General features: G+C 38.5%; 5 protein-coding genes across 6 annotated transcripts; 1 reads left to right on the top strand and 4 right to left on the bottom strand.

Moving 5' to 3' along the window:
* Positions 1 to 2867: 2867 nt before the first annotated feature.
* lrrc18b (leucine rich repeat containing 18b) lies at positions 2868 to 7158 on the bottom strand. The gene is made up of 2 exons (XM_049465167.1): positions 6927 to 7158; positions 2868 to 4390 (listed from the first exon to the last, which is right to left on the bottom strand). Exon 2 carries the CDS (start codon positions 4383 to 4385, stop codon positions 3618 to 3620), a length of 768 nt encoding a protein of 255 aa, XP_049321124.1. The 5' UTR covers positions 4386 to 4390; positions 6927 to 7158; the 3' UTR covers positions 2868 to 3617.
* Positions 7159 to 20897: 13739 nt separating this feature from the next.
* Positions 20898 to 34585, bottom strand: vstm4b (V-set and transmembrane domain containing 4b). Its single transcript, XM_007233572.4, has 8 exons — positions 34432 to 34585; positions 30013 to 30411; positions 23811 to 23864; positions 22994 to 23101; positions 22865 to 22898; positions 22585 to 22706; positions 22400 to 22464; positions 20898 to 21372 (listed from the first exon to the last, which is right to left on the bottom strand). The coding sequence occupies exons 1-8, from the start codon at positions 34481 to 34483 to the stop codon at positions 21247 to 21249; spliced, it is 960 nt and encodes a 319-aa protein (XP_007233634.3). The 5' UTR covers positions 34484 to 34585; the 3' UTR covers positions 20898 to 21246.
* A 2412-nt stretch (positions 34586 to 36997) lies between these two features.
* tmem273 (transmembrane protein 273) lies at positions 36998 to 44062 on the bottom strand. 2 transcript variants are annotated; one of them, XM_022669421.2, is made up of 5 exons: positions 43914 to 44062; positions 39605 to 39658; positions 38439 to 38555; positions 38319 to 38352; positions 36998 to 37040 (listed from the first exon to the last, which is right to left on the bottom strand). In XM_022669421.2, exons 1-5 carry the CDS (start codon positions 43972 to 43974, stop codon positions 37010 to 37012), a joined length of 297 nt encoding a protein of 98 aa, XP_022525142.1. In that variant the 5' UTR covers positions 43975 to 44062; the 3' UTR covers positions 36998 to 37009. The 2 variants fall into 2 exon arrangements, with proteins under 2 accessions (XP_022525142.1, XP_022525143.1); XM_022669422.2 differs by having other exon boundaries at positions 38439 to 38549.
* A 13025-nt stretch (positions 44063 to 57087) lies between these two features.
* Positions 57088 to 66189, top strand: LOC103042203 (uncharacterized). The gene is made up of 2 exons (XM_022669324.2): positions 57088 to 57619; positions 59527 to 66189. The coding sequence occupies exon 2, from the start codon at positions 59615 to 59617 to the stop codon at positions 65633 to 65635; it is 6021 nt and encodes a 2006-aa protein (XP_022525045.2). The 5' UTR covers positions 57088 to 57619; positions 59527 to 59614; the 3' UTR covers positions 65636 to 66189.
* A 1963-nt stretch (positions 66190 to 68152) lies between these two features.
* On the bottom strand, positions 68153 to 69108 carry LOC111192421 (derriere protein-like). The gene has a single exon (XM_049465007.1). The coding sequence runs from the start codon at positions 69046 to 69048 to the stop codon at positions 68659 to 68661; it is 390 nt and encodes a 129-aa protein (XP_049320964.1). The 5' UTR covers positions 69049 to 69108; the 3' UTR covers positions 68153 to 68658.
* Between the last annotated feature and the right edge of the window lie 54744 nt (positions 69109 to 123852).

The following is a 123852-nucleotide window of genomic DNA, read 5'->3' as shown; positions in this document are numbered from 1 at the left end:
ACAAAGTCATTCCTAAGGCTTTGGGACTTCCCGAACGTGACAAACCAACCGTAATTACTCCAAAAGGGCATGCACAACTCATTCAGGAGGTCACAAAAGAACAGTTCTGCCTCAGATAAGATCAGTGTTAATGATTCCATAATAAGAATGAAACTGGACAAAATATTGGTACTAATATTGGTATTAGTACCAATCACAGATATTCAAGATTTGCTTAATAGTGTTAAAGATTGGGTATAGGTATCGACACTAATACATTGTAAACCCACAATTTCTTTAAACTCTGAAATAAAATTCTGTTTTGCATGAAACTGGATATTTCCTTACATTTTTACTTACATGTTTCAGTTAAAATGATGATTTCATTTATTCATGGAAAAAAGGCAATCCAAACTAACCTGGCCCAATGTGAAAAGTAAAATCTCCCTCTCTGAGGAACCATTTAAATAGAACCTGTCTGACAACATAAAGCAGGACAAAATATCTCAGCCAAAAAGCAAAACATAATTATGCTCCCTCTCTGAAGAAATCGAAGTACAGATGAGAAAACAAAATCAGTCTGGAAGAAAGGATACAAAGTCATTTTTAAGGCTTTGGGGCTTTCCAAGCTTGACAAGCCTACCGTAAATACTCCTAAAGGGAATGGCAAACTCATCCAGGAGGTCACAAAAATAAAAAAAGGTCAGTGTTAAAGATTCACTAAGCGCTAGCTCTTTGACCATTTAGAGGTAAGTATTATCGGCCTGTAGCCTGCCGCTAACCCTGGCTAGCACTGCTGGAGCAGCATTAGCATTACTGCTAGCGGTTAGCCACTAATGCTAATGCTCCATCTTTAGTAAAAAACTGTGAATCTAAGCTTACTGTAAATAAACGGAATCGCTTAACTCACCCAAATAAACAATTTTCAGAGAGAAATCTGTGTAGATTCACATCTAGTGCTTGATTGACTTGCAGTTTTGCAGACTTGCAGAATTGCAGTTTTGTTTACTTATAGTGGTGGTAGTTTTATAATTTGTGACTGATTTGATGCATCAGGACCATGGCAACTTGCTGTAAAGGATGAAACCATAAATTCTATTCACTACCAGAGAATCCTAAAGCAGAATGTCAAGTATTACCAGTAATAGTAGTTTTTTGGATTGGTAAAAACAGCTTGGATTTAAAAAAGGCTCCACAATATGTCTGAAGGTTTTTTACTGCTTTTAACACGTCAACTCCAAGAACTGACTGTTCACTTGTTGCCTAATATATACACCCCACCCCTTGACAAGTGCCCAGTGACAATTGGAACCAAATCATCAATGTTATTTACATCACTTGACAGTGGTTGTAATCTTATGGCTGATTTTCATAGAGGCCAGAGGCAACTCCTTATTTAAATCTAGTACTGAATCCTTTCATTTACTCAGCCAGGCCACCTTAGCGGCTATGCTAATTAGCACAGCAGCATAAATGCAGATTTATTAACTGGCATTTAGACAGTGAGAGCCATTAATCATGATGACACATTGGCAGCCTATCAGCGGTATCATGCATTAAGGCTTTTTATCCAGCTGTTAAAGGGAGCGAGCCTCTCGGGAGATACACACTCCACATGATAGCGCTCTGCATCACCCTTTAATGCACAATTTAATGAAGCAATAAAATCCAGTAAGTTGTGCAGAGTACATGTATTAAATATTCTGTATAGATAGATTATTCCATTTTCAGTTTTAGGTAAAAATCAGAAGCACATAGAAGTGGTTAAAATTCTATCTCTAAGAAACCCTTAGAGAACCTGATACATCATCAAAATTAATAAATACATGCATAAAAAAATAAATGAATAAAAAGAACACTGCTTTATTGCCAGACTACCACTTGTGGTCACTGTTGTGATAGAAATGATACCTGGCTACTGGACGCCAATTATTTATTACCCAACTCTAATTCATTGGGGACAGTAAGCTAAAGTTAGCATATTCCTGTTCCACCTTAAATCATGCAGCAGTTTCAGGTGACAGAAAGTAAGTGCTTGACTTTTTTTAAATAATTTTTTTCTAATTTTTCCCATTTTCTCCCCAATTTACACGGCCAATTACCCAGCCCACTCATTAGGACTCCCCCTATCACTAGTGATGCCCCAACCCACCAGGAGGGTGAAGACTAACACATGCTTCCTCCGATACATGTGAAGTCATCCACCACTTCTTTTCGAGCTGCTGCTGATGCAGCATTGCCGAGCAGCATCATAGTGCGCTTGGAGGAAAGCACAGCGATCTGATACATCAGCTCACAGACGCCCTGTGCTGCAGACATCACCCTAGGAGTGATGTGGGAAGAGAGCGCCATCTACCCACCCGGAGGGAGCAGGACCAATTTTGCTCCCTCTGAGCAATGGCAACTTTGATGGCAAAGCTGCATGAGCGGGGGTTCGAACCTGTGACCTCCTGCTCTTAGTGACAGCGCTTTAGACCGCTGGAGCACTCGGCGCCCCCTTAATTTTTATTTTTAATGTTTGATAATTACTAAACACAGAACAATATCAAATGATTTTAAAAGGGAGTTTTTAGGGCACAAAGTGATCCAGTGGTCTAAAGCGCTGCGACTATGATTGAGAGATTGTTGATTTGAATCCCGGTCATGCAGCTTGCCATCAGATGCATCAGCCCCAAGAGAGCACAATTGGCCTTGCTCTCTCTGGGTGGATAGATGGTGCTTTTCCCCCTCATCACTTTTAGGTAGCAGCTGAATGAGTGGGACAATTGGCCTGGCTAAATTGGAAGAAAATGGAAAACCAAAATGTAAATAAATGTATAAAAAATGCTCTATGCTGCCATGTCAACGTAAAGAGTGCAAAGTAGTATGTGAACAATTACAGAGACAGGTTTACTAGCGGACATGTTTATTTTCATATGCGAAGGGAATACAAATGAGCCATCCAGCATTTAATAATGTTGAGGTCTGGACTCTGGGGCAGTTAGTCCATTGATAAAAAAAATAGAAGCTTCTCTGTTTGTTTTATCTTTTCTTTTGATCATTTACACATCCTTTCAGCTTCAGCCTTCTCACAGTAGAAGGATAGATGGATGTTTTTGCATTGCTTGTGTTAGCTCCAGGGCATAAATATGATATACAATGGGTATATAAAATTATATAAATAGCAAGGTAAATAATAATTAACGGTGTATTTACTGAAGCATCTGCACATACAATAGTTAATAAATCACTAAAAATATTATTTAATATTTTTAATTATGTATTTTCTAGGTGGTTCTCATCCATTTAAAGGTCCATTTAGGGTAGATGTCTAAGAGATGCATGTTTGTTGTGTTTTGGGTTAGAGGACAAATTGTTGCTGTTTAGTGAAAAACAAGTATCTCCATTTTTAATGCTTTTACGTTTTCTACATAATGTGAACGCACAAACAGTCCCTAACACAGTGTCAAAATCTTTTTATCAATGGACCAATGGAAATACTCTTTTTTATATTGACTTCCATTGAAAAGTCCAGAAAGTTTTATCTTTCTCCTGTATAGTTTATGTTTTAGAGATAAATATTTTTCATTGGACGGCCATGAAATAAGCATTGGGTCTTTTTTTTTTAGAGCATAGCACTGTATTCCTGTCGGTAATTCTCATCGGTGCACTGCAGGATCCTGCTGTGCCACAGAATTGGGTGTAATCAACCTAACGGGGATGATTTTCCGAGTGACTGGAGCCTCATTGATCCAGTGGTCTATCCTGCCCTTTTTCTCCTTATGCTTCAGGAGGCACTCCTCACACAGGGAGTCCTCACTGACCACACACAGGCATTCTGCCCTTTCATTGAGGTCCAGTGGAGGGGGACTGTCTGGAGTTATTGGGTTGCACTTGATGTTGAGGGTCTGCAGGTTGGGCAGGCTGTGGAGCCACGGTGGCATGCGGGTCAGCAGGTTGTTGAAGAGACGCAGCTGGCGCAGCTCCTTGAGGGCGCCGATGGAAGACGGCACGATCTCTATGCGGTTCATGCCGAGGTTCAGGCTCCTCAGGCCCCTCAGAAGCCCGAGCTCGTGAGGGATGCCGTGGGTGGTCAGCCGGTTGTTGCACACGTTGAGGCTGTGGAGCCCCTGCAGGCGCCCCAGGGCCTCAGGCAGCTTCTCCAGATTGTTGCTGTGCAGGTCCAGCCATCGCATGTTGACGAATCGATCGATGCTCTCCGGGATGTCCTTCAGAAAGTTCCGGCTCAGGTCCAGCTCTTCCACATCACACAGCTTCAGGATGCACTTGGGGAAAGTGGCGATCTCCATATTGCTGAGGTCCAGGCGCCGCTTCCCATCAACGGTGAGCTTTACCGCATTCTTGGCTATCTTCAGGGTGATCTTCTTCCCTTTTGACTCACTTGACTTCTTTTTACCCTTCGCCATTAGATCTGTGGGACAGTAAAAGAATAGTTTTAAAAGTTTTAGGTTTCTGCATTACTAAACAGTGGGTTTGGTGTAAAATGCTCCATTCTAGAAAAATCCCAAGCAGAATTGTTAAATACCTCTAAAAGCTCCTCACAGAAACATTGTTTAAAGTTTTTTTTTTTTTTTTTTACACCAAATACTTTATAAATACAGCTCTGAAAAAAAATAAGAGACCACTTAAAATGATAAGTTTCTTTAATTGTTCCATATAAAAAACTCTGGAATATAATCAAGAGGAAAATGGATGATCACAAGCCATCAAACCAAACTGAACTGCTTGAATTTTTGCACCAGGAGTAAAGCAGCATAAAGTTATCCAAAAGCAGTGTGTAAGACTGGTGGAGGAGAACATGATGCCAAGAAGCATGAAAACTGTGATTAAAAACCAGGGTTATTCCACCAAATATTGATTTCTGAACTTTATGAATATAAACTTTTTTTCTTTGCATGATTTGAGGTCTGAAAGCTCTGCATCTTTTTTGTTATTTCAGCCATTTCAAATTTTCTGCAAATAAATGTTGTATGTATTTTTTTAATACATATTTCACATTTTTGTGTTCCATCTATTTATTGTTCCTTTAATAAAGATGACAGTTTAACATTCCTTTTATATGTAACTGACAGCACAGTCACTGACAACACCTACACTCCACATAAACAAGCCCTGCCCACTCAGTCCTGCATCCTACTCACAGACACCTTCCCACATAAACAAGTTCCGCCCACTCAGTCCTTTATCCCACTCAAACAAAACCACTTAGTACCACCTCCTCACATAAACAAGCCCCACCCACTCAGTCCCTCTTATTACCACCTCCTCACTCAAACAATCCCCGCCCACTTACATACATCCTGCAGCTACCTCAGACTAACAAGCCCCGCCCACTCATCCTCACCCCCACTCAAATAAACAAACTGTCCAACAAGCTTAAAAAAGTAAAACATGTTTAGCCTGCTGTCTTCCTCTCTCTATACTGTACAAAACCACACCTTTTCCCATGTCCTCTACTGAAACAGCCAATAAGAGAAGTGATCATTTTGGGCTCCTCAATATACACCTTCTCAATATACACCACCTCTCTAGGTCGGGTTATCCGCTCACATGGTTTTTCCTACCACTGCTTTGCTGACGACACTCAGCTATACCTGTCGTTCTCACCAGATGATCACTCAATCTCTGCACGGATATCGTCGTGTCTCTCAGACATATCCGCATGGATGAAGGAACATCACCTCCAACTAAACCTCTCAAAGACTGAACTTCTGGTCATACCAGCAAAACCTTCTATTCAACACAACTTTGCCATAACCATCGAGTCTCTCTCTCTCTCACCGACAAAGGTTGCTAGGAACCTGGGTGTTCTGGTTGATGACCAGCTTCTCTTCACGCACCATGTGGCCTCAGTTGCTCGATCCTGCCGCTTTGCGCTTTACAACATCGGAAAAATTCGACCGTTTCTGACGCAACAGGCCACCCAACTCCTGGTACAAGCTGTGGTAATCTCACGCCTCGACTACTGCAATGCCGTACTAACTGGCCTCCCGGCCTGTGTAGTAAAACCACTACAGATGATTCAGAATGCAGCAGCACGTTTGGTCTTCAACCAACCAAAACGGGCACATGTCACTCCGCTGCTCATTGAGCTCCACTGGCTACCGGTTGCTGCTCGCATCAAATACAAAGCTCTTACAATCGCCTACAAGGTGATGACAGAACAGCTCCTTCCTACCTGCACTCACTCCTGAAGGCTTACGCTACCTCCCGGCCGCTGCGCTCCTCCAATGAACGTCGCCTCTCTTTACCAAACAAACATTCACACAAAGCAATCCAGACTGTTCTCATACAGAGTTCCCCAATGGTGGAACAAACTACCTTCCACTACCAGATCAGGAGAATCTCTCGCTATCTTTAAGAAACTCCTGAAGACAGAGCTCTTCAAAGAGCACCTACTCTCCTAACACCTCTAACAAACTAACTAATTCTAACATCATCTCCTTCTTCCTCTTCTCTACTCCTCTATCCCATTATTTCCCTCTGACCTCCTTAAGGCCCTATTTATAGATGCTTTATTTTTAACTTCTATTATTTTTGTACTTAACCTCTTCTATTATTTGCACTTCAATATTGTAAGTCGCTTTGGACAAAAGCGTCTGCCAAATGTAATGTAATGTAATGTAAAATCATTAGCATACACCATAACATAGCACCAAACCTGTTTCATTTTTTTTCACAGAAAAGTGAATAACAGAGAAAATCATCTACACTAAATTACAGTGAAACTGGTTCAAACTTTTTAGATCAGTGTCTAGCTTTAATACTTTATGAATAAACAGTAAAGCTGGTCTCCTTTAGGTCCTCCTGCAGAAGCAGAACTAAAACAGGTGAATGTCTGTCAGCAGCAGCTCTGAAACCCAGCCTAGTAATTATTAAAACAAACCTTTAAGTAGCCAAAAAGTAAAAAAAAAACACCTTATGAACATAAACACCTGCATTCTTACCTGCTGTGTGTGTGTGTTTTTGTGTGTGTATCTGTAGGTGTTGGTCAGTTCTGGATATCTGCAGGTCCGTCTCCAGCTCTGAGGAGCCGTGGTGGTGTGAGAGGACGTCTTCCTCTTTTGCGGAGGATTCTTCTCTGTGAATTATGTATGAGCCCCCTCACAACCCTGTAAATAAAACCCAGCGGGGTCGAGCCGTGGCCTGCTCTGTTTCCTGCGAGTCGGCCGCACTGCTTGATATCCAGAGCCGGAGCTGTTTTCTTCAGTCTCCAGGCAACGGCACTCCCTCGCTTCCTCGTCTCAGAGCTCTCAGCTGCTTACTTCTCTGACTGAGGCGTTAGCAACCATCTTACTGAGCTAACTAGCAAACTGCTATCCAGATCTTGGACAGGGCTCTCACTGCAGTACAGGAAACTGCAGTTTCAGAACTGCAATTCTAGGTCACTATATTTTCGTAACACTGCTGTATATTATACTGCTGCAGCTTCAGGACATGCCTCAATTCATTGTAAATAAGTCATAGCCGTAGTGCTAATTGGTGTATATATGTTTTATATTTTAGATTCTACAAAGTAAAGGTAAAGCAGTATAGGCATTTTCTCAGTCAGCTAGAATGGCTTTCATTTAACAGCTGTACTCATCAGGAGTTATTTTTTTTTTATTTGAGAGCATAAATTCAGAAACTGTAAATTAAAATCTCCCTAGATAAAATTATTTTGGTTATTTTAACACTTTTAAGTAACTACATGATTCCTTCTGTGTTCAATCAGGATGCTCGGTATGTCACACTCTGTCAGTCCTGACACTGTCAGTCTGCCTGTGCTGGACTCCACAAGGACTCCAATTCCCAGCATGCCCCCAAACCAGACTTTCCTGCTGACACTGCTGATCACATGATGCTACGGTGTTTAGTATAAATACCTCTCTGTCTTCTCAGAGCTACCTGGCTGAGTATTGAATTTAGTGTGCTAACTCTTCTACGGCGCTTTTCTTTTGATTGTTTTCCTTCGTTACCGACCCGTTTTCTGTATTTTTGACTGCTATTTTGCCTATTCCTTTTACCTTCTGGACTCCCCGTATATTACCCCTTTTTTGCCTTCTACATTATGGTATGTTTATTATTGCTGCCTTTCTGATACTGACCCTGCCAGTCCCTAACTACCCCTGTAAGCTTAGTCCCTTTGATAATACATTGTTTGATTGGTATCTGCAGGTGTCTGTCCCTGGTTTAACCCATGTGATATGTTCACTTTCTTTGTCACTCATAAATGGGCAAGAGGCCCAATTTACAGCACCAGTCAAAGGTTTGGACACACCTTCTTCTCATTCAATGTTTTTCTTTATGTCTTCATTTAATTTATTTTCTACATTGTAGAGTATTATTAAAGATATGAAAACAATTAAGGGATACATATAGCATTATGGATTAAACAGTAAAAAAAAGGGGTTTGTCCTCCACCAAAATCCCCTGATCTAAACCTGATGAACTGAGATGGTGATTTGAGGTGATTTAATTGGGATGAGCTGCTGGAGCTTCACAGCGTGAAGGAAAAAAAAACAGCGACTATTGTTTAATCAGCACCTCCAGGAACTCCTTCCTTCAAGACGCTGAGAAAACTATTCCAGGTGAGTCTCCCTCATGAAGACACTGAGATTAAAATCTCACAAAGAGTCTGCAGATCTGCCCTCAAATATAACTGTGCTACTGGAAAGACTCTAAAGTATATTTAATCTAAAGTAATTTGTTTACTAAATAATTCATAAAATCATAAAAAGTAAGGGGACACATTGAATGAGAAGAGGTGTGTCTAAACTTTTTTACTGAGTTTAAAAGGTTCATAACTGGAGTTTAAAAGCTTAAAGAAATAATGTCTTCACTTTTGACACATTTGATATTGTTCTGTGTTGAGAAAAGAAGACAAATGTTCTGTATAAAAATTATTAAACATTTATAAACCATAATTTTGCTCAAACGCTCCATATAAACACATTCATTTTGGATTTACTCTGGACTGCCCTCTGGTGTCTGACAAACCCTTAGCACACTGGGTAATCGAATGGATAATCTCCTCTCTAGAGATTCTCTATTTTATTTGCCGTCCAACAAATGATGCTTGACCAACACAGCCAACACACACCATAGACTACCACCACTCTATATAAACATTTTAAAAACAAGAGTTTTGTTTCCATATTCATTATTTATACGGTGATATATTATTATCACATACAAACATTGATACATGATATACATTTATAACATAGACAAGGCAAGTTTATTTGTACAGCAAGTGCTTTACAGACAGATTTAAGACTCAATGTAGAACAAGTTTAAAATAAAGTTATAAGAAATTATAAATAACCTACATATTTATAACAGAATTAAAATTGGAAAACATGAAATTAATTTAAGACAGGATACAGAAATTATAATTAAAATCATATACTAAGTAATGAAAACTAAGAATTTAACTAACAAGTTAAACAGTTTGAAAAGTTCAGATTTTCAGCTTTTTCTTAAAACAGGTTACAGCTCAACATACATTAAATACCCATAGAAATGTGTATATTTACATATATTATGAAAGATCAATAGGATTTATTTTTATGTCATTTTCTAAGTTAAACTCATATACAGCTCTGGGGAAAAAAAATAAGAGAGCACTTCAGTTTCTGAATCAGTTTCTCTGATTTTACTATTTATAGGTTTATGTTTGAGTAAAATAAACATTGTTGTTTTATTCTATAAACTACAGACAACATTTCTCCCAAATTCCAAATAAAAATATTGTCATTTAGAGCATTTATTTGCAGAAAATGAGAAATGACTGAAATACCAAAAAAAGATGCAGAGCTTTCAGACCTCAAATAATGAAAAGAAAACAAGTTCATATTCATGCATCTTGGCATCATGTTCTCCTCCACCAGTCTTACACACTGCTTTTGGATAACTTTATGCTGCTTTACTCCTGGTGTGACAATTCAAGCAGTTCAGTTTGGTTTGATGCTTTGTGATCATCCATCTTCTTTCTGATTATATTCCAGAGGTTTTCAATTAGGTAAAATCAAAGAAACTCATTTTTAAGTGGTCTCTTTTTTTGTACACTACTGTTCAAAGGTTTTATAACACTCCTGTTGTTTAGTAGTCCAGCAGCAGAGCTTTTTTATTTTATCTTAGCAATAACTTTATTTTGGTTAATGACTGGACCCAAAGAGCTCAAATGGCTTAAATGAAAGATAAAGTGGAAAATGCCATTGTTCTAAAACTATGTAGTGTATATTACATTTATATATGAATGCTAATTAAAACAACATATATACAAACAAATCTGTGGATGGTGTTCTAATCCCATTGTGCTTGTATTCAGTGTTCTAATGTTGTAATGACTGTTAATAACTGTGTGTGTGTGTGTGTGTGTGTGTGTGTGTGTGTGTGTGTGTAAGATGATCTGGATTGTCTCGAGAGAAGACATTTCCACCCTCCTGATCAGATTTGGCTGTATCTGGTTTCGGCTGCTGAGAGATCTATTTCAGTGTCTCCTTGTTTCCTGGTGTTCACTCCATCATCTCCTCTGCTCAAACCAGCTCTGATGGATGATGATGGATGAGCACCTGAAGATGGGTGGAAGTGAATAGTGTTTATTTATGTTATAGTTGTTGATTATGGTTTACAGCCAATAAAACCCCAAAAATCAGTGTCTCAGAAAATTTTAATATTATATAAGACAAATTGGTACTTTCAGCAGTCTGGGCAGTGTGCCAAGTCCTGCTGGAAAACGAAATCCGCAACTCCATAAAACTTGCTAGAAGAGATAAGATATTTATGAATGTAGTGGTGTGATTTTATAATACTTTGACTTTACCCCCTTAACAGGCCAGGATTTTTGTCGATTGTCTGCCTGATATTACACCACGAAATCTTGAGGATTTCTATTTAAGCATTACATAAAAAGCTTTCCTGTTTAATAAGGAACATTACTGAAAATCATAATTTTAATTGTAATAGAAAATATAATAAACATTTCAAGTATGTCTTTAAATACAAATCAAACAGTTCATGTCTCCAAACATTTAGTTTTATTATGTTTGTCAAGTTTTACATCTATTTTCAAACCTGTAGAATTTGGGGTTGATTCCTGTTACTGATCTGGAATTATTAAGTGCAGTAAAGAGGAAACAGGCAGCTTCTCCAAGTGTCCTGTAGGAGATTTCAAACCCTCACATTTCAGAACGTAAATAACTTATTTTTCTGCAGAAAAAAGGGTTTTGTGTCACTTAGGCTTGTAGCCTGTATACTTAACAAGTCATGTTAAGGAGTTAATGTTTTACAGAACTGAAAACTCAAACTCAAAACTCCCATTTATTATTTTTTTTACAGTATTATTGCTTGAATATTATATATTACATACATAATAAATATTGTTGCAAGTATTCTTCAAGAATTCAGTGGTGCTGTTGGATAATCCTTTAATTTTCTTATTTTATAGGAGTTTAAGCTAAAGTCAGGTCTATATAGAAACAATAGGTATTTTTTGCTGGGCCGCTGCCAGATATTTATATTGAATCATATGTTTCTTTAGACTCATAGCAGAATGTGAATGTCTGCTCAGAAACAGCAGTTTCTACATTGAGCTTCTCATTCAGCTTCTTCTGTTAAAGAGGAAGTTGAGATTACTGCGTTTGAGCACAAGATGGAGCCACATGAACATCTTCAGACAAAGAGAGGGAGGAACAGCCACAGTGAAATGAGTTGAGTTCATAATAAATCATCACTCTGATGATTGGGCGTTGTTTTTTTTTTACTATATATTAAATTTTACCTGTTTAAGGTTGTGAAGTTACTTGTTAAGATTGGATCAACACCAGCAGATGACATGTCTCTCCAAACCATCACTGATCATCAGTAAATTTTACATTTCATTTGGAAATTAAGGGAGCAGAGTCTGGAGGAAGAGTGGAGAGACACACAGTCCAAACTGCTCGAGGTCTAGTGTGAAGTTTCCACCAATCAGTGATGGTTTGATGGAGAGACATGTCATCTGCTGGTGTTGATCCACTCTGTTTTATTATTAGGTATAAAGTCAGTGCAGTTTTGTTTTCCCACAAAATCTTACAGCACTTCATGCTTCCCTCTGCTACTGACAACTTTTATGAAGATGCGGATTTCATTTTTCAGCAGGACTTGGCACAATGCCAACACTGACAAAAGCTGCTGGCAAGTGACACATTCATTGGTTTATTTTAAGTTCTGTCCAAAACACACCCGTGATTAATTAAGAGAGTTAATGAGTACATGGTTTTTGTGTGTTTCGAGCAGCGCAACGTGTACTTTTCCAGTCGTTGCGATAGCAAAGACACACAGACACGCCCTAAAATATTCTACACAGTGCGCAGGATCACTAAAATATGGCCCACAAATCTTATAATTAGGAATTAATAGTCAAAAAATAGTCTTATTTTTAAAGGTAATTAGATGCCAGAATACACAGTATTCAAGCTCAGTTCAAATTTGAAAAAGGCTAAAAATGGGAGGGGTAGTTTTGGAGGGGCATTGGGTGATGTATGGGTTTAGAGGCGGAGAAGGAGGAAGAGCTGATTGGCTACGTTGCAGCAGCAGCGTGCCTCTAATAGTGGTGAATATAGTGGTTGAACATCAGCAGAGGGGCGGGTTTATTGATTGATATTGATTAATCTGCACATGATCTGCACAATAAAAGTGTTTTTTAAAGGTAAGAATGTTTATAATCTTTTTTAAGGCATGACTAATATGTTTCATTAATTCAAACAAACACATTTATTACACAGCTATTAATGGAAAAAATATGATGGTTTATGGTTTATTGGCTCTTTAAGATACTATAACATAACACACTATAGTGTCAGGGAGACGTTGGTGGCAGGTAGCTACAGTAGATACTTGCATATATTTCTTTTAAAAAATACATGGGAACATCTTGTATACAGGGTGCTGTGTCTGTTTTGGTAACAGCAGGGCTAAATTAGGCTCCTGTATGTGCTGGAAAACTGGCAGTTGTGGGTAAATGGAGCTCTCTCTGTTTGTTCAGGCAGTAGAAGGATGTGGTTTTTACAACACTCTGTCTTATACTGGGGCACAGGACGCAGCCTCAGCTGACCTACTTCACAAATGTTAGCTTGGAGCCTGTTCAGAAGCTCCTGTCTGTCTGAGCGTCATTCATTAGCCTGCGCTGAAAAAAGCTTGTTTTTAGAAGCTAATCGACGCCCATCAGTCAGCTTTTGTATTTTTTCTTTTATTTCTGAAAAATGTAGCTTATTGTAGACTGATGAATGGCAGCAGTGAGGGGTTCAGTAAGTGTATGTTGAAACACAGTGGCGTACAGTTAATATAGTGGGTACACCTTCTGCAACACCCCCCCCCCCTCTCAACCCCCTCCCTCCATCCACCCACCAACCTACACATAGATTTATATTAGAACTACATCATCTCTGTCTCAACTTAGTTATAAGAGCTTAATGCACATTAACAGCCCAAAAATACAACAGCTACAAATGACAAAATCAATGCTTAATTTTCCTACAAGTACAGCCGGCCAACAAATATCACTCGCTTGTATGCCTACAAGACGCCAGGTCAGCCAAAACATTAAGTACACACAAAAACTCACCAGCCAGGCGGCCTATTATTGTGAATTAGGCTTTTTAATATGATGTGACACAATATTTGTCTCATTTACCGTTGCAATTCCATTATAGTTCGCAAACTATTGAACTAATCCAGCATGAGCTCCGTTTTACACTAAGCAAGGCATCGCCCCTTCATCAGAAGGGGTTAGACAGCCATGGCCCCGCCCCCTGAGTGAAAATCATGAGTCTGATTGGTTAGATTGTCCTGCAGCTTTGCTAACAGACTCATTAATACACCCTTTAAAAATCAGCAGAAGGGTCACACAGAGACAAGGGGGCAGAAGCCATTAAAAAAAAAAAAAGCTTTGGTAACACTTGGATACTTGCATGGTCCATTTTATTGCCTTGTTGATGCTCAACTGACATTCAACTAACACTGAATTGAATGTCCATTAAATTTAACTTAACCCTATGTTGAATGTAAATGACACAAAATAGAACCTAACCGTACACCTAACCTTAACCCTTAATCAACCATAAAATCAAACCCTACACCTAACCCTAACCCTAACCTTAACCCTTAATCAACCATAAAATCAAACCCTACACCTAACCCTAACCCTAACCTTAACCCTTAATCAACCATAAAATCAAACCCTACACCTAACCCTAACCCTAACCTTAACCCTTAATCAACCATAAAATCAAACCCTACACCTAACCCTAACCCTAACCTTAACCCTTAATCAACCATAAAATCAAACCCTACACCTAACCCTAACCCTAACCTTAACCCTTAATCAACCATAAAATCAAACCCTACACCTAACCCTAACCCTAACCTTAACCCTTAATCAACCATAAAATCAAACCCTACACCTAACCCTAACCCTAACCTTAACCCTTAATCAACCATAAAATCAAACCCTACACCTAACCCTAACCTTAACCCTTAATCAACCATAAAATCGAACCCTACACCTAACCCTAACCTTAACCCTTAATCAACCATAATATCAAACCTTACACCTAACCCTAACCCTAACCTTAACCCTTAATCAACCATAAAATCAAACCCTACACCTAACCCTAACCCTAACCTTAACCTTTAATCAACCCTAAAATCAAACCCTACACCTAACCCTAACCTTAACCCTTAATCAACCCTAAAATCGAACCCTACACCTAACCCTAACCTTAACCCTTAATCAACCCTAAAATCGAACCCTACACCTAACCCTAACCTTAACCCTTAATCAACCCTTAAATCTAACCCTACACCTAACCCTAACCTTAACCCTTAATCAACCCTTAAATCTAACCCTACACCTAACCCTTACCCTAACCTTAACCTAAGCTTAAAATCTAACCCTAAACCTAACCCTAACCCTAACCTTAATCTAAGCTTAAAATCTAACCCTAAACCAATACAAAAATTATAAGATAAGCGTTTGGATTAGAGTTGAATGTAGGGTTATATTCAATAGAGAATCATTTACTTTCACCTTTCAGTTCATTTGCATTTATTAGACATGTCGTTGAATGTTAGTTGAATGTCAGTTGAACATCAAAGAGGCCATCAAATGGACCATCCAATTAAAGTGTTACCAAAGCTTTGATTGGTTAGAACAGCTGTCAGTCAGATAAGAGTCCTGTGGCAACTGAAAAACGCAGACTATATTTTAATTTATAAAATATATGCTTATAGTTCACAATAACTATAATATATACTTCCTGATTAAATATTATTATGTAATGATTAACATGCATTATTACCTATTGTCAGCCCTTCTGTGAAGGGTTAGAAGCGCCTCACTTTACACCACTGATGAAACATAAAGGAGACACGAAGGCCACGTACGGCTCCCCTCGCAGTGATGTCACCACCTTGCACAAGGCCTTTCCAGAAGGGTACAGACATACTCCATTAGTTATGGTCGCGTGGCGAAACAGGGTCCAGTGTAAATCTTGAGTTTAAAGACAGCGTGACCGACTCACTTGTAGACTAGAGAGGTAATGATGAAAACATTCCCTGAGAACAATGAAGGACTGCTTTACAGGGTGGCTCTGGATTTTAGTGTTTTCCAAGTGTATTTTCACAGTTGTGGTCACCACGTTGTGACAGTTTTAATGGGCTAATGGTTGCTGCATTAGATGTTCTATTAGGCGCCTTAGTCCTGGATGTATAAAGGCTTTAACAGCTGAGTGAGGTGAGCAGCATTTTCTCCAGACTTACTGTATTTTCAGTCCTGGTAGTAGAGCTCTAATACGTACATTAAGAATTTTATGTATACAGTTGGCTGATTACTTTATTTTTGCTGAAGACATGCTGAAAACATTTGGGTTTGTCATAAAAAGATGAATACGAGAAAAAATCATCTACATTTCAGCTTTAATTTCCAGTTTTTCACATCTGGATCTGATACACAGTTCAAAAGATTCAACACCTTCTGTCTGAACTCACTTATTTTTCTTGTAAGCAAAAGTATTGGAACAAATAAGCTTAAAGTAGATTAAAGTGAATAAGACTAATATTTAGTTAGCTCACTTTATATCATTGAAAATTAATGAGCCTGTCCCAGTCAATTGAAGGCCAATTTATACTTCTGTATCAAACCTATACCGCAGCATATGCTGTTCACTCTACAGTTTAAACCGTGCCTGGCCCGGCGGACCAATCACAGCTGCATTTCCAGGGAGATGGAGGCGATGGCGTAGGGTACGCGGTGACAAGTAGGCTACAGCATAGGCTTGATGCAGAAATATAAATTGACCAAATAAGCCCAAGCCATGACACTACCTTCACTGTGTTTCACATACAGTGCCATGGGTTGTCAATTTCTTAATTATATTGTGCACCATGGACACAGGGACATCTCCTTAGTGTAGATGTATTGTTGATTTTGTTCATATGGCTACCATATAATTTGCTGCACATGCAATTACTGGGCACATGGTGGTGCATCCCCTTAAAAGGTTGTCTTGCATCAGTAACAGTAAAACTGATGCACACAGTATTTTGAAGCAGTATTTTGATATACTGCTTTACAAAAATGGCAAAAAGGGACCAATAAGGGCTCCGAATGGTCCAGCGGTCTAAAGCGCTGCATCTATGGGCGGGAGGTCGCAGGTTTGCAGCTTTGCCATCAAGCTGCTGGCGCTCAGAGGGAGCAAATCAAAATGAGTTTTTCCTGGACAGTACAGACAGTAACTCCAACACAAGCATGAGAAACTGTTTTTAATACCCCGAGATACAATGCAAAAACAGGTCTCCCAACACTTTGGAAATATAGTATCAGTACAGAAATTGCACCACTTTATATCCACAGTCCATATTTGGAGTAATCCTCTTTGAAACGAAGTGGACAGCGGTAGGTGAAACCCGAGCAGTGTGCAGTGTGTGCAGTCAGTCGCTGTGTGAGCTGGGGATGGTCTCTTTCGTGCCGAATTCACAGCTGGTTCGTATTAGTGGTGCAGGCTGCGACCTCCCCTTCACGCTCTGTGTGGTTTTCAGAGGACTTTTTCATTTTCACAGTTATAGAACTTCTCTGCGCTGGAGGTTTACGATAACCTTCTGCATCTAAAGGGGCTTAACTGAGGGCTTCAGCATCTGCGCAACAGGAGAAAACTCAATTTCTTCATCTTTGCTGATAAAGGGAAAAAATATATAGAGTTTCTTGCTGATTCTGAGAGAAGCAAGAAGCTCTTGATATTTTCTTTGCTTAAGTTACATGATTACATGATTACATGATTACATCCAAAGAGCTATTAGAGATAAAAAAAAAAAAAAAAAAAAACATCAAACCCCACTGAGTAATTCTACACTTTTAAATCTGAGGAATAAAGAACTATGGAGAATGAAGATCTAAAACCTTTGCTGCAGGCAGATATAAATAAGGGTCATTATTATCGGGTCATATATTAGTTAAAACGAACAATAAGAATTATATTTTCTGTCGGAACTCACAACATAATCAGGGTTTATCATCATCATGTATTAAAGGGAACATATTTTACCTATTTTTACATAAGTAAAAAAGTAAATATGGGCTATTCTGTACAAAATATGCTCATATAAAGTATATATGCTCATCTCTCCAGCTCTATTCTTACCAGTTTCAGTCCCTTTCAGAATGAGCCATTTAAGAGCTCTGTCCCTTTTATGCAAATAAGCTGTTGCTGGCCATGCCTAATAAGCATTTACCACATGTTAGTGTTAGCTTGTGCTAAATGGTAAAATACAAAGTAAGCACGAGACTCACTATTTAAAAGTACTTTTATCTCCCTTATCTGCTGACTTGCCACAGACAGTAGGTACAGCTCCCTCCCTCAGAAGAAGTCTACTGGCTAATCCTGCTGCGTACTGTCTGAGGTTCTCAACCAAAATGACTGATCCAGTGGGTGGGGCTCTGGTGGGAGTTGATGGGTAAGGGGTGGTGTCAGGTTGGTTCTATTTAGGTTTCCTTATAAGGATGTCGCAATAAGGAAGCAAATCAAACGACTCAATGTAGCAAATGATTCCTGAAACCAAACTCTTTCAACTGATTTACGGAAAATGGATGGATAAATGGATTGTTTTGCACTTGCTTTGTAGTATTTATAGAGGCAGTCATGACCCAAATAGAAAATACAAAAACATAAAAAGTTCATTTTTGCGCAATATATCCCCTTTTATAAGGAAACATTTTAAGTTTCAGCATTGTTGTCTCTAGTCAGCAGAGCTATTTCTCACCCTGGGTTGCCAGGTATAGAACCCAACAGCACGCAAACAGTTTGTTGCAGCCATCCATACATGCATTCTTAATTGTCATCACTTGCCACTGTGTCTTTAATCTGGCACAGAAGCTTTGCATTATTGCAAACATAAAGATTTGCAGACCATCTTACAGAGTAAGATTTGTCTTTTTCTGCAATTGTGTCCTCAATCTTTTATGTAAATAAGCTGTTGCTGGTCTTACATCTCCGCGCCATGGACAGTAGGTACAGATTCCTCCCTCAGACGAAGTCTGCTGGCTAATCCTGCTGTGTACTGTGTGAGGTTTTCAGTCAAAATGATTGAAATGGTACAGTAGATCTTCAACTAATCTAGTAAGTAGGGCTCTGGTGGGGTTTGATAGGCAGACCAGCTTTCTCGTCTTTTTCTCCTCAATCTGGCAACCTGTAGCCTAGACTCTTGTAGCCATTTCTCATACGTTCTCATTTATTACTGATTGTTCCTGTAACACAAAATCTTTTAAGAGATTAGAAATATTTTAAGGTGGAAATCACAGATTAAAATGACTAAATGATTTTTTTCAGCATCTGCCCACACCTAACTCCACCATCCAGAACCAGCAATTAGAGTCTACCTTGGCTCACTAATTTGGGCACGGCTGGAGTCGATCCTGGCACGCAGATGAGAGGGCAGCTCTGATAACAGGACTAGTCTTCTGGGAGTGGACGGCTAAAGATGGCTGTTTATGCCGTGCCGCAAGCTACAGTTAGCCATCAGACATAACAGATCAGAGTGTCTAGTCCTGATTTTTTTTAGCTGCACTGGATCTCAAATCCCTGCCTTGCCCGTCTATATTGTGCTGGAAATTAAAATGACCTTAAAGGAGAACTCTGGTGTAAAATGGACTTTTGTTGTAGTAAAACATGATAAAAAGTACTTATCTTTAATAAATAGCACACCTCTGTTCTCCCACAGCGTTCAGAGATCCAGAAATTTTAACAGTTTGTCCAAACACCCTTCAGACTGGGTGACACAGGGCATAATTTGCCCCGATAAATAACTTTTTTCACCGTTATCCAGCTCAAAGTAGCTCCACATCTCCTTGCTATCATCGGAGAGCCCTGACATTTAAAAAGATCCATTAATAGCTTAAAAATTGCACAAGAAACTTATAAAAAAACAACGGTTTACATCCCATAGACATATATACATAGATTCCGCATAGCCTGCCTTCTGGTGCCGGCTGCTACGTATAAGCTATGTATATATATATATATATATATATATATATATATATATATATATATATATATATATATATATATATATATATATATGTGTCTATGTTATTATCAGTACAGTGATGGAGGCGCTCGGAGCTGAAGCTAGCATTATGGGATGTAAACAGTGTTTTTTAATAAGCTTCTTGTGCAATTTTTAAGTTATTAATGCCGTGTTTTAAATGTCAGGGCTCTCCAGATTCTATCAAGGAGCTGTGGAGCTACTTTGAGCTGGATAACGATGTAAAAAGTGATTTATCGGGGCAAATTATGCCCCGTGTCACCCAGTCTGAAGGGTGTTTGGACAAACTGTTTAAATTTCTGGATCTCAGAACGCTGTGGGAGAACGGAGGTGTGCTGTTCATCATGTTTTACTACAACAAAAGCCCACTTTACTCCGGAGTTCTCCTTTAAATAGTGAGCATATACTCATTAAGCATGGCATTATGACCATTATGTGTTTCTACACCCATTATCTTTTTTTTTCAGCTCCACTGATCATGTAGGAACACTTTGTTGTTGTATTATTACAGACTGTAGTCCTGTATCTGTTTCTCTGCATACTTTATTGTTATTATCCTCCTTTCATTCTGTTCTTCAATACTTTGAGCCACACAGGAGATAAAACCACCACAGAGCAGATACAGCAGTGCTGCTGGAGTTTTTAAACATCTCAGTGTCACTGCTAGACTGAGAATAGTCCACAAACCATAAACATCCAGCCAACAGCATCCTGTGGACACTGATGAAGGACTAGAGGAGGACCAACACTGAAGCAACTGTGCAGCAACAGATTCAGAGCTTCTGTCTCTGACTTTAATTTATCTACAAGGTGTTTCAGCTGTAGGTAGGAGTGTGTAATAAATAGAGTGGAGGAGAGTGAGCGATTAAACACAGCGTTTAAAAACTCCAGCAGCACTGCTGCAGTATTTGATCCACCCACTGTACCAGCACGACACACACCAACAACGTCTGAAAGGAGGATAATAATATTAATAAAGTATCCATAGAAACAGATACAGGACTACAGTCTTTTTTAACGAATGCCGAGGCTTTTAAGGCTGTGTAGACTAAAAAAAGATTTGGGTTAAACCAGTTTGCTTGCTAGCTTCAATGGCTGCAGCAAACTGGCAACCTCCAGGTTGGAATTAGTGTTGGGAAATGAGCAGCAGGTGGAGTCAGAGAACACGCAACACAGATTTCCCTACTACAGAGTTGTAGTAAGAAAATACTGGCTGCAGCTCTGCTGACAAGAGATGACAGCGCTTGAACTTTTCCTTAATATCTGGTTAAGGAAAATTCTGAGCATTTTTTCATTTATTACTAAAAATATAATCCTAAATAGTCTTTTAACCGTATAATTGACAGATTGTCTCATTGACAGTTTGGCCGTTTCCTTTATTGTTGTGGAATGTTCTGACACCTCAAAGAGCAGGAATGTGACATGAATTCATACCCTCTGTATGAATGTTAAATTTACAAGAGTCAAAACCAAAGAAATATATGGTATTTAGCTTAGATTCCAATAGCAGAGATATACAGTGGAATGTGTGAAAGTGACAAAATAAAGGAAACAAAAAGCTATGTACAAAAATGTATACTTCGTAAAAAAAACACACGTATAAAACACTGTATACATTTACACTGGGTTAGAAAACTGTAACAGACATTACAATGGATACAATGTATTATAAATAACAAAATTCCTCAGTAAAATGGCTCAGCCCTACATCATTCTCTCCTCAAAGAGGATTTGGGCGTAAACGGTTCCTGTCTTTGATGCTTTGGTGTCTGGCAGTGGCTTCACCAGTTCAAGCTCAGCATACGTCAGGCTCTCCTCTGCAATCTTGGGCTGTGGGGTTAAAGAGGACACAGATTATTCAGATTAAAGAGTGTAGAAATCATAAAGTCCTTGATAATTTATATCAGCCCCAGTTCTGGAGTGCTTCGCTTGGGGGGGCAGTAGTACATAAGGGGTGGGCATGTTGATATTCATATTTTTAAAGCCAGAGCTGATGATAATATACATTATAGGGTTTCCTACAGTGTATTTTTATTGAATGAAATATTCATAAAATACATGCAAGGGAGTATCAGGTTAAATCCATGTTAGGAGAGATTATCTCATTGCACAAGAAAATGCGTTTTTGTGATTGGTTCAGAGATTTTTTTCAGAGATAAAAAAAAAATAGTCTTTGCTCACATTGCGCTTGGGGTGCAATGGGGTGTTTATTCTCTTAGAAGTTTTGGACGAGAAGGCTTGGTTTAGAGTCTCCACTCTATCTATCTAAAGATGTTCTATCAGGTTGAGATCAGGACAGTCAAGTTCTTACACAACAAACTCACTTACTTATCCAGGAAGGGGCTGTCAACAGACAATTCTTGAAAAGTCTGGAGCATAAAATTGTCCAAAATCTCTTGTTTTGAAGCATTGAGGGTTCCTTTTACTGGAACTAAGGAGCCAAGCACATAATCCTCCATCTACCAAACTTTACACTTGGCACATTGAAATCAGACAAGTACTGTTCAAAATGATGATCTCATGCTCCCTGAACCCTGAACTCTTTCACAATTCCAGCCTCATGAATCCTGACATTGTCATCTTGGAATATGCCCGTGCCATCAGGGAAGAACAAACCCATTGATGGAATAACCTGGTCTATATTCAGTATATTCAGGTAGTCAGCTGACCTCATTCTTTCAGCACATACCTAGACCTGCAGACCAACTGCAGCATCAACCCCACATCATTTACTTACTTACATCCAGGTGCTGACTTTTTTTTGGCATGGCAGTGTAAATACAACATAAATGACCTGTTTGAGAATCATCATCTTCATTTAAATAGCAAACACGTGTATGAATCTCAAGAAACTTACCAAAATGATCTTTCTGGGCTGAGGTTTTAAAAGTTTTGGCTTCCGCAGTTTGTCTGCAATGGGTGCTGGGAATCGATACAAGAGTGCACTTATCAGACAGTGTTACAGAGTACATTTATTACATTTATGCTCACAAATATGAGGCAAGACCGATACACTGAAACAACAGTGCACCAGAGCTTTACCTTTAGCGGGGATCTCCGGCGGCACCTCCTCCTGTTCTACTGCTTTCTTCTTCTTGTACTTCCTCTGTTTCTTAGGTAGAGCAGGAGACAAGCTGACCACGCTAGTGACCGTCTCCCCAGAACTGGACAAGACACAGACAGATATGATGAGTTCAGATCAGCTGTATGTGTACAGAGCCATGTGCCAAAGCAGCTTTAACCCTAATGAGCCAACACTGTCTGGAAATCCAATGGAAAACCTGTAGATTTTAAGCCAATTTCTTTTATAAATTGAACTCACCTGTTCTGAGGACTCTTGACCAAATGATAATTTTCTGCCGAAGATAAAAAGAAGTCAGAAAAAAGAGTCAGAAATAAGAACTGAGGAGAATGTAATGCATGCGTTCACTCAGTAATCAAATTCTTTTACCTTTTAAATGCCTCTTCTTCTGCAGGTACTGGCAGCTTACGGCCACAGTAAACATACACATGCAGAGCAGCCCCACACTGCAGATCAGCACCGCACACAGGTACACGTCTGCAACACAGCAACACACACCAAACAGTCTTCAGTTCAGACACTTCATTCAGGAGAGCACAGCAAATATAGCTTCCAAACATGGTGGATGTAGTTTTATCAAAAACTCACAGTGACAGCTAACAAGGTCAAATTACAGCTTTTAAACATGGTGGAGGTAGTTTTATTATCTATATCTCACAGTGTGAGTTAGCTAGAATACAGTACAGCTTCCAAATATTGTTTAGGTAGTTGCATCAACAACTCACAGTGAGAGCTAATGAGGCTAACGTACAGCTTCCAAACATATTGGAGGTAGTCAGTGCTGGGTTTCCCAAAAGTATTTCAGCATAAAAAGCACTTTTTTCTACCAGTTAGGACAATCATAACACTAAGACATTGTTAAGCCAGTACTGTGACCTGATGTTCTCTATAACTGGGTCCTCCACCAAGCGGTTGGCAGCACCGTTGTACATAACCACAGCAGTTATACTCTGCAGTCTCAGTGTTGTACGGTTTAGACTAAACCGTCTGCAGTGTATGCTGTGGGAAGATCGAGTGGGAAGTAGTTTATTTTCTTGGGTTGTTTTTTAACTTAAATCTGGAATAAAATCTGCCCTTCCTTCCTTCCCTTCTTCCTTTTCTCCACCTCCACAGCTGGAGCAGCTATTGTAGCACCTCCTCCGGAGCAGTTTTGGACAACACGGGTCAACGCAGCTTTGCGGCTTACCTTCAAACAGACTCCACAGTCCCTCCTTGGCGCTGGTGTCTGGGAGGACGTGCACTGCGAAAGAGGAAGAAGAAGAAGAAGAGGATGAAGAAGTGCACACTCATCACTGTGGCTCTCTTGCCGGGGGTAATTGCACGGTGCGCCGGGTTTAAAAAAGGGTAATTATAGGGGAGGTAACATGTGGGATGACAGCACGAAGGCTACCCCTTTCTCTGGATGTTCTCCATTCTTGGCCAGCGGCTGGTGGTGGCTGACACCCACTGTGACGCCCTGAAATACCCACAACCACCGGCAGCAGCTGACGACAGTGAGACTAGCCTGGCTTGTAGACGGTGAGACTTCGCCAGAAGTACTGCTGACTGTGACAGCTCTGCTGAGTGTCCACCAGCCTGACCCAAGACCTTCAAACCTCCTAGAGACACCATTGCAAAGTCAAATTCCGCATGGACTATAAAGTTCTTCTGTTAATGTATAAAGCCCTACATGGGCTCATCACCTGAGTATTTGCGAGACCTCATCTCCTGTTATGAACCATCATGATTACTTAGATCTCAGGGTGCTTGTTTCTTAGGAGTTCCTAAAATTGAGAGGAGCTCTGCAGGAGGAAGAGCTTTCTCTTATAAAGCTCCCCAACTCTGGAATAATCTCCCCAAATATGTTCGGGACTCAGACACTGTCTCAATCTTTAAGTCTAGACTGAAAACTTACTTGTTTAGTTTAGCTTTTGGTAATTAATGTTTTTTTTACTTTAGATAAGGCTGCTGATCCAGGAGTTCATGGACGTAGGGAATTGTGGTAAACTGAGATGCTGGTGCTGTTGTTCTCCCACTGCACACGGTCACTCAGGTTTGTGGACGGTGGAGTGGGTGGATGCCGGTGTTTCAGGGAGCCTCCATGTCTATGTTACCTTCTGGCTCTCTCCCTTTAGTTAGGCTGTTATATTCAGATCTGCTGGAGTCATTAGATAGTTTTACATTAGTTTTACATAAATCCACTTAAAACTAATTCCATCTCTCTGCCTTCCTCTGAGTTGCCCACCTGTCTGACCCGATACAGATGGATGTTGGACCCTCAGGCTCTCATGTCTCCTGTCCGGCCAGACTGATAGAAGTTCCTGAAGTCAGCTCTTCCCCATCACCAACAACAGATCAGCTGTTCATTATTCATCGTACTCTCCACTACTGATTACATCCAAGCTTTAAAAATAAAGTTCTTGTGCTTGAAGACAAACCAGCAATAATGAGCCTTATTTGTTTGGGATGCTCTAAAAAAATGCTCTACGGCTCTGGTTAATCTATTTCAAACTCCTATAAAAGTTTACAGTAATTGTAAACTATCTGTAGAAATTGCTGCAGTAAACCACATGCCACATTCAGTTCTGTACATTCCTATTCACGAGCTGCTTAATAATCTACTGACTTCCGTGGTCTAATTCAAGCGTGGCAGAGCTGGAGATTGAACAGAGGGTTTCTTATGTTGAGTCACACAAATCACTTTAGACAAAGAGTCCCAGATAAAAGTGGTGGGCCGCAGATTTCGTGCTTTATGAAGGCTGTAAAAGGGGTAGATGGTTCTGCAGCAGACAGAGCTGCCCGAGTTGTTTCTGAAGACACAGAGCAAGACTCTCAAACCATGCCATCAATGCTGCAGCTGCGTGCACTGAGGCGTCTTTGACTGCACCACTTTTTTCACCAGAACTATTCTCTAATGGAACAAACGCAGCTGTGGAAAACATGGTCTAATGACTCGGTGTTAGCATTTTTACTCAACCAACAAAAACTACACACTGCACAAACAGATACAGGTTCCAACAAGGGTTCTTTGTGCAGTGGCACTGAAGTGGTTCCCAGAAGAACCTTTCAACGAATAGTTCACCATAGAACCCTTTTATACAGAATATGTATAAAAAGTGACTCATAATGTCACATTTATTAAGAGAAAATTTAAGTGGATGAGCATGGCAACTGATGGATATAGATGAGCATAGGTGGGTAATGGATGGATATAGATGGGTATAGATGGGTATGGATGGATATAGATGGGCATAGATGGGTATGGATGGATATAGATGGGCATAGATGGGTATGGATGAGTACAGATGGGTGGAGAATGTGAGGGTATAGGTATAGTACTGGTACTGACTACATGGAGTGGTATAGGTATGGACTGTTATGAGTATTGGGTGTTGATAATGGATTAGTATAGGCAACAATTGTTATGTGTATAGAATGGTATGCTTATAGATGGGTATTGATTGGTGTAGCCTGTTTGGGTATGGGTGTGGATTGTATGGTTATGGGTATAGATCAATAGTGTTAGAGGGTATGGATTAATATGGTGTGTATTAATATGAATATGGATTAGTGTTGGTATGGATATGTATACATAAGGGTATAAATATGGGCATGGATGAGTAACATTTGGACTGTGTGTGAATATTAAGTGGTAGAGGGTATGGATTGTATGGGTATAGGTATAGATAGGTATGGGTTGGTAGGGTTTGACCGTTAAGGGAATGGGCATGAATTGGTATTGGTATAAATTCTATAGATTGGTATGATTATATATTGGTAGAGGGTATAGATTGTATGGGTATGAGTATTGATTGGTATGGGTATAGACTGGTATAGTATACTGTACATTGTCAGGGTATAGTATGATTTCTTATGGGTATAGACTGCTTGGGTATGAATAGTAAGGGTATAAATTAGTATGGGTACGGATTGATTTGGGTGTAGATTGGCATGGGTATTATTATAGATCGGCATGGGTCTGGATTGGTAAATCCACTATATAATATCACTATGAGCAAGAATAATGACTAGGAATAAATACATATAACCATATAAAATGTCAGATGTTTTAGCCACGTTTAGGGTAATTTTACACCATATGAAGATCTCATATTCATCCCTCCTGAAGCCAATTTAAATGTCAGTGGCTGTATCTCCTGACAAGGTTTTTATGGAGCTCCTCCCTGCAGCACGTTGTTCTCCTTCCCACAAATGTTGTTGGTATTCCCTCCTTGCTCTGAGCTACTGTGTACTTAAACCTGACCACATCCTCTGCAGCACAGCCCAATCTCTCAGAACAATCCTAACAGCTCCCCATTCAGTTTACTGTCAGGAGAAGCTCTGATCACAGTACACGAGTTCATGGTGTTGAAGGTTTTGTTTCGGTGGTCATCTTAAGCTGTTTCAGGACTATGTGTATAGATGAGCATTGGTATAGACATGGATATGTGTATAAATATGGGTAGGTATAAACTGGCATGGCTATATACTGGTACATATAGGTATAGATGTGACAGGATATGGATGGTATGGGTGGGTATTGATATAAATTGAAGTGGAATGAGTATTCATTGGTATGAGTATAGATTGGTATTAATATGAATTGGTATTGCTTTAAAGTGGTATGAGCATGTATATATGGGTATGAGTATGGATTGGTATTGATATAAATTGCTATGAAGTGGTTTGGTTATGGATGAGTGTGGGTATGGATTAGTATTGGTATGTTCAGGCTTGGAAAGGATATAGATTATTGTGGGTGTGTATTGATTTGTTACCATATGGGTGTGGGTATAGATAGGTATGGGTATATGGATTGGTATGGGTATAGATTGATATGGGTATGGATTGGTATGGTTCTAGACCATATGGGTATGGGTATAGATTGGTAGAGGGTATAGATTGTATGGTTACCATTATGGATTGGTATGGGTTTAGACTGATATCAGTATTGAATGGTACTGGTATTGACTGAATTATTATTGGAATGCTTGACATGAGTGTGGATTGTATGGATTGGATTTTGCTATTTATAGGTTTATGTTTAAGTAAAATGAACATTTTTGTTTTATTCTATAAACTATGGACAACATTTCTCCCAAATTCCAAATTAAAATATTGTCATTTATTTGCAGAAAATGAGAAATGGCTGAAATAACAAAAAAGATGCAGAGCTTTCCGACCTTAAATAATGCAAAGAAAACAAGTTCATATTCATAAAGTTTTAAGAGTTTTAAGAGTTCAGAAGTCAATATTTGGTAGAATAACCCTGGTTTTTAATCACAGTTTTCGTCATGCATCTTGGAATCATGTTCTCCTCCAACAGTCTTACACACTGCTTTTGGATAACTTTTAAAGTGCAAAAATTCCAGCAGTTCAGCTTGTTGGTTCGATGGCTTGTGATCACCCATCATCCTCTTGATTGTATTCCAGACGTTTTCAATTTGGTAAAATCAAAGAAACTCTTTTTTAATTAAGTCTTTTAACTGAAGTGTCTAAACAAAATTATAACTTATTTTAAAATCTGTTTTTTAATGGATCATCTCAACTCATGATGCCAGTGTATTTTCAGTATTGGAACAAAAAGTCATATAACGTATTCTGTATTCAGCACACAGAGGGAGGATGAGTTATGACCTCAGTCAGTTTCCACTGGAAAACAGCAGTGATAAGGTTTTAATAGCTGCAGGGATTATAAACCAGGCCTATTCCAAGTCGTCCTCCCTCATAGGGAATGATAGTGGAGTGAAAGGAGGCGTTTGAATGTGATACCAGATCTGTGACTCGTCTGGAATACAGCGTTTAAGAATCCAGACAGTTTTACCTCAGATTTCAACACTCTAGACTCTGCACTGGCGGCCAGATGGCTGATCTACCAGATCTACCAGTGTGGGAGCTCTGGTGCCACTGTCGTTCTGGCCTCTGGGTGTCTGTCTGTCTGTCTGTCTGTCTGTATGTCTGTGTGGAGGGAAACTCCAGTCTGAAGCCAGTATCAATAGTGTTTAGCTGTACGGAGGCCAGCGGTCCCTCTGTTCTCTCCTCCCTGTAAACAGCCTCACTGAATTCTCACTGCCAACGGCTATAGACCCCGACTCTCACAGCAACTTTCCACAGTATTATAGCTGAGAAAACTAATGTGGAAAAATGACTTTCTACTGAAGATTTATTGAGACAGTATTTTTCACGACAAAATTAAGTTTAGAAGTTAACTATATCTGGTTAACTGGTGAGAAAAAAAGGTAAATCTAATTTGTATTATTTACAGATGAATATTTATTTCATATTTCTGGATCATTTAGCTTATTTTCTTTACCAAATATAAAGCAAAAAAAAAATAAAATCTGAGAAATAATTTTGCTTTAATCTTTTCCTTTGTGTTTGTTAAGAAAAAAAAATACAGTTCATTTGGATTTTTCAAGACATAATGAAGCAATTCTCAAGACTAAATTATTACAGCAATACAGAATTAATTTAATTAATTTTTGCAGTAATTTATAACATGATCAAAATGTATCATCAGATATTAAAGAAACATGCTGAGTCTAAGCACTGGCATCTCTTGTCAGCGGAGCTTTAGCCAGTATTTTCTTATTAGAACTGTGCGGTATGTCACAGATATCTGTGGGGGTTGTGTCCTCTGAATCTGCCCAACACCAATCTCCCAGTCCCATTTCCACACCTGGGGTTGCCAGGTATAGAACACAACAGCACGCAAACGAGGTGCTGAAACCATGGAAACAGGCGAGCTGGCTATTTTTATGCTTAACAGGTAATCACTGAGCTTCAGTAAGGTTTGCTAACCATACATAGCTGTGTAATTACTATGTAATCACCACCACTAGTAGTAGTAGTAGTAGTTGTAGTAATATTATAACAGTACATAGTCAATGATCAGCTACAAAGTAAGACTCGACAAGCAGGTGGGGCAGAAAACTTTTCCAAACGTTTCCAGTGCTTGAAAATCAGACTTCTGTAGCCACTTCACACATTCGATTGTTCTTTTAAGTTGCAATTTTCAACAATAAATTATTTATTTTCCCTAATGAATGCAGATAATTTAACCTTTCTTAAGAAAAATAATGGAGGTAATTTAGCTTATTTTTTAAGATGTAATAGAGCTCAATGTACATTTGTTTAAGAATAAAAGCAGCTAACTTGTATTGTACTATAAAAAAATAATGTAATTAATTTGCATTTTAATTTGTATTTTAAGAAATAATGCAGATTTACTGCAACAGAACAAATGACCTCCAAACATTTAGTAAAGAAAGTCTAGAAACAAGTAAATCTCGAATAAATAGCATTTTCAGAATGAAATGTTACATTTTTTAGATACATATTAGAGTATTTCCCTTGCCATAATACATATAGTATATTTGTGGGGGGGCGTACGGTAAGGTTTGGCTTACCTTTGAGTTCTGTTGCTGCGGTGGAGTTGGTGGAGGCCTTCCAGCGCTCGCGGTGCTTCTTAAACTCCTGGACTCTGCAGCTGTAGAGGCCTCTGTCAGTGCTGGTGATGTTGATGATGAGGAGGTTGTAGATCTTCCCTTGTTTGACCACAGTCAGCTTCATCTTGGGCGTGGGGAAGCTCTTGGTGTAGTTTCCGTAGAACTTGGCCTTCCTCATGTTCACTTTGGCCACGAGGTGCTCGTCGCCCCCCCATGCCGGCTGGAACATCCAGCGCACCACGGGAAGGCTGTCTGACTTGCGGCGCTGGCTCACCTGGCAGGACAGCGTGACGTTCTCGCCCTCGCCGGCCACCGTGAACGGAGACGGAGTGACCGTGACGTTGATGGCTCTGCATACATCTGGAGATAGAGGAGGATAAAGATAGTGATGGCCCTATTGATGCTTAAATGACATTTAAACAACATTAAACTGCATGTCTTATTAAATGCAATTGAACTAAATTGTTAAAAGTAAATGAATCTCTATTGAATGTAACCTTACAACATCCAACTCTAACCCAAACTCAAACTGATGCAGCATTGCCGAGTAGCATCACAGCACACTAACGCTCGGAGGAAAGTGCAGCAAATCGGTTCTGATACATCAGCTCACAGACGCAGCCTTGTGCTGATCCACATCACCCTAAGAGTGATGAGGGGAGAGAGCGCCATCTACTGTACCCACCCAGAGAGAGCAAGACAAATTGTACTCTCTCAGGGCTCCTGCAGCTGATGGCAAGCTGCATGAGCAGGATTCGAACTAGAGATCTCCCGATCATAGTGGTTTAGTCCTTGGACCACTCATATTTAGGTTTCTTAAAAAAAAATAAATAAATAAATACACTGGACACATACAAGTATTTAGAATGGTTTAGATGTTGTGGCCAGGGGTTCAAGCAGACCCAAGACCAATAACTTAAATTGTAATGAAAAAAAATAAAAAAAGCAAAAAATACACAAATATAATCTTGGGATTGCTTGTTTTAGGTGCATTCTTAAAGACTTTATTATAATAGATTTTACATGGGCTGTGGAATCCAACATTTTATATTAATAAAGACAGTAATTGGTCATTAATTTAATGAAAGTAAGTTATTTCTCTTTAATCCTTTTAGTCTTTGGGTTTCTGCTAAATAATAAAAATAATGCAAAGAAAACAAGTTCATATTAATAAAGTTTTAAGAGTTCAGAAATCAATATTTGGTGGAATAACCCAGGTTTTAATCACAGGTTTTTTCATGCATCTTGGCATCATGTTCTCCTCCACCAGTCTGCTTTTGGATAACTTTATGCCTTTACAAAAAATCTAAATTGGTTTGTTGGCTTGTGATCAACCATCTTCCTCTTAATTAATTATATTCTAGAGGTTTTAAATTTGGTAAAATCCAAGAAACACATTATTTTTAAGATTTTTTTTTTCTAGAGCTGTTTTATGACTTATGGATAGTAAATTCATTGGCTACTCTTGTGTTGACCAAAGTCTCCATTTACCATCACTGTCAAGAAATCTGCATCTGATTTTTCTACATTAAATCACAATTTCAGAAGAAAAGGAGTTTGGAAAATCTGTGGATATCACTTGATAGATCTGTCCCCTAAAAGGTTAATGCATCAAAAAAGTGACATTTTCCAGAGCTAGCTGCCTGCTGCTGATCTACTTAATGAACTCTTTTTGGCAGCCCATCTGGAGGCCGTTATTTGGGCGGATTCAGACTCAGGTCAGACTTGTAAATAAATAAAGCGAGAGTGACTTAACTGCCTTTATTAAAACTGTGCGTCTCTGTTGTCTAATATAAGCCTTTTCAGGCTTCAACATCTGGTTTTCTTGCTTTGGCTTTCCACAGACAGTAAGCATTTATAAAGTATTTATAAAGAGCAAATAAACATGCTGTCCAGAGGTGCAGTGAGGGACCATAGAGTTATTCCATATATAGCAACAGCTAAGGCCTATTGTGGCAGCGTATACATATATATATATATATATATATATATATATATATATATATATATATATATATATATATACATATGTGTATATACATACAGTATATATATAGAGAGAGAGATATTCTTGACTTCGGCTCCAGAATGGGAGCTGTGTTGTGGTATATACAGAGTATTCTCGTGAGGGAGGAGCCAAAAACCACAACATACTCTCTGTTTCTCTCTCTCTCTCTCTCTCTCTGTCTCTCTTTCTCTCTTTTAAAAAGGGGAAAAGAAGCCAAACAAAGAAAGAAAACTGTTGATTTGTGTTTTTATATGTTTTGTTCCGGTTACCATCCTACAGCATTAAGAAAAACATGTTCCTGGATGAGAAACCATTGTAATCTCAATTCAAATCTGGTGACTGAGTGGTTATTCCTCTGTATTCCTCCTAATTCTCCTTAATTCATCTTAATTCCAATCTGCATCTTTTAACCATTGGACCCCCTTTCCTACATCCTACTCTCTGCCTCTCCGGCTTTCCCTTTTCTTTCTTTCTCTCTCTCTCTCTCTCTCTCTCTCTCTCTCTCTCTCTCTCTCTCTCTCTTTCTATTATAAAAAGAGGAAAAGAAGCCCAACAAAGAAAGAAAACTGTTGATTTGTGTCTTTTTTGTATATTTTGTTCTGATTATGATCCTACAGCATTAAAAAAAATATGTTCCTGGATGGGAAACCATTGGAATCTCAATTCAAATGGGGTCATTAATTGGTTATTCCTCTTAATTCTTCCAAATTATCCTTAATTTATCTTAATTCCAATCCGCACCTTTTAACCATTTGACCCCCTTTCCTACATTCTACAGTTCTGGCTCTTTCATAATATTTTTTTCACCATTAAACACCCACAGAATGGGAGCTGTGTTGTGGTATATACAGTATTCTTGTGAGGGAAGAGCCAAAAAAAAAAAAAAACATATTCTCTGCCTCTCTCTCTCTCTCTCTCTCTCTCTCTCTCTCTCTCTCTCTCTCTCTCTCTCTCTCTTTCTTTTAAAAAGAGGAAATAAAGCCAAACAAAGAAAGAAAACTGTTGATTTGTGTCTTTTTTGTATATTTGTTCTGGTTATGATCCTATAGCATCAAGAAAAACATGTTCCTGAATGGGAAACCATTGGAATCTCAATTCAACTCATTCCTCTTAATTCTTCTTAATTCCAATCTGCACCTTTTAACCATTTGACCCCCTTTCCTCCATCCTACAGTTCTGGTACATTCTATATGATATTTTCCATCCTTAAACACATATTTAATGCCCATAAACTTATTGCTCAAGGATGCATAGGCTATAGGATCATTAAATACATCATCACAAAGTTCTCTCCAGCATTTTTCCTTATATACACTTATGCTCATGCATCATGCTCATACTTCGGCTCCAGAATGGGAGCTGTGTTGTGGTATATACAGTATTCTAGTGAGGGAGGAGCCAGAAAACCACAACATACTCTCTGCCTCTCTCTCTCTCTCTCTCTCTATCTTTCTCTCTCTTTTAAAAAGGGGAAAAGAAGCCAAACAAGGAAAGAAAACTGTTGATTTGTGTCTTTTTTGTATATTTTGTTCTGGTTACGATCCTACAGCATTAAAAGAAACATGTTCCTGAATCTCGATTGAAATATGGTTATGGTTAATTCTTCTTAATTTTCCTTAATTCGTCTTAACTCCAATCTGCACCTTTTAACCATTTGATGCCCTTTCCTCCTTCCTACAGTTCTGGCACATTTTATATGATATTTTCCATCCTTAAACACCAATTTAATGCTTATAAACTAATTTCTAGGATGCATAGGCTATAGGATCATTAAACACATCATCACAAAGTTCTCTCCAGCATTTTTCCTTTACATACACTTATGCATTTACATCATGCTCATACTGTTGTGGAATATACAGTATTCTTATGAGGGAGGAGCCAAAAACCACAACATACTCTCTCTCTCTCTCTCTCTCTCTCTCTCTCTCTCTCTTTCTCCCTCTCTCTTTCTTTAAAAAGGGGAAAAGAAGTCAAACAAAGAAAGAAAACTGTTGATTTGTGTCTTTTTTTGTATATTTTGTTCTGGTAACGATCCTACAGCATTAAGAGAAACATGTTCCTGGATGGGAAACCATTGGAATCTCAATTCAAATGTGGTCAATACGTGTTTTTTACTCCTTATTACTCTAAATACTTCTTAATTCCAATCTGCTCCTTTTAACAATTTGACCCCCTTTCCTCCATCCTACAGTTCTGGCACATTCTATATAGAATCTTCCATAATTAAACACCAATTTAATGCTTATAAACTAATTTCAAATATGCATAGGCTATAGGATTATTACAATCATCATCACAAAGTACTCCAGCATTTTTCCTTATATACACTTATGCTCATATTGGACATTATGAGAACAGAACAGGCTTACCTCCGAGGAGAACACTAGTCAGGAAAACTGTTACCACTGCAGAGATCTTCATTCCCCAGACCTTCAGACTCCATAAACCCCTCAGTTAAATCTGTCTCCACAGAAAGGCGCCCCTCTCTCTCCCTCTCTCTCTTTCTCACTCTCTTTCTTTCCTTCCCCCCTCTCTTTCTTTCCTCCACCACGAAACCCGAGACGGGGCTTGCCCTGTTTCCCTTCAGCAGACTCCCTCCTCGCTCCTCCTCACACCCACACACATGCTCTCCTGCACTGCTCTGAAGACGTTATCCATATACATAAAACTTTATCCATCACTTTCTGCTACAGTGCACTGAATAATCTGCTTTTATTATTCACATCCATCCTGAAAAAAAGATAAACACACTCTCAGGTAAAGTGACAAACATTGATGACCTGGAGGCATATAACAAAAAATAATCACATTAATTACAGGCTCTGTTGCTAAGAAATGAAAGCATAGCGTAAGTGTTGCTATACACACTAAGAAATGTAAGTACAGATTTGTACTTTAAAGGGTACAAAAAAGTACCTTTCAGTGAAAGTCCTTTTTTTACCCATTTTTTTTTTGTTCCAGTAAAGATTCTAAAAATTATAAACATTATCATCAATAAATATGGCTCAAAAACTTGATGATCCAAAATTGTCTGGCTTTCAAATAAAAAATGTGCAATTAAAATATATCTTGTTCATTAGTGCAGTGATACAGAATACTGAATGTACCCTTTGGCTGCAGGTTAAATGGTACAAATATGTACTTATTGCTGTTAAAAATTACTTTGTACTTCAGAGGGAACAAATCTGACCCTGTAAAGACCAATATTGTACCTTTGAGGGTACAATTATGAAGACTGTACCTTTGAGTACAAAAAAGTCTCATATCGTACCTCTGTTTTTTAGAGTGAATGCTACATCACCTAATTACCAATCAGCTGCTCATTTTCTTCCTTTAAATAACATTCATTCAGTACCTTACCTCTGCTGCCTTTTAGATGCCCATGGCTGGGTCTCCTCACCTCCTTCCTTACTGCCACCAGGTTGGCTCCTCCCTGTCTTCCATGTAAAAAAAGATCTACAGACTCCAGACATATCAAGACCTGGGCTGATAACGAGGCCTGTGTATCTCTTTTGTTATTTCATCCATTTCTCATTTTCTGCAGATAAATGCTCTAAATGACAATATTTTTTTTTATTTCTCCAATTTAGGAGAAATGTTGTCTGTAGTTTATAGTAAACAAATAAAACAACAATGTTCATTTTACTCAAACATTTACCTATAAATAGCAAAATCAGAGAAACTGATTCAGAAACTGATTTACAGGCTCATGTCTCGAGACCTCGCCCCCGATTTAGATCTTCAGCCTGCAGCATTAACTTTCTTATAAATCTCAAAATTTAGGAGGCCAGACTTGGCAGCTCATCCCAGTTGGAGTAACAGACCTATGTTTGCTGATGGCAGAGAGCAGACTGCCCTCTTCTGGACAAACTGTGCCCGTACATAAGATAAGGATAAGATAAGCATTCAACCACAACCACAGTGTTTCCCACCCTTAACTCACTATCAGTGTGTATTCTTGTTAACCACAGCTCTTCCCTTTGGGGGATTCCTTTTTTTTGTACTTCTTATTGCTGTTACCTCTATAAACTGTTGTTTATGCAAGAGAGTTTGTGGGTGTAATGTGAAATAAACCAATCAGCGGGTCAAATCAATTGCCATTACCTTTAAGAGCCAGGTATGCTCTGACTTTGGCACGTTCGTATCTTAACAGCGCAGCACTTTTGCGCGTCTCATCAGAGAATACTGACCTTATTTTATTCTTTATTCTGTTCAGTGTTGAGTTCAAAGCTGGATTTGCACCATGCGTTGTGTCTGTGTGCGCTCCTGCATGGGTAAAATAGGATTGCTGATAGGCGGCTGAATGTTAACTGTTGTCAGGGTTTTATTCGGTCAGTAGCGCAGTGGTGTATTTTCTGCCACCAAGATAGAAACAAGCCAGAAATGTACCTGAACATACATCACTTCCAGGCCACCACACACATCAGTGTAGATTTATTATTTTCCTAAACTAAATTTAGCTATTTTAATGGGGTTGGTTGCAAGGCGTAAGAATAGACTGTTGACAGGGTGTGAGATAGCAACAAGCATCGTGACACACCTTGTACTGACAGGGCCCTATATGTTCCTAGTATGCTAAATGTAAACAGTTTAGCATAACATATTTTATAGAAGCATCTCTTGTTATCTGTTGATATAACAATGGATAAACAGTGGATAATTTATAAGTACATTCATTTAATTTTGATTATATTTATTTACATTTTACACAACGTGTCCCAACATGACATCAAAAGGTCTATGTCAAGAATCTTTCAGTCACATTGAACATTACTGCTATGTATTTGACAGTTTACTGTATGAAGAAATGAAAGAAAATAATTAACATAATACAAAAAATTCTCTTTTTTAAAGTTGCGTTCCTCCGGTTTCCAGCAGAACTGGCTCATCAGAATAAAAGCGAAAGATAGGCACACAGAACAGCTGGAAATGTAGGTTCTGCATCTATCAGGAGATCCTGCTGTCCATTTCAGTGACTCTATAATTGCAGGAGAGAAGAAGTTGTTAGTAAATTTATATTACAGTGGCGTAAAAAAGTATTTGCCCCGTATATATATATATATATATATATATATATATATATGAAAAGTTTGGGCACCCCTATTAATCTCAATCATTTTTAGTTTTAGTGTCATTTTGTGTCACTGTGCATCGGTCAACAATACAGCGCACTTTGCACAAGGAGAAGCTGTAAGGGAGTGTGATGCGAAAGAAGCCATTTCTGCAAGCACGCCACAAACAGAGTCGCCTGAGGTATGCAAAAGCAAAAGCACACCTCAGGCAAAAGCACACCTTTGTTGCGTGCTTGCAGAAATGGCTTCTTTCGCATCACTCCACTACCATACAGCTTCTCCTTGTGCAAAGTGAGCTGTATTGTTGACAGATGCACAGTGACACCATCTGCAGCAAGATGATGCTGCAGCTCTTTGGAGGTGGTCTGTGGATTGTCCTTGACTGTTCTCACCATTCTTCTTCTCTGCCTGTCTGATATTTTTCTTGGCCTGCCACTTCTGGGCTTAACAAGAACTGTCCCTGTGGTCTTCCATTTCCTTACTATGTTCCTCACAGTGGAAACTGACAGGTTAAATCTCTGAGACCACTTTTTGTATCCTTCCCCTGAACAACTATGTTGAACAATCTTTGTTTTAGATCATTTGAGAGTTGTTTTGATGAGCCCATGATGCCACTCTTCAGAGGAGATTCAAATAGGAGAACAACTTGCAATTGGCCACCTTAAATACCTTTTCCCATGATTGGATACACCTGGCTATGAAGTTCAAAGCTCAATGAGGTTACCAAACCAATTTTGTGCTTCAGTAAGTCAGTAAAAAGTAGTTAGGAGTATTCAAATCAATAAAATGATAAGGGTGCCCATACTTTTGCACCGGTCAAATTTTGGTTTAATGCATATTGCACATTTTCTGTTAGTACAATAAACCTCATTTCAATCCTGAAATATTACTGTGTCCATCAGTTATTAGATATATCAAACTGAAATGGCTGTTGCAAACACCCAAATATTTAGAAATAAAAATGATTAAGATTAAAAGCGGTGCCCAAACTTTTTCATATGACTGTATTTACTCAGGTTATCTTTGTCTGATAATAAAGTTTCTTGATAATCTAAAAATGAAAGTATGACAACAAAGCAAAAACAAAATAAATCTGTAAATACACGCTTTTTTCACGCTACTATATTTTGAATGAACTTTAGGAAAATTGTATAATAATAATATTAATATGTAATGCTAGATACCTGTACTGTAGAGATGGTCTTCTGAATGAGTCCTCTGTAAAGTAAGGAATTAGTAGGTTATGTAGGAGCAGTGGTACAGAAATTAAATATGGTGTTTGTGGTGTGAAAATATAATTTTACCCGATGGCTCATTGTCGAGCATGTGACGTTTAATCATGCAGACCTTCACTGCGATGAAGCACGCTGCGAAGATCAGTCCGATCCCAGCTCCTATCAGTGCGTATTTCACTTCTGAGGCTCAGGGGAACAGGTCAAGAAATGCATGAGCAACTTTGTGAAAGAATGCAGAGTATTCTGGACAACTAATGTATGTCTAACAGACATAAATTCAACATACAGGGGTTGGACAATAAAACTGAAACACCTGTCATTTTAGTGTGGGAGGTTTCATGGCTAAATTGGAGCAGCCTGGTGGCCAATCTTCATTAATTGCACATTACACCAGTAAGAGCAGAGTGTGAAGGTTCAATTATCAGAGTAAGAGCACAGTTCTGCTCAAAATATTGCAATGCACACAACATTATGAGTGACATACCAGAGTTCAAAAGAGGACAAATTGTTGGTGCACGTCTTGCTGGAGCATCTGTGACCAAGACAGCAAGTCTTTGTGATGCATCAAGAGCCACCGTATCCAGGGTAATGTCAGCATAAAACCAAGATGGACCAACCACATCCAACAGGATTAACTGTGGACGCTGTAAGAGGAAGCTGTCTGAAAGAGATTTCCGGGTGCTAACTTGGATTGTATCCAAAAAACATAAAACCACGGCTGATCAAATCACGGCAGAATTCAATGTGCACCTCAACTCTCCTGTTTCCACCAGAACTGTCCATCACCACAATAAATTATTGTGGTCTAAAACCAGGTGTTTCCGTTTCATTGTCCAACCCCTGTAGAATACCATACTTTTGCTGTCCATTGAAAAACAAATCTCTCTGTTTTTGTGGATTTTTAGTTTACTACACAATTTGAACACCCATGTGAACTGTCTCTTACACTGTGTGAAAATGTTTTGATGAATGGACCAAAAAAATATATATTCTTCAAAATGACCTAAAATAAACTGTTTTTACACTGTCTTCCATTGAAAGTAAGAAGGTTTTATCTCTCTCCTGTAAAATTTAGTTCTCATCGACTGTTTGACAGTCAAATTGTGCTCAAATCCTGATTAGGAATCAATTATCTAATGCAATGATACATGGCAGCTATCTCAGAGAATCCCACTATTACCGTGGAATCTGAGGTTCTAGATTTTGGTGAAAAGTTTTCTAGATGTTCCTCTTACCTGGTTCATCACTGGACGAGTTTCCGTCTCCTCTTACCTGCTTCAACAGCGTATCTGTAACAACATCATCACTCAGAATTATTCACCATCTTCACTTTAACACATACACTTGGCATACGCTTGGCAATGTGAGCATAGTGACGCAGAGTGGAAATTGAACCCCAATCTCCCATGTGATGATGTGGTAGCGCAGGTAGTGGTGTTATCCACTGCGCCACACCAACACTACAGCTGTTTGTTAAATGCCTGTGTCAGTGATCAGATTATTTTCCATGATGAGAAAGGATGGGGGGCATCTTTGATTACATTATGATAGCTCTTCCAACAAGGCAGCAGATTCATTGATATAGATTATACCACACTAATTTCCGACCCTGCAATGTGATTGGCTGAGAGGCATTTTATGATAGTGATATTATTAGCTGGTAATGCACTGTAACTGAAGCACTCCATGTATTATAACCAAATGCGATGTCATTATAAACTACTGGGAGCCCCTGGATCCCATAGAGACACATGTCTTCAATAGGCGGCGCAGGCAAAGACGTGGTCCCACAAATAAATAAACCCAGCAATTCGAAAAGTACACATTATTACACACTTTATCAGCCACCAATATCAGGTTAAGAGTTGTCACTATTAAAATATAAGCTTAATATTATATATTTTCATGTAAATATAGGGTATTTTAAGCTGCATGAAAGGTGGAATCTTGTAATTCCGCAGCTCTAGCCGCTTGGGGGGGGGGGGGGGGTGGTTGGGGTGGGGGTGGTGGTGGGGTGGGGGGGTGAGCTGAAGTAAACTAAACTTTAATTCTTAAAAAAAAAAAACTACTTTCTTTCAAAGTCAAATGAGCACTGGACTTTAATCTCCACAGATTTATCTCCTCAAAATTGCTTATTTATTATTATATATGTAGTTTTGTTCTGTTATTTGTTTGACTTAGTTTTGGTTCCTCCCAAGGTTTCTTCCTCTTAGTGTGAGTTTTTTTTCCCCTGATACTGTTGCCTCTATCACTGTGGTACTTATTCATAAGAGCCATAATTCACATATCATATCAACCCCCAGAACCTACTAATCTAACCAGCACAGCATTATCCATCTGTTATCAATCATCAGCCATTAATTTAGCTTGGAAAACAGTTAGCGTCGCCAGTTAGCCTTTTGCTATATATAACTGGGTAAAACACAATTTTAGGCCTTATGACAAAAGTCCCCAGGCCAGATCCTATTAAATAAAATACGTCCAGTTTTATTTTTTATATTATTACTGTAAATAAACTTTTTAAATAAAAATATGATCAAATATGATCATCTAAATTATGTTAATATTTGCATGTTAATTTTCTCACTTTTAAACATTTTAATCAGGGCTGGAACATTATTATTACAGAGCAACATATTTTAACTATTAGATACATCTTAGAGTGTCCAATAAGACTGCATTAATTAACATTATTTACAATAGAATATTTCAAATAATTATTAATTGACACTAGTCAAGACATTTTTAATATTTACGATTTACGATTTTTAAAATGTCTCAATTCTCTATGTATTGTTCTTGTTGTTTAGTAATAACTTGGTAATAACCTAGTAATAATGTCTTAACTTGTATCAATTAATAATTATTTGAGACATTACTTAACTATTTATCAATGTTTATCACTTATGTCATAAGACCTGCTGTTTTTGACCTGTATTGTAGAGCTGTTTCACATCTATCACTTGAAAATCTGAAAACACACACTGCTGTTATACACCTCAACATGCAGAAACAGGAAGTGGCCTTATTTTCATGAAGCAGGAAATGAGGTGAGATTGCTGCTGATATGCTGTTCTACTCACGGTTCTGCTGCAGGTCCTGAAATGTCCCTAATTAGTCATAAATACTGGTAAAACTGCCTGATTTATTTTTCATAACAATTCAATTAAAATCAAATTATATTCTATATTCTATATACTTCAAACAATCTTCTATATTCCGTAAACTACAAAAAATATTTTAATATTCTATAAACTACAAACAATCTTTTATTTTTATGAACTACAAACAATCTTTTATATTCTATAACCTACAAACAATCTTTTATATTTTATCAACTGCAAACAATCTTTTATATTCTTTAAACTACAAATAATCTTCTATATTTTATAAACTACAAACAATCTTCTATATTCTATAAACTACAAATAATCTTCTATATTTTATAAACTACAAACAATCTCCTATATTTTATAAACTATACCATTAGTGTAGATTTATTCCTAAGGTATGTTGCTATTTTAATTGTGCGGTGAACAGCGTGAAAATTGACTGTTGACGAGGTGTAAAATAGCAATGAACATTCCAACGCACTTTGTGCATGGTGTATGATAGGGCCTTCAGATTCTTATGCTTACAAATTTTTCCTATTTTTTCTTTTAAGAAACATCACCTATACCTTAATCATTTGACAGATACCATTGAAAACAGATCATCAATGTTTTTCATCTAACCTGGCATTGGTTTTAATGTTATGGCTGATCAGTGTGCACAGTCTTTGAGGAGAACATTCAGAAACTGCTGCTTTTATTAAAACAAAAACAATCTTATATATTTATAAACTCCAAAAATGTCTACATTTTATAAACTACAAACCATCTAGGAATTAAAGGCATGAACTCATGTTTATTTGACACTTGTTTATGTTTTGTTTAGAGTTTTTTTCTGATATTTGAAGAACATTTTACCGGACAAACATTGTTTTAAACCAAATTGTTTTTATGCTTGTTAAGGTTCTACATAGAAACATTTCCTTTAATATTAAACCTTTAAATGAATCCTTTTTATGTATTTAGATTATAGGGAGAATATAAGAAACACACACAGTACCAAAAACACAAAGTTATCACAATGTTGTAAAGTTGTGTTTGTCATTTTTCAAAATCATATTATTAAGTAACAATGCTTTTTGGTCATAAAATTTCCATGATTTCAAAATGATCTGACAGTAGAACATATTTTTGCACATTTCAGAACTGTTACTACATTGTGGGCACCAAAACAATAGGTTGTCACAACACTCTCACACTGCAGCTTGTTTTTAACCCAAACGGTTTTAAACCCAAAAGATTCAGTTATGAATCTAATTTAAAAAAAAAGAAAAATTCTTTACAGCTTTTAAACTCCAGCACCAGTGCACAACCAGTCTTATCAACTCATAGTAGCGGTAATGCTAACACCTCTACTGCCTTAAACTTGTTTACTGAAGAGAAACTGAAACTAAAAAAAAAAATTCTTTGCATTTTCAGCAAAATATATTATTCTATTTTCCTAAAATTTAAGTTTAAGTTTAGCTCCATTTACTGCCATTCATTTTGGTCTCGCTAACAGGCTCCCTCTAGAGCTACAGAGCTAGGTTTTGAGTCGGTTCTGTATTTTGTGCTCTTTGTGCCCAAACAGGCTTTTAGAATGGATGATACGGACATGCCTTGCGCCTCGAGATTAATTAATTTTTCTACTGTTATCCAGGCTTAAAGTAGTTCCACACTTCAGTAGTAGAATCCGGAGAGCACTGACATTTAAAACCAGGCATTTATAACTTTAAACCTGCAGAAGAAGTGGTTAACGAGCACCTATAGGAAAGGACTCTGTTGTCTCTGTTGACTGTTGTCAGGGTTTTAATCAGTCAGTGGAGCTCCTGTGGTTTCCACCACCAAGATAGAAAGAAACACATCAGAAATGTACCTGAACACACCTCACTTCCAGACCACCACACCAGACCATCAGTGTAGATTTATTCCTAAGGTATGATGCTATTTTAATTGTGCGGGTGAAAAGCGTGAAAATTGACTGTTGACGAGGTGAAAAATAGCAATGAACATTGCGACGCACCTTGTGCATGGTGTACAATAGGGCCTTCAGATTCTTATGCTTGCCAATTTTTCCTATTTTTTTCTTTTAAGAAACATCACCTGTACCTTAATCATTTGACAGATACCATTGGAAACAGATCATCAATGTTTTTCATCTAACCTGGCATTGGTTTTAATGTTATGGCTGATCAGTGTGCACAGTCTTTGAGGAGAACATTCAGAAACTGCTGCTTTTATCAGATTTTGGTTCAGAATAATGATACTGAAAAATAATACATTCTGATTAAAGCAGCCCATTAAACTTAAATAAAATGTCCTGTGCTGGATTTGTAGTAAATTTGAGCAAAACATTAACTTACCAATATTTAATTTGAATAATTGCAAACTGATAGATTTGACTACAGCTCAGCTAAAAGCAATCAGAGCACAGGAGAAGCTAATCATGACTTACCCACAGTGAAGAGGAATATGAAGGCGCAGGGATGTCGTTTATGGTCGGGCGTGAGAGACATCTTTAGCTGTGTCTCTTGTTGGATTGTACTGATGATACCTGTCTTCAACCAAACATGCTGTCTTCAAGAAATGAAGCCATTTCCTGTTGTAGAGTAATGGTTTCAAGATTAGATCTGGAGATATCTTTAGTGTGTGTTGGTTGCGTTCGTTAGACACCACAGGGTAGTTGCATCAGTATAAACACTGCAGTGTTATTCAATCCAATACAGACTATATATATAAATATATAGCTTCTATAGAGTTGATTTCATCTTGTATCCTTGTTTTTACAGTTCTGTGCTTTTTGGAATTCAATCAACATTTAACAACATGATAAAGTTCCTGTTTAACTCCATAAATTGTTACACTAACATTGAAAAGGATGGTTAGGATGTTTTTTTTTTTGGTACAAAATACTAGATAAACCATCCAAGCTTACCCTATCCCAGTCTATTTCCTCATTGCATGGTAAACCAGCACTTACACAGTACAGGAAATGATAACTTGTTCTTATAGCCTACAACTCTGCAGCCAGGATGGATGGATGGATGGATGGATGGATGGATGGATGGATGGATGGATGGATGGATGGATGGATAGATAGATAGATAGATAGATAGATAGATAGATAGATAGATAGATAGATAGATAGATAGATAGATAGATACTTTATTGAATCCAGAGGGAAATTCTACTGTATATATGACATAAGACTGAATATCCAAGGGAATTTTGCACATTGATGGTGTGTTAGGGTTGGGGCCACAAATAAAATATGTTTTTTTTTTTTTTTTTTTTTGTGTAACATACTTGGAAATGTTAGCCAGACTTTACCTTATTTGTTTAGTTTGTCTCAGCTGTTCAATTTTGACTTTTACCCAAACAAAGTAAGTGCAAATCTTTGACAAATTTCTTGAGTAGATTCTATAGTTTGTTTTATTTTTGTCTAAAATTGGGTAACTTAATGTAGATAGAAAACCCTACTTGGGTTAAAAATACGTCTGTAGAAGTTGAAGTATCAACTCAAGTGTTTTACTCAAGTAAAAGTGTAAAAGTATGGTTTTGTTAAAATGTTAATGTTAATTTTCAATTACCATATGTACAGCTGAAACAGGGAGCCTAGTGCATCTATAGGATGCAACTATAGGACTCTGTAGTGTAGTCTAAGCTTTTGCCCTTAATATATTACTTTTATACTTTAATTCGTTTTGAAACCAGTACTTTTACACAAGAGTAAAAAGCTTGAGTTGATACTTAATAATCCTAGTATCTATACTTCTACCTACAGAGTAATGAATGTGAATACTTTTCACACCTGCTGATCAGTCTTGTATTGTGAACAGCACAACAAACCACCTGATGACTCAAAAAGTTGTATAGTGAAAATCAGGCATAAGGTGCTGATCTGTACGAAGAATCTACAGTTGGAGCTCCTTGGTGTTTTAAAGTGATGAAGTGTTGCAGCCTTGTGGTGTAAAGTAAGTAACTGTGAACTTGAACTTGATTTACAAATGAAATGTAAAAATTACTGATGATCAGTGATGGTTTGGAGAGACATGTCTGTCATCTGCTGGTGTTGATCCACTGTGTTCTATTATCAAGTCTAAAGTCAGTGCAGTTTTGTTTTCCCACAAAATCTTACAGCACTTTATGGTTCCCTCTGCTACTGACAACTTTTATGTAGATGCAGATTTCATTTTCCAGCAGGACTTGGCACACTGCCCACACTGCCAAAAGTACCAGTAATATTCTAATTTTCTGAGACACTGATTTTTGGGTTTTTATTGGCTGTAAGCCGTAATAATCATCAGCAATAAAATAAATAAACGCTTAAAATTGATCACTCTGTGTGTAATACATCTATATAATATATGAGTTCCACATTTTGAATTGAATTACTGAAATAAAGTAACTTTGATGTATTGATGATATACTATTTTGTTGAGATGCATCTGTATTTAATAAAAGCATCTGTTGTTAATATACTCAACTTGTGACTCCTAGAAAAATGACCTACTTTAAACAGTTTTGTATCTACACAGGTAAATGTGTAGATTTATAATTACAGTTACTGATTGGATACAGGTTCATTGTTAGACATAAGTAAATTATACCTTTATTTCTGAGAGTGTAGTGGTTGGTTGATACAGTGTTGCTAGGTGGTTTCAGAACAGGAAACCATGTAATTGTGTAGGACAGAGGTTGGGAACCACTGCTATTTAGAAGCATTGCCTGCGAGTAAAGAGTCGACGGCAGTTGAGAGGATCAGTTTCAGCATCTGATGGCCTGTATCACACAACTGTTGCTACATTTGTTTTGAAACACAAGCCAGTTCATGTGGGACACTCGATATGGGCTTCTACCCCCCATTACCCCTCAGTGAAGCGTGATGTGTTTATTCCCTGCTTGCACAATAATACTTTTAACAAGGTGTCATCATCAACTATCCACCGTGTTTTGAAACGCCTAATTTCAAGCATTTCCTTCTTCTGCTTCTGTGTTAAAGATTATGGTCATTACAGTACATATCAAAGGTTTATGAGTGTCATTTTGCATATTAAAAGTGAAGAAGGGCTTAATTATCTAAAGCTGTGGAACCAATTGTACAGTAGCTAGCTATGCTACCCTAACGTGACCTTAATACACAGGCAATGCAGTCCTATTTTGAGCTATTTACAGTATAATTAAAAATGAAATCTTGTGTGAAATGAGTGAAACATAGTAAAACATGACACTGAGTTCGAACATTTGTCAAATAGCTCACCTCTGTTCTCCCACAGCATTCCCAAATACAGCGCTTTTAGCCGATGCTCCCAACAGTTGTACAATACTAGCATCTTTTCCCTTTTTTGTACACAGTGACTTTGTTTTACATCATCATGCCTGGTTTAAATAAAATGCGGCGCTGAGAAGTTTGAAAATGTTTGAATCCCAGTCATGCAGCTTGCCATCATCTGCCAGAGCCCTGAGAGAGCACAATTAGCCTTAGATGGTGCTCTTCCCCCTCATCACTCTTTTAAAAGCTTTTAAAATATGTTTTTTTAAAGTTAAGAACCACAAACAAGGGCTTGATCCACTGTTGAAATTACTTATTGAAAGTCTACAAATAAAAATTACAGTAAATTACAGTAAATTACAAAGTACTTCCTAGGTACAGTCAGGATAAATGTAGCAGTAAAATAAGCTCAGTTAACTGAAAATGCATGACTGTATGATTCATATCATTCTAGGTACACTTGTACCAGAGAAAGTAGAAAGTGTAAGTGACAATTTTCTTCAGGAGAAGCAAAAAAAAAATCTCACTTCTCCTGTGATTTGCATTCAATATCCCCAAAATCAGGACATTATACATCGAGCAATGCTCTATCTATGGGTGGGATTTCTTCTTAATTTGTTCTCTGTGTTGAATATGAATAAAGATTTGCATTAATGCCAAAGCTGACTCCTAATACTATAATGTAACAAATTACCTGTTAAAATGACTGGAATATTAAGGGAGGTATATTTTTTTTTAATGCTTCACCAACATGATTTTATTAATGGTTTATACAGAACAAAACAGCATTGCAAACTTTCTGTTTGCTAGTTTAAATCATTACATTCTCAGCCAGGCTTAAGTCACACTTTGCAGTAAAGAAAATGGTAACTTGCTCTTCTAACCTACAACACTGCTTTGAGTTAGAAGTAGTTTTTACCAGCTTCATGCGTGATATAAAAAGTCTTACCATTTAAAAAAGAAGATTTTGAAGGGTGGAATGTATAAGAGAAGTCAAAGAAACACTGTATCTATTTATTTGCACACAGTGAGACTTCAGAATTTTAATCAGTCAATGGTAAGTTCCAGAACCAGACCTAATAAAAGAAAAAAACATGGCAGCCAGTGAATCGCTGAGGGAGCTCTGAAGCACACGTGCCTCAACACTAACAACTTGTGTATATTTTTGTATCAGGAAATGCTAGCTTGACTCTGACTTTTACTACTATAAAAAACTCCACTTACATGACCTTTGCCCAATTTGACCTTTGCCTGCTGCCAGTGTTTAGACCTTATGGGCCCAAGCACTGGGTTCACTATCCAGGCTTCTTGGGTGGTCTTCATATTAAGAGGCTATGGTGGAGGTTCACATTGGTGGAAATATACAGTTTATCTTAAATACAAAGATAAACAAAAGGGTATCAACCTATTTTACGTTTATTTAGGGAACGTAACTGTACCAAATTGTACTGTAGTCGTTAATTTTAATCACCATTGACCTCATGATACATTCTGACTTACTTTTAGTTCAGTTTCTAAAGATCACAAACATGCACAGTTTTTCTCTGAATTAGAGAACCTTTACAGGACCCCATTAGACCTTGTGGACCATGTTGTACCTTTGATGGTACATTGGCAACATTTGTACATTGGAGAACCATTAAACATTACCTTCATAGTACAATTCTTCTGGTAAATTACACTTAACCTGCTGAGACCCAGACTTTAGCTTGGTGTGCATTTTTTATTTTCTAGCTATTTGGGATTAGTGGGATCTATCAAGAGTAAAAACTAAACAATGTCCTCATATGGGGACAGTAATATATGTTAACATTTAAAATATCCTTGCTATTTTGGATCAGAAAGATCCAATTATTCCAAAAACAAAATTACATAAAATTACTTTTTACTTTTAAAGTAAATAAATTGGTTTTAAACGTAAAAGTGAATAAGAATTTTTGCCTGGCCCATGTTTTTGTCTGGACTGGCTGTAGAAACTTTTGACTGGGATTCCAACCATCTTGTTTTCAATTAATCAATTTCAGTCAATTGAAATGAGGAAAAAATTGAAAAATTCAGCCAAGATGTGAAAAGGCCGTCATCTAAGCAAAATGAGGTACTTTGAAGACTTTAAAGTATAGAATACATTCTGGTTTGTTTAATACTTTTTGGTAAACTTAATAATTCCATGATTTTATTCATAGTTTGGATGACTTTAGTATTAATCTACAATCTAGAAAAGTTTAAAATAATGAAAAACAAATGAACATTTAAATATAAAACATACTTTTAAAGTGAAGGTTAGCATTCCTCTACTGTTGTATTAATATGTTTAATAGTATTGTAACACAATGTTTTTATGAAATTGAAACAGCTATGCTGTGGACATAAAATGTTCATTATATAAATGTTGATTAAGAAGATCACCAAAAGTCAATTTTACACATAGAACTTTTACGTAAAATGTAAAATGTAAAATGTAAAAAGTAAAACATAGCTTGTATTTAAAGGCTCTCTCTGAAGTAAAATGTTATTGATTGGCATGGAAATAATTAATATTAGTAACTAATATGAGTTGTTTAGCTGTTAAGAGTCTACAGCCCTCGTTAATTGTAAAGGAAAAGCTTCGGACAATGCTACAGCTTTGCATCCCAGCTGCTCGAGATGCCTTGGCAGTTCCACAAAGCCTGGTGCGCCGGCCATGCTAGTGGCTACATGCTAGCGTGGTTTAAAATAGACGGGGCTACTGGAGGCAGAGCAGATAAAGGCAGGCAAAGTGGCATTAACACATGTCTGGGATATTTGTGGGCTGTTACCATCGACTGAAGCCCTCAGGAGACACGGTGTTGATAAACAGTGTCAGTGCCAGACGTTATCTTTAAGCCATTTTTGCATGGGAACTGTAGCCCAGTTGAGTTCTGCCTGGTTCTGAAACCAAACAACTTCACCGCTTATGTGATTCTGGCCATAAATACCTGAACAGAACAAATTCTGTCAGAGTCACATGTTAAAGGAAGGTATCAGTCTACCGAAAACTGTGTTTGTCCAGCAGCGATCTCGTGTCTTTTGGTATCCCGTGTCTTTCAGTATTACATAAACATATTGCCCGAGGTCTTGCCAGTTGGGGTTGAGTTCCTAGAATTACTCTGGTTTGTTGCCAGTCCTGGGCCACATGTCTCAGCGTCTAGGGCAGGGGTGTCAAATCGGGTTCCTTCCGGGCCACGGCTCTGCAGACTTCAGCATTCTACCTCATTAAACACACCTGATTCAACTCATCAGCCAATTAGCAAGACCTTTTGAGAGTTAAATTTAGAGTGAGGTAAAGTTTTGGGCTGTGTCCCAATTGTGCCACTGTAAGCCCGGATAAGTTGAATTTACTTAAAAAAAATTTGAGGAAACCGGTTGCCTTAAAAAAGTTAAGTAATGGGTAGAGAAAACTTAAGTTAGCATGACCTAGAACATCAAGTTATTACAACTAAAGCGGAAGCTGATTTAACTTTTTTTATTTTTGTTATACTGTAAGACCGGATAAGTTGAGTTTACTTAACTTTTTTAAGGCAGCCAGTTTGTTCAATTTTTTTAAATAATGGGGAATAAAAACTTGAGTTAGCATTAATTAAAACATCAAGTTAGTACAACTCAAAGGGAAGTTGATTTATTTGTAAGGTAGCCCAGGGGGAATCACTACACACTGATGGTGAGTGTTTGTCAGAAACTGGAGAACACACCCAGTATGCAAATAGATTGTGACAGAAGCCAATGGAAAAGAAGCTGCCGATGGCAAAACAGACTAAACTCAGTTATTATAAGTTGGTTCAACTCAAAGATCTCAGAACTCAAAATAGTTGAGTATTGTTTAGAAATATCCAATTTTATGTAAAACAGACATAAATCATTTCAGTCAACGTATGGGTTTACAGTGTACAGACTATGTACTGATCTTATTAGTAGAGGTTGGATAGATTAGTACACAAACTATTAAAATATTAACCTGTTACAGTGTTGTGGGGGGAGGTGGACTCAAATGCAGAGTATTTTTTTTCAAAATTAATTTTTTATTGTTATTTATTTTTGTTGTAATTGTTTTTTTTTTGGAAAAGCCAACTGACTGTTCTCGTAATCTTCCTCTTATTATTATTATTCTATATGTGTTTTTTTTACAGGATTATCTTGTGCTTTTTGGAACGATAGATGGTACAGTTTTCATACAACAGACGTTTTTTTAGGACATTTTCCAGAAATTTTCGCACATTTCTGGAAATTGACGTACATTTAAGGGGGTGAGGCAGCAGACAGAAGAGGAGTTATTAGCGCACTTTTTCAAGGCAACTTTTAAAGTTTGTTCAAGCAATTCCCCCCTTAGTTATTATTGTATTTTTTATTAATATATTTGTAGTTATTTATGTATATATCTGCATGTATGCAGCTACTGATTTTTGAGTTTTTTGTTGTGGAATTGAGTGATTGAGAAATTGTAATTGCTGCCCAAGGTGGGATTTGAACATCCAACCTAAAGGACTGCAGACCAGTGTGCTACCAATGACCACTTGGAGTTGTGTGCAATGGCTTTGAAAAAAGGCTTTAAAATGTAACTAAACCACCTGATTTTTGCTGACTCCATCCTCAGCTCAAGATTAAAAAATGCTAAAAAAAAATGGGAGAGGTAGTTTTGGATGGGCGCTGAGTGATGTATGGGTTTAGGGGCTTGGCAGAGGCCAAGCAATAAAATGATTTTTTAAAGGTTAGGAATGGTTTATTATTTTTTTTACACAGGACTGATATGTTTCATTGCGTAAAAGGAACACATTTCAGCTATTAATGAAAAAAATATGGTTTAGGGTTTAGTGGCTCATTAAATGTGTCAAAGAAGGAAAAAATGACGGGAAAGCCAAACAAAGGACATGCCACATGGCATGGCCCAAACAAAGAAAGTGGAACCAGCACTGTTACCCACTGTTACTGTTGCCCTCTACAAAGGTGCGACAGCAAACTGAGGTTTGGCTGCGTTTTTTAAGGTGTGTTCACAGCTGAATCTGGTCTGTGCTGATTGCCTCTGGGGATTCTGGGACTTGGAGTTTTTTAGCCCAGCTCCACTAGCTCTTCCACTGCAGTGTCCAGGCCCTCTGCTGCTATACTACATACCATACCACATACTAAAAACTAGTTATATTATTAGTAATTGGTACAGTATTGAGACACATCCCTAACCTAATCTAATCTACTCTCTACATAGCTGTGAATCTGGCCAGCTGCCATCAAACTCTCAGGATCCCACAGCTCGCCTGTCTGAAACACACCAAAACAGATTGGTCAATCAGTTCTGGCTGCAGCCTGACTGTCGATAGAATAACTGAGTCACAAGGTGGTTTGTTTACATCTGCTGAAGACAGGGGCTCATATTTGGAGCTCTTGTTGCAGTTTATGCCGCAGATGGCTGTGATTAATCTGTCTGCCTGTCAAAGTGAGAGGAAGACCTTGCACCACAACATACAGCATCCCTGGATATTTTCATTCAGTGTTGCTGACTTTTCTAGGCTAGTAGTATATTTAAGATGATAGTGGCCTAAAATATCACTTAAGCTAAGTCATTCAGAGATTTCCCGCACCAGCCCTGGGTCATCAGATATTGATAGAGGGGTATAAACCCCCCAGTCTGGGGCTGTGGAGCAGTGAAGTTGTGTTTTCTGGAGTGGTGATGAATTTTGGGATGAGTTGGATTGGTGGAACTAATCATAAGCACCTCTATTTTCTGTCCCACTTTCAATGGCCCCCCTCCCTCCGAAACACTTCTACACACATACATACACACACACACAAACACACACACACACACACACACACACACACACACACACACACACACACACACACACACACACATCACAAACACACACAAGAATAATGCTATTTATATTAATGATGTCATTCACTTTGTTAAAAAAAAATTGTTTAGAATCAATTAATAGTTAAGGTTAGGGTTAGGCGTAGGGTTAAATTTTAGGGCTGATTAAGGGTTAAGGTTAGGGTTAGGTGTAGGGTTAGATTTTAGGGTTGATTGATGGTTAAGGTTAGGGTTGGGTGTAGGGTTAGATTTTAGGATTGAGTAAAGGTTAGGGTTAGGTGTAGGGTTAGATTTTAGGATTGAGTAAAGGTTAGGGTTAGGTGTAGGGTTATATTTTAGGGTTGATTAATGGTTAAGGTTAGAGTTAGGTATAAAGTTATATTTTAGGGTTGATTAAGGGTTAAGGTTAGAGTTAGGTGTAAAGTTAGATTTTCTGGTTGAGTAAAGGTTAGGGTTAGGTGTAGGGTTAGATTTTAGGATTGAGTAAAGGTTAGGGTTAGGTGTAGGGTTAAATTTTAGGGCTGATTAAGGGTTAAGGTTAGGGTTAGGTGTAGGGTTAGATTTTAGGGTTGATTGATGGTTAGGGTTAGGGTTGGGTGTAGGGTTAGATTTTAGGGTTGATTAAGGGTTAAGGTTAGGGTTAGGTGTAAGGTTATATTTTAGGGTTGATTAAGGGTTAAGGTTAGAGTTAGGTGTAAAGTTAGATTTTCTGGTTGAGTAAAGGTTAGGGTTAGGTGTAGGGTTAGATTTTAGGATTGAGTAAAGGTTAGGGTTAGGTGTAGGGTTAGATTTTAGGGTTGATTAATGGTTAAGGTTAGGGTTGGGTGTAGGGTTAGATTTTAGGATTGAGTAAAGGTTAGGGTTAGGTGTAGGGTTATATTTTAGGGTTGATTAATGGTTAAGGTTAGGGTTAGGTGTAGGGTTATATTTTAGGGTTGATTAAGGGTTAAGGTTAGGGTTAGGTGTAGGGTTATATTTTAGGGTTGATTGATGGTTAGGGTTAGATGTAGGGTTAGATTTTAGGGTTGATTAATGGTTAAGGTTAGGGTTAGGTGTAGGGTTAGATTTTAGGGTTGATTAAAGGTTAATGTTAGGGTTAAGTGTAAGGTTAGATTTTAGGGTTGATTAATAGTTGATTAGATGTTAGGGTTGAACAATAGTTAGGGTTAGGTGTAGGGTTAGATGTTTGGGTTGATTAATAGTTGATTAGAAGTTGGGGTTGATTAATAGTAAGGGTTAGGTGTAGGGTTAGATGTTAGTGTTGATTAATAGTTGATTAGATGTTAGTGTTGATTAATAGTTGATTAGATGTTAGGTGTAGGGTTAGATGTTTGGGTTGATTAATAGTTGATTAGAAGTTGGGATTGATTAATAGTAAGGGTTAGGTGTAGGGTTAGATGTTAGTGTTGATTAATAGTTGATTAGATGTTAGGGTTGATTTATAGTTCATTAGATGTTAGGGTTGATTAATAGTTAGGGTTAGATGTTAGTGTTGAATAATAGTTGATTAGATGTTAGTGTTGATTAATAGTTGATTAGATGTTAGAGTTGATTAATAGTTAGGGTTAGGTGTAAGGTTAGATGTTAGGGTTGATTAATAGTTAGGGTTAGGTGTAGGGTTAGATGTTAGGTTTGATCAATAGTTGATTAGAAGTTGGGGTTGATTAATAGTAAAGGTTAGGTGTAGGGTTAGACGTTGGGGTTGATCAATAGTTGATTAGAAGTTGGGGTTGATTAATAGTAAGGGTTAGGTGTAGGGTTAGATATTTGGGTTGAAAACAACAGTTTTCAGTGGATGACAGAAACATTGTGAGATCTATAAAGAAACCCCTAAAACAATAGTCAGTGACATCATCAGCATCCTCAACAGCGCATGGTTGGATGGGAGGAACCCCCCTAAAACAAACAACAGCTGAGGGAAGCTATGGAAAGCTCTGTAATTAACCAACGGATATTTTAGGTGACTACTGAGGGGACAAAAGCTCCCCTTTGAGGGTCATTATTGTTCTCGAACAGTTGCAGTGTTTGTTCACGCTTTGCCCTGGAGCACAGGGTTCAGTCACAGGGTTACTATGCGACTGTGTCCTAAATTGACACAACACTAATCAATAAACAGTGGCACGTCAACAGCTGGATTTAGTAGCTGAGCCCGGGCCACCAGCAGCCGAGTACTGGGCAGCCACTGGGTCCCTGCTTAGGCCAATGGGTCACCCGTGCCAGGATGTGCTCGCCTGTCACCACGGTCAGCCATAACCTCCGTAGTCCAGCGGCTGTGGACCATGGCGATGGCATGCCCCTTCTGCTCCGCTGCTGGCCCATGTGTGGACGTCCATCATCTCAAATGCACCATGCACATCTCTGCCACCCCCCCAGAGCTGGGGAGTTGGGGGGAGGAATGCTGCGGTGCTCCAGTTGTCCTATTATAGCCTTGCCTGCCTGCATGCAACAAGACGCTGTGGGGACTTGACACAAGAGCCCTTTGGAAGCGGTCAGACTCGGTTGCTAAGGGTAGATAGCCATCTGCCCACTCCCCCTGACCTTCCTGACTGGGAGGTGAGCTCCAGCAGACAGTTAAAGCGCTCCAGTTCCGCCCCTTATTCTCAGTGCTGACACAGCCCCTAAGGGAGCGCTGTACTCGTACATGTTATAAGGGGACTTTCCCCTGTGAAATATGAGGTGGGATAGGTTCAGGAATAGCTTTTAATATAGTATAATTAGTGTTGATATTTGATTAAGAAGGAAATCAGAATCCTTCACTGAAAACTCCAGTCTCTAACTCGCTAACAGCCGAGCTAAAACAAAAGAATCAGAAGGTAACATAGACACGAGGGTGACTGTTTTATTATTTCTTTAAGAAACAAATCAGAATCCTGGACTCAAGACATGTCAACATTTTTTAGCTTTTTTTGCAGATAAGCTGACTTTAGCCTTTTAGCCGAGCTAAAAGAAAAGAGCTAGAATGTAATTTAGACACGAGGGTGACTGTTTTATTATTTCTTTAAGAAATAAATCAGAATCCTGGACTAAAGACATGTCAACATTTTTTTTAGCTTTTTTGCAGATAAGCTGACTTTAGCCTTTTAGCCGAGCTAAAACAAAAGAGCCAGAAGGTAACATAGACATGAGGCCACTCCAAAACAATGGTATCCATCCAATAATACACATCAGACTCGCTCCAGTGGCTGGATCACCTGTCAGGTACCAAGAGTTTTTAGTGAACTGAGAAAATCTGCTTTTAGCTACAGTACAGAGCAGCACCAGCGAGCTGGAATTCACTACAGAAATCATTAAAGTTCGGCTCGCTGGGATCACTGAATCATTTTAAACTTTTAGTTTCTATTCACCATCATAAATCCTGTGTTTTTTTTGAATAATTATTTTTTATAAGTTTATTTTTTTCTTGTTTTTTTTACTTTATTTTATTTTATTTATTAATACTTTTATTTGTTTTTATTCTAATGTTTTATATTTTCATTCTTGTTCTTAGTTCTATTATTCATTTATTCATTTCTTGTCATTCTTTACATTTTACTTTGCGTTTACTATTATCTTTTTACTTATTTTATATTTTATAATTTTTTTACTTTTTATGTGTCAAATTAGTTTTTTTATGGTATTTTAGAATTTTCTGTATTACATTTATATTTTATTTATATACATTAAATGTTGACTTAAAATTACTACTTTTTTTTTACTATTTTATTTATTATTTTTTCTCATTTATTATTAAATGTTTTTAATCCCTTTGATGTTGTTACTGCTCGGCAACATTGTAAATGAAAATAAAGGTTGATTGATTAATGAATCTGCTCCACCGTCCACAAACCTTCATTTCTGTCTATATCCATGAGCCATAGATCTGGTAACTTTATCCAACCGCTACAATATTTATCTTGCTAAGCCTTTTTAACCATTTGTAGTGTAGTTTGTACAGTATAAAGTTCTCTTGAGTTTCTCGAAACCTACATTGACCTCAGATACACTCACCAGATGAGCATATTGACCTTTCTCTAATCACGTTAAGTATCTCTGCTATGCCGTGTGATAGAATCGCTCGCAAATGAAAGGTGCAGGAGTAAGAGGAGCAGATCACTACTGTAAGAAATACAGGGCGCTTGAAATAGAGCAGCATAAATAACATGGCAGGGTACAGTAGACTTGGAAGTAGGGCACAGTCAATCGACTTGGAAGCACTGAATCAGTTGCCCTGTTGAAGGGAACCATTTAAATAGAAATTATACTGTTTTATCCTTATGTCATCAGAGTAAAGTCAATGTTTTAGCCCTGGGTGGAGAGAAACACTTGAAAAGCAATGAGAACTAGTATAAATCTAAGTTTAGCCAGTTGAGCTAAAGTCTCAGACATGTTAGTTTTATAAAAACAAGCATGGGAGCATGAACCAGATCTAGCTCCTCTCTCATGGTAGTCAGATTCCATTTGCTCCTCATTCCTCACTTAAAGTTGTGTGCCACTTGTTGGGGGTGATGCAAGGGGCTATATTTGACTCGCCTGTTTGCAAGAGACAAATGAGTCACTCGCCCAGCCACCTACACCAAAACAGCCTGAGCGCCCAACAGGGAAAACAGGCAATCGGCTGCTCTGCTCCTGAGTTACTAGCTGTTGTCGTCTCTTTAGGGGGAGGCCGAGAGTTAATAAGCAGACAGTAATAGCGCTTATGCGCCCAAATCCAAAATAGCGGATGACCATTTCCATTTCATCTGCCTGCAACCGGACACCAGCTGGCTGTGCCGATATGTGCACTCACTAGACCCTACCCAGGTTACAACTGGTGTTTGGGCTGAGCGACTGCCGCGGCTCTTTCGATAGGCTGCATTCTGTCTGCTTTCTTGCACTTTCTTGCCCTTCTGCATGGATTTCTACTCCCACCCTTCACTCTGCCACAGTCACACGAGGAGAGACCTTCTGTAAAATTTCCCATTCAGTGATAACTGAAGACGGTATCTTCTCCAGGGGGCCTCGACTGCAAGGGTTCTGTGTGGTCATCTGTGGAAACTCTCAATGGATTTCATAAAAGATGGAATATGGAGAGCCAATCGAAATGTGAAAGGTAAGTCAGGCATTATTAACATTATTAATAGGATACAACAAATTCTCAGGTTTTATAAAGTTTTTCTGAGTTTTGCAAAGTAAAAGTCCTTTCTATATATGAACAACCAAAAAGTAAGACCTGACAGATTTTGTTTAACTTAATTTGGCCAAATTAAAATACTCACACTGAGCGTACTGACATTTCTGTCTTATTGTATTGTAATTTTTACCCATTATGAATAATTGGTTAAAATGGCCTTTTTTTTTTAAACAAAAATATTCTATGACAGTTTGAGCCAATCTATCAATTTGCTGAATTGATAATTGTGCTGTAAAAAAAAATGTATTGGAATGGAAAATATGTTATTAATATAATGTTATGTGGTGGGTTAGGTGGGCTGAAACTTGTGAAAGATTGGGATCTCTTGGCGTAGACCAAATCCATTTATTCCTGAGGCCTTCAATAAATTAAACTCTTGTAGCTGGTCTTCTAGACAGGGATTAAGTCTAGTTCTAGACTAGTTCAAATTATTAATTAATAATTCATTCAAATTTACCGTAAATACAAAATCTCCATGAAAACTATGTTATGTAGTCCAGGAGTAGGCCATATGTAATAAATAATAATAAGTAAATCATGTATTCTTTGAAATTTCAAGAGTCATTTGTTTCTTTTTTATTTTTTTACCAGAAAATGTAAAGTAGTTAAACAGTAGCAAAATAGTTAAATATTTAAGTAAGTAGTTAAATATTAATTTGCTATTAAACACTGACAATTCTGTATTTTTTTAATGTGTTAACCAGATTTATGTGGAGGCTTTATAGAACTTGTCACCTTACTGTAGTTCTTGGTTACATGTAAATGACAGATGCAGGGAAATTGTCCAGACAGCAAGTTGAGATGAAATTATGAGCGCTGGAAAAAAGTGGTGGCGTCCAAATAATCTTGGCCACTTGCTGGGTTCATGGTTCATAAATTTCTCTGGGGTTTTGCCCTTGGTCAGCACAGGGGTTCTATCCGGTTATATAAGGTACAAAATACTACCTTAAATCTGGGTCCTGAAATTTGAATAGCTATATTTTTGAATATACCATAAGAGGGCTTTTGGCACTATTGGTGATCCAGGTTTTATGGCTGCATGATATTGGAAAAACTTACACTGCAATATTTAGTTGTTCTGCAATATTTAATCTTTAAAAGATTCAACCTCTTTTTTTGTGGATTTCACCTGAAATTATTGATATGGTGTGTCATAGTATTAATAATGCCATCTGTCTATCAAATTCATTTGGAGCAAAATAAATGATGTATATCTGCCTCTGATATATATATATCATGGATTTGTCTCATTAAAACAATATATTGTGCAGCCATAGAATGAATAATACAGTTTAGTATAGATGTCTTGCGTCTCTCTTAATCTGTATCAGTTTTTAAGCTATTATTGTAACGTTTATACAGTATCTATATACTGTAAATCTTCAGAGAGCTTTTATTTCAGTACTCACAACAAGAAAATTCCAAAAATACACTTAGATTTACACTAATTCTCCAACACTGACATCTAGTGTCAAAAAGTACCAATAAACTTCAGCACTGAAGCACTGAAGAGCTCTTCAGACAGGCCCTATCCACCATGTAAACCATTTTAGTTGAGCTATTTTGGTAAAATAGAGGAGCTAAAGTTGCTTATCTTCATCCTTGTAGTCATCTGTGTGGAGCACATGGCTCATGTGTTGGGAAAGGCAGAAAGGCATCCGCCCTCCTCTAAAAATAGCCTCTGTTTGGCATGGTGTATTTCACTTCACTGTACTTATCCACAGGAGGGCTGGCTAACCACATACCTCAAAAAGAAGGTCAGAGTGCTTGCCTGAGGAGGAAATGATTTTAATGCACACTTTGTGTATGTGTCTTTTTCTTCATAGGAAAATCAGTAGCTGTAAACTTCTGCTCATGGCAACCTGAGCTGCCCCCCACATCAGCCTGAAGATCGAGGAACGAGGACTACACACCATGAACTGCATCGAGAAACGGCATGTGAGCCACAAAGCAAGCATGCCGCACCTCTACTACCTGGACAGCTTCATGGACGAGCTGGATCGAGAGGTCATGAACCTCACGGATCGGGCCTTCAAAAGCCTGTGCATCGGCGACGAGGCGATCTACAACGACTCGGAGTTCTCACCACCGCTAGTGAGCTGCCACAAGCCACTAGTAGAAGAAGTATCTAAAAAGACTCAACAGACATGTTCCATGGCATTCAAAAAGCAAGAAACTCAACCCCATCTCAATGGTGTGAACAACATGCCATGGCAAATGAACAAAAGCTCCTCACTCTTCGCTGCATTTGCAGCCAAGAAAAATGGAGATGCCACCAAGATGACCAATGGCGACTCGTGGGATAAATCAGCACTGCTTAGCATTCAACAAGAACTATCCGAATTTTCCTCAGACTATCAGAACAATATTGCACATCACCACAATTCCCAGGTCAAGAATCATCTCAAATCCTCAGAGAAAAGCAATAAATCGATCGCAGACACATCTACTCAATCAGGGAAATTGAGCAAAAGCAAACACAGCAAATCCAGCAAGCTCAAAAAATTGAATTCCAAAAACTTCTTCCTTCACAGTGAACTCAGCCCATTCCAGTCCTGGAGGGACTTAAATAAGTTTCCTTTTGGACTGGAGAACATAGAAATCTTCCAAAGCAATGGCCCACCCGAATGGTACGATTCGCCACTCTACAAAAAACTCACCATGTCACACAGGTTACACAATTCAGAGTTACACGATTCAGAGTTACATGATTCAGAGTTACATGATTCAGAGCCACATGATTCAGAGTTAAATGATTCAATTCAATCCAAGGGGGCAAAGCAGTGCTCAAACCCTAAGTTACCCCAAAACAACACAGACCTTGACTTCAAGACTTTGACTTCCACAAGCATGCCTTTAAAATCAGAAAAACAGCCTGAACCTCACAAAATTCCCACCGAACCTCAGCCTCCTCCAGTCTTGCTGAAATCCTCTGAGCAGTCTGAGCTGAGGAGTCAGTCTGAAGGCGCCCCCTGGAGGAAAAACAGAAGCAGGGCAAAAAGTGCAGTCCCTATTGGTCAGTCCCTTCTAAGCTCACTTACATGTGAAAAGGCAAAAGCTGTAGAAGAGGTTGAACTACCAATCAAAAAGGATGTCAGAACAATGGAAGAACAAAGCTCCACAAGTTCAACCCCATTCAACATTTTACAGCTGCTAACTCCAGTCATCCCATCCAGGCAGGGAACAGGAAGTTCAGAGGTGCTTCAATCTGTTCTCTCACCATCTACGCTCGATCTACCAGTGCTTGCAGAAAGAGATCTGCACCCGTCACCTGAGATTAAACGGGAAGGCTACAAATCCATTGCTTCAAGTCTGCTGTTCAATCTCAAGGACAACAGGAAACGGGTCAAGGCGATGTACAGCCCACCGAAGTTCAGAAGTTCAGATCCAACAGATCAAAATAAACTGTCTCCTTTGGCTGAACAGGTTCTTACCAAAACTGGCCAGGAAGTTGCTGAGAGTTCTGATGCTAAAATCGCATCACCTGTTCATCCGAAAGCTCATAAATCCCCAGCCAGTGTTCCTCAAGAGACTGCAGGCCAGCAAAAGTCTACTCCCAGCGGACATATAAATGGGGGGTTGCCAGATGACTTCTTGGCACTGAGTTTACTGCAGGCTGGAAATGGAAGCTCTCCTTGTTTGAAATCTAACAAGAGCCCGGTGGTTAACAAAGCCACATACCCATCGTTAAATCTGTACCGGAAAGCTAGTCCAGAAGAATGCATGGATGCAAAAACCGTGCAAGCACTGAGTGTACCCGGTTCACATCCAAACCTGGATAAAAGCACTACATTAAAAGAGATGGACGGCAAAGAAAGGCAAAGAAAAACACCAAATACACCAGTCCCATCAATACTTGTGAACAAGCCTACAGACCATACAAACAAAAGAAAAAGTGAAAGCATTCACACGAACGATGATAAGAATAAAGGTAAATTAGGAACAGTAGGAAATGTACAGACTGAGAAAGTGGACATCATTTCTCTAAGAGAAAAATATCCTCTTGCACTTATGAAGAAGCCCAATGTAAAGACAGAAACACTGAGTCCTGTATGTGGCAGGAATCAAGACAAAGCAAACATGGGAGAAACAGAGAAAGTCGAGCAAAGACTTGCGAAGGATAGTAAAGAAAGGATGGAAGCAAAAGCTAAGCATGTATTTTCAGCAAGACAGAACAACTATATCAAAAGTCAGAGAAGTGTAAGTGTAGATGTGCATGAGGAGGAGTACGGACATGGTGGAGAAGATGTAGCTTGTGTAAGAAGCAAAAGCGAGGTGGCAAAGGAGAATGTCTCAAGGATGTCAGAAATTACAAATGTCAGTGAAGAGAGGAAAAGTAAACAGAATGGAGGTGCAAATGAAGTTAAACTCATAGAAATAGCTAAAGAAGGAAAACTGGGAGGAACGTCTATCAGGGAAAGTGTTAAAAATGAAGCTTTCAACATGAAAGACAATAATTTGGCTCTCTCAAACATTTCAGGTCTTAGCAGTGAACAAAAAGCAACCAAGGGTGATGCCTTTTCAATAAAAGGAAACACATCAGCCAAAAGAGCGCTGTTCATTTCTAAGGAACAATCGTTTACTAAGGCAGCAGTTGCTGCAAAGAAGGAAAACACAGTAATGGATAAGTACGAGGCAGCAAAAGCAGCACTGGAGGAAGTGATCGCTGAGAGAAATCAAAGAAAGAAGCAAAGTCAGGACTTTTCATCCACTGACAGAGATATTGAGATTGATAAAGTATCAAGTTCTAAGTGCCAATCAGCTGATTATGAACAAGATTTAATAACACAAGAACACTACAGGCAGGCGATAGCCATGAGTCAGAAGGACATGTTCGAAAGTGCTGCAAAAGACAGGAGAGGGGGTCAAAAGGGCTTTTCCGATTTTAAATCCAGCAGCCAAATCGTCCAAAGTATGTCGGAAAGGGACACCAAACATGGAGAAAGTCGTGTGGCCGAGGTAAATTTAGCTGGGCCTTGTAAGCAGGAAGGTGCTGGTGAGCACGGCCAGCGTGCAGCTGGACAGATAAAATATAGAGAGAGAGACAGATCTGGCAGACGTGAACGACACCAAAGCGAGCCTGATAATGTCAAAGCTCTGGATAAAGTAACTAAACATAAAGAAAGAGAGCATGTGCCTAAAATTATTAACCTTATGAAAGAGAGTTCAAGGGTTCCCAGTACTGAGAGTAGGCTCACTACGCAAGTTGATGACTGTACAGCAGTTCAGAAGAAGAGCAGTTCTTTCAAACCAGAGGTTCCTCCTAGAAGAGGTAGAGCAGGGTCACAAAACGAGGAGAGATTACTATATGAGATTGAAAGAAGGGAAGACAGAGAAAGAGTTGATAAAACAGGTGAAAATGTTATGAAAGTGAAGGCGAATTTACCAAAGGAGAGAGGACCTGTGAGAGGACACGTGTCAGCCTTGAAGGAAAAGTTTAACAAAGAACAAGAAGCTCCAAGTAGTGCAACAAATGTTCATGACTATCTGGCTCTAGATAATGGACTTAAGGAGAATCCTCCTAAAAAAGACAAAGTAAAACTAAAAGAGAGTGTAGAGAAGGAGAAAGTCTTAGTACCCTCAAGTACCCCTGCAAGTGAAACAACACCAACTAAACAACAAAACAAAAATCCTGAACGAATTGATGTAAGTTCAAGCAAGAGCTGTGATATAAACCCTGATTTATCAACAGTAAGGCAAAGACAAATGAATGAGACAGTTAGAGAGTCTAATAATGCTGAAGAAACTAAAGAGATTGCTGTTTTAGAAAGTGATCTCGCAACCAAGAAAGAGGAGAACATAAGAGTCATAAAGGAGAGTCCTTTATGTGCTTCTGAAGCTTCAGAAGTTCCGGAAAAGCGAAGCCCAAAGCCCTCAAAATCCAAAGATAGCAGTAAAAATTCTGTCAAACAGCTTTTAAGTGATCTTTTTGGAAAGGCAGAAGCAAGAAATGTAAAACCTGAAATGTGCGCATCTGTGAAAGAAATCCCAGTAAAGACACCAGAAACCCCAGAATCGATCCAAGCAGAGAGTCCTTCAATTCATAGCATCAAAGTTTATGATATTCTTAAACAACCTGAGCCCTTGTCACCTGTAAATCTCACACAATTCGAGCAGGGCAACCTTCTTCTTCTTTCAAATCCAACGCCAGAGTCAACACTAGAGTCCCTAGCCCAACCTGAAGTTGATTTGGCAAGTCCAGCAAGAACATGTGAAGAGAACTTCGAGAACCTCACTGAGGAGAAATCGAGTGAGCCAAGTCTTTCTGAGAGGTTATCTTCCCCTCCAAGTGATGTAGACAAGGGAGGGTGGGTACGCTGTTTGATTGAATCTGCTAGAAATCTAACTCCCACCAGTCAGTCCACTGCATCTACGCCCACAATGGGAAAACCTGTTTTATTCAAGGTGAAAGACAATACATTTAATTCCTCTCCTGTTACCAAAACTGTGAGACCTATCCTTCATAAAACTATACCAGAGATTTGCCAGCTGTGGTCTCCTAGGGAAAGCTTGAGTGGATCTGAACGGGGTGAGGAGGACCTTTACAAGGACTGTGTAGAAGTGCAGAGTCCAACCATACTATCTCCAACTCCACCTTCCACGCCGGCCAGAAGTCCCCAGCCTGATCAGTCATCAATCGGCTACAAGGGCAAAGTGCAACTGAATTATCTCACAGTGCCGGAAGAGGACGAGAGGCAATCTGCTGTGAGCTCTGATGTTTCTGAGGGAATAGAGAGTTGTGGAACGAGTATAGGAGATGCTGTTGAGGAGATTGTTGTTACCCTGCCTACAGAAGATCCAGAGGAATCTAAGCTACAAAGCGAGAGATCTGGATCTGCCTGCAGTGGCCTTGAAAATCAGTCACAAGTCAAGCCTCCAGTTGTTCCTCCGAAAACAGAGAAAGCCCTGCGGCGTGCCATGAGGCTCACTACAAGAAGAATCCAGAAGGCAGAGTCCAAAAGCAAATCAGAGCGCAAAGGCCGGAGCTGCGAGAAAAACACCAGTCACAAACCTGAGCGGAGACACCACAGCAGCGACAAAGTTCTCAGCAGTCAATCAGAACTTCAAGCACCTGCTGTAGACTTTGATGGAAGCAACCAAAGCACTGGAGAAAACAAGCCTCACAGAGGAGAAAGGTATGCCAGAGAGCCTTCAAGAGATTCAAGCAATCAAGAAGGACACTACAGCGAGGAGATGCTACAGCTTGAAAGTCCTGTCAATCGAAACAATAACCAAGCAAAAATGAAGAAGATGACAAACTTCAGCAATCAATCAAGGCAAATTCCAGAATCAGGTCATCATTTTGACTCTAAGGTGCCTGTAGATGCCCCATCTGAAAGACCAGGTCGCACCAGTGATAAAAAATCCCCACCCGAGAGGCTGGATCGCAGGGCTCATAGTTTGGACAGATATTTGACCAATATGAATGAAGTCGCAAAGAAACCACCTTTGCGCCAAAACAGCATAGAACATACCTACGCTTCCAATATTGTAACACAGTCTTTCCCAATGACCCAAAGGAAGCTTCTGCAGGATCCAGATTCTGGGCAGTATTTTGTCGTGGACATGCCAGTGCAGGTCAAGACGAAGACTTTCTTCGATCCAGAGACGGGAAGTTACGTCCAGCTCCCGGTTCAGTCTCATGAAGCCCCTGTACCACAGGCACAGTCTATGGAAGTGGTGAAGGCACCTCCACCACTCGTGCTCTATCATGGCTTCGTTCCAATGCCCGTCTCGACTTTACCTGCACAGAACTCATCCATCAAGTTAGGCTCTGTGGTTACTCCTAATGATTTGGAAGGGTTTGAATCCAGTGAAATAGAAAGGCATGATGATGAAATCTACCAAAAGCCCAAACCCTACCCTGATCCTGCATCTGTACATGTATCGCAGGATTGTTTAGGAGATGTGGAAACTGTGGACAGTGTCAGATGAAGTCATAAAATTAGGTGACAGATGACTTTATAGATTGTGGTCTTGGATTTAAGTGTGTCTGAGTCCAGGCATTTAGATGTTTGATTTTTCTTCCTGATGAATATAGTCTTTAAAACGTGCTTTCACAAGAAACAGCATGCTGGTATGACATGGAATTAACGTTTGTGCTCCATGTATTTGTATCTGCATTGATCACGACTGACTTTGTAAATGTTGAATTCTTATCAAATGAACTTAAAACTAGTTTCCTCACTGTTTTAAGTTCTGAGGAGTTGTACTTTTGTAATGATAATGTGCAGCTAGACTAGGCAATAGCGCTTTGCCAGATAATTTTTGATACATGTTGTATTGTAAGTATTTTTGCAGACTGGAGGATGCACTTATTTAAACACAAGTGACGAATAGTTGCTGTATGTCTTAAGTGACATATATTTCAATGACCATTGGTGTCATTATCTTTGAGTGTACTTTGGAATGAATGATAGAGTTGATAGAGCTCAGGATTTGTTGGCTTCATACATTGTAAACCATTCCAATAAAAACATCTCAGTTAATATTTGTGCAATTAATTGAATGTTGAATTCTACTGAGCCATCTACAATTTGGTGAATCATGTTTTACCAACCATCAACGGTTTTTAAAACGAACTTAAAGATTTTTGAAGCTGAAATCCAACATGAAGAGGGATAAAGGTGAAATAAGTGAGATATGAGAAAGTTAAGGGTGTGAAGTTGTTTGGCACAAAGGTGAAGTGAGAATGAACATTTACAATATATTTATATTTATTTTAAGTGCCTTTATCAATGAAGAAATGTATGTCTAAAAAAGGGTCGTATTCCTTAACATTAAAAATGTGTCCAAAAAAATAGAAAGAAATAACAGATTTCTTCCAAAAGGGAGAAATGGCATAACCATTGCACTATATTCACAACATATTTGTACATATTTTACAGTTCACACCATAGCTCCCATCCACTGATGGTGCTGTTTTGCCAAACATGCCCAAAACAACCTGCTATAGCTTTTATGCCACAGTTACGTTAATACTGTTTTTTTTTTTTTTATCCCCAGAGCCCAGAGTATAGATTATACTTAACCAAACTGAAGGAGAAATCTAAAACTTAAAAAAGAGAACATTACCATTACAAACATCATGATTACACTAAATAATGACGTTTACTGTGCACATAATAGTGAAAATATATTTCTGCCCAGTGACTTTGACAATTTGTAATTTGTGACCTTGTGTCACTAATCATTCTAGTTTAGTGTGTGAAAAACCCAATCACTTAAATATCCCTGATATAGCCCTGGCATAAACCATCTGTGGAATTTTGGAATTATGGGACCAAACATCATACCAACCCACCACCCTCTTCCCCCCCTGTCATGGGCACAGCAGTGTCAGCTGTCTGAGAGAACCTCCCAGATGCCATTTAACATTCTCACTGACTTGTTGGGACTTGTATTGGACATATTGTGCTATGCCTACAAGCAGTAGCAGGCAAATGAAAAGGGCACCTACTGCACAACATGGGGCCCTGTTAGCATTTACCTAGCTAATATTTTTAGTTAGTAGAACATTTTAATTTATCACTCTTTTCTTTTGTCCCACCCACTCAGCTGATAGTCAGGTGTATTCCCCTCATCACTAGTGACTCCTCCTCCAACGCATGTGAAGTCAGTCACTGCCTCTTTTTGAACTGCTGCTGATGTAGCATTACCGAGTAGCATCACAGCGTACTCGACCCGGTTCTGATACATCAGCTCACAGACGCAGCCTTGTGCTGACCCTGATCACCCTTTGGCATGATGAGGGGAAAAAGCACCAATTGTGGTCTCTCAGGACGCCGGCAGCTGATGGCGAGCTGCATGACTGGTATTCGAACCAGCAATCTCATTTATCATTCTTAAAATGTTCCTTCTGTCAACATGAATGTTTCTAGAATGTTTTTATTTAATGTTTTTAAATGTTCTTGTGAAATCACTACAAGCAGGTTGGTCCAGAGATCTAAAACACTGCCACTATGATTGAGAGATTTTTTTTTGCTGGTTTGAATCCTGGTCATGCAGTTTGCTATCACCTGCTGGAGCCCAGAGAGAGCACAATTGGCTTTGCTCTCTCTGAGTGGGTAGATGGCACTCTAGTCCTGCTGGTGGGCATGACTACACACTGATGGTGAGTGGTCTGGGGTTTGGGGGCGAACCCATGATGCCAGGAGCCAATAGGAAATATGTACTTTTTGTAATGTTCCAAAACATGTTGAAATGTACTAAGAATAATAATCAAAGTCTATCAATATACATTTGATATATATATCGCATTCATCAAGCAAGTGTTTCTGTTGCAATACACACAAACAGTTTCCTTTATTAAACTGAATCCACTCCTATATAGACTTATCTATTCAACAGGTGATCATGAGCTTTTATACAATCGACATAATGCACTGCCTGGCCAAAAAAGTAAAAAAAGAAAAAAAAAGTGTCCACCTGGATGTAAGTAAGTAAATGATGTGGGGTTGGTTGATGCTGCAGTTGGTCTGCAGGTTTAGGTTCAGTAACAGTATGTGCTGAAAGAATGAGGTCAGCTGACTACCTGAATATACTGAATATAGACCAGGTTATTCCTGGATTAATGGATTTATTTTTTCTTCCCTGATGTCACGGGCATATTCCAAGATGACAATATCAGGATTCATGGAGCTGGAATTGTGAAAGAGTTCAGGGTTCAGGAAGCATGAGATCATCATTTTCACACATGGATTGAGAGAGAGTTCACCACAGAGTCCAGATCTTAACCTCATTGAGAATCTTTGGGATGTGCTGGATGGAGAAGAGCTGCTTTGTGCAGTGGTCAGACTCTACCATCATCAATGCTGCTGCAAGATCTTGGTGAAAAATTAATGCAACACTGGATTGAAATAAATCTTGTGACATTGCAGAAGCTTTTTTTTGAGGTGACTTTTTTTTTGGCCAGGCAGTGTACAGTATATGAAAATAAAGACACATAATAAACAGGTTCAGTGGCAGCTGCAGCTACCAGCCACCATGTCATCATACTGTTTAAGTACAACATTCTCCTCATCATCGAAGTACAGCAGGCTTATCGGGTGCAGCACATCCGGCACACAGCATGGCTGCTCCACCTTGCTGGAGAGTTTCAGAGCGTCCACTATAGACTGAACGATGGCGTGGTTGGTCGCTCTTAAACTCCCACCCAGAGGGAACGGGCAGGACCCCACACACTGGTAGGCGTTGTAGCCTCTGGGTGATATTATCCACCCGGACCAGCCGATCTTAGCAAAGTCCACGTACAGCGGGGCTCTCTGACATGTTGTGAACTGCTTGTGGTCTGGTGGAGGTCGGTGGGTGCTCCTACGTATACGCCCCGCGGTCCAGTGGGTAATCATGGACTCCAGGACCAAGTCCAGAGGTGATGAGCTGCTCTGACCTGGACAATTGAAAGACCAGTGAGATTGAGAGAAATTTAACACAACCTTCAGGATAATACATTTGATTAATTCTCGAATACAATTTTGATGTTTTAACAAAAGTTGAGTCTACAGTTTCAATTTCATTTCCAGAAGTTGGCTTGAAAATAGATGCATGTGCACTGCCAGCATTGCTGCAGAGGTTGAAGAAGTAGGAGGTAAGAAGGAAAGCCATGCCCTGTGGTCTGTTGAGACCAAGACTTGTTTGGCTGAGATGGTGTCCAAGAATGATTGGCGTCACCTTGTGCACTGATCACTCCATATTGTATCCAAGATACAGCTCTAGAAAGAAGTTAAGAGATCACTCCAGTTTTTGAATCAGCTCTGATTTTGCTATTTATAGGTTTATATTTGAGTAAAATGAACATGGTTGTTTTATTCTATAAACTAAGGACAACATTTCTCCTAAATTCCAAATAAAAAATATTGTCATTTAGAGCATTTATTTGCAGAGCTTTCAGACCTCAAATAATGCACAGAAACGGTTTTCAGAAATCAATATTTGGAGAAATAACCCTGGTTTTTAATCACAGTTTTCATGCATCATGGTGTATTCTCCTCCACCAGTCTTACACACAGCTTTTGGATAATGCTGCTTTACTCCTGGTGCAAAAATTCAAGCAGTTCAACTTCAAGGTTTGATGGATTGCGATCATCCATCTTCCTCTTGATTATTTTCCATGAGTTTTCAGTTTGATAAAATCAAAGAAACGCATCATTTTTAAGTGGTCTCTTATTTTTTCCAGAGCTGTATATCCATTTCTTTAGTGTTATCCCATGAAAAGATACTATCAAAGTATACATTTGTGTTGGAGACTGTACTTTTACAGTACAAGTCAAAAGTTTGAACAGGCCTTCTTCAATATTCAATGTTTTTATTTTTTTCCAACATTCCTTCAAAAATGTTATGATGAAACTGGCTCTCATCAGGACTGCTCCAGGAAAGGAAGATCAAGAGTTACCTCTGCTGTACAGGATAAGTGTATCAGAGTTATCAGCCTCAAAAACCGCAAGTTAACAGTATTTTTTGGGTTTGTTTAACCCTTTAAAGTTACTACATGATTCCTTATGTGTTCCTTCATAGTCTGGATGACTTCATTATAGATTTACTATGTAGGGAAAAGAAGGTGATTATCACATTTAAACAGTAATCAATTAAATTAATTTAAATGTAATTTATTTAACCTCATAGTCCTCTGGGGGGTTAAACACCCATACCTGAGCCTCTGCGACCATCATCTGAGTAGATAACCAAATAAGCATCATTTTCTTCTGGCTTTGTCTCTCCTCCTGTTTGCACACTAGCCTCAAACCACTGACCCGACGGTAAAGTTGAGACGAGCAGAAGGCCGTTATTTGTGCCGCTGTTGAGAATCCATTTGGTTGCCTGTTAAAAATTTGGTACAGAAACACATAATTTTATTTATTCACATGTTATAACGTCTTTATTACACTCTTATACAAATATATTACACTACCTTTGTTTAAGATAAGGTATTTTGGTGCAATGTAGTAATGACGAGAATGTACTGAATACTGAACACAGTTGTGTAGGCATTACCACTCCTTTCTCCATAGTGTCATACACTGAAAATATACATTCTAGATGGCATTTGCGAGACTTTGGGAGGAATCACATCAATGGTGTGAAAAGTATTCATATGTATTACTCTGTAGGTAAAAGTATAGATACAAGGGTTTAAAATACTTCTGTAGAAGTTGAAGCATCAACTCATGCTTTTTACTTTTTAAGTAAAAGTATAAAAGTACTAATTTCAAATGTACTTAAAGTATAAAAGTAAAGGTAAAAGTAATGTGGCTTTTATTTTAAGATGCTAAAAACGGTAGTACAGTATATTAACCCTTGTGTGGTGTTCGGGTCTATGGGACCCGTTTTCATTTTTCATCAAATGATACTAAAAAAATATTTTTTCTAACTCAAACTCATTGGCATTGGCTCATTTTTGTGAAAAACCTATATCAAAACACATTTTCGATAAACACACACTGTACACTCCCCCCCCCCCCCCCAACCATTTATATTACATACAGTATGTTTGGCCAAGGGCTAATAAACATTGCTTCATTTGTAAATTTGAAACTAAACTAATTTTCTACTCATATCTTGAGTTTAATTCATTTTCTTTTACATTTTATTAAAAAAACTAATAAAAAAAGAGTAGCACTTTTTGAAAGAAATGTAACATTAGAAAGGTAAAGGGCAAATATTAACCATGTAAGCTGTTTATATTGCTTGCAATTTAGGTGAAGCAAGCATGTGTAAAGCATTTTAATGTAGAATTGCTTAATTTTGCTGAATTAAATACAAGTAACAAAGTAAATGATTAACACAAATATGAACACCACATAAGGGAAAAAATATATTTTTGTACCCAATGAAGTATACTAGAAGTGTGCTTCTAACAAAAGACAGGAACAAGAAGCATATTTGTACTTTAAATATGTAAATATATTTAACATCAATTCTTAGTACATTCCCAATATACCTGGTCTATAATAATAGTGATACAGTTGTAATACTCATTAAATGATTAATAATTTTACTGTGAACCTATTTAAAATATGGTGTTACATACATACATGAAGTAGTTTAAATGTTTAAATGTTACTTAAGTATATTTAAAATAGTTTTTGAATGTTTTAATTTTAGTACAGTTAGGTACACTTAGCACAATTTAAGTAAGACTTTTCTACTATTTTTATACTGTAATTAAAGTAAAATAAGTACAAAAATGTTGTTCCATTTAAGCATTGAATATACTGATTAATAATAATGTGGCTACAAGAAAACACTTTAGTGCACTATAGCATAATAATGCTTAATATACTTTAATCTACTTTTTTTTTTTTTTTTTTTTTTACTAGGGCAGGTTAATCTACGCCCCATTAGGGAAAGGATCTCTAGGAATGATACTTTTTTTTTTTTTTTTTTTTAGATAATAAATATCAGAACACAGGTAGTGTATGAATTTACCGTGTTAGTGATGTTGAACACCTCCCAGCCGGTGGTGTTCATGGGCAACAGTCTTGATGTTATGAGGTTTCCTCTCCACGGTTTTACTCTGCCATCCAGCACCTCGTACAGATCCACCTACAGGTCAGTTTAGAATGTATTTGATAATGTAGAATTATAACAAATTTGCTGTTAATTATTTGTTTATTGAAATTTGCAATCAATAATCTGGAGACTTAACTATTTACAGTTGCCAGAAAAAGTATGTGAACCCTTTGGGATTACTTGGATTTCTGCATAAATTGGTCATTAAATGTGTCAGCAAACTCAAAACTAGGTGTGTGTGAGCAGCCTGGTGGTCAATCTTCTTTAATTGCACATTATTGCACCAGTAAGAGCAGAGTGTGAAGGTTCAATTAGCAGGGTAAGAGCACAGTTCTGCTCAAAATATTGCAATGCACACAACATTATGGGTGACATACCAGAGTTCAAAAGAGGACAAATTGTTGGTGCACGTCTTGCTGGCGCATCTGTGACCAAGACAGCAAGTCTTTGTGATGCATCAAGAGCCACGGTATCCAGGGTAATGTCAGCATACCACCAAGAAGAACCAACCACATCCAACAGGATTAACTGTGGACGCTGTAAGAGGAAGCTGTCTGAAAGGGATGTTCGGGTGATAACCCGGATTGTATCCAAAAAACATAAAACCACGGCTGATCAAATCACGGCAGAATTCAATGTGCACCTCAACTCTCCTGTTTCCACCAGAACTGTCCATCACCACAATAAATTATTGTGGTCTAAAACCAGGTGTTTCAGATTCATTGCCCAACCCCTGTAATTGTTGTGTGGTATTAGTTTAAGCAGACTACGCTTGTCACATTTAATGACCAATGTATGCAGAAATCCATGTAATCCCAAAGGGTTCACATACTTTTCTTGAAACTGTATTTAGCAGCAGTGTACTAAAACTTACTTTATAAAAATGATGCCCCATAAAAAATGGCTGTGCATGACGAAACCACCGTAGCTCTGCTCTGATGACCTTTTCCCCTTGGCTAAACGATGTGAGGTTAAAATAGTGAAATGCCCCGTTTGAATGTCCTGCAAGAACAAGAACCAACAACACTAATTAAACTCTGTATAAAAACAGTTCGAACATTCACATATTTATTCTGAACCACAACCGCAAAACACAAGGCATATTTCTTTAATTTCTTTGCTTTAGTGTTTCTAATTCATACTGTTCCCATTTAATTGGGATGAGCTGGAGCTTCACAGTGTGAAGGAAAAGCAGCAACTATTGTTCAGCACCTCCAGGAACTCCTTCCTTCAAGTTGCTGAGAAAACTATTCCAGGTGACACTCCCTCATGAAGACACAGAGATTAAAATCTCAGAGTCTGCAGATCTGTCCTCAAAGGAAAATGTGATATTTATAGAAGTTTTTATTTACAGGATAATTCTGGATGTGTTCCTGTATAGGTTGAACATAGTCTTAAATATTACATTTACAATATAAAAAAAATCATGAAAGGAAAAAAAAAACACACTGAATAGGAAGAGGTGTGTCCAAACTTACTTACTTTTTAATATATTGTCACTGGCATGAAAAAAAAAAAAAATATATATATATATATATACATGCCTTGATTTTTAGTTGATTTTGCTTAAACTAAAAAAAATAAATCTGGCAGTTCTTTTATTAACTGTTTTTTAGAATTTCCTAATAAATAATCCAATGAAAATGCTCCAAATAAACATAAAGACAGTGGTCAGCTATCACTAGTTCATTATCTTTATCGACATGTTTTCTGTAAGTATCTGTGGATTGAACCCACCTGCGTAACTCCTCACCACGTTCCCGTCCGGCCCGTCCGGCTCCCGTACAATGCTGCCTGATCCGGCCGCAGCGGCGTAGAGATCCATCATGAACTGAGGCACTTTACTATGCAGCTCACTGCTCTGCAGCTTCTGCAGATGATGAAGATTCTTCCAGCTGAGCTGCTTAAAGACTTCTGAAACCAAAAAACAGACTTCCTAAAATATTATTTTTAAATCTTTTAAAAAGAGTTTTATTACTCAAAAACAGAGAAGTCCCAAGAATTTAGTCCCAAGAAAAAAAAAGAAAAATATTTAAATTAATTAATTAAAGTGTTCTAAATCAAATTTTACTTTCTCTACACTGTAAAAAAAAAGTCTAAACACTGCATTTTCTGTAAGATACAATTTTTATTCTTTTTCTTTTTTGGTCCCAGTTTATAACAAGTGTTTATAATTATAACTATGTAGTTACACATTAACAAACCATATAGTAACAGGGCTTACTTAAAAAATACTCAAAACATCTAGTCAACCTCACTGAAACATCTATTCAACCTCACCAAAACATTTTTTTACAACATTAAAGAACAAAACTTAGAAAAAAAATGACAAAACTTAGCAAAACTACTACATATACGTAATTATGTCTCTTTTTTGTATTAGAAAAAAAGCTTCCTAACTTTTAATAAAGAAAAGTTCTTTCATCTATTTAACTGGTTTCTAAATACTGGTAAAAATTAATGTCGTATATTACACTTTTTTTTTACATAAAAAAAGAAAACTAACTGTTTTTAAGGCTATCTTTGAGATATTTTACAGGATAACAGTAAGAAAAAAAACGGTACCACTTTAAAATAAGACTACCTTTATAAAGGGTTTATAAATGGTTTACAATTAGTTTATTAATGGTTACTAATTAGTTTGTAAATGCCTTACAAATCATTAATAATCAGTTATAACACATACTGTACGTAGAAAGGGCAACAATATAGACGGCTGTGGGTTCACTATTTAACAAACAACAGGTCATTGTTGCTCTTTCTACATATGTGTTATAACTGATTATTAATGATTTTTAAGGCATTTACAACCTAATTAGTAATCATTAATAAACTAATTGTAAACCATTTATAAACCCTTTATAAAGGTAGTCTTATTTTAAAGTGGTACCGAAAAAACAGCATCTCCTTGAGTTCTTTCCTGTTTTTGGTGTAAAATAAATCCTGAAGCTAATTTGAGCTCTACAGTTAGAGGTGTGGATCAGAGTTGGAGCTCACCTGGCTCAGGAGGCATGTGTGTGTCTGCTTCTCCTGAAACAGTCTGGAACGAGGTGTGGAGAATCCTCAAGGTGAAGATGGTGAGGAGAGGAGCGCTGTGAGGTGTCATCGCTGGCTGTGGAGATGCTGAGTGTGTAGGAGGGGAGCTCAGGGCTTTTCTCTGATGTGTGTGATGGTGTGATGTGTGTGTGAGGGTGTGTGATGTGTGTGTGATGGTGAGATGGAGGGGGCAGCATTTAAAATGACTATAAATTAGCCTCTGTGTGTTTTACATCAAACACCTGAACTCACAGTCATGATGATAAAAACTGAGACTGAATTCCCTGAGTCTCAGAATCTTTTCCACTTGTCTCATTTACTCAATTACTGAGCACTCAATTCTCTCTTTAAAAAAAGATAAAATAAAATTAAGCAATAGAACAAGAGAGGGAGTGTGTTATCACGAATAACATCATGGCTGTAATTTGGTCGTAGGTGTTTTTTTTTACAAAACGAATAAAGAAAAAAAATCAAAGAACTTTAAGAAGTTCAGAATGAATATGATTTAATATGGACTGTGCCTTCCGCCAAAAAGTAGTTCCACAACAACTTTAACAGAACTGAAACTTAGCTAACGTTAACGGTGTATGGTTCATACAGACTAACACCACGAAAGTTTGAAGCTTGAAATCAAAATTGGGAATAAGTGAAGATGGTAGCGTTAGGATTGTGAAATAACGCTAATACTCTCCTCTCCTGCTCTGTGGGGTCGACTTCAGGTTAAAGCTGCGCATTTTTTGAGCATTTCTGCCTGTTTTGCTGGGTGGTGTTGGCTTTAGCATGCCGGCTGGACTGTGGTTAGGTTAGCGTAGCTTGCTTTAGCTCAGCATTAACTTAGTTTAGCCTAGCCTGGCTGGTTAAGTTACCGTTCTGGCTGTCAGACGGCATTAGCCGAGCGACTTTCCTTTCCTTTTTTCCACAAAAGACGAGTCAGCGCTGCGGGCGAGCGTGCCGTGGCTGAGCGCTAGCCTGTGCTAAGCTAATGCTAATGCTGCTGCCGCTGGAGGTGATGTTTCAAAACTGTACTGTGTATATACACCAATACTCAATGTTATAGCGTTAACGCATGCGATTAATATGGAATCAGTAACACATGCCCCTCCTCTGTCCAACACGTGGATTTTTTTTTCTGGAGTGGTTCACTCGATCTGACCCAGCTATCAAATATACTTCTTTTTAACTGAGCTAAACTGCTGATAAGGCGCAGTTTAATGACATATTAGCCAGATAAACCAAATATACTGCTATGAACAAATGCTGTCTCTGCTGCTCCATGCTGTTTGTACATTCAGTAATGTGCAGCGTTCACTGCTCACATCTGTGCTGCATGTCCCAAAGAAAACACTGTTTAAAAAAGCAAACTTTTCAGCAAAATTTTCATCAATGCATCTAATTATCGATTCACCTGTCTGTCTGTCTGTCTGTCTGTCTATCTGGTTGTTTGTCTGTCTGCCTATATATCTGACTATATACAGTGGATTGCAAAACTGGATTGCACTCTTCAAATTTTTATTAGGTTAAAATCTTTTAAACCAGGATGAACCAGGAAAAACGGGGCAAAGAGTCTAAAAGTGGAGAGGGTGCGCATTTCTAGAGCAGAAAAACGGGCCAAAGAGTCTAAAAGTGGAGAGAGTGCGCATTTCTAGCGCAGAAAATCGGGCCAAAGAGTCTAAAAGCGGAGAGGGTGCGCATTTCTAGCGCTAAAAAAAACGGCCAAAGAGTCTAAAAGCAGAGTGAGTGCGCATTTCTAGCGCAGAAAAACGGGCCAAAGAGTCTAAAAGCGGAGAGGGTGCGCATTTCTAGCGCAGAAAAACGGGCCAAAGAGTCTAAAAGCGGAGAGGGTGCGCATTTCTAGAGCAGAAAAATGGGCCAAAGAGTCTAAAAGTGGAGAGAGTGCGCATTTCTAGTGCAGAAAAACGGGCCAAAGAGTCTAAAAGTGGAGAGAGTGCACATTTCTAGCGCAGAAAAACGGGCCAAAGAGTCTAAAAGCGGAGAGAGTGCGCATTTCTAGTGCAGAAAATCGGGCCAAAGAGTCTAAAAGCGGAGAGGGTGCGCATTTCTAGTGCAGAAAAACGGGGCAAAGAGTCTAAAAGTGGAGAGAGTGCACATTTCTAGCGCAGAAAAACGGGCCAAAGAGTCTAAAAGCGCAGAGAGTGCACATTTCTAGCGCAGAAAAACGGGCCAAAGAGTCTAAAAGCGGAGAGAGTGCGCATTTCTAGCTCAGAAAAACGTGCCAAAGAGTCTAAAAGCGGAGAGAGTGCACATTTCTAGCGCAGAAAAACGGGCCAAAGAGTCTAAAAGCGGAGAGAGTGCACATTTCTAGCACAGAAAAATGGGCCAAAGAGTCTAAAAGCAGGGAGGGTGCGCATTTCTAGCGCTGAAAAACGGGCCAAAGAGTCTAAAAGTGGAGAGAGTGCGCATTTCTAGCGCAGAAAATCGGGCCAAAGAGTCTAAAAGTGAAGAGGGTGCGCAGTTCTAGCGCAGAAAAATGGGCCAAAGAGTCTAAAAGTGGAGAGAGTGCGCATTTCTAGCGCAGAAAAACGGGCAAAAGAGTCTAAAAGCGGAGAGGGTGTGCATTTCTAACACAGAAAAACGGGGCAAAGAGTCTAAAAGTGGAGAGGGTGTGCATTTCTAGCGCAGAAAAACGGGCCAAAGAGTCTAAAAGCGGAGAAAGTGCACATTTCTAGCGCAGAAAAACGGGCCAAAGATTCTAAAAGCGGAGAGAGTGCACATTTCTAGCGCAGAAAAACGGGCCAAAGAGTCTAAAAGCTGAGAGAGTGCGCATTTCTAGCTCAGAAAAACGGGCCAAAGAGTCTAAAAGCGGAGAGGGTGCGCATTTCTACAGCAGAAAAACGGGCCAAAGAGTCTAAAAGCGGAGAGAGTGTGCATTTCTAGCGCAGAAAATTGGGCAAAAGAGTCTAAAAGCGGAGAGGGTGCGCATTTCTAGTGCAGAAAAACGGGCCAAAGAGTCTAAAAGTGGAGAGAGTGCGCATTTCTAGCGCAGAAAATCGGGGCAAAGAGTCTAAAAGCGGAGAGGGTGCGCATTTCTAGCGCAAAAAAAAACGGGCCAAAGAGTCTAAAAGCAGAGTGAGTGCGCATTTCTAGCGCAGAAAAACGGGGCAAAGAGTCTAAAAGTGGAGAGGGTATGCATTTCTAGAGCAGAAAAACGGGCCAAAGAGTCTAAAAGTGGAGAGAGTGTGCATTTCTAGCGCAGAAAATCGGGCAAAAGAGTCTAAAAGCGGAGAGGGTGCGCATTTCTAGTGCTGAAAAACGGGCCAAAGAGTCTAAAAGCAGAGTGAGTGCGCATTTCTAGCGCAGAAAAACGGGGCAAAGAGTCTAAAAGTGGAGAGGGTACGCATTTCTAGAGCAGAAAAACGGGCCAAAGAGTCTAAAAGCGGAGAGGGTGCGCATTTCTAGCGCTAAAAAAAACGGGCCAAAGAGTCTAAAAGCAGAGTGAGTGCGCATTTCTAGCGCTGAAAAACAGGCCAAAGAGTCTAAAAGCGGAGAGGGTGCGCATTTTTAGCGCAGAAAAACGGGCCAAAGAGTCTAAAAGCGGAGAGGGTGCGCATTTCTAGCGCAGAAAAACGGGCCAAAGAGTCTAAAAGTGGAGAGGGTGCGCAGTTCTAGCGCAGAAAAACGGGCCAAAGAGTTTAAAATCGGAGAGAACATCATGAAATTAAACATCAATTTGAAAAATCTTAGTTTACACAACACTGTAAAAGAGAGATAAAGATAGTAAGTCAAGTGTAAATGGTTTGTAAATGAAATAATCAGGAAAAAAGTATTATTTAAAGTGGTATATTTCATTATGTGTTTTATTATAGAGTCTTTGGCCCGTGACTTCAAATATATTTCTCCTTCTGGCCCCCAACAAAAAAGTTTGAACACCCCTGCTGTAAACCATGTATCATTTTCGTTCTATTTCATAGTTATGTGCTACTTTGTGTTGGTCTGTCACCTAACATTTCAATAAAATACATTTATGTTTGGGGTTGTAAGCATTTTGCAAGTCACTGTATTCGGTAATGCAGGTTTATGGTGTTATCTAATGGAATAATGCTAATGAATGTGTTGTATTGCTGTATTGTGTGTTGCTGTGTGTTGAAGGAGTGTGTGTGTGTGTGTGTGTGTGTATCAGGGAGCTGATCTGTTGTTGGTTTACAGTGAGGTGGGTTTGTGAGTGTTCAGAAATGACGTCAGTGGGTAATGAACACACAGTGGCGCTGAGCGCTGGGTCTTGTTAGTGCAGCAGTTAGCAGTTTGCTGTCTGTTATCTGTGTGCAGTCAGGTTCCCCCCTCAGAGCTGGGTAAACGCAGTGACTCGACTCTGACGCAAAACCACACACTCGTTTACTCAGCGCTCCTCTCACACGGACAGAGGGATTCTCCCAGCAGCCCACGCTGTAGAGATGAATCAGTAGCACTTATTTGTAAAGTGTAACAAAAATGATAATCAAATCAAAAGTTTAATCAAGTAAGAAAAGACCAAAGAACTCACCAGGCAGGTCAGATACAAATTTGTGGAGACTATTAAAGCAGGGTTAGGCTATATAAAAAAACATATCCCAAGCTTTGAGGATCCTAATGAGCACTGTTCAATTCATCATTTAGTTCATCCAAAAATGAACTAAAAAAAAAAATAAAATAAAAAAGTATTCTACACCTGCAAACCTACCAAGACATGTCCATGCATAGAGAAGCAGCTAAAAGGTCCATGGTCACTCTGGAGGAGCTGCAGAAATCCACAACTCATGTGGGAGAATCTGTCGACAGGACAACTATAAGTTGTGCACTCCACAAATCTGACCTCTGTGGAAGAGAGTCAAGAAGAAAACCATTGTTGAAACAAAGACATGAGAACATGTGCAAAAAGATGCTGTGGACAGATGAGATAAGAAGATAAAAACTGAACTTTTTGAGGCAAAGCGCTACGCGTGGCAGAAAAGTCAAGCCATCAAACCAATCTGAACTGCTGGAATTTTTGTACCAGGAGTAAAGCAGCATAAACATATCCAAAAGCAGTGTGTAAGACTGGTGGAGGAGTACAAGATGCCAAGAAAGACGCACGAAAACTGTGTACCAAATATTGATTTCTGAACTCTTAAAACTTTATGAATATGAACTTGTTCTTGTTCTTTGCATTATTTGAGGTCTGAAAGCTCTGCATCTTTTTTTATATATATATATTTCAGCCATTTCTCATTTTCTGCAAACAGAAATACTTCAAATGACAATATTTTTTTATTTGGAATTTGGGAGAAATGTTGTCTGTAGTTTATAGAATAAAACAACAATGTTCATTTTCTCAAACATAAACCTATAAATAGATCTATAAAATCAGAGAAACTGATTCAGAAGCTGAAGTGGCCTCTTAATTTTTTCCAGAGCTTTATATATGGGCTGTATTTCAGCCTGAATCAGCTTGAGTGCTAGATCTCCACTAGATGGGGACATTGAATAAGGAATGAATTGTCCTCTGGTCAGTGTGACTCAGGAGAACATGTCTTTTTTAGACTACAGTTAAGGGAAATCAGGAGACCACTCTCTCAGGCCTTCGCTGGTCTTTAAGCTTACATTATTTTACATGAGTAAGTATAAAAAACACTTTTTTTAAAATGATAATTCCATTTATTACAGAAAAAAATATATATATATATATACAAACCAATTTAGTCCTGTGTGAAAAAGGTTTTGCCCCTAAATCTAATAACTTGGTTGGGCCACCCTCGGCATCAACAACTGCAATAAAGCTTCACTGATAACTTGCAGTGAGTCTTTCACATCTCTGTGGAGGAATTTTGTTCCACTCTTCTTTACAGAATTGTTTTAATTCAGACACATTGGAGGATTACCCAGCATGAACCTCCTGATTATGATCATCCACAGCATCTCAATCTGACTTTAACTAGACCCTTTCAAAACCTTCATTTAGTTTTTTTTTTTTTAAACCATTCAGAGGTGAACTTTGCTGTGTGCATTCAAAATTTTACCAAGCGCCTGTTTTTTTTTTTTTTTTTTTTTTTTAGTTATTTTTGAATGTACTTTAAATATATTCACACCTAAGATATCTTTTCAAAAATGGTTAGACTAGAGTTTATATGAGTTGAAAGCATAAGAATATTGATGATTTGAGTTCATTACATGGCTTAATAATTATTACTTTGACAAAATACATGGAGAAACAGCATCAGGCGGATTTATTTTTCTTGATAATCAATAATCACACCTCTAGGATACATGTAGATACTAAAAACCTGACACTCAGAGCAGCCTATGCCTTTCAGTATTTTAATCAGGACACACAAAGAAAACTACAGTATATACAAAAATATAAACTTTTTAGTCTAAATAAATAAAAATGTTTAGTGCAAAATAACTTCTTAGTAAAGATGTGCAGGTAAAATAAAACTATAAAACTATATAAAGTAGTGCGCACACCATACCTAGCTTTAGTTTGAGTAAAGCAGGTAGTTTCACACTTTTTTTTTTCTTTGGACACTTTTGAGTCTTTATTTATTGATATTTTTTTTTTAAACATCATATAAATATGTTTGAAGCGCTAAATAATAAGTAAATAATATTGGTTGGGGAAGGAGATCTCATTTTTTTAGGTGTTTTTCTCAATGGGTTTCTTGTAGATTTAGCTTTACCGCACTGGGATGTGATTGTTATTTTTTATATGGATTATGTTTATATGTGAAGGGATTCCTGAGTAATTAAGCTGAGAACACAAGGTGCGATTTTGGACGTAAAATCCGTCCGTAGGGTTCTAAGGGTTAAACCAATAAAAAAAAGAGAACCAGGCCCAGATCAGTGTATAAGGATAGGGCATCCCTCAGTTCTGTACCTGATTACACCCCAAAACCGACACATTAGAACACCCTCCCGCTCTACTCTGACCTTCTAAAGCAGGACATGGAATCAGCATGTTGTAGTAAGATGATATTTTCTCTTTAAGGCTTTAAGAACCGCAGTGTTCTTCACAAGCCCGTCTGGCATCAGACGGATCTCCTCACACTCTCGCCAGATTATGTTTTATTTCGTTCTGCACTGTGTTTAGAGAGAGAGAGCGATACGCCGCCCAGAACCTCTCAACACATGTTTCTGCGCTCTTCGGCCGTCGTGTGGTCCGTATCTCTTTCCTCCGCTGGCAGGACCCGCTGTAGGCTTCTGGAGCTTATTGAAAGATGTAATTTATCTGATTTGAGATGGGAGCGGCTGTGTAGTTTTTTTTTTTTTTTTTTTGAAGTAAAGGGAGAGGAAATCAGTGCTATATACAGTGTCTTGAAAAAAAAAAAAAACCTTTTGCCATATTTCAGGCTTCAAACATGAAGATATGAAATTGTTTTTTTTTTTTTTTTTTGAAGAATCACCAATCCAATTTCCACAAAAGTGTGGAAGACACTTTTTTTTTCAAGTTTTTTTTCAGTGAAGTTTCTCCAGCACTAAGGCTGGGTGCAGCAGCATTAGCATTAGCATTAGCCACTATATATGTACAGCTCTGGAAAAAAAAAAAAAAAAAAAAAAAAAAAAAAAACCTACTACTGACTTCTTCAGTTTCTGAATCAGTTTCTCTGATTTTGCTATTTTACCTATACGTTTGAGTAAAATGAACATTTTTATAGAACATTTTATTCTATAAACTGTTCTACAATATTTCTCTCAAATTCCATATATAACAAAATATTGTCATTTAGAGCATTTTTTTTTTTTCAGAAAATGAGAAATGGCTGAAATAACAAAAAAAAAGATGCAGATCTTTTGGACCTCAAATAATGCAAAGAAAACAAGTTCATATTCATAAAGTTTTAAGAGTTCAGAAATCAATATTTGGTGGAACAACGCTGGTTTTTAATCACAGTTTTTATGCATCTTGGCAACATGTTCTCCTCCACCAGTCTTACACACTGCTTTTGGATAACTTTATGGTGCAAAAAAAAAAAAAAAATCAAGCAGTTCAGCTTGAAGGTTTGATGGCTTGTGATCATCCATCTTCCTCTTGATTATATTCCAGAGATTTTTACGAAAGTTAATTTAAAAAATGGCAAGTTAAGACCATCAAAAACAGTATGATGAAACTGGCTCTCATCAGGACTGCCCCAGGAAAGGAAGAGCAAGAGTTTCCTCTGTTGTAGAGGATACGTTTATCAGAGTTACCAGCCTCAGAAACCTCAGAAAAGTTAACAGCTCCACAAATAAGAGCACCTAAATGCTTCTTCACAGAGTATTTTGGTTTGTTAAACGCTTTTAAGTAACTACATGATTCCTTATATGTTCCTATATAGTCTGTATCACTATTTATTTACAATGTAGGAGAAACAAATAAATCTGTATATAAAACTCACAACCGATAAAAAAAAATTGTTTTTGAAAATATACAACAAATATATTATACAATAAACGTAAATTAATATGTAAACTATATTTAATGAGAGTATTGAATGATGTACAGTGGGGTAACATATAGGTAATGGAATATACTTTATATACTGTTTAAAAAAAACCCAGTCTGAATTTTCCTCCCTCCTCCACACTCACACTTTTCACCACCATATCTCTGATTCATCCCGAGGGTCCTCAGGAGCTGCCGTCCCCCCGACAACCCAGCAGAGCGCTGTGTATATTTGGAACAAAACTATGTGAACGTTTTTGTATTTACAGCAACACAAAGGTGAACATTTTTGTTTTTATGGAAAATAATGGTGAATCTATTTGTTTTTGTAGAAAAATAAGTACAATTGTGAAGATTTTTGACTTTGCTACTAAAGCAATGGTGAACATTTTTGTTTTTTAATAGAAAACTGAAATGAATGAATTTAAAAGAAAATGTGAACATTTTTTATTTTGTTGATGCAACAATGGGAAACAATGTTAACAATTTTAGTTTTTGTAGAAAAACAATTTTTGTAAAAAAAAAACCAATTGTGAACTTTTTTAGTCTGCAGAAAAACATGTTGAACATTTTTGATATGAAAAAAAATATTGATGGACATTTTGCTTTGAATATTTTTTTTCTTAGAGTAAAATATTCGTAACATTTTTTTTTTCATAGAAAATAATGGTGAACCTATTTGTTTTTGTAAAAAAATAAAATTGCAAACATTTTTTACTTTGCTACTAAAGCAATGGTGAACATTTTGTTTTTTAATAGAAAACTAATAATGAATCTTGAAATAATGGTGAACATTTTTTTATTTTGTTGATGCAACAATGGGAAACATTTTTGTTCTTAAGAGAAAAACAATGGTAACAATTTTAGTTTTTGTAGAAAAACAATTGTGTTTTTTTATATTAAAGCAAAATATTGTGAACATTTTATTTTGAACATTTTTGTTCTCAAAGTAAAAGAATGGTAACAATTTTAGTTTTTGTAAAAAAAAACAATTGTGAACTTTTTTAGTCTGGAGAAAAACATGTTGAACATTTTTGATATGAAAAAAAATATTGATGGACATTTTGCTTTGAATATTTCTTTTCTTAGAGTAAAACATTGGTAACATTTTTTTTGTTCATAGAAAATAATAGTAAACCTTTTTGTTTTTGTTTTTTTGCAGAATGTCAGGGTTAGACCCAGGCAGAGAGACGAGGAGGCGGACGTAAACACAGGTAGGGCGAATTTATTAAACAAAGAGACAAGTAAACAAGAAACAAAGAAAAACAAGAAACAGAGGCGAGCTAAAACTAACAAACAAACGAGATACTAAAGATAAACAAACGGGGAGACTATAAAACTAGGCGGGATAAACTAAAACAGGGCAAGGGAATAAACTAGGGAAAACACAGGGAACTAGAAAATAACAATAAACAGGAAGATAAATATATACTACAAACAAATAGGGAGACTAAACAAGGAAAACAAAATGAATAATGAAACAAGACTATGAACTAAACAGGGCAAGGATAATAACAAGGATTAAACTAAGATAGACACGGAGAGAAACACGGAGAGAAACTCTGGGAACACGGGAAGACAAACGACAGGAGACAGTGCAAAGACCGACCAGGACAGGTGACAGAGGAAAGCTATTTAACTAAACAGGAAACACACTGGGAGTGGAAACACCTGGGGAAGGGGTGGAGCTACAAATGAGACATGAGGTAATGGAAAATGACAGGCAGAACACAGGGGCACGGGTCACGTGGGACAACACAGGCACGAGGACAGACAGGAAACAGGGCCAGGCGTGACACAGAAAAAGAAAATGGTGAACATTTTTGACTTTGCTAATAAAATAATGATGAGCATTTTGTTTTAAACAGTTTTGTTCTTAGAGTAAAACAATGCTAACATTTTTGTATTGTAAATAAAAACAATGGTGAATGTATTTTGACAATTGACAAAATTCAGTATTTTTAGACCAAAACAATAGGGAACATTTTTATTTTGGAGAAAAGAATTGTGAGCTTTTTTTGTATTAGAGCGAAAATAATGGTGAACATGTTTAGTTATTGTAGAAAAATAATGGTAAGCATTGTTCTTAGTGCAAAACAAAAGGGAAAATTGTTGTTTTTGTTAAAAATCAATGGTTAACATTTTTGTTCTTAGAGTAAAACAATGGAAAACAAATCTCAGTTTGGGAAAAAAATCTATGGTGAAAAAAAAAAATATATATATATATATATTCTTTTTGTATTTGAAGCAACCAGATGAAAAAAAAAAAAAAAGGTTAGATAAGTGAGTGTGAGTGCTGTATGGTGAATAAATGCTGTTAGTGGTGAATATTAAGCATCTGTTTAATAGAGTTATGTAATTACATTTGGAAGGAACACCACACCTGCAATCCTCCCTCAACCAAAGCACACTGTGCATATTCACACTCGTCACGACCGGGAACAGTGACATTTACTCACTCACTGCTTCCCCCTCTCCCTGCGCTCTGTTTATTTATAGTCTTTATAGTCTTTTTTGGCCATTGGGCTTCAGCAGGATCCCACCCAGATCTCCTCGCCAGCATCTCCTCCCTCCATCCGCACGGCGGCTGAGATCTGGAAAGAGGGATTCTCTTAATAAACCTGAACAATTTTTATTCACTTTTAGTTCTGTTTAAAACTATATATATTTTAGTTTTTAGTATAGACGTTTTAATCATATTATCTTCATTGATGTTTCATGATGATCCTATTGCCGATTTCAGTAATAATTTCATTTTAGAGTATAAACAACTGAAATTGGTGAATATTTTGAATAAATTAATGTATAATGAAATGAATGTAAATATTTTTATGAAACTATATTTTTTATACAAACTGACCCCCAACACATACAACACATCACACCCATATTTACTGACTGAGATGCTATTTCAATGAAATATTTAATGCCTTTGCTATCATAACAACGGGAAAAGTACACCTTGTGCAGCTTGAAATGCTTAAAAAATTACGAAGATTAATTATGACATGATTAAAATCCTGAGTAAAAAAAAAAAAAAAAAAAAAAAAATATATATATATATATATATATATATATATATATATATATATATATATATATATATATATATATATATATAATTATATGCCTGGCAAACATACTAGATCATATTTTTTTTACATTATTATAATATTTCAGGCTAGTCTTGAAACTTTTTAAATTTAAATATTTGAAAGTGATGAGACACTGTGAAGTACAACAGTGTAAATTTGCTGTTCCCTCAAAATAACTCAATACACAGCCAAAAATGTCTTAACAAAAGTGACAACAAAAGTGAGTACACCCCTAAATTTGTGCCCAATTAGCTCAGTGTCATGTGATTTGTTAGTTTTACAAGGTCTCTGGTGTTCTTAAGAGAAAAACAATAGTAAAAACTTTTGTTTTTGTAGAAAAACAATGATGATTTTTTTTTTGTTCCTAGAACAAAAAAAATGGTGAAACGATTTATTCTGGAAAAAAACATGGTGAACATTTTTTTAAATTAAAGCCAAATGTCGGTGAACATTCAGTTTTATAGAAAAAACTATGATCATTTAAAAAAAAAAAACAATGATGATTTTTTTTTTGTTGAAAAACAATGGTGAACATTTTTCTTTTTAGAGCAAAACAATGGTGAACATTGATTTACTAAAAAAACTATACTGAAGATTTTTATTCTTAGATTAAAACAATGCTAAACATTTTAGTTTCTGTAAATAAAAAAACAATAGTAACATTTTTATTTTTTAGTTGTAAATATAATAATGAACAATTTTTTTGGTAGGTTTTTTTTTGTGTTTTTGAGTTCAATTCTCTCAAAGTGTCCACTTAATTTTCAACATGGCACTTTAGAGGCACCTGCAGCTTTAAACACCTGTTTGCTGCTTTGTAATGAGTTTATCTCAAAATAGGCAGAAACCTTCCTGATTTTGCCTTTATCTGCTTAAACCCATCTGTACTCTAATCAGCCACAAATCTCTTCACAGTATGATGATCATGCTTTATTTTTTGCACTACAATATTTTCTGTTTTTTTTTTTAGCAGCAGGAAGATCCTTTTTCTTTCCCATATTGCTTGAAACCTGTGGCCTGCATAAATATTGATTTATTTATTTATTTATTTATTACTGATAGGTGAGGTGAGGTTTGTTCAATAAAATTGGATTTATACATTTAAGGGGTCATGACTCTCATTTGCGTTAATCTTTTTAAAAAATCTGAGGAAAATATCACTTGTATAATCATTTAAAACACGGTATATAATAATAATAATAATAATAATAATAAAAACATATTTACAAAAATGCGAGGGGTTTACTTAGTGTAAGTATGAATACCCAGAATGTGAACAGATGATCAGACTGTGTGACTAGCGACTCCAGCAGATCTGACTCTAACAGCCTAAATAAAAGTGGAGAGCCAGAAGGTCAGTGTTACTCTTCCAGATTCAATTCAGACTAGACTTTAAGTAAATAACTTTAAAAAGAGCAGGAGATTTCTCATTCCTTGGCCTTGTAATCCACCTTTTTTTTTTTACCATTTTAGAGACTAGACGCTACTTCATCTGGTGTATCACTCTCCACTCAGATGATATTATTGATGGCCAGAATATATATTTTCTCTTTTACTGTTTCTTTGTCTATATTCAGAGCTGTTTTATGCTTGTGTTTGTAATCGTGTGTCTGTTTGTACTTTGATGTATTTGGGTTACGGCGGATGCCACTGTGGTGCAACACATCCACCCTAACATGCAGTGGTCGTGCTTACGTAGCCAAAAGCTACCCAGCCCGGGGTTTAGGCAGACAGGGGGTGTCACACTAGGGGACCTGCGCCAACGTCCACAGTCCTGCAAACACAGTGACACAGATTAAATCGGGCTACGCAAACATGATGTCCACCAGTCTGTCCTTTCAAACAAACGCTGAGTAAACCATGTCCTGCACTGACGGACTGCATGCTTGCCCAGTCTGACCAAAGAAGCCACGCCCCCTTAAAGTGAACAGAGTAGAATGGATGGTCCAACTTTCTTAAACCTCTAAAAAAAGTCTTAGAGATGGAACCAATAGAGCTATAAGAACTAAATCTGCTCTACAGATTACTAAAATATTCTACTCAAGTAAAAGTAGTATTACTCTAAAAAAATTTACACAATGGAATGTAATGGAGGGTCTACTTGACAATTAATTGACAATAAAGATCAACATTATTTATTTACTCTAATGAAAAACAAACATCTCCAAAAAGGCAACTTTACAGAAGAGGCCAAAAACCTCTTAAATTTGAATGTAAGTCAATGGAACCAGACTTGTTTTTTTCCCCAAGCTTTTCCCAAGATTTTTGACCATTTCTGTTGGCTCAACCATCATGACATGATCACAAAAGATAAATTACTATTGCTGTGACCAAATCTGATCACGTCAGGTAGGTTAACAATTAGCTTAATTAATAATAACCTTTATAGCTAGTTACCAACAGGATGCTAGTGCCAACCAACATTAGCGATGTTATCTACTGATGTCTGGGCAAACACAGTTTACACTGCATAACAAACTGTGGTCTTTGTTCTACAACTAAGCTGAACTGGTCACTTAAATATGGCCAGGGATGCACTTGATTTCCAAATGAAATGCACAATTTACTGATGATCAGTGATGGTTTGGAGAGACATGTCATCTGCTGGTGTTGATCCACTGTGTTTTATTATCAAGTCTAAAGTCAGTGCAGTTTTGTTTTCCCACAAAATCTTACAGCACTTCATGCTTCCCTCTGCTGACAACTTTTATGGAGGTGCAGATTTCATTTTCCAGCAGCACTTGGCACACTGCCCACACTGCCAAAAGTACCAATTGGTCTTATTCTAAATATATAATATTCATATTTTCTGAAACATTGATTATTGGCTTTTCATTGGCTGTAAGACATAATCATCAACAATTATATATAAATAAATGATAGTGTGTAATACATATATATATATATATAATATATATGAGTTTCACATTTTGAACTGAATTACTGAAATAAAGTAACTTTTCAATTATATTGTTATTTTTTGAGATGCACCTGTAATGTCTCATCCTCTTTCAGTGGCCCACATAGAGGGGGATCCACTGGGAATTCTCCAGTCCATCCCTGACCACAGGGGGCACCAGTGCACCACACTATTGAATAAGTTGTGCCAAAATGTTTGTGCCATGCCCCCATGTGGTGAGGGGTGGCAAAAAGCTGATGCCATGCTTTTTGTGCTATTTAACCTGAGGTAAATATTTAATTCTACAAAACTCACATTAATTTAATTATTTAACTACTTTAAATTGGGGTTGTGTATATATTTATAATATAAATATTTAAGATAGAAGAATAAATTGTATATAAATCACATATAAACCTTGTATGTCTGTGTGACGAGCCCTACATCACACCAGCTGTCCACACTGAGAAAAGACTACAGCAGCTCTGATAACCAAGCAAACCCAACAACGCACCCACCCACTCACCTCCATCCCTTTAATGACATCAGCAGCTGTTGGCCAATGACAGCGCAACTCTGATCTCCCACCGCGGGCCGCAGCTGCGAGGGGGCCGGCGTGCCCGAGGGCGGAGGGCGCTCGGCATCCATATGGAAGACATAGACTATAAAACTTCATTTTTCATCTCCTCCTGGCGGTAACGGCCCTGATGTAGTGCTGATTTCCTAATGGGGCCCCGTCGGCCCGCCTGCAGTTTATACGCCATGTGCTGCTCTCGCCCGGACCCTCGTCAGGCCCCCGCCTCCTCGCGCCGGGGACCGCCGGTGAGTGATGGCACATCTGAGCGCGCCGGTGGTGTTTTGTTAAGGAGATTAAGCAACTCCTGCAGCTCGCCAGTGCATCAAATAACGGGGAACACTGGGACTGATGGGGTGGAACGATACACAGGTTATACAGATAGGTGGTGTGGTTTCAGTGCTACAGTGTTTAATATATGAGTTTTTTTAAGCAGATTTAATGGATCAGGATTTTTTTTACAGTTTTTTCAATAAAAATAAATGGCAGAACTTTGTGGGCAAAAGTAATTTTTGCTCTTCTCTTATGTATTTTATTTTATTGGGATTTTAAGTGATAGACCAACACAAAGTAGCATATAACTGTGAAGTGGAAGTGGATTTCTCATTTTTTTTACAGATCTGTATACAGTACAGGCAAAAAGTTTGGACACACCTTCTCTTTTCCGATGCGTTTTCTTTATTTTCATGACTATTTACACTGTAGATTCTCACTGAAGGCATCAAAACTATGAATGAACACATGTGGAGTTTTATGTACTTAACAAAAAAAAGAAATTTTATATTCTAGTTCATTCAAAATAGCCGCCCTTTGCTCTGATTACTGCTTTGCACACTCTTGGCATCATTCTCTCAATAAACTTCAAGAGGTGGCCACCTGAAATGGTTTTCCAACAGTCTTGAAGGAAGGAAGGAGTTCCCAGAGGTGTTTATTAGCACTTGTTGCCCCTTTGCATTCTTCACTCTGTGCTCCAGCTCACCCCAAACCATCTGGATTGGGTTCAGGTCCGGTGACTGTGGAGGACAGCTCATTTTTTGTTAAGAACATAATAAACTACACATGTGTTCATTTATAGTTTTGATGCCTTCAGTGAGAATCTACAATGTAAATAGTCATGAGAATAAAGAAAATGCATTGAATGAGAAGGTGTGTCCAAACTTTTGGCCTATGCTGTATGTAACACTACAGACATGAGTCAGACGCTTGTGGTAAGAACAAAATGAGGCTTTATTAAAGGGCACATAAACAAAGAGTGTAGTCGTATCACAAGCGTGGATCAAAACCTGAGAGAAAATGAGCCAAAACATCAGAGACGAATCACAAACCAAAAACCATGAAACCATGAGCCAAAAGCAGCGTTCAACAAACCAGAAAATCACAGATACAAACAGAGCAGAAGGGTTAGGCAAAAACGTAATTAAAGAGCAAACACGGATCATACACGGTAAATACAGGAGAAATACTTTGGAAAATACCTGACAAACAGACAAATGACTGACACTTGAACACAATTTAGAATTACGGAGATGACGTAAAAGTGAGACAGGATTGGTTAAGTCCAGACACGTGACATTGGCAGATGCATGCTGGGAATTGTAGTTCCAAACCAGGGTTTACCCATAGATGGGAATGAAAGAGTTAATGTTTTAAACTACACAGTCTGTAGCAGGCGTGACACTGCCACAATAAAACATTCTGATTTTTTTCACTGTGTAGCTCCATTTTTGGAGATTTTGGAAATTTTGTTTCAGCAATAAACGTATACATAATTTAGCAAAACGAGAATTTATTTTTTGAGGACACCAGATTTGGTGTAGACATAGGATGGTTTAATGTGAATTTATGTATTTTTTATTTTAGTCTTCATTTGAATACATGACTTTGAAAAGACACATAATTTAAAAGTAACTAAAAATAATCAAATGATTTTTTTAAGTCCATTAGATTAGATTAATAATGCATGTTTAAACAGGTAAAAGTATTCAGTATCATATAACTTCAGTTGGTAATAATTATAGTAATCTATTTCAGTAATTCAGTCCAAAATGGTGTGCAACTCATATATTATATAGATGTATTAAACACAGAGTGTGTAAACTAATTAAAGCGCTAATTTATTTTAGTGTTGATGATTATGGCTTACAGCCAATGAAAAAAAAAATATATATATATATATATTACGTATTTTCCCAACTGTTATTCATCCAATAAAGATCTGGAAGAGTTTTCAGAGACTGTTTGAGAGACACATGTATTTGGGCATGTCTTTGAAGAGATCAAGAAATCAGTGCTAATCTCAGATTAATCCAGTGTTAGCAGCATTAGCCTAGCATTTCCCTTTGTGTAATAAAGTAATAGTCTGACTGAATCGCTGACTGAGAGGTCAGAGATTAATCACACTCCTCTGATTTCTCTCTGAACTGTGTCTGCTGGTGAGTTTTATGAATCGGTGTTGTGTAACACATTGTTCCCACTGAGGAAAATGAACATAAGCAGGCGTGCACTAAACGCTGCTGGTGCCAGATTGAGCACGTGTGCACGCATGCACAGGTTACGCTGCCCGTTCTCATTTTGAAGATTTAAAGAATGAATCTGTGCATAGAAAAGAAACAGAGAAAGAGAGAAAGAGAGAGAGAGAGAGAGAGAGAGAAATGAGAGTAAAATAATGAAGGATGAATAGAGAGGGTCATTGGCCAGTGCTGACTGCAGTCGTTCAGCTGGCTGCTGCCTCCAGACTGCAGGGCTCGGGTGATGTACATTTAGGACGCTCTCGTCTGAAGGACGGATTAGCAATTTCCTGCTAAACAGCCCTGAGTTTCTGTGTGGCTGGCAGTGTCTCCCTCACTTTCTCTCTCTCTCTCTCTCTCTCTCTCTCTCTCTTTCTCTCTTTCTTTCTTTTTCGTTCACTCTTTCTCTCTCTCTTTCTCTCTCTTTCGCTCAACTTTGCCCCTTCGAAATGAAACATGTATATTTTCTTTAGAGCAGACAAAGGCAATAACTCATAAGAGCGAATGAAAACGAATTTAAGCGTCTCTTTTTCTGCTCGGCGGATTGCAGCTCCTTAATAAACCTCACGAAACATCTGAGATGGCCTCATTTTAAAATAAGCACAGAGAGAGAGAGAGAGAGAGAGAGAGAGAGCTCCAGGCAGGCGTACGCCTTACGAAGGATTTATAAAGTGTTTATACAAACGCTGCGCCGAGCAACATGGCCTAAACGAGCGGCGGCTCTCGGGTTTCATGCCGCGTGGCTTGTTGAGGGAGAAGCCGATAACAGCTCGGGTAGCTGCAATTACGTTTTATTAATGATCCAAAAAGCCTTGGAGGAGCGCTTTCTTTCCTGAGCGCACCTCAGCGCCCGCGCCAGGAGGGACGCTGACCGCCTGGTGACCATCTCGCCGCCGACTCCGGAAAGGAAAGGAACACATCAGTTTATTTGCTGCTATAGTAACCCGCTCGGAGAAGGCAGTAGTGTTTTACGAGACTCAATATAAAGTCAATTCTCCATGAAGTGCGTAACCTCGCCCTCGGGTGGGTTTGTGTAGGGCCCCTGTTACCTGTGATTGCTTGGCTCCGTAACAAGCGGTAGTTGTAATCCGTCATCCGAAGGGAGGGAGCTGAAAGCTTTAAAAAAGCGTGTAAATATCGGCCGTCTCCTTGGCCAAAAACAACACAATGCCAGCCTACACATCCCTGCGCCAGCGTAGGATATCAGCGGCGCTAAATTAAAGAGGAAACGGGAGGGAATGGGAGGATATGACATCAATACAGAGCAGAGAAAGATGCGTTGTTGCTGTTCAGTCTTGTGGGCTGTTTTAGCCTCCACTGGCTGGAAAGATTTGGAAGTGCAGAGTCTTTATATTTAGTTTATTGGGACTGAAAAAATCAGCAGTCATAGACTTGTACAGGAACATGCATTGCATGTGTAACGTCTAAAAAGTGCAATGAAATACCTGTGGATTAAATGCATGCGTAACAGACAACCTTGGATTGGAACCTTCATTTGTTTCTGTTTTAAAAAAAAAAGCTTAATCTACAGGTGAAATAGATACAGGAATCACCAGGGTAATCTGTTGACATGCATGTACACATAAAGAGGAGTCATATTTTGACACAACATCCATTCTTTTCTTCTACCATTGATTAATGTGTGACAATAGTCCACCTCAGAAGAACAACAATGATCTGCATCGCAGGGTTGCAAGGAGAAAGCCACTGCTCTCCAAAAAATAAGCCTGACTTAACTTCCCTTTAAGTCTAAAACATCTAAAAATGTTTTTTAGTCTACAGATGAACCGGACAACTGTTTAGTTGATCCGGACTGAGACGCCACTTTAGTTTGGGGCAAATTTTGTTCCCTTAGTCCTGACCATCATCCAACCTTTTAAACTTACTCTTTTGCTATGGACTAAATGCTCAGACTAAACAAGGCTCAAGTCTCCAGCCCAAGAAAGGACCTACATGTCAGGTTATCATCTGAATGTCATCTTCACTTGGTTGCACCTCCATCAGCTCATCATCTGTCCTAACAAACAGACCCAGAGATTAGGGTAGAGTCGAGTAGAGTAGGAGGGTAAATCAGTGGTGGGGAGGATGCTTTGGATAAAGGTGCTGAAGGATTTAGGATACATCCCATGTCCATGTCCATTTGTACCTGTCAGCACTCTTGCAAATCGGCTTCTACCAATAAACACAAGCTCCTCCTTACGGTTTACTCTAGCGTTGAGCGAAGTTTCGCTGTGTTGATGTAGAGAATCGTGGCTTTGTGGCTACACACAGTACGGGCGAACGTTTCAACGGCAATAAATAAGGTCTTCTTGACAGTTAAATTGACCCTTCTTCTTCCCTACCTCATTTTGAAATCACAATGTTTATACCGTGATTAAATTTGAAGAACGACGTCTGAAAGGTCTGTATCTCGTTTCCCTCTAGTGCTTTTTTTGGGTAGCTCCAAAATGATATTACACACTGATGGCTTTACCAAAGCTCGTCTGGCCTTGTTTTCCTTGAGGAGCGCAGGGTACAAGGCTGAGCGTGGATAACCAGACAGTGAGGAATCGCCTCTCAGCTTGCCAGCGAGATGTCCAACATGCTTTGAGGCAAGACAGGGCCTTTTATTACCAATCACTCATCAGCAGATAGGACCTAAGGGCATATACAGATGCGAGAGGGTCTCAGGGCTGCCAAAATGGGGACGAGGAGGCATGAAGCACCACGTCTGTACTGACTACTTGCCCCATCATGCACCCGAGATAAACCAGAGAGAGAGAGGACACAGAGGGAGACATAACTCTCTCCTCTGTTCTTCTCTGAAGGGAGAGCAAGAGCGAGACAGGCCGAGAGATGGATGGTGGTAAAACAAAAAGCTGGAAATGTCTGCGCAATGTCATCAGAGTGAAATGCATCCGGCGTCCAAGATAAATTCAACACCAAACCCTCGGGACGGACAGTGGCGCTCTCCTTTGATCGCTCGAAGCCAGAAAGACCCACCGAAGGCAAGAAATATCAAACAGATCCTTTTGCTTATGATGCTGTAAGCCAATTATGTAATCAGAGGAGGCCTTATGAAGTGCTCGCTGACAGTAAGTAATCCATCAGCCCTCAAATAGACCCCTCTAAGACCAAGCTGCTCGGCTCAGTGTTCTTCTAACTACAGTAGAAGCTCTCTTGTAATGGTACACTTACTTTTTTACTTTCATTTTTGGGCAGTGGTGACTCAGTGGTTAGAGTGCTGGGTCATAAGTAACAAGATTATGGGTTTGATACCCTCAGTTATGAATGAATTCATGAAGTTCATGAAGCTTATATAGCAACTTTTTAAGAGCAGAACATAGAAACTCCACTCTTCAAGATAATCCCTAACTACTAAGCTACTGTTGAACCCTCGGGCAAGGTTGAACCCTAAAAACCCCTTCTGATCCAGTGGTACCCTAGCATGAGCCTGAGAATATTTGACCCGTAGCATCCCACCATAGAGTCCTGACACTGCCTTTTTTAGCTTGGTTATGCAAAAGGGTGGAGGTTTTGATAGCCAGGTATACTAAGCTAGTGCTTTTGCAGCACTGGGCAAGGCTCTTAAAGGGGCACATCATTAAGTTATTTGCACAAAATAACACTCATATAAGAAGATCTCACAAGCTCTATTCTTGCCAGTTTCAGGCCCTTTCAGAGTGAGCCATTGAAGGGCTCTGTCACTTTTATGCAAATGTGGCTTTGTGCGCCATGCCTCATGTATATGCTGAGAGTTTACCATATATTAGTATTAGCTTGTGCCAAATGACAAAAAATGAACAAAACTCATTACTTGAAAGTATCGCTCTGCTGACCTGCCACTGATCCCTACTTCAGACGAAGTCTGCTGGCTAATCCTGTGGTGTACTGTCTCAACCTGCAGACAAAAATGTTGTTGTTTTTTTTTTAACTGATCTTGTGGTTGTGGCTCTTGTGGGTGTTGACAGGTGAGGGGTGGTGCCAGGGTGGTTCAATGCAGGTTTCTTTAGAAAGCTCATAGAATTGCATATGATTGTTGAAAACAAACACTTTCATCTGATTCAGAGAAAATAGATAGACACATTTATGGGTGACATATCAGAGTTCAAAAGAGGACAAATTGTTGGTGCACGTCTTGCTGGAGCATCTGTGACCAAGACAGCAAGTCTTTGTGATGCATCAAGAGCCACGGTATCCAGGCTAATGTCAGCATACCACCAAGAAAGACCAACCACATCCAACAGGATTAACTGTGGACGCTGTAAGAGGAAGCTGTCTGAAAGGGATGTTCGGGTGCTGACCCGGATTGTATCCAAAAAACATAAAACCACGGCTGATCAAATCACGCAGAATTCAATGTGCACCTCAACTCTCCTGTTTCCACCAGAACTGTCCGTCAACACAATAAATTATTGTGCTCTAATACCAGGTGTTTTAGTTTCATTGTCCAACCCCAGTACATCACCCACTGCCTCTCCTAAACTACCCCTCCCATCTTTTTTTAGCCTTTTTTTTATTTTGAGCTGATGGTGGAGTTTGTCCATGCTGTAATACAGATATGTATTTGGCTGAAGCATCAATGAATGATTATAAATCATACTGTAATAATGAGTTGATGGTAAATAAGCTATTTATTCTGCACATACACATTCACAGAGCTACAGAACCCCTCCTACTTCCAGAGTTGGTGTTTTTTTGTAATGAAAGAGAGACACAGAGACGCAGGTACTCGACCAGGGTACAGAGAGTTCTGGATTCAGGTCAGTTTCTGTCTCGTAATTCCCTCACTGCCTGGTGGAAAAGCACCATAGGTGCAATAAAGAGCAACAGAGATACATAGAGGAGGTGGATGTTCCACATAAATCTGGAGGAAAAGAAGTCTGACATAATCTTCCACTTTATATCAAGCCAGGCTGTTTTCATAATTTCATTGCTACACTGCAAAAACATCCCACCACAGCACTTATAGCCGAGGCAGGACCCCGAGCGCGGCCCCCTCGATGGCGTTCGACTTAAGTAGCAGTCGCTGCCGAGGCTGGGCATTTTAGATGTCTCCCCACACCCACAACTTCCTCAATTCGCTCTAGTCCTTCCCTTCATCCAGAGCATTACTCAGAGTGATAGATAGTCCCATGACAAATGACTCCTGTGTGTGTGTTGAGGGGGGGGGCACTGTTAAAGCGATGGTCCTGAGGACATACATAGACCATAACACTACCGCAAGGAGCAGCAAAGGGGGATCATATTTGCAACCATCTGCAAAAGGACAGTAAATTTTGGACGTGATGGATGTTATTTACTCTTGCTGTGCTTCCCAGACATTCTCTGGGCAGTAAAGCTTGGAGGATGCCAGGGACTGTTGGGATATACAAAAATTTAAACTTTTTAGTAAATGTTTAGTGCAAAATAACTACTACTAAAATGTGCAAGTAAAATAAAAAAAACATATAAAGTAGTGCGCACACCATACCTAGCTTTAGTTTGAGTAAAGCAGGTAGTTTCACACTTTTTCTGTGGACACTTTTGAGTCGTTTTCTGATATTATTTGGTTTGAAACATCATATAAATAAGTTTTAAGCACTAAAGGTAAATAATATTGGTTGGGGAAGGAGATCTCACTTTTTTAGGTGTTTTTCTCAATGGGTTTTTTGTCGATTTAGCTTTACCGCACTGGGATGTTATCGCAATTTTTAGAAAGAGTAAAGAGTAAGTTCTGCCGCTTCTAACCATATATGAATTATGTTTATGTGTGAAGGGATTCCCGAGTAATTAAGATGAGAACACAAGGTGCGATTTCGGATGGAAAATCTGTTCGTAGGGTTGTAAGGGTTAACAGAGGAGATTTATTTGAGTTTTAGGACGTGGGCTGAGGGGAACTGTTCTACTGTAGCCCGTCCTACACCAACGTTCAGTCTCCCACATGGAAGATTTCACGCTTGTCCAACGGCGCCTTCGCACTTGGCTTGGTCTTCGCCTTCGCCAACCAACAGCTTGGTGTTGAGATTGAGGGACGCCTGGGGTACCTGTTCAGATGCCTTTCTCTACGTGCCCCATTTGGCACCCCAATAAAGCAAACTGTAAAATTTAGTGGGGCGTGGCGGTGACCACCTCTTTATTTCTTTTTGTTGTCCTTCTCTCCACTGAGCTCAGCTTCTTTGCAGAGCTGTATTTTACTGTACATTTTACATTGGTTTTTTTACTGTTGGTTGAGACTCTTGTGGTCCCTTTTAAAGGTGAAACCACACGTGATTTTAGCTTGATTTTGAGTAAAAGTGGGTGGGAAGATGTTGAAGTCAGGGTTGTAAACATATGTAAATAAAAAAAGTGTTAACCAAATCAGTTTTATATATTTTTTTATATATAAGACGTAATTTGCACATCTTGCCTGCATTTACTCAATCAGTTTTATGAGGTAAAGTCACCTGGAATTCAGGCTTTCAGTTAAAAACTGTGCAACTGAACTCATCAAGAGTTAATAAATTTCATAAACTGAATTGATGAATTGATGAAACTGGCACTCATCAGGACCATCACAGGAAAGGAAGAAAACCAAAAGTTCCCTCTGTTGTACAGGAGAGTTAACAGAACCCAAGATTAGTTTTTTTAACACTTTAATGTTACTAGATTATTCCTTATTCGTTCCTTCGTGGTCTAGAAGACTTAAGTGTTCATTTACAGTGTAGAAAAAAAATTAAACTTAAAGAAGTGTCCAACTCTTTAAGCTGATTGGTTTAAAAGGTAGAGTCGTGAACATATGGAAACAAAAAAGGGTTAACCAAACCAGAATATGTTTTATAATTTATATATAAGATGTGATTTGCACATATTGGCTGGATTTTAGATTCTGTTAAGAACTGTTCTGAACTTGTTAAGAGTTATTGAATTACTTGAACTTAAATTAATGAAACTGGCTCTCATCAGGACCACCCCAGTAAAGGAAGAGCAAGAGTTTCCTCTGTTGTACAGGATAAGTTAATCAGAAGTCCACCAGCCTTAGAAACTGCATTTACTATGTAGAAAAAAATACTGTACTGTCCTTCAAAACTACCCTAATTTTCTGATACAAATCTAAAATAATAAACAGAAAGAATGTGAAATATGTGTGCTGAGCTGGCCTGAGCAGAATGCTTTTCCAGGTCATCAAAGGGGAGGAGCTCTAAACATATCTCTCTTAAGGCCAGGCTTTTCCAGGTTCTTGTATAGAGCTCCCCTGGTGGTCAATCATAGTACTGAACAGTACAAACAAACAAAAGATAACAAAAGATAGCAACAGTAGACACAATCCAATGAATATTAAGACCAAGAGTTGTAACAATGACCTTACTGATGGTGATCTCCAACCTCTAGTACTAGTACAGTACTGCCATTTTATATCTATATCTAAAATATTTTTCTTCACAGTGCAGAAGGCATTTGACCATTCCTAGACATCAGCAGGAGATCTAGAGCGAGCAGCATTTTCCCAGGGGTGAGTTAAAGCTTTTTAGAGAGGCTGGAGCTCTAAGTAATGGAAGGATAACATTGGTGCAGCGACGCCGAGGCACTATTTAGAAGTTGTAGCCTCATCTCCTGACCTTTCATTGTGCCTCACTGGGGATGACCCAGTGTTTGGAGTAGCAGTATGGGACGGCATGAGCTGAGGCACGTTGAGTTTAGCTCCTCCTACTATTCCCAGCCCTGGGGTTAGTGTGGGTGTGAAGAGCATAAAGTTCTTCCAGTGGTTTGTTCTGTTATGGGTAACTATTCACTTCCAGATCCAGATTCCTAGATCTAGATTAAAGCTAGACCTGGAGAAGATTTAGGCTTAATTCCCTTTTACCCCTTGGCCCTACCTTTTACCCCTACCCCTCTGTTTGGCATGTGCACGCCAAGGGGTAAGGGTGTCCCAATTCTTGCTATAGGCTGGAGGAGTAGGTTAGGGGAATGGATGGGGCTTATTTGCCCTTCATACAGAGCTTTCTAAGATGCACACTTAAAACTAAGTGGTATGATGAACCACTGGTAAGATGGCGGAACAAGTGACCAGCACACGCCTCCTCTGATACATGGTGAAGTCAGACTCCGCCTCCTCAGACTGCTGCTGATGCTGATTGACATCACCCTAGGAGTGATGAGGGGAAAGGGCACCATCTACTGTACCCACCCAGAGAGAGCAAGGCCAATTGTGCTCTCTCAGGGCTCTGGCAGCTCATGGCAAGCTGCATGACCGGGATTAGAACCAGCGATCTCCTGATCATAGTGGCAATGCTTTAGAGTACGTACCCATTGTTAGTGATGGTGTTACCAATTTTAACATTAGTGTTTACCCTAGGTTTACCCTTTCAGACCTAAATTTTGTGCCAGTGAATAAAAAATATAAATAACAATAATGCTGTTTTCTGTCTGTAACGCACACAGAAGAAAGACTCTAATATTGTAATATAAAAAAACGATATTACAATTAGTATAAATAAGTATAAATAAATAAGTCATTTTTTTTACGTCTATTGGATTGGAAACCTATGGCTGACATTTTTATTTTAGATTTGATATTGAGGTTTTTGATTATTTAGGTTTTCAAACCATCCCTAAACACTAAAATAAACATAATAAAAACGTAATGTAATAAAAAAATCACATACTTAATTAGTAAAAATTAGCTTTTTTAAATTTGCCTCTAGTGCTGTTTTTGTCCAGTGCAGTGGATGGGGCTAAGCTAATGTTTTAATGGCTTATAAACTTTTTCAATGGCTTGTTAATAATCTATTTTGATTAACAACAGGTCTCAATTTGTGTTATGTCCAACAAAACATTTGAAAAAATAAGAAAAAATAAGAAAACACATGATGTCCATTGTAATGGACACAGGGTCTAAAAAAAGGGTTAAATAGTAATATGAAGTTGATTATGTGTCTGAAGTTTTGCTGTGTGTTTTGTGTGTGTTTAGCCTGGTTTTCTCGCTGGCTTCAGATCCGGACAGTCGCTCTGTGGTGAGCTGGAAGTGTTCACGGCTCTAGAAGCCGCCCAGCATCCAGCTCCACTCCTGCACTTTCACTTAAGCTACTAGAACTCCCAGAGAACAACAGCATTTCAAGATGCTCTCAGCCCAACGGCATTGCCCAAGAGGAGCCGGTCAATTTCAGACAAAAGCTTCCACCACATGCTCCGGCTCTCCGCTGAGCTCTTCCCTCTCTGCTCCAGTGGCTCCTTCGCCTGGTGAAATTCCCAGGAGGCCGGGAGAATAAGTGAGATTCCTCCTCAGACATCTGCAGCAGTTTTACTTGGCACTCGGCTCTGGCTGGACATTCCATCATTGTTATTTCTTTGTTCAGCTCTTCAGAGAGAAAATAAAGATATTACAGACACCGTCTGCCCCAATAACAGCCCGCCGGTTCCTGTCTGAACAGCCTACCCACCACCCTGCACTACAACTTCCTCCCTGGGAAACAAACACAATCAATCTGTTACACAAGCGTCCTGTAAAAAACTAATCTTCTTCTTCTTTTTCAGTTTTGAAGAAACATCTCAACACCTCCTCTGTTGCAGCCAACCCAAAACACACAAGCTAAAGAGGAGCTAACCTTGGTCAAACATCTCAAACGTTCTTCTCGTAAAGCAGCGTGAGGAACAGCCTCCTGCTGTTACCAAAACATCTGATGTGATTTCATTTGAAGCCACGATTTTAAACAATCAACTCATGATCATTTCTCAATTTGTTCTGGCAGCAAAACGGCTTCAGTCTGACGTCTCGCTGGGATGATACTGAGAAGATACTTAAACTCCAGCCAACATATTCTAGTACTGTGCGTTTTCCCCACAACATAATAGACTGACTGGCCAAAAAAAAAAAGTCAGCACCCAAAAAAAAAAGCAACCACTGTTAGAGATAGCTAAGATAGCAAAGAACGTCTGGTCTGACTGTTGACATCTGTCTAGGTTGTTTTTAGACAGTAGGGCACCTTTGTTTTCCATTGCCAAGGTAGCAATATGCCACAAATGTACCTGAAAACAGCTTGTTGCCAGACAACAAAACTCATTTGCATAGTTATACTCAGATTTATTTAAACGATGCAAGTGGAAGGCATGAAAATAGAGTGTTAAACACTGTGAAAATACAGTAAATAAAAATAATGCAGGGTGTGAGATAGCAATGAGTGATTATGATTATGCAGAATGTAAGATAGGGCCCATTGTGCTTCAACCAGAGACTGTAAAAAAAGATGGACGCCGTGTCGCCGTTCCCATTCATTCAATGAAAATGAAGCCAAAATCTTCCGCCATATTGGCGATCCTGAAACCCGATTCTGCGCAGTAGAGACCAGAGGAGGGAGAAAGACTGTGGAGAGCAGCCTACTCATTTAAATAACCCCGCCCCTGAGGGCTGCCTCACGGTCACAGACTGCAGAGTGGGGCGGAGCGGAGCTGACGGCCTGTTATTGGTCCCGCCCATAAGCAGCCCTTTTACGATAACCAAAACTTTTTTTGAATAGAGCTGAATAACGTTTTAAAAACCGAATTCTGTGGGGATATAAAAATTTGACAATATAAGCAGAGGTTACACTAGCTGCTGCATTTAAATAAAGGAGGTAGAATTACAGTATATTAGAAAAAAACTTGATTAAAAGTTGTCTGTTTTGCCATTGAAACCTATGGGAATGGGTGGAGTTACACGGCTTTCTGCAGCCGAACAGCAGGGGGCGCCCGACCTGTGGTGGCTTCACTTTTGAGAGACGATGCTCTGTCCAGCTATATACAGTCTATGGCTTCAACAAAAGAGTTCCAGTATTGTTATTGCTGAGTTGAGTTAAGAAACGCCTTTTTTAGCACTAAATAAAATATAAAACCATGAAAATCTTGAAAATCCTCTTGTCATTAGCGATGTTCTGTTTTGGTCTCCTTTCGGTTTTATGAATAGTTGAATACTCTCAGCATGTTATCGAGAACTTTCAGTCCTTAAAACCTAAAACCCAACAACCTGTAATCAATTACCCATAACTTTAGCCAACGGAAGAACAATGGAAGAAATCACATTTAAGAAAAATCCTTTTTACATTTACATTATGTGACATTTTGGCTGATGCTCTAATCCAGAGTGATTTACAAGGTTGTTCCTGTTACAGAGCTGTGCAAATGTAGTGTTAGGAGTCTTGCCCAAGGACTCTAATTGGTGTATCACAACACTCAGCTCTGCCTGTGATCTCCAGTCTCTGGACTACATTGCCCAGGATGCACCACACCCTGACGTCACACCCAATCCTGATCACGTGACACAGCACATGATACTTCCAGGAAGCAAATAATCTGAATTCTAATCAGATATGTCAGGCCCTATTTAAGGGGCTCAGTTCTACCTATCCTTTGCTGAGTATTAATGGTTTATTGTCATACAAAGCATTTTTTTTGGTTGTATTTTTGAGCTCTCGTTTTTGACCTTGCTTTGTATTTTTCTGACCATTTTTTTGCCTGCACTCTGATAATTCCCTACCTACAGGGGTTGGACAATGAAACTGAAACACCTGGTTTTAGAGCACAATAACTTATTGTCTTGACGTACAGTTCTGGTGGAAACAGGAGAGTTGAGGTGCACATTGAAGAATTCTGTCATGATTTGATCAGCCGTGGTTTTATGTTTTTTATTGGATACAATCCGGGTTAGCACCCGAACATCCCTTTCAGACAGCTTCCTCTTACAGCGTCCACAGTTAATCCTGTTGGATGTGGTTGGTACTTCTTGGTGGTATGCTGACATTACCCTGGATACCGTGGCTCTTGATACATAACAAAAACTTGCTGTCTTGGTCACAGATGCTCCAGCAAGACGTGCACCAACAATTTGTCCTCTTTTGGACTCTGGTATGTCGCCCATAATGTTGTGTGCATTGCAATATTTTGAGCAAAACTGTGCTCTTACTCTGCTAATTGAACCTTCACACTCTCTTACAGCTCTTACTGGTGCAATGTGCAATTAATGAAGATTGGCCACCAGGCTGCTCCAATTTAGCCATGAAACCTCCCACACTAAAATGACCGGTGTTTCAGTTTCATAGTCCAACCCCTGTGTGTATAACCTGTGGACTGTTTCCCGTTTCTGGTATGCTAGATCGCTTTGTTCGACCATCCTTTTGTCTTATACTTTTGTAAATAAAGAATATTTTGATTTAGATCTGCACATGTTACATCTGAGTTCTGCCCCGCCATGACAGGTAGAAATCTCATCACAGGGAAATAAAGGGCATTTAAGCTGGAGGTTTTTCTTTCTGCTGCAATAATTTTTCATGTCAATTACCGGAGAATCGAGCCACCGCAGAGCTCATTACTTTGGCACGGCTGCCTACTGAAGTGCACAAGACTGCAACCTGTAGGTACTCAGTACTAATGAGGCAGAACGTTATTGCATGCCAGGCTTGCGGTAAGCCAGCGATATTCACTGTTTGTACTGTGTGTAACTTAATATATTAAGGTTTGTTTTATATTAGGCCAAATTTTGCAGCACGGCTTAGCCTCACCGTTCCCTCGCGCAGCGCGCTGCCATGCGGCTGTTGTCCGTACCGAGTGGAACACTTCATAAATGCTCGTGCACGTTCTGTTGCCATCATCAGTCACTCCTAAACCACTGCCAAAGGAGATTGCTGGTTGGGAAGAGAAGAGTGGCCTCGGGTAGGAACCAGCTTCAGGGGAAGGGGAAGCCTTCAGCGAAGCTCATTTATAAACCTCTGTCTCTTCATTTGGCCTCCTCGTTTTTCTGGAGTCGACTCCGACTGCCAGAGCGAGGCACGATTATTAGCCCTCTTGGATCCGTATACTTCGTGCCGTGGAAGCCACGGCCGCCAGGTCACTGCAGGAACGGATTAGGAGATACGTTAAACCGCGGACCCCCGTTTCAGAAGTTCCCTCCAATCTTCCCAATCTTCTGCAGGGGTGCCCTGACTCCCTCTTTACTCGGCCCACCGGGTCACTTTAAAAAACAGGCAGACCGGAGGTGACTCCCTCCGCTCCTGTTCGGCTTTTATAAGGGCAGAGTAAGCGAGAGCAGATCACGTAAAAAAACCCAGATCAGACTTTCCCTGACATGATCTGTTCTTCTGAGTCTTCTCCCAGACTCTGCTGTCATCTCCCAGCAAAGAAAGAGCAAAGGCGAGCGATAACGACATGGACTTATCGTATACTGAGAGAGAATAGAACTTTAATAGAGACATTGAGCTTGAGTTATGGAGTGAGGGGGTCACGGGGGCAAGTCTGGAGGTCAATCGGATCAACCTGTAAAACCAAGTTCTCAGAGTGGTCTGTTTCATGTATCAAGGCCTACAGTGGCGTAAAAAAAAAAAAAAAAAGAATTTGCCCCCTGGAGACTTTTTTTCTGATAATCAAACTAACTTTAATATCAGACAAAGATAACCTAAGTAAATATATAAAAAGCACTTTTTAAATGATAAAAAAAACCTATCCAAACCAATCTAGCCCTGTGTGAAAAAGCGTTTGCCCCTGTAAGCCTTATGATAACTTATGCCACTCTTGGCAGCAACGACTGCAATCAAGCTTTACTGATAACTGGCCACCAGTCTTTCACGTCTCTGTGGACGAATGTTGGCCACTCTTCTTTACAGAATTAATTTAATTCAGACACACTAGAAGCTTTTTTTGGAAATTAAAAGCCTGTTTAAGATCATCCACAGCATCTCAAAATAATCTCAAAATCTTATTTTGTATTATTTATTTTTATGTCATTCAGAGGTGAACTTGTTTGTGTGCTTTGGATCATTGTCCTGCTGCAGAATCCAAGTACACCTGAGCTTGAGGTCACAAACAGATGGCCGGATATTCTCCTTCAGGATTGTTTTGTAAACAGCAGAATGACTTTAACTAAGGCATGTAATCATTTTGGTCAGCCAGCCACTCCTGGGAAGGTTCACCAGTGTTCCGTGTTTTCTTCATTAGTGAAAAATAGCTCTCACTGTGGTTCTCTGGAGTCCCAAAGCTTTAGAAATGACTTTGTAACCTTTTCCATACTGATAGATGATCAATGACATTGTTTACTGATCTGTTTTTAAATTTCTTCAGATTGGGACATAATGTGTTGTTTTTTTTTTTTTAGATATTTTATCGTCTTAGTGAAACTGAAGTGAAAAAATTAGCAATCACAGTTAATTTAAGTTTTTTTGGGTGGGGGGGCAAACACGTTTTCACAAGGGCTAGATTGGCTTTGATGAGAAAAAATGTGAAGAGGATCTCCAGTTTGTCGCTTAAATGCCATAAAAAGCTTTGCTGTGCAAAAACAGAAGATTACATTTGACTGTTTAAAAGTGAATTGTCATTCTTAGCATTGCAGTGGTTTACAGCTCTGGAACAAATAAATCATAAGAGGCCACTTAAAAACAATTAGTTTCTTTGATTTTACCGAATTGAAAACCTCTGGATTATAATCAAGAGGAAGATGGATGATCACAAGCCATCAAACCAAACTGAACTACTTGAATTTTTGCACCAAGAGTAAAGCAGCATGAAGTTATCCAAAAGCAGTGTGTAAGACTGGTGGAGGAGAACATGATGCCAAGATTCATGAAATCTGTGATTAAAAAACAGGATTATTCCACCAAATAATGATTTCTGAGCTCTTAAAACTTTATGTATGAATATGAACTTGTTTTATTTGCATTATTTGGGGTTTGGAAGCTCTGCATCTTTCTTGTTTGTTATTAAGCCATTTCATAGTTTCTGCAAATAAATGCTCTAAATGACACTATTTTTATTTTGAATTTGGGAGAAATGTTGTCAGAGCAAAATCAGAGAAACAGATTCAGAAATTGGTCTCTTAAAAGTGGTCTCTTATTTTTTTTTCTAGAGCTGTATGTGTTGGTATGTGTTTTGCTAGTACAGTGAGTAAATCAGATACAGCAGTGCTGCTGGAGTTTTTAAACACAGAGAATAGTCCACCAGACAACAGCGTCCTGTTATCACTGATAAGGGACTAGATGATGACTGACACAAAAAACTGTCCAGCAACAGATTCACTGCTTCTGTCTCCAACCGGAGGTGGTCCTGTTGGGTCCTGGCCATTTATCATTGCATAAGCAGATCTCAGGGTTATAAATAAACAGAATATTTCATCATTTACTCTGGTTCTCCAGCATTTGCGCTTTATAAACCACAGCCTCGCCTGGATAACATCACTGGATTCATCTCGGTCTAAACGGCCAATAGGGGGCACTGCAGCTCCACCGTTGAGTCCACCGTTGGGTCTGGAGGCTGGAGAGCCATGATAAATCTGTGAGGGGAAGTGTGTCTTAGCACGTCCAGCACAGGAAAGAGGGAATTAGAGAGAGTAATTAAAACGTATCGACACCATATGTGCTCCGCCTCTCTACGCCTTCGGCCTCTGTGAAGGTGTTTAACCCGTAATTACAGACAGACTGCCTCCAGGCTGATTATATAACCTCACACACACACACACACACACACGGGCGCGTGCAGCAGGGCCGCAACACACACACACACAGACACACAGACACAACGTGTATGCACAAGCACACTCAAAACTCAGATGCTTTTCAGCTGCACAGAACTGACCTGGCTCCAGGAGATGTAGGTGCAGAGATTTGGGTGTAGAAGACCTGGGTGGTGCTTGAAGTGTGAGTGGACCTGGAGATGTGGGTGCACAAGGCCTATGTGCTGGAGATCTGGGTTCTGAAGGTCAGGGTGGTGTTGATGATGTAAGGGCAGAAGATCTACTGTATGTGGTAAAAGAAATCTGGATGATGCTGGACCCTGGATGGGTGGTGCTAGAAATATAAGTGCTGAAAATCTGCTGAAAATGGTGCTAGAGTTGTTGGTGCACAAGATCAGTGTCCTGGAGGTCTTGTTGTTGGCAGAGATCATGGTGCAGACGTTCTGGGGCAGATCTGGGTGCAGGAGATGTGGGTGTAGAAGATGTGGGTGCTTGAGCGGTGAGTGTAGAAGGTCTGGGTGCAGAGGAGATGTGGGTGTAGAAAATCTGGATGCAGGAGATGTGGATGCAGAAGGTCTTGGTGCAGAAGATGTGGGTGGTGCAATAGATGTGGGTGGTGGAGGATATGTGGGTGCAGAAGGTCTTGGTGCAGGAGATGTGGGTGGTGCAAGAGACGTGGTGGTGCAGGAGATGTGGGTGCAGGAGATTTTGCTGCAGGAGATGTGGGTGCAGAAGGTCTTGGTGCAGGGGATGTGGTGGTGCAATAGATGTGGGTGGTGCAGGAGATGTGGATGCAGAAGGTCTTGGTGCAGAAGATGTGGGTGGTGAAAGAGATGTGGGTGGTGCAGGAGATGTGGGTGCAGGAGATTTTGCTGCAGGAGATGTGGATGCAGAAGGTCTTGGTGCAGGAGATGTGGTGGTGCAATAGATGTGGGTGGTGCAGGAGATGTGGATGCAGAAGATCTTGGTGCAGGAGATGTGGTGGTGCAATAGATGTGGGTGGTGCAGGAGATGTGGATGCAGAAGGTCTTGGTGCAGAAGATGTGGGTGGTGAAAGAGATGTGGGTGGTGCAGGAGATGTGGGTGCAGGAGATTTTGCTGCAGGAGATGTGGGTGCAGAAGGTCTTGGTGCAGAACATGTGAGTGGTGCAAAAGATGTGGGCGTAGTAGATGTGGGTGTAGATGATGTGGTTGCAGGAGATGTGGGTGTAGAAGATGCAGGTGCTGTGTGCAGGATATCATAGCTTAGGAGATCTGGGTGCTGGATATGTAAGGGCAGAAGATCTGTGTGGTCCAGGAAATATAAGTGATGCTGAACATGTGGGTGGTGTTAAAATGTGGCTGCAGGAGATGTGGGTGTAGAAGGTCTTGATGAAGGAGATGTGGGTGGTGCAGACGATATTGGTGCAGAAAATGTGAGTTGTGCAAGAGATGTGGGTGCAGGAGATGTGAGTGCAGTATATCTTGGTGTAGGAGATGTGGGTGGTGCAGGACATCTTGCTGCTGGAGATGTGGGAGGTGCAGAAGATCTAAGTGCAGGAAATGTGGGTGTAGAAGTGTGCAACTGTATTTATAACGTTAATTCTTACAATTGCAATAAAAACATAATTTAAGCATCAAGTAGCAGAACATTAAGTAAATATTAAGAAGCTATGTACCATGGCTATGGCTTTGACTTGGACTTTTATTATGTAATATGAACACTGTGTAAGAGGAGATAAATACAGGCTGGACTACTTTTAGTAGTTAATGATTCATCCACACAAAAATATAGAACTGAAAATGTTCATAATCAGTTCAGGAGATGTTTGACGACCTTAAACCTAGAAAGTAGATATTAAAAGAAATTCAAATCAGAAAAAGCAGAGATTGGAAATGACTAAAACTCTGAAGTCTGTTAAAACCACTGTGTGATGATGTCATCATATATCCACTGGGACAGTGAGGTCAGTCAGTTAGTCAGCTGCCAATGGCTGATAAAGAACCTGTAAATAAACACTGTAATGGTCAAACATGGCCGAATCTACGACAAAACAAGATTAGGCTGTTTTTAAAGAAGTCAAACACTGACCTGTGAGGTCACTCTGCATTTCCACCAAGCTTTTAAAGAGCCACTAAATCCTGTTTTTTTAAACTATATATTGTTCAGTTAGTAACTGAAATGTGATCCTTTAGAGTATTAAAATATATCACTCTATAGGCGTAAATCAATATCAATAATACCTCCCCTCTGCTGAGGTCCAATCGTCTGGGTCACACTGTTCACTGTCAGAGGCACACTGCAGCTCAGCCAATCAGCTCTCCCTCCTGCCCCACCTCTAAACCCATACATCGCACTGTAAAAAAAAAAAACATTTTTTTTTTACAGAAAATAACCGTAGAAATCAAAATTTAAATAAATCTTTTGTAAAAGCAGAGTAGAAATCTGTACATTTAAATGACAAAAATCCCCTGTTTTAACTCAACTGTAAAAGTTTTTAAGGGGACACTTTTCTAAGAATTAAATATGTTAAAAGCAAAAGATTTCATGTAATTATAGGACTTATAGGAATTATAGGAATTATTATGTTTTACAAGGAGTATATGTTACTTTTTTAATAATTAAAACATGTTGAAATGGAAAGATTTAATGGAATAATAGGACTTTCAGAGAGGAGCAGACCCTGGTGGACCTGCTGCTGCTGCTGGTTGCTTCAGAACGCACTGCAGAACATGGTGCTAAAGATGAGAAGGTTTTTTCCATATGCTGCTCACAAAACAGAGCATGGCTGATGTGTTCTGAAGAGACAGTGATACTGATTCTGTAACATAACATAAATTAAATAATAAATATATAATGTTAAAAACAAAAAAATACTCAGACCAAGCAGAATTTTACTAACACCTCCTTGTTTCTACACATACATTATTATTTACCGAGCATATAGAAACATTTTGTAGTTCTATAATAATTAGAGACTGTAGTCCTATATGTTTTTCTGTAGAACTTTATTATCCTATTATTACAGAGCAGCTATTATTAATATTATTATTATTATTATTATTATTATTATTATTATTATTATTATTATTATTATTATTATTATTATTATTATTTGGGTGGTGGTTCATTTATTCTCAGCTCTGGAGTGATTAGCACTGATTAGCCTGGTGGTGGTGGTGTACGAGGTGTTGGTGTGTGTTGTGCTGGTATAGTGAGTGAGTGGATCAGATACAGAAGTGCTGCTGGAGTTTTTAAACACCTCAGTTTTAGTTTTTAGTTTGCCTTGTAAAATAATTTGATTGGTTGGTAAAATAATTTATTTTAGATAGAAATTTAGTATCTAGTAAATGACTAAATGTAGTATTTAGTGCAAAGTACTCAGCTTGGCCTAAACCAGGGTTTAACTTCAATTTGTAAAGTTTGCCAACACAGATTATTTAGTTAGACCAACTGTTTCTCTTTATAAGAAACTTTATTAAGATCAGTTTCACTGGCCGACCACTGTAGATCAAATAACATTCATATCCAGGATAAAAATTCAGTCATATGAAAAAGTTTGGGCACCCCTATTAATCTTAATAATTTTTAGTTCTAAATATTTGGGTGTTTGCAACAGCCGTTTCAGTTTGATATATCTAATAACTGATGGACACAGTAATATTTCAGGATGATGCTGCAGCTCTTTGGAGGTGGTCTGTGGATTGTCCTTGACTGATCTCACCATTCTTCTTCTCTGCCTTTCTGATATTTTTCTTGGCCTGCCACTTCTGGACTTAACAAGAACTGTCCCTGTGGTCTTCCATTTCCTTACTATGTTCCTCACAGTGGAAACTGACAGGTTAAGTCTCTGAGACAACTTTTTGTATCCTTCCCCTGAACAACTATGTTGAACAATCTTTGTTTTTAGATCATTTGAGAGTTGTTTTGATGAGCCCATGATGCCACTCTTCAGAGGAGATTCAAATAGGAGAACAACTTGCAATTGGCCACCTTAAATACCTTTTCTCATGATTGGATACACCTGGATATGAAGTTTAAAGCTCAATGAGGTTACCAAACCAATTTTGTGCTTCAGTAAGTCAGTAAAAAGTAGTTAGGAGTATTCAAATCAATAAAATGATAAGGGTGCCCATACTTTTGCACCGGTCAAATTTTGGTTTAATGCATATTGCACATTTTCTGTTAGTACAATAAACCTCATTTCAATCCTGAAATATTACTGTGTCCATCAGTTATTAGATATATCAAACTGAAATGGCTGTTGCAAACACCCAAATATTTAGAACTAAAAATGATTAAGATTAATAGGGGTGCCCAAACTTTTTCATATGACTGTATATTGGAATAACACTTATTACTAAACAGATCAAAGCATAAACCCTCACTGTAACACTTTGAATCAGCATTTTAGGTTCTCAAACAGCTCATCCTCTATTGCACAACCGTTCTGTCCCGTCAGCATGTAATCTCTCCTCTCCAGCACCTCATCCAGGTGTTCTGGCAGCTGTGGAGAGAGTGCAGGGGGGCGGGGCTTCAGAGAGATTAGCTGTAAAAAAGCTTCAGGCTCTTCTCACTGTGCTGAAACTCCCTCCAGCTCTCTTCAAAGCTCCAGCGGCTCCATCCGGCGGTTCTGACCTGCAGCTGCGCCGTCGCTGGACTCGCTCGTATCTGACGTCACTGCAGATTCCCTTCAATTAGCGCTCTCAGGAGGCGTGTGCCCTGTCATCACCTCCTGCTCTGATCCTCCTCCCTGCAGCTGCCCGCGGTCCCGGCGCTGCAGCCCGCAGGTGGACGCTCTGGCACAGGTGAGCAGCGAGTCTCTGAACAGCTGAGACAACACAAATCCACCGCCAGAGCTGCTGATCTGCTGATGCTATCACACTCACAGATCTTCACGCAGCTCGCTCGTGGAGGTTTTGTGCAAAGAAACCACAAGCTCTCATTTAGGTTTCTGTTCATCTGTGCGCTTCTTTTAGGTCAGGGGTCACTAATAGGTGGACCGCAGTCCGGGTCTGGACCCGGACGTTGTCCAATCCGAACCCAAACCGATGAACTACTGAGAAGGATTTAATTCTGACAGCGTTCATTTAAAGCGGCGGTTTAAATGAACGTTTATTGTCTTTATGGTTCTGATCATCACAGCCATGATGTTATTCGTGATAACACACTCCCTCTCGTGTTCTATTGCTTAAATATCACACCAATTTTTATACAGAAACTTGCACTTATCTCCTCTAAACACAAAAAAATCAAATGTTTCAGCACAGCAGACAAAGTTTCTAAGCTTTTAAACTACATGTTACAAAAATACATTATTCTACTTTTCTGAAATTAAGTAATATTGCTATTTTAAATCTGAGTTTAAAGTGGTTTAGCTCCATTCACGCTCATTCATTTTGGAAAACATGATATACTATATAACAGTGGAAACAGGAAGTAAATAAAATTCTTAATTGGCTCTTTATTGGCTGCGGGTTCAGATTCCTTTATTATTTGTAAACTTTCACAGTTGTTCACTTGAGTGTTCACATAAAATTGTGAACATTGCACCACCAAAAAAGAGGACATGTTACACAGGGAATTCCAGAAAATGATCTAATATAGCAAACGTCAATGTTAGTTTATGTTCAGTTCTTAATTAGACTGATTAAGACTATGATATAAAAATAACTAATAATAAATGAAACATTTATGATGAAATATTACTGTATATGATGAGCTATTATTTCTTTTTTTTATTATTATTGGCCTCAGTCATGTCTCTGGACTGGACTACTAAAAGTGCTCTTGACTTGGACTTGCTCTAACAGTCTTTATTGCAACACCACTGTGTGGTGGTCTTTGTTTCTTGGAGAGGACTTTAAAGAGTTAAGCAGAGGGAAATACTCTAAAAATACAGATTCTTCCATGACGGACAGAGATTAGAATAAAAATGCTTTTAAATCCTGTTTGTCCTGGAGATGAACATGCATCATCTCTTGCCCGGGGTGGGGTGTGATGGGGGGATTTGCTAAACGTCAGTCTGTTCATGTTAATAAAATCCTTCTTTCTCTGACACACACACACAGTGCGCATGGACTGCAGCTGACAGCTGATGGAACAAGTCTTCACCCAACTTACGGCTCTGGCCCGGTTCCACTGGAGCCGAGGCCCAGCCAAGCTCTCCCGGAGCCTCCTCAGAGAAGCCGAGACGAAAGACAGCCAATTAGTATCTCTGGAAAAGAACAGAGGCGGCTGGGACGCAAAACTGCCCCTGGGGGCTAATACAGACCCAAGTAGAAAATAGAGTTTCAGTGGAATGCATGTGGGCAGTTCCCTCACACTGCTGCTGGAACCATATGCTTCTATATGCTGGTAGATACAGTAGATGTTGAGAGAGTTGTTTGTTATGGGTTATGAGTTATTAATTCATCTCCTAATTTTACTGGCTTTTACTGGGTTTGTTCTCCTCACTGACATTTACCATCAATGTGTAGTCATTTCCCCCTGGGTCTTTTTTGGGACCATCTCAAAATATATATATTTTTTTCTCAAGAAAAAGTACTGAAAGTTGATATGACTCATTACTCATACTAATTTATTCCTTATTAAGTGTAATTGCTTATTGTGATAGTTGGGTGTGTTCACCGTTAACGTGTAGTCATTTCCTCTCTGTTTTTTTTTTAGGATCTTCTCTAAATATAAATTTTCACAAGAAATCTACTTTTCCTAAGTTGATATGACTCATTACCATAGGCATAGACATGTCCCACCCAATATCAGAAACAGGTGGATTTGTCCCCCCAAAAAATAATACCACAGATCAGGGGCGTCGACAGGAGCGAATCGTTTCTCTCAGCTCAGCTGTGTTATTAATGAGTAGACAGAATGCTGTGTAATTGGGAAATCTCTTAGCGCCAATCATGGAGCCGGTTCAAGAAGAAAGTCCTGCCTCGTAATAGAAACAGCCAATCAGCTCGCTGGTTTTGAGGAGCGCGGAGGAGATTGGGGAAGCCCCCCCCTCGCTGTGGAGGATTTGTAATTTTTTTTTTTTTTTTTTTTAGCAGCGGGGTGCAGCGAGCTGACGTTAAAACATATCTGGATATACAGCGATTTTTCTAAAAGAAAGGTAACGGAGCTAACCATGTAAACTGTGTTGAGATTATTTCTGATAGCTGGTTAAAAATAAATGACTCAAAACCCACAGATCAAACCCTCTGTGAGAGCTTGTGATAGTCATTGTGACTTGTAGACTAGGATTGCAGGATTACTGTAAATTATAATGAAGGAAAATTCTTTTAGCTAGCTTAACTAGGATCCAGCTCATCAGCTAATAAACACTCATTTATTTACCTGTAAAAATCCCTTAGCCCCTTAGATGTACTAATGGAATATATCTGGTCCTTTAGTAAAAGCTCATTTAACTAACAGACTAGGAGGGTTTGGGTTATCTAAAGTTTATATTAACTTCTTCCAAAAATCTCTATGAAACATAAGGTTACATTGTTTTACGTAAAAGACCACCATTATAGGTACTTTTAGTCGAAAAAAGGTGGCATAAATGTAAATATACAACATCTGTTATATTATTTTAAACATTAGGTGATACCTCATCAGTTTTTTTTTTCATATATGTGTATAGTTCAGACATTGCATGCATATTTTCTTCTAACAACAGTAAATGTAAAGTGGAGTAACATGTTTAGGTTGTAAAGTGACCTTTACTTGGATGTAACTAATAATAAACAGAAGTACAGAAAATAATGGTTTATTTGTGATTAAAGGTAATTCCACAAATGTTGTTTTAAGAGACTATAAGGTGGGCTTTGATTTAAATAAGCAGATGTGTCCCCCCCCCAATATCAAACCCGCTCCTACGCCCTTGCTCATTACTCACACTAACTAATTCCTCATTAAGAGTAGTTGCTCCTTGGGGAAGTTAGGTGTGTCTTCTTGTCACTGATATTTAGCGTCGATGTGTAGTCATTTCCTGTATGCCTTTTTTTTGGGGAGACCTTTTCCAAATATACATTTTCACAAGAAATATACTTTTCCTAAGTTGATATGACTCATTGCTCACACTAATTAATTCATTTTCACAAGAAATACACTTTTCCTAAATTGATATGTTTCACTACTCACGCTAATAGAACCGAGCGTAAGCGCTGTGATGCTACTCAGAAATGCTGCATTTGGAAAACTGTCTGACTTCACATGTGGTGGAGGAGGTATGTGCTCCTCTTCACCCTCCTGGTGTTGGGGCATCACTTGTGATAGGATGAGTCCTAATAAGTGGTTTGGGTAATTGGCTGTGTAAACTGGGGAGAAAATGTGATAAAATGTGAAAAATTATTTCTAAAGGAAAAACATGGAAATTGTCAGGGGTGCCCAAACTTTTTCATATCACTCTATATATTATTTTTGTGGTAGGTTGTAGGTTGAATATGGAAAATAGGTTTCCTAAGAAGTTCTAAGGAGAAGTTCTCACTGGAGATTGTATTTTTAAACCCTTTTATTTATCAGCCCTTCTCTTTTGCGAACAAAATTCCAAAAGACATAAAATAGATGCCTCAGCACGTTTGAAATTGGATTAAATTTTGTTTTATTATGCGAGTATCACGCCATACACTCGGTGGTCCCGCCAGAAGATGAAGCTCTTATTGATGGCGATTGGAAAAGCTGAGAACAATGAAGGAATGCTGCCTCCTCGTTTTTTTTTTTCCAGCTCCAAACAAGATTTACTAATTCCTGGTTTCCCAGTGCTCCAGTAAATTGTGAATGATCTGTGCTAGTTTTCGGTGCGGGGGTCTGATATTGGTGGGGAAATGAAAGGAGTAGGTGTATTTGCCAGGTCAGATGAGTCAGTAGCTGAGATGGAGGTAGAGATAAAGTGCTTCTGGAAAACTCCCAGTTGATATTAGGAGCTTAACAGCTGGAAATGATTGTGAAAGGCAGGCCTGTAAAGGAAAGATAAACTACATTTCATTGTGTTCTTAACTGTTTGGCTTGGAGCGCTTGTTTGGCACATAAGTAGCTTGTAAGGTAAAAGCACTGCCCAGCAAATGACACAAGTTCAAGCTTCTAATACGTCTTAATAAGCTGTTGGGACGTGGCAGCGTAAAATCCTGAGTAATTAGGTGAAGGCGCTTGAGTTCAGATTCAGCTTCCAAGTACAGTAGTGCGTGCTTAACCTCATAACCTCTACAATCACATGGACCAGTGGCTCAATGTCCTGATCACTGACTTATTTATATTTTAAAATACTCCCCCTGACTGCGGTTGGTCCTGTTCCCCAATCTTTTCCTATTGTGAAAGCTCTTGGTCTTGATCACTGCCTTGTTTGCCTGTTTATAATTCTATCTACCTTATTTGAGACTCCTCCTACTTTCTGTAGCTGTTCTTAATAAAACCATAGTTTGTTCTGAAACCTCCTCCTGACTGTGATTGGTCCTTATCAACACCTCATTTTATTTAGGACCACCCTCTTACTGCAGGAAGTCCTAGTCACCAAGTTGTTTGTTCTGAGACTCCTCCCACTAAGTATGACTTGTCTTAAATGGCACTTTGTTTGTTTAGAGACGACTACCAACTGCAATCGTAATACTAATCACCAACCATTTTATTCTAAAACCACCCTCTGACTGCAATTGGTCCTAGTCATCACCTTATTTGTTCTAGTACTGCCCCCACACTGGAACTGTTCTGAGAATCCAATTGGTCTTAAACCCCTCCCCATTGGTTCTGAGAACATTGATTGGTACCAATTACCTCCTTTTTATTTCTGAAACCTTAAAGTTATGCTGAGCTACACTAAAAACAAATGATGAGTAAAATTTACTTAAAAAAAAAAAAACTCGGTTTCAAGCCTTAAATGTTACCAGTGTTGGTAAGTAACGGATTACATGTAACGGCGTTACGTAATCAGATTACAAATTATAAGTAACTGTAATCCGTTACAGTTACTGCTTCAATAAATGGTAATCAGATTACAGTTACTCTGCTAAAATTAAAGGATTACATTGCGGTACTTTCCTATTTCTGCTCTTCCAACACTGACAAAACGCAAATAACATTTTGCAGTGAAATCGCTCTGATATGAAAGGGAACTGTCTGCCCCTCGTCCCATCTCGCTGCACACACACACACACACAGGGAGGAGGGGCAGACAGCGAATCCGCACACACAACGAGACGAAATTAACTGACATTTTGGTCAACGAATAAAAACAAGACGAAAATGTTTGGCAGGGACGAAATCCAATCAGAACTGATTTAGTTCTGTGAAAGGTAGGGACCAGTTAGGAAGAGATCCAATCACTGCTACTTTAGCGAAGGTGGAGAGGCGGGATAAGCGGGGTACTCATCCAATCAGTACCCGCCTCTCCTGCAGTAGCGCCACGCGCTCAGTTACAAACCCGGGAATTAAACTGTCGTTACGGAGCTCGACTGGAAGTTAACTCGACAGTGTTCAGCAGGGAGAGAGAGAGAGGAGAGGCGATATATTTCTTTGTCGCGAAAAACAAGATAATGTGTAAACAGAGACTCCATCTCCGGTAAAAACACCACTAATCTTTCAGCTTCTGCAGACCAGAGTCCCACAGATCTCCTCCATGCAGAGATCCGCGTTTTAATGCTGATGTTATTTCATGAGCTGATGGGGTGTTTAACTCTCCAGTGCACTAAAACACAGAACTGATACAGAACTCACTCATTAAGATCAGATCATCTGTTTAGTCTCACAGTGGGAAAGATATAGCTAGTGTTAAAGCAGGAACAGGTCCGAAAGGAACTCAATAATATAACGAAAATAAAACAATAAAATAAGTCAATCTATGAACCCAAAAGTCTGTGTAAAGTTCCTTACAGCACTTTCTCATCAGTTTCTCACTTTAACTCATGAAGTCTCTCAGTACATCCTGAGAGCATCTCTACAGGACAGTGTGTGAAGGTGTGTTTTTGATCTCATTTATAGACTGAGGCTCCAGTAGGTGTGCTGGGTTACTGCTGGAGATAAAACTAGATCATTTAAAAGCTGTTTTTGCATCTACAGCTCTGTTTAAACTATAATTTAACTATTCAGTTGTTTTATGACCTGATTTCTAGAGCAAAATTTTAAATGTAAAATATATATATAGTCACACACCTATAATAATAATAATATACATTAAATCATATATAAATATATTTCACATTCAAACATTAACAATATTACTCAAGTGGTTATTAAACGTTTCATTTCGTATAAGTGTAGAGTTAATAATTCAAGGGAACTGATGAAAAAGCATTTACATTTACACCCTTTACATTTTAGTCGACTAAATTTACTGTAATTTTAGTAGACTATATTCTTATGACATTAAGTCGACTAAAACTAAGTTGACTAAATTACTAAATTGTGACTAAAACTAAATGCTATTTTTGTCACAAGACTATGACTAAGACTAAATCAAAATTTGTTGTCAAAATTAACACTGGTGGCAAACCTGCAAATAGATAGCTTACAGTTGTTGTTACATTGTTTGGTTTTAAATTGTTTTATTATCAATTTATAGAAGTGTTTCATAAAATTGTTTGATGAAATGGTTTCATAAGTTTTTTTATAGAGTGATTGAAAAGGCTGTTTTATTTGTTTATCTATTTGTTAACTGGAAAGAAAAATAAAAGAATAATATGCAATATGTGGTTGCTACATTCATTCAGGCTTAAAAAAACGACAATATTGTCATAAGTAATCCAAAGTAATCAGATTACGTTACTCACTTGAAGTAATGTAACTGATTACGTTACAAATTACATTTTGAGTGATGTAATCAGTAATCTGTAAGGGATTACATTTTAAAAGTAACCTTCCCAACACTGAATGTTACATAGAGTAAATAAGTGAACTGAACTTCAGTCAATCCTTTCTTTTAGTAAACTTTGCTTAATTTATGCATACAATATTACCTAATTACATTTACTTACTTTATATTACTCAAATACATGTGTTAAGACAGTGAGACTTGGTCTGTTTACAAAATAAATCTTTGAGATGATGTAAATATTTGAATGTGTGTTTTACCTAAAATTATATATAATAATACTGTATAAATTAATGAATTGTAATTAGGTAATACTGTATGCAGAAATTAAGTAATGGTTACAAAAAGAAAGGATTGGCTGAAGTTCAGGTCATTTATTTACTCTATGTAACATTTAAGTCTTGAAACCGAGTTGAAGTTACTATGGCTCACCACAAATGCCCCCCAAAAAAGTTGTTTAAGTATATTTTTGGAAATAATCAACTATTTTTTTTGTGATTTTAGTGTAATATAACTATTGAATTAATAATTGCCATATCAACCACCCTTAACCCTGTCACGTGGTCCCTGTCTGTTCCCATGTTTCTGTGTTTATTTACCTTTTCTGGCCCTGTATCATGTCTGTTATATCCCCACGTGACCTGTGCTCCTCTGTGTCTCCTGTCTTAGTAGTTTTCCACTCACCTGTGTTCATTTGTAGCTCCGCCCCTTAGTCCCAGGTGTTTCCTGTTTCCCGTGTTTGTCCACCACTATTTAAAGTCTGTGTTCCCTTCTCTCGTGTCTATCCTTGTACGTTTTTACGTCTGTTAGTGGTCCTCGTGTTTTTCTGTTATGCTCAGTCCTGGTTTCCTTGTTAAGTTTATACCATGTTTATTTTGTGTTCATTTTTGTTAATAAATGTTTGTATAGTTTGCGTTTGCGTCCGCCTCCTCGTCCTTCCCGCACCCAACCTGACAAACCCACATCTAGCTATATTTCTGAAGTCTTTTATATAAAGAAATTACAGATGAAGACAGAGAGCAGTGAGTACTGTTTCCTACACCTTCAAAATACTCTTGGAAACTGGAGAAAACTGCTACAGGAAGACGTCTGGAAGAGCTTAAATAGCACAAAACACTAAACACACAAAACTGGGGTTGTTCTAGAACTTTTGACTGGTAGTGTTTACTGTAACACTATGGGCAGAGCACACACGGCTGACGCTGCCTTCCATCTCTTTACTCCAGTGGATCCAGCCGTGTGCTGATGTTGTCCAGCAGGCTGTATGCAAAACCACAGCTGTGAGCAATATGACTAATCAGTGTTGAACATTAGATCACATTCGGTGCGTCAGAGATAAACACTGCTGATAAATATTCATAGACTTTACATTGCTTTTTAAAACAACCTCCTCCTGCACTCTGCTGAACCTCAACACATTCAGATCAGGAGGAGCTTCTTCAGGTCTACACTAAAAAGAATGATGAGTAAAATTTACTTAAAAAAGTTTTGCAACTTTCTGCATTTGTTTTTTTTTAGTAAATTTAATTTCATGTAAATTTAAATAACTTTAACTCGGTTTAAAGACTTAAATGTTACATAGAGTAAATAAGTGAACTGAACTTCAGTCAATCCTTTCTTTTAGTAAACTTTACTTCATTTCTGCATACAATATTACCTAATTACAATTTCTTAATTTATACAATAGTATTATATATACTTTTAGTTAAAACACACATTCAAATATTTACATAATCCCAAAGATTTATTTTGTAAACAGACCAAGTCTCACTGTCTCAACACATGGATGGCATTTAGTATCCTAAAAATAATGTATTACATGCCATCCATGTGTTGAGACAGTGTAATATGTGTGTTTAACTAAAAATATTTAAATTTCAAGAATTATATATTATATATTATGTATCATAAATGATTTGAGTAATATTGCATAAATTAAGTAATTGTAATTTTGTAATATTGTATGCAGAAATTAAGTTCTGGTTAAGTTTTCCTTGCTCTACCTATTCTACATCTGTTACTCAGTACACCAGTGATGACTTTCTTCTACAGGACATTCCAAACAGTTGTTCTAGCTATGAAAAAAAATATTTGTGCAATGTTTCTGATTGATTTTCCCTCAATACATTTTCCATCATCAATCTGACAGAAGGTGCTATATCTTAAATTGTGCATCCAATCCAGATGTAAATACCTGTAAATAAAAGCTGAAATATTAAATATGTTCTGTTTCATATTCATCTTTTAATGTCAAACACAAATGGGTTCAGTCTACAGCAGAAATAAATGGATTGACCTCACTGTTTCAATACTTTTGGAGGGGACTGTGTGTCAGCAGTTGTGGTGGGATTCATTGGCAACGTCTGTCCATCTCTGCTGATCCGTGTGGTGGTGCAAAAAACCACATCCACTTTATTAATGGCTCTAATATTCCAGATATTAAAACAAACATCATAAATTATTAATAAGGCATTATACGTGATACTGAAGCTACATACTAGAAGGTTAAAACCTGCCCAAACAGATGATGAAATTCTGTTGCAATGAACTTTACTAAACATGTTCTGCTGCTTTTTTTGGAGCTCCTCTTACAGAAAATAGATTATTCTAATGGTGCATAAATGGTAAATGAGTCCACAAATTTGGCTCAATTTGTTTGTCTAAATGAGTCGCATTAAGGATTGACGTAGGCCGGCGGAGAGGCCGGTCAGCCCTGCTGACGATGGCTATCTTGCACATGTTCTGCTGGGCTGACTCCGCCCGTCTAGCTCTGCAGAGTGCGCGATCAGTGCTTTCCACAGCACACACTGTGAAAAGGTAACATCACTACTTTCACAAATAACACATTAGTCAGGTTTACAGGTGCATCTAAAAAAATGTGAATATTATTGAAAAGTTACTTTATTTCAGTCATTTTATTTCAGTGATCTATTTTACATAGTTATTTATTCATTTATTATGGCTCACAGCAAATGAAACCCCAAGATTCAGTGTCTCAGAAAACTGGATTATCATATAAGACCAATTGGTACTTTTGGCAGTGTGGGCAGTGTGCCAAGTCCTGCTGGAAAATGAAATCTGCATCTCCATATAAGTCGTCAGTAGCAGAGGGAAGCATGAAGTGCTGTAAGATTTTGTGGGAAAACTAAACTGCGCTGACTTTAGACTTGATAATAAAACACAGTGGATCAACACCAGCAGATGACATGTCTCTCCAAACCATCACTGATCATCAGTAAATTTTACATTTCATTTGTAAATCAAGGGATCAGAGTCTGGAGGAAGAGTGGAGAGACACACAGTCCAAACTGCTCGAGGTCTAGTGTGAAGTTTCCACCAATCAGTGATGGTTTGGAGAGACATGACATCTGCTGGTGTTGATCCACTGTGTTTTATTATCAAGTCTAAAGTCAGTGCTGTGTTTTCCTCTTTTCCCAGAAAATCTTACAGCACTTCATGCTTTCCTCTGCTGACAACTTCTTATGGAGATGCGAATTTCATTTTCTAGCAGGACTTGGCACACTGCCCACACTGCCAAAAGTACCAATTGGTCTTATATAATATCCTGATCTTCTGAGACACTGATTTTTGGGTTTTTATTGAGTGTAAACCATAACCATTAACAAAAAAAAAAGAAATAAACACTTACATTTAAATAATAATTGTGTGTAATACTTCTAACATTACGTGAAAAGTAATAGTAAATATGAAAAATAAAATTGACCAACAAGACTATACGCTGATGGTGACTTAGTGACGCTAAAAATGATGCCAGACAGTTTTATTAACTTTATTAACAACAAATCAGTACAACTCAGCTAAATTGAGTAAATAAAACAATCAAATAATAGACATTGAGTAAACATTACTTGAAAACATAATTTATTCCTATAATAAAATTCCAATAATAAAATTGACATATCCATTTGTATACCATAAGGTTGCGCAGAAGGGTGTAGAGTTTAGGGTTTTACCCCAA

The sequence above is a fragment of the Astyanax mexicanus genome, chromosome 15, assembly GCF_023375975.1.
Source record: "Astyanax mexicanus isolate ESR-SI-001 chromosome 15, AstMex3_surface, whole genome shotgun sequence".
Taxonomy (NCBI): Eukaryota; Metazoa; Chordata; class Actinopteri; order Characiformes; family Acestrorhamphidae; genus Astyanax; species Astyanax mexicanus.
The sequence above is the reverse complement of the archived record's forward strand: the minus strand, read 5'-3'. Positions and strand labels throughout refer to the sequence as shown.

Bases quoted from the DNA above. Each gene is read 5' to 3' on its own strand.
- tmem273 (XM_022669421.2), bottom strand. From the start codon at position 43,974: ATGTCTCTCACGCCCGACCATAAACGACATCCCTGCGCCTTCATATTC. The intron at 38,556-39,604 runs GTAAGAGGAACA...TGTTCCCCTGAG, and splicing joins CTCGTCCAGTGATGAACCAG to CCTCAGAAGTGAAATACGCA. The intron at 37,041-38,318 runs GTATCTAGCATT...CTGCAATTATAG, and splicing joins AGACCATCTCTACAGTACAG to AGTCACTGAAATGGACAGCA.
- lrrc18b (XM_049465167.1), bottom strand. From the start codon at position 4,385: ATGGCGAAGGGTAAAAAGAAGTCAAGTGAGTCAAAAGGGAAGAAGATC.
- vstm4b (XM_007233572.4), bottom strand. From the start codon at position 34,483: ATGAAGATCTCTGCAGTGGTAACAGTTTTCCTGACTAGTGTTCTCCTC. The intron at 23,865-30,012 runs GTAAGCCAAACC...CCTCTTTCGCAG, and splicing joins CGCAGCAACAGAACTCAAAG to TGCACGTCCTCCCAGACACC. The intron at 22,465-22,584 runs GTAAAGCTCTGG...ATCGATTCCCAG, and splicing joins GCCGGAGATCCCCGCTAAAG to CACCCATTGCAGACAAACTG.
- LOC111192421 (XM_049465007.1), bottom strand. From the start codon at position 69,048: ATGATTACCCACTGGACCGCGGGGCGTATACGTAGGAGCACCCACCGA.
- LOC103042203 (XM_022669324.2), top strand. From the start codon at position 59,615: ATGAACTGCATCGAGAAACGGCATGTGAGCCACAAAGCAAGCATGCCG.